This window comes from Mirounga leonina, unplaced genomic scaffold (genome assembly GCF_011800145.1).
Source record: "Mirounga leonina isolate KUSES-001 unplaced genomic scaffold, KU_Mleo_1.0 Mir_150, whole genome shotgun sequence".
NCBI classification, from domain to species: domain Eukaryota; kingdom Metazoa; phylum Chordata; class Mammalia; order Carnivora; family Phocidae; genus Mirounga; species Mirounga leonina.
In genome coordinates, this window is record NW_023270374.1 from 25,002,644 (window position 1) to 25,141,984 (window position 139,341).

Genomic DNA, 139,341 nt, shown 5'->3' on the forward strand with positions numbered 1-139,341 from the left:
GTTAGCCATCTGTTGATTGTCCTTTCTCATTCCAGTTCAGCCTTCTTCTGGCTTTTGGTATGACACATAATATTTGATTTTATCCTGGACTTTTTGGGTATTAAGAGTCACTGGTTCCTTTTTAAAACTATATTAGTATGTATTCAACTTGTTCTAGTTCAGAATGAACATCATGGCTCACTTTTGTGGTCCGTGAGCTTGAATGTCAGTTTAGTTTTAAATCAGTACTATTTTGGTCTGTCCCGCTGTGTGCTACCCAGAAGCCAATCTGAAACAGTACAGCATTCCACTTCATAGTTCTGTTCTCAAAGCTTTTACTATGTTAATTCTGGTGGGTTTCACACATAGGTCACTTGTGGGTGGGTGTGACCTGGACTTCATACACAAATTGGAGCAATCTCTTTTTGCAGCTCTCTCTTCTCTGTAATCCTCCCCACTCACTCCAGCTGCCTCTTTGTTACCTTTGCTTAGTGCAGTGCAAGGATAGCAACAGGCTTCCACCTTGCTGTCACACACTCCATGAGGATGGGAGAGGGATTCTCGCTGATCACATTTGTGCAGAGTGGGGCTGACTGACAGAGCTCCACATCACAGTCATCACTGGTAAGGAGAGAGAGGACTACCTAGATGGTAGTGCATAGCAGGGATGGTGGACAGGCTCCACACCACAGTCTCCCCAAAGCCTGCTGGAGAGGGACGGCTGTGGCTTATTTCATGGTGTTTGCCCGGAGAAGAGCAACCATTGTCAAAAGGTCTATCTTTCATTGCTGTCCCTCCCTGCCCTTGGACCCCAGAAGGTGGGCTTTCATTGGGACTTTGTGCTTTGGGGACGGTTTTGGGTTTGGCCTTCTCTGGTGCCCAGGCTGGGATCTAGTAAGCAGTAAAGCCTGTGAGGACTCCCAGCTATATCATCCCTTGAGAACCAAGTGATCTAGCCAGTTCACCTTTTTTTCCACCATCAGAGGAGTCTGGCTGTTGCTTCATATATTTTTGTCAAGTTTTTGGTTGTAGTAAGTGGAAGGAATAGGGTGGGATCCACTTACTCATCTTGTCTGGAAATGGAAGCCCCATGTATTTTTTTAAAGTCAACTTTTTGAGGTAGAATTTACATGCAATAAAACACATCCATTTAAAGTGTACATTTCCATGAGTTTCAACAAAGGTATATACCCATGTAACCACAGTCAAAATATAGAACATTCCCATCTCCCCAGAAGGTTCCCTTGTGCCCCTTCCCAAGCAATTCCCCCCACCATCCCAGGCCTCAGACAAGCACTGATCTATGTCACTATGTATTAGACTTGTCTTTTCTATAGAGTTTCAGATAAAATCACACAGAATGTATTTTTTTAAAAAAGATTTTATTTGTTTGAGAGAGAAAGACAGAGGTAGCAAGAGAGAGAACACAAGCAGAGAGAGTGGGAAAAGGAGAAGCAGGCTTCCCGCAGAGCAGGGAGCCTGACGCAGGGCTCAATCCCAGGACCCCAGGATCATGACCTGAGATGAAGGCAGACGCTTAACGACTGAGCCACCCAGGCACTCCAGAACGTCGTTTGTTTGTTTGTTTGTTTGTTTGTTTAAATAAAATTCTGCCTTCTTTTGTTCAGTGTACCTGTGAGATTCATCTGTATCACCAGGTGTATCAGCAGTTCATTCCTTTCCATCACTAAGTAGGATTCCATTATATTTTTGTGTATGCTTTTGTTTGGATTGTCACCATCCTCTGCTCTTACCTGGCAAATCCCAAGAGCGAACGGACCACAGTAGCTCCTGCCACTACCACTGCTGTGCTTTTGCTCTCAGAGCTCCTCCTCTTTGATCCAAGGGAGGAAAAGCTTGATGCATCACTTAGTACTTACTTCAAGGCATGGGTAGGATACAGTTTCAGAATAAAAAGATGGTTTCTTCTGGATTTACCTGCATTGATCTGCTCTGTCATATACTTACTAATCCCATGTTCAGACCAAAGTATATGAAAACAGTCATTCTCTTGGCAGGGAGTTTTAGGGGCTTGTAACTTTGGTCTTATATTGCTGTGCCCCCTGAATTGGTAATAGGGGTGTGGACATGCTTTTCATTTTATGAAAACATAACTATCAAATCGCAGTGTAGCATAACTAACACTATCCCTCCATGTTGAATTCCTGGTGGCTTGTGATGAATTGGGTACCTCACCAAACACTCTTATCCACATCCTCAGGTTCTCTGTTTTCTGTCCAACCCATGCACTCATATCCCCAGTGGAAGAAATCTGGTACTCTAGGCAGCTGATTCACTTTGTGATGGCAAGTGACACACTAGCTAAGGGGTGACCTGAACTTGTAGATTCTCTCCTGGCTAGTTACATTTACAAAGTGGATACATGATTTCTCTGACTGCTGCCTTCACAAAATTCTGCATTCATACTCACAAATAAGGTGCCAAGTGGCTTTTATACAGAAAAACAAAGCCAGTTTTGTTTTCTACCAGTGCAAGTTTGGATATATTCTTTTAAAAAAGATGACTGAATATTTCCCATTTAGCAAAGTCTTAAGGTAAATAGATGGTTGCCAGGTTTCTAGTTATATTGGTTTCTGTACTATCTGTTCAGACACAAGCTCCTTTTAAAATGTGCCTAGTCAGAATTTCTTCATATACTGCAACCAAAACAACATATTGCAACAGATGGAATACAGAAGTAGATGTGAGAATTCAGCTGTCTTCTATTAAGCCAGGCATTAAAGTGTTTTGCAAAAAACGTAAAATAATGACACTCTTTTCTATTTTTTTAAAGAGTGGCGAGAGAGAGAGCATCGGGGGAGGGACAGAGGGAGAGAGAGAATCTTAAGTAGGCTCCATGCTCAGCGCTGAGCCCAATACAGGGCTCCATCTCATGACCCTGAGATCATGACCTGAGCCAAAATCAAGAGTCGGACACTTAACTGACTGAGCCACCCAGGCACCCTAATGCTACTCTTTTAATATGTTTTGTGAGAAAATATATTTGTGGAAAATTTAGCTATCAAAAAAATATATGTGCTGCCGAAGCGAGCACATAGCTATCAAAAAAATAATACAAGAAAAACTTTCAGACTAAAGAACACATTTCCCGATTACAGTGACCTTCTAAATGCCCAGTATAGTAAATGCAAAACTGGAGGAGATGAAGAAAAGAAAAAAAAGAAGACCCACACAAGGCCATATTATGAAATTTCATCATACCATAGATAAGCAGAGGATCCTGGAAGATTTCAGAGGAATAAAAGCAATCACATATAAAGAAACAAATCAAAATGGCATCACCCACCTCAACACCACCAAAAAACTAGAAGATAGTGCAGCAATGCCTTCATTCTTAGCAAAAATAATTAGCAATCTACAATAATATTCTCAACTAAACTATCACTCAATTGTGAGGGTAGAAGAAAGACATTTTTGGATATCACGTGGTAGAGTATTATAGTAATGGTCCCCAGTGAATCACAACTCCCTTTTACCATACCCCTTTGGGATGTGACTTTGCCGTTCCTCCCAGTGAGAGGAGTTTATTTCTTCATCCCCTTGAGTCTGCGCTGGCTGAGTGACTTGTTTTAACCAACAGAACATGGCAGAAGTGATACTGTGTGAGTTCCACAGCCAAGGCTTTAAAGAAGCCTTGAAGTATCTCCTCTCATCTTCTGGATCAGAGCCCACTATGGAACTGACACCAAGTTGTGAAGGTGGGGCACATCCACTGGAGAATGAGGCCACGCAAGAAGATAGCTAAAAGTGAGGCATCAAGACAGAGCAATCTAATGTGAAATTCTTAGAGCAGCTTAATGGTGTCTCCTATTAGATTGTCATTTTCTTTAGAATTGTTTCTATATTATTTATTTTATGTATTTATTTTGTATTTTTATTATAATTGTTTATATATTATATATTTAGGGTATGAGATTTTAAAATTTTGCAAATATTTTCATTATGGCTTATCTTTTGGTTATGCTGTCTTTCTGCATACAGTTTTGTTTTTTTATGGTCACGTCTATTAATCATTTCTTTTGTCTTTATGTCTTTGAGGGTTTTTTTTTTAACTTTATTTGACAGAAAGAGAGCACAAGCAGGGGGAGCAGCAGGTAGAGGGAGAGGGAGAAGTAGGCTCTCTGCAGAGTGGGGAGCCCGATGAGGGGCTTGATCCCAGGACCCTGAGATCATGACCTGAGCCAAAGGCAGATGCTTAACCGACTGAGCCACCCAGGTGCCCCATCTTTGAGATTTTTAAAAAAGATTTGCTTATTTGACAGGGATGGGGTAGGGAGAGGCAGAGGGAGAGAATCCTCACGCAGACTCCCCACTGAGCATGGAGCTTGATACAGGACTCTATCCCTGGACCCTGAGACCATACCTAAGCTGAAATCAAGAGTCTGCCGCTTAACGTACAGAGCAACACAGGTGCCCCCTTCTTTTCTTTTCTTTCTTTTTAAGATTTTAAAGATTAAGATTTTTCTTTCTTTTAAAGATTCTTAAATCTTTTTAAGATTTATTTAGTTTAGAGAGACAGAGAGTAAGAGAGAGTGGGAGGAGGGGCAGAGGGAGAAACTCTTTGAGCAGACTCTCCCCACTGAGCACAGAGCCTGACACAGGGTTTGATCCCCACAACCCATGAGACCATGACCTGAGCCAAAACTAAGAGTCAGATGCTTAACCAACAGAGCCACCCAGGTGCCCCTTTATTTTGTTTCTTAATCCTCACCACCACCACCACCAAACCGGTATAAGCAATTGGTGCAAAATGATGGTCACTGTCAAAGAGAGAACTAAGAGTTTCAGATAGTTGTTTCTAAGGAGTGGTCTGGAGTTAAGAGAGCCAGGCAAGGAGCTGCTGCTTTTCTACTGACTTTTCCCTCACAGTCCAGGATAAAAGTTACATTGATAAAGTGTACCCTGAATCTACTTACTATCCTCACTTCTTCTACCAGTCTGGTCAAGGCCTCTATCATCTCTGGCCTAAATGACCCCAACAGCTAGCTCACTGGTGTCCTGCTTCCACCCTTGCCCCCATTTCAGTTATCCATTGCTAGGAAATAAACCACCTAAAGACCAATTTATTAAATCTCATAATTCTTTGGTTTTCCTGAGCTGAGGGAGGTCGTTCCTCTATTCATGTGATGTTGCTGGGGCTGTGGGCATTTGTGGGCAGAATGTCCAAGTGGCTCACTCATCTTTGCTGGGTCCTCGGCTGGGACTCTGGGCTGTGGGTTTCAATTCTCTTCCATGTGGCCTCTCTTTGTAGCTTGGACCCAAGAGCTAGTGTTCCAAGAGGCAGGGAATTCTCTTAAGGCCTGAGCTTGGAAGTCCCAGAACATTCCTTCTACTGTCTTCTACAGGTCAAAGCAGCCACAAGGCCAGCCCAGACTCAAGGGGAGTGGAGGAATCACTGGGGGCCATCTTTGGAGACTAACTACCATGATCCTCTTCAGTCTATTTTCCACTTTCCAGAGACATCTTTTTTTTTTTTTTTTTTAAAGATTTATTTGAGAGAGGGAGAATGAGAGAGAGTGTGCGTGTGCATGTGAAAGGGGAGGGACAGAGAGAGAGAATCTCAAGCAGACTCCTCTCAGAGCATGGAGCCCGACACAGGGCTTGATCCCATGACCCATGAGATCAGGACCTGAGCCAAAACCAAGAGTCAGAAACCCAACCAACTGAGCCATCCAGGAGCCCCTCCAGAGACATCTTTTAAACACAAATAGACATCACTCTCTGCTGAAATCCACCAATGATATCATCATGCTCACGGTACTGTCACATTTAATGCCCTGCCTTACCTGGCTCCTGCCCAATCCTGTCCTTCATACTTCTGCTCTCCCCATATTGGTCCTTACCGTCTTCCCAGTACCCCTAACTCACCACCCTGAACCTTTGTACTTGCTGTTCCATCAACCTGGAACAGTTTTCCCCCAAGCCGCACTTGGCTACTTCACTTCATACTTTGGATACCTGACATTATTTATTTATTCACATTTTGGGTCTCCACTAGAATTTAAGGTCCTTGCTGGTAGTGCCTTTCTTGGTCCTATCCTGTTATTTGCTCCTGACACCTAGAAAAGCATTAATCACGGGGCTGGCATTCCATAAATACACCCTGTGGTCAACTGAGTTTATTTCCCTACATCTTGGGCATGTACTGCCTTCCATTAATTTTAAAATAGGCGAACTACAGCGGTAATTAGCACACGGATCCAATCGCATACCCATACTACATACCCACTGGCAAATATTTCTACCTTCCTAATAAAGCTGACAGCTGCTTTCCTGGGTGCCTTGAGGGAGAGCTGTTGCCGCAAGCCCCGCCTCTGATGGGTCGGTCTTCAATCTGCCCGTGCACGCACGGGACTCAGGGAACTCAGAGGAACTCATCAGGCCACTCGGGCAGAAGCCAGGGGAGGGCTGCCCTCGGCATTTTCATTTTAACCCATTTTGGTGTCAGCTGTCCCTCATTAACTCACTGAATTTAATCAGAGGGTTGAATGAGAACCCCTAAACTATGGCATCTAAGAGACCACTGTAGTCCAACACTGTCAATCAAAGTGAACCCACATACATCCAGGAAGCTGGCTCGCGTGAAGGGCAGTATGCTTACAGGCACGCATCCCACGGGTCAAAGAGAAATCTAGGTCCAAAACAATACTAACAAAGCTTGTTTATTCATAAACTTGCAGCAAGAGAACGCTTCTGCCACCACCCTTGTTTCAGCAGGGGTTCAAAGGTGTCAGGGAGTATATTTCATCGAGTCAAAAGGAAATGTTGTTTCAGCGAAAACCATTCTACAAGGGTAGGATCAGTGGTGTGAGGGAGACTCACGGGTCTTCCAATACATTTGGCAATCCTTGGTTAGCTGCAAGGGGACAAGTGAGCAGTTTGGGGACATTTCAAAAGAGGAAAGGGTGGAGAATTTTCTGTGGCCAGCCATTTCCTGGAGCAAGCGGGGGTCGACAGGATGCTTAATTGTAGTCAAACTGTCATCATGGTTATTGGGGGTGGGGGGTGGCTGCTTTCCTGCAGGAAGTTTCTCATATGATCATTCAATTAAAATAATTATAATTTTAGAGTTGAATTTTGACCCACCACCCATGGTCCCCACCCCGAGTCCATTCAATGAATGGAAAACCTCAGAAACAGGGTAATTCAGTGTTTGAGCCTTAGTTAGCAATGGTCAGAAGCAGAAGTTTTCCTGAATCCTAGGACTGTGAATATAACCACCATGCTTCTCAAAAACAAAACAAGAAGGAAAACAATGAAAATACAGTCAGTGGAAATATAAACCAGTTCTAGGCGCGCCTAAGGATACCCCTGCTTCTTTAACAGACCCCTGACCCTGTCTGTTATGGGGCTCAGGGCTCTGGGCTTCAGAGGAGTCTAAGCCCCTCCCCAGTACTGGGAAGAGAGTCCTCAACTGGTCTAGCCTCCACAGATTTCATTCTCGCTAATGAACATAAGGGAAAAGTGGGTGGGTGGGTGGGGGAAGGGAGGGCATCTGGAAAAGAAAGTTTGAGGGGTTTTTTTTAAGAGCCCATAGAAGTGGTATTTTCTGCAGTGGGACATGGAGGGGGTTTGTTTTCCGTGTGTGGGGGAAAAAGGTTCATACAACTTGGCAATGTAAATTGAAAGTCAAAATCTCTTTTGACCCTACAATCCTCCTAGTATGTTTTCCTACAGAATCAAGGTATCTAGGAAAAGAAAAAAATTAACACATGCAAAGACGTATTGGCTTTTTGTTCTAATAAAAGCAAAGAATTGGAAATCCCCAACAACAGGGCATCAGGAAACACTGTGAAAGACTTTGAAACAGGTCCCCCCAACCTGCCCGCACTTAACAGAATGTTTTATCTTGCCCACATACTCTTTAAGCTACTTTATAATGATGTAGATTGAAGGAAACAGATCATGCAGGTGATTCTTGTCCATACATAGGCAAACCGCACCCTGTAAAGTCCTAAGTGTAACTGATTATTACTCTGTAGATATTGGCCAATTTTGCCAGTTGTGTATCCTACTAAGCAAATTTTTCAGCATTCCTACTGGGCTAATTATATTATTATGTTTTCTCTGGATTCTCCTTTGAACTAATTAAAACATCTTACTTGTTCTCTCATTAATGAACAAGTTAAATAAAATCTTTAACATGTTCATTTTGTATTTGAGTCATGATTTTACTTTTTAAAAACAAAAATTATCCTTTAGCAAGGTGGTTAATTTAGTACATTCATTTGATCTTACTTACAGCCCTCTTCAAAATAGTTATAAAGAACATATAGCAGGGAGCGTCGGGTGGCGCAGTTGGTTAAGCGTTGGATTCTTCATTTTGGGCTCAGGTTGTGATCTCAGGGTTGTGGGATCAAGCCCCGCGTCAAGCCCCGCGCTCAGTGTGGAATCTGCTAGAGATTCTCTCTCCCTCTCCCGCTTGTGCTCTCTCTAGAATAAATAAATCAATCTTAAAACAAACAAACAAAAAACTGTTACACGTTGAAACTAAGAGAGGAGCCACCTGGCTGGCTCAGTAGGTACAGCATGCAACTCTTGATCTCATGGTTGTGAGTTAGAGCCCCATGATGGATGTAAAGATTAACTAAAAACCTTTTTTAAGATTTTATTTATTTGAGTGACACAGAGAGAGCATGAGCGAGCGGGGGGAGGGGCAGGGGGAGAGGGAGAATCTTACACACGCTCCACGCTGAGCACAGAGCCCAATGCGGGGCTCAATCCCAGGACCCTAAGATCATGACCTGAGCTGAAATCAAGAGTCAGACGCTTAACCAACTGAGCCACCCAGGTGCCCCTTAAAAATCTTTAAAAAAAAAAAAAAAAGAGAAACAAAGGCTCCATATTAGTTTCCCCTTGTTGCTGTAACAAATTACCACAAAGTTAGTGGCTTAAAAACGACACACATTTATCATCTTAGTTCTGGAGACTGATTATAAGTCCAAAATGGGTCTCATTGGGCCCCAGGGGAGAGAAGTTTCCTTGTGTTTTCCAGCTTTGAGAGGCCACCACAGTTCTTGGCTTCTAGTCTCTTCTTCCATCCTCAAAGCCAGCAAGCAAGGTATCTTCAGATGTTTTTCCTCGGACTCCTAAGGACTCTTGTGATTATACTGGACCCACCCACACAAACCACGATAATCTCCCCACCTTAGGGTTCATAGCATAATCACATCTGCAAAGTCCCTTTCACCTTGTAACTAGTCACAGTCCTAACTTTAAGTTCAGCGCGAACTAACAGCATCCCTGTGTTTCTGAGTGAAGGTCTCATCACACTGAGTGCTGAATGCAAGAGCACCTAGTACAGGATCTCATTTAAATTTAATTCAGAAGTAACAGGTAATACTAGAGTAGGAAAATAAAACGAATGTTGCCTCTGGGGGTAGAGTGGGGACTGAGAAAGGGCATAAAGGAATTTTCTGAGATGGTGGTCATAGTCTGTATCTTGACAGTGCTGTAGGGTACAAGAATATAAACAAATATGGAATTCTAGTATGTATTTGGAGGGAATTGCAGTGATGTCTGACATTCTGAAATGTGATATAAAAGGATGGATTCATAGAGGGATGGATGAATATGTGATAAATAGGTACGATAACATGTTTACGGTAGAATCTAGGTGGTGGGTGTCCAAGTGTTCACTATAAAAATCTTTCAATCGTTGTTTGACAATTTTTATACGGGAGTTTTGCAAAAAAACAAGCCATGACCCTGAAGTATGGCTCCAGTGACTTAAACTAATAAAGGGATGGACTGTGTTTCGACAGGTGCAGGGTATTACTGATGGTCTCCATCACAAGGGAGGAGGGGAGTATTACTAGCACATACAGGGTGGGGGCCAGAGAAGCTACTGGAACCAACTAGCCTGCCCACACGACAAAGAACTTTTACACCAATGTCACCAAGGAACACGGATTTAAAACCCCCATCTTCCCTTCATAACCCTCCATCAATTCGCTGCAGCACCTCTCCAGCTGGGTGGTGGCTCATTTCCTGAGAGCCGCTTGCATCTCCCACTTCTTGGGAACTCCAGAGGACCCAGCAGAACGCTCTACCCAGAACACATATTTAAAAAAACATCTGATGATGGGGGAGCGGGGGGGGCTCCTTGACAGTTCTTCCACCAGTGAAGATGCAAACCTGCAATCCCCCCCCACCCCCCAGAGGGGCCCACAGGGAAGGATGTTCCTGCTACAGCTCTTTCGCCAAGCCGCAATCTCCAACATGACATCCCCACCGGCAGGGCCCCTACCCCACCCCCCTGTACCAAATGGCCCAGGAGGCACCTGAAAGTAATCACCATCACACGGAGCTGAGAAAAGCCAGCATAAAGCACTTTTATTGCAATAATAAAACTTGAAACTCATACGTAGTGCGGGGAGGTGGGGGTGGGGGGTAGGCAGCAAAAATCTCTCTCACCAAATCACTACACAGGACAGCAAAGGGGTGAGAGGGAGAGGAGGAAAAGCCAGGAAACTCCGAGAAGAGCAGGGGGAGCCGAACATCAAAAACCAGGAGATGCTGAAGCTGTGATGACCAGCATCATTTTCTCAAGACAACACTAAAGGGTTTGTCATGATGGCTGGGCTTTCATCGGGTGTTAAGTGTCTACAAACAGCACCTTCAATTTAAACTTTCGATTAAAATTCTTAAAATTTGGGAAGTGGAGCTTGGATAGCTATGCGATTACAAAAAGTCCTGAATATCCGTTAGAAAAACCACAGGATGGAAAAAAACAAACCAAAACGCCGGGCCACGAAGAAGGCTTCGGAGGCCCCTGCTGGCCTGGGGACAGGAACCTGTAGTGTCCTACATCGCAGTGAGAGCATCTGCTTTCGAAAGGCAGAGGCTTTAAGGGGAGGCTGAGGCGGGGCAGTGCAGGCAGAGGCTCTCCCCGCCCCGCTTCCGTTTTAGGCAGGGCTTTTAATTCAACCCAAGGACATCTCTCAGCTGGGAGAGTAATCCGGCCCCCGAGAGCACCTCAAACCTGCTATGGCTTTGCAGCGAAGCAGCGAGAATGTTTAATATATCATAGATACAAATTTCATCCAAAAAAATAAAATAAAATAAAGATTCTTGCATCCCACCCCCCCACACCAATTCCTATCCTAAAGTTAACCCATTACTTGTGCTGTTAATACTTGACTAATTCTTAAGTGGAAACCTAGATCCAAAAGACTGAAACTGAACCTTCACCCCAAAACAAAAACGAAATAAAATGAGTAACTTGAGGTTTATGGCATATAGTTTAGGTCAACACACATACGAGGAGAAAGGGAAAGAGCAAAGCCGGGTGACAGAACACATTCAGTCGGGGTCGATGTTTATACAAAGAGTGTAGTGGAACATCAGGAAAAGCTCCGTACAGATTCGCGCGTGCGCGTCTGGAGGCGCCACATCCCTCCACGGCACATCTGTGGGGAACAGAAAATCTGTCAGTCCCAGCAACACGATGCTGTGTGTGTGCGGTGGGGACAGACGTGGGCTGTCTGCCACATCAAGTCCCTTCCCCAGGAGCTGCAAGGTCTCACCTGGAACCAGCCACTTCTGCTCCAGCTGGGGAGAGCCTGCTGGGCTTGGACTGGCTTCCCAGGTGAGCAGTCTCCTTCCTGCCTAAATTGGTAGTGTTTTTTTAAACCTAAGGTGACACTACCTTGCTGAGGAGAGCTGGAACAGTTCCCCATTATCACTGGGTCTCCCAACTTGGCTGCACATAGGAATCACTTGGGGGCTTTAGAAACGTGTCATGCTTGCCTCCCACTCCCAGTAATTGTGGTTAACTGGTCCAAGGTGTGGCCCGGGCATCAGGAGAGTCTTCGAATAGGCTTCCTATGTGACTTTCGTGGGCGCAGCACTAAGTTGGTACATCCCTCAGGTTGAAGAGATTTAGGAAGTGTCCGTGGTCTTTACTCATTTACTCAAACCTACAACTTTCTAGGTGTGCTCTTGGGCTTTCCTTTAAGACCTGTGCAAGAGCTCTGAGATGTTCTTTGGTGGTGTGGGGGGAGGCTTAGGCCAGGGTGACTCGCAGCCCTCTCTCCCTTCATCCTACCAGATTTACAGAATGCCTGTACCCAAATCAGCGTAATTCCAAGGCTCCCTTCAAATACTTTTATGTACAGTACTATTTACAGTACAGTATTACAGTACAAAAAGGGTTCAGCTCTCAAAGAACAGGAAAGAGGGTCTGGACTAAGTGTAGACCTTCAGGCAGACAGAGGCTCTGTAAAATGTTAAGAGTTCCCTCTGGGTGAGAATGACAAGTAGAGAAGCCAGGGTTGCCAAACCTGACCCAGGTATGTAGGGCTCAAACCACACAGAGAGAAAATAGCTAAGAATTTAAAAAGCCCTTGTACTTAAAGAAGTCCACGGCAGGACAAGATTAGACCATAAGAGACAGGCTGGCAGCCACTTGTGACAGCTTTTGAACAAAAGCATTCTCACCTAGCTCCCGGCTGTGGTCCTCTGGTTCCAGGGCCAGGAGGGGGGCAAACCTAGAGCTCTGGGGCCAAGTGGAAAGAAGATGGCAGCATTCGTGTGTTTTATGATTCTGATACCCACATGAAAAGTTATGAGCCATTAAGACACTGAGTTTGGTTTCCTAGAGACGAGGGTAAATGGAAGGAAAACAAGTCCAGGAAGGAGAAGCAGGAGAGGGGTTCTGGTCCTAGTCTGCCACTGCCTGGAAGTGACCCTGAGTAAGGTCTTTCTCTCTGGACCTAAGTTCCCTCACCTGTTACACAGGAAGGCTGATCAACTCTTCAGATCCCTTCTTAGGACTGAGAGCCCCGCTGTGCGTCACAAGCATCCCCCGGCCTCACCTTTCCAGCCACAGAAAGTAAGCGGGCCTGTGTGCTCCAGTATCCCGGGCTTGGCCCCGAGGCAGCCGGCCCAGGGGGACAGTGCCTCTCTCACACCCCCTCCCGGGCAGTGGCCTGGCTCTACATGGCGAGGGGGCTGCACGCACTAGGACACGGTAAGCAGTCCTCAACAGTCTTCCTTCTAAAGAACTAAAATGGGCGCCTGGGTGGCTCAGATGGTTAAGCGTCTGCCTTCGGCTCAGGTCGTGATCTCAGGGTCCTGGGATCGAGTCCCGCATCGGGTTCCCTGCTCAGTGCAGGGCCTGCTTCTCCCTCTCCCTCTGCCACTCCCTCTGCTTGTGCTCTTCTGTCTATCTCTCTGTCAAATAAATAAATAAAATCTTAAAAAAATAAAAAATAAAAAAAAATAAAGAACTAAAATGCTGGCATTATAATTTGGCCACATTTCTGGTTCCCAACTCAGTTTTAGTTTCTAAGTTAAATATAAAAACATCCTTCATTTAAACAGCTACTACCAGCTGCCCCATCCCAATGAGTTTGTTGGAGAGCATACGCCATCCCTTTCCACAGGGTGACAAACTTTTGCATTCAAAGTGTATACTAATAACTAAAACTGAAATGCTACCCAAGAGGGCAAGAATGTAGGGGGAAAAGAAAGCCGTGGCATTTTTGGTTCTGCTACCCACCAAGCACTGGGTGTAACATGGGAGGTACAAAGGTAGGAAAAGACCCTTCAGCACTCACTTCCTTACCCAAGAATGGGGAGCTCAGGGAGGAGGCCATTCCTGTCATTCCAGTTTCAGAAGCTCCACGTCAAAGACGAGAGTGGCATTTGGCGGGATGATGCCTGGGTGCCCAGTAGCACCATAGGCGTAGTCTGGGGAGATGGTTAGTTTGGCTCTCTGACCCACACTCATCTGTGAAAAGAACAAAAAGACAGACTCAAGTGGACGCACTCCCAACTGTCTCTGTTAGCAGTAGGGCTGTTTATTGGGGTGTCCCCTAGCCAGCATCACGGGACTCAGACACACTAGGGACCATGTGGGTGCCCGGAGCCCGGGCACCTCCTGGTGCAGAACCTGGAGGATGGCCATCAGGCTGCACGATCCCTGCATCTGGCTCTGAGGGGCCCAATACAGATGACATGCACCTTTCTGCGCAGGCCTCGCTGACCTGACTCTGGGCAGCCAGCACTGTGCCAGGGCTGCCACTTGGGCCTTCACGTGGTGAGTGGCATCTATGCTCTTAAAAAAGGAGTACTTTGACCAAAACTCTGCTTTAAAAGAAAACACATACACAGAAAGTACTATTTGGGGTAGTCTGCTTTTCTGTACTTACTATATTTTATACTTAAACTCATACAGAAAAACTTTAAAAAAGACATTTTACAAAGTAGCATGTATAGTAGGCAAAAGAGGGAAATATTTGTGTATTTGCACCTTACCTCTATGAACAGAAAACATCTTTGGAAGGACACAAATAATACCAGCATTTTTCCATGGGGAGAACAGAGTACAGTGGCCAGGGTGGAGGGAAATTTTTCACTTTTTAAAAATACGTTTGTACTTTTTCATTTCCTAATCAAATATATAAATAAGTTTCAATATATATTTTCTGAACGGTGAGCAGGCTCTCCACTGTATGTCCATCCTTTCAGTACTCTCTGCTCAGCCTCCCGACAGGGGCTCCTGGCTCTCTGACCCGGCCCCAGAGACAGTGACTAAGATGAAGCCGCAGGCTGCGCTCAGACTCGAATGTGACTCAGAACCCGTGCTCCTCACGTCTCCTTTGGGAAACCGGGGCATGCTGGACCAGGGTGGTAAGGGCAGTTAAAAGCATATGGCTTAATCTAATGAAATTCAAAACAGTCATGTCCTTCTACCCAGCAATTCCACTTCCAGAATCTTCTGCTAACAACCCAAATGCCCATTTGAAGGGGGGCGGTTTCACAGACCCATCCGCACCAGGGGTCAGCCACTAGAAAGAACACAGTGGCCTTAAGAGCACGGAAAGATGGCGAAGACACAGAGGGGAAAAAAGCAAGCTGCCCAAACAGTACCTGTGGCAGGCCCGCGTACTTGTAAACACGTAAGAGCAAAACAACAATATCAAAAGAAAGGGAAAAGGGGCATAAGACAACCCCCCCCACACCCTTCTTCCTGTGCTTTTAACTCAAAGAAATATCCTGTGGAGTTTCAAAGATGCTCTGTGCAGGTCTCAGACCACCCAGACTTCTCACAAGTGACAGGCCTGTGACTGACCCCAAGCACAGTGGGTCTGGGAGGAGACTGGGCATCTCCCCAACACCCAGTCAGGCCTCGCCAAGCCTGGAATGTCAAACAGGCTGATAACACTATCTCCGTGGCAGCCATGGCTCTTGGAACACAACACAGTTATTGTTCCAGTGCCGGAAGAGCCACAGAAGATGGCTGTGGTGTGGACAATGGCTGGCACGGTCGTGGGGAATGGGCTACAGACCCAGAGCCAGCCAGACGCGGGCAGCAGGGACAGAGGTTTCCAAAGGGAAGTGAACCACAAAGATCCTCTCCTTCATTCTTGCACTGCGAATCCTGTACTCTGCAGGAACAGAAATCTAGACCCTTGGGAGCGGGATGGCTTAAAGTTTCTGCAAGTTGAGCAGTTCACTTGGAGATAACTCGGTGATGGTTTATAGAGGAAGTAGAGTGATGTGTATTCTGGAAAAGAGAAAGACATCTTTCTCTCCACTTTGGTTACATCTCAGTTCTCTTCCGTGAGAGGGAAACAGACGAATTACCCATCACGCAGGGCTGACTCTAAAGCTCCCTGAGTCTCAGGACGCTGGAACCTGGTTAGTGCCGGGAAAAAACCTGCTGAGCTTGATGGAAAGCTAGCACCCAACTGAAATTTGGCACCCCTGAGTCCCCTGTTGTCCACTGGGAATTCTGTCGTGTCGGCAGAACAAAAGCTGTTTACACAAATGGGGAGGGAGGGCTGAGGAAACAGACTCAAGACAAACAAAATGACTCCATGAGTATGACCTCTCAGAAGGGGTCTGACACAACATGGCCAATAATAAGACAAACGCAAATTAAAACCACACCAAGATAACGTTTTTCACTCATTGTATTGTCCTGAATCCAAAAGTTGAACGACACACTGCTGGCGGGGCTGGGAGGAGACAGGCACCCGCCCAGCCCACTGGTGGCGGCTCAGTGTAATCCCTACGGATGGCAACTTGGCACCAGGTCAAAATACAGTGCACACAGCCAGTGAACCACTCACCCCTCCTTCTGAGAATCTGCCTATGGCAACACTGACACAATGTAAAATTAAGTCCACACGAGATTAATCACTGCAGCATTGTTTATAATGGCACAATACTGGAAATGACCATCAACAGGGTACTGTACTGATCAAATAAATAAAATACACCCACCTAAGGGAATGTGGGAAGAGAGCTTCCTCCTCTTTTATGTCCGGATATATACAGTGTGAAAGATTAAATGAAAAAGCAAAGTGCAGAACACTGTGTGTGTCTACAGCAAAAAAAGAGAAAAAGTATGTTTTCGTACAATGCTTAAGGAAACTCTACCAAAAAAAATACCATGAGTTGCTGGGGGTGAGGGGACTGGCAAGATGGGGTGGGATGGAAGTGAAATAAATTTTCCACTCACACCTTTTTTTTTTGATTTTTGAACCACATGAATGTCCTACCCTGAAGCATCATTTAAAAGGTAGACACTAGGAAACAAAACAAAACAAACGAGAGCATACCTGGGCAACCCCTTCTTCCCAGCCTCGGATCACCTCCTGCTTGCCTAGCATAAACTTAAAGGGCTTGTTTCTGTCCCGGGAGGAATCAAATTTCTTTCCATCTTCAAGCATCCCTGTGAAAAAGGGCAGTGGTAATATGAGCAACAAGGAGTGATGACATGAGGCGAGTCAGAAACCGGCAGCAGAGTGCCCATCCCGGACGCCGGCGCTGAAGGGCCTGGCAGGGCTGCCGGGGGCCTGAGGAGGAAGTGCGGTGTCCAGGGAGGATTTCCTGCATCCTCAGTGGGCCTCTACGGAGTTGGGATAGTCCCCTCCCCAGGGGCTGTGAATGTTCTTCCCAACTCCAAGCAGTAAGCTGACCACCAGAGGCAGGCAGCTGTCTGCCCTGGCCTGGGAATGGGGAAGTGTCCACGTTCCCGACATGAATTTTCATCATATATGAACCTACTCAATCCTCCCCCAGCACTGCCCCCATTTCACAGAGGAAGGAAGTGAGGCAGAGGGAAGTGTGAAGCAACCTGCCAAAGCAGTCAATCCCAAAGCCATGTTCATTCAACTACTCCAGTGTCCCAGAAGCCAGACAAACCACAGTGGAAGCCTCTACCAAAAGGGGGACTTCCAGAGACGGAGAGGCCACGAGAGGAACAGATACCTGCCACTCCTCGTTCAAAAAGGACCATCGCAGTGGTTTCTCTGGAAGCCAGAGTCAGCCAATGAGATAGCCGTCACTGAGGTCCTGAACTGTCAAACCACCATCCCAGACTGGAGGGGGTAAGCCAGCTATTGACCTACAACTAACGCAAGGCAGATTTCATTGGAGGCCGAGGGTGGGTGCCCATGATCATTCTAAGTATCACTCAGAAGACCCAGCAAAACACAGAATTCTGTTGTGTTCGGATGTTTTCAGAGAAGGAGGGAAATCCTAACATAAACCCCAACGTAAAAAACAATGTCAACCCTTGTAAGTGGGATGGGGAAGCAGAGATCAATTGAGAGCTTTATCAGAGCCACCAGACTAGCTGAACTTTGACAAAATAGGAAATGGGCAATGGCGGGGACAGGAACTGCTGTCCTAACAGAGCAGGAAGGCAGACAGATGTCTTGAGCAGAGTGGGTGCTGCTGCCACCTGAAGTCTGGAGCTGGGGGTTGAGGACTGAGAGGTAGACAGGAGGGTGGGGATCCACCCCTGCCAAGTCAGTGCAGGGCCAGGAACTGGGGCCCCAGAACTAGCAAGCTGGGATGTCCACGGAGCCCATCTCTTCCCCAGAATACAATCATGGCTGATAGAAGAAATGACAAATGGCAGGACTTGAGTAGTTTCCTATAAATGAGCAGCTGGGAGAAAAATAGATGTCCGCCCTCCAGAACTCTCACGGTAGTCCGTCCCTTCTGAGCTCTACTGCACACACTGAACCCGACCTACTCGAACCCTGCATTAAGGGTGAGAGTAGGCAACGAGCAGTCTGGAGTCTCAGAATCCTTTGACCGGCAGAAAGCCCTTCCATCCACCCACCCGAGCCTGCTTAAAACAAAAATAAGGAAACCAACTCCAAGGCTTAGTTAACCTACCCATGGTCAGAGTCAGTGGGTAGTGGGGCCTGGCTCCAGGAAAGGCAAAAACAAAAAATAAAAAAGCACCAAATAAAACACAAAACAAAACCCCCACATAAAAAGAGAGTGAGAGACAGAGAAGCAACACAGACAATAGCTAAAATGTGGTTTTTAAAACACGGGACACAGCAATAAAGGAGAGTAATCCCTGAGGGGAAACTAACAAGGCAAACCCGTGGACTGCCCAGCTAATACCCTTGGGCGTTTCCAGGGAGAGGAACCTGGATGGAGCTCAAGGCAGCTCCGAGTCCAAAGGACACAAACCAGGAAGGAGAGAGGTGTAGAGTGAAATCCCTAGAGATTTGCAGAGGGTCCCTCTTGAGTTTTCAGCAGAATTCTAATCAGTGCGTGTGTTTGAGGAAACTACTTAAGGTCAGGAAAAGAACTACCCCAAATTGGAAAGAACAGTGCCCAGCGCTTACACAGAGGTGGCATCAATGACTGCTCCCCGAGGCAGACTGGAGAAAATCCTGGTTTATGAGGCACTGGGTAGGATACCCAGAAGTCTCATCTCAGTAGTGGGGAATAATCAGCCCCAAACTGAACACTGCTCCAGACCCCCGTAACAAATCATTAAAGCAAGACACAAAAGGATCAAACTGTTTCCAAGTAACTTAAGTGTTTCCCAGTACAAAGCTCAAGAAGATTTATAGGAATAAAAATATCCAACACCCCAAAAAGGTAAAATTCACAATGTCAAGCATCCAAAATTACCAAGCATGCAAACAGGAGGGAAAACACGACCCACAATGAGGAGATTGATCAATCAACTGAAACCACCCGAAACTGACAGAGATGTAAGGACAGTAAGAGTCAAACCAAACTTCCAGACACGGAAACTACATTGGGCTGGACCTGGATACCCACAGGCAAAAAGAAAAACCTTGGACCTATACTTCATATCATAATGAAATATCAACCCAAAATGGATAATAGACCTAAGCGTAAACGTAAACCTATACAACTTCTAGAAGAAAACACAGGGAAATAATCTCTGTGACTGTGGGTTAGGCAAAGATTTCTTAAGATACGAGGCCAAAAAGCACAATCCATAAAAGGATAAACTGAACTTCATCAAAACTAAAAACTTCTGCCCTTTTTTTTAAGAGAATGAAAACTCAAACCACAGACTAGGAGAAAATCTTTGCAAAGCACATGTCTGATAAAGAACTTTGTATCCAGAATATATAAAGAGCTCACAAAACTCAACGATAAGAAAACAAATAGCTCAATTAAAAAAGGGCGAAAGATTTGAACAGATACTTCACTGAAAAAAAAAAATACAAGTGGCAAGTAAGCAAGTGAAAAGATGCTCAACATGATTAGTCATTATAAAAACGAACATTAAAACCACGAGGAGATACAACTACTACTTATTAGAATGGCTACAACTAAAAAGACTGATCATATCATACACTGGGGTAAGGATGTGGAGGAACTGGAATTCTTACACACTGCTGAAGGGTATATAGAAAGGAACAGCCACTCTGGAAAACAGTTGGCCATCTAAGTTAAACATATACCTCCCATATGATCTGACCATTCCATTTATCCTGGATAAATACCCAGGAGAAACGACAGCCATACAAAAAGACATATAAAGATGTTCATAGCAGACTCACTTGGAATAGCCAAAAACTGGAACAACCCAAACATCTGCCAACTGGTGAATGGATAAACAAGTACATCCATACAATAGATAACTATTCAGCAATAAAAAAGAATGAACTACTGATAACACGGAACAACATAATAATCTCAATTATGCTGAGCAAAAAAAGCCAGACACTGGTCTATACACTGTACAATTCCATATATATAAAATTTTAGAAAATGTAAACTCTGCTGACAGAAAAGCAGGCCGGGGGTTGCTGGGGATAGAAAGAGGAGGTTTCAAAGCATAACAAAGAAACATATCAAAACTTATGAAATTGTACCCACTAAACATGAGCGGTCTCCTGGATGTCAATTATGCCTCTACAAAACTGGGTTGTTTTTAAAGGGAAAAAAGTGAGATTCACTAAAATCTTACATGTGTTTCCCTCCTACAGCCAACTTGGCAGCCAGTGGCGAGGTACTTCCTCCATAAAGGGAGGGAGCAAGTAAAGCAGGCGGCCCGTCAAGTCTCAGCCGCTGTTCCCATTTTAACTCTGGACATCTGTGTGCCGGGACCTGGAGCCCCTGAACAGCAAAACCACCTGCCAAGTTAGTGCCATAATTTCCTAGAATTTCCCAACAAAGCACGCTCTGATGAGAGAAGGCAACTGAGGTTACAGTTCAGACATGACAGCTGACACTCTTGAGCTCCAGAGGCCACTCTTAGCAAAACCCATCCCCGGCATGGCCCTCTATTTGCAGCACTGACGGATTTCATTTCTGGCTGCACACAAACCTGTGCCTCATGCCCCACAGACTGCCTGGGACAGCTCCGTATTCTCCATTTCGAGAATGACTTTTTTGTCTCTCCTGACTGAACACAGCTTGGGGTCACAAACGGGGCCTCAGAGTCCTACGTCCCTGCGGGGGTCAGCTCAGCCCCTGGCACCCGCCATGCTGGCAGCACTCGTGCCCACTTTAAGACTGGCTCTGCCTGCACAATTTTCAAGAACCAGCAGGACAAGCACAAGGCCTCCATATTTAGACCTCTTCCCTGTGTGGTAGGAAGACTCTGAGGGGTAATCCCAGAATGACAGTTTTTACTTTTAGCACCTTTAAATGACTAATCAGTGAGGAAAAAAAAATGGGAAAACCTGGGGGTCTCCAGCTAAAAGCACAAGGACCATGAAAGGAGCAAAAGCTATGGTTGCATGAGGGACCGTGAAGCAGCCTCTGGCTGCAAGACCGTTGATGTCACTTTCATCTGAGCTGCCTCCCAAACGATTCAGCTGTTCTTATGGGGAAGAATCAGACTCCAATCCTTGGAGAGGGAGCAAGAAGGCTTAAAAAAAAAAAAAAAGATGTGGAGAAGAATCTCAAGTGCACCTCCCCCACAGCAGCCTGCTGGTTCCTGCTGCTCACCTGTTTCAGGGTGTGCTCGCTCAGAAGGAACCAGCAAAGGCTGACCTGGCCAGCAGCTGCTGAGCAAAGTGCCCTTGGACTATGCTTTTGGTACTTGGCCCAAGTCACAGAAGCAGTGGTGAAGACCCAGGGCCAGGATCTGGAGAGTCAAGAGGACCATGGGGTTATTATTTCACTAATAACGCAACAGCGTGTCATGGAAGGTAGAGCCCCCCGGACCCTCGCGAGGGTGGGGAGGGGAACCATCGAAGGACCTGAAGGGAGGGCTTCACCCCCGCGGCACTTAAGGCTCATGGCTCACCATGTGGTTCTCAGCTGCTGCTGGCCTCTTTGCAGGGGGTTTCATAGGCAGCATTTCACAGGGTTCGAACTAGACAGAGTCTTAAAATTAAAGACGAAAAGCCCAAACCTAAATCCAACAATGACAACAACAAAACAGAACATCCCACACTCCAAACTTGCCAAACAAAATAAAGCTCTTGCCATTTACAGATGGAAGAGGGAGAAAGGACTTCTGCTTTCAACTCAACAGGTATTTTTTTTTTTTTTTTTAATTCATGAGAGACAGAGAGAGAGAGAGAGGCAGAGGGAGAAGCAGGCTCCCCAAAGTGTAGGAAGCCTGATTCAGGACTCGATTCCAAGACCCTGCGATCATGACCTGAGCCGAAGGCCATCACTTAACCATCTGAGCCACCCAGGCGCCCTCAACAGATACTTTCTTAAGTACAAAAGTACAGTGGTTGAATGGAGGAGGGGAAACCAAAGTGAAAGTCACCGATTTTTCTGCAGATATGCATTTGAAGCCCCTTGGAACATTCCCAAATGAATGTACTGACCCAGGTGCAGGCGGGCATACTGACCCAGGCTGGGCTGTTTCCCTTCCTCCTCATTATATACAGAAGCTCCCTCAACCGCCTTTCACCTAACTGCCTCGCCAAAGACTCCTACAAACCACAACTTGCACAGCCCGAGCACAGCCGAGGAGCCTTCAGCCACCAGTCTCTAGTCACCCCTCATTCTTCTTCCCCACGTGTGTGTTTTAGGCTTATTACCAATGGGTCAGCTATGTTTACTCTCAGGCTCATTTATGTCAGTTACACTTACTGAGTATAGAAAACAAACAGTATGCAAAGAAAAAAGAGTGGTCCTAGTTGACCCTTTGGAAAGACTCAACAAAGGCAACTCACAAAAAATACTGCTAGTGAATAACTGAGTGTGAATGAGACTAATGTATGATTGAAGAAAGAAATCTTAAAAACCTAGAAAGCTTTTTGGGGCGCCTGGGTGGCTCAGTCAGTTGAGCGTCTGACTTGATTTCGGCTCTTAGAGTCCTAGGATTGAGCCCCACGTCAGGCTCCGTGCTCAGCAGGGAGTCTACTTGAGGATTTTCTCTCCCTCTCCCTCTTCCTCCGATCTCGCTCTAAAGTAAATAAATAAATCTTAAAAAAAAAAAATCTAGAAAGGTTTGGCACTGATATGACCTCGTCCTTACTGTTTTGACTTTAGAAGAATCCAAAATTCAGATTTTTGTAAGAACTTTGATGGGAAACTCTACCAGAAGAGCCATCCTAAAAGAAAGATGTGGACCTTTAGCAAATGATTTATGTCTGGATTTGAAATAAAATGAAATAAAATGTTTAGAGAAGCCATGTCACTTTAATGATCAGCTATCCACTTGTCCCCATCATGATGAGTGAAAAGAGATTCTCCACCCTGCGGTAGCTAAGAGGTATGAATCCAAAGCTTATGTCTTTGCTCCATTTCCAGGCCTCTGTGGTTGCATTCCCTGGGCAACCTTCCCGAACTGGGAGTTCTGAGAACTCCATGCACATGATATGATCAAAGGTCAAGTGCCTACCCAAAGAGGGAGCCAGCTTCTTCCTCCCCATCACACAAACCCAGTGCAAGAACCTATCCCATCTCTTACCTGGAAATGCTCCTAACGTTTTGCTAAATCTTTTTCGATTCTATGGCCAAAAGTGTATTTTCAAAGGAGGTCCCATGATGGGAAGAACACATAGGATCTCAGAACACGAACCAGAATGCATGACCTTGTGGGCATGCCTTTCCATTGCCCACTTTATCACAATACAAATAAAAGGACTGCCACATTATATGTCATGGGGCTGGGGCGGGGCAGTGGAGAGACGCACAGAAGGAAAACAATACTTAACAGTGGCTATTTGGTAATGGTAGAAATATGTGTGATCTTTAGCTTTTCTTTTTTTCTGTTTTCCAGAAAACACAGAGGCGGCAAGCCGTAGGGTATAATGGGCAAAGGCATGAGTTCTGGGGCTTGGCTCCAGATGATTATAGTAATCCCCTCCCCGGTGTCCCTGCTTCTGCCCTCTTTCTCCTACAGTTTAAACTTGGCACAGCAGCTAGAAGGACATTCTCCTAAAATACAAGTCAGACCCTATTACTCCTCAGCTCCAGACCCTTGCATGGCTCCACATCTTACTCAGAATAGAATCCAAAGTCCTAAAAATGGCCTAGAAGCCCTGCAAGGGCTGCCACCCCATGCTGGCATCCCGCTGACTTCATCTCTGATGACTCTCACGCTTTTCCACTCCAAGCACACAGGTTCCTTCTGTTCTCTCTAGACACCAGGGATACTCCCACCCCAGGGCCTTTGTCCCTGTTGCTCCCTCTGCCTAAAATGCTCTTACCGGACAGTCACATGGATTATTCCCTTACCTCCTTCAGGTCTTGTTTCAAATGTTACTTTCTCATCGAAGTCTTCCCAGGTCTAGCTAAAATCTCAACCTTCTCCTGTCCCCTCCTTTGTGCTTACTGGCTAATGTACAATATATTTTTGCTTATTAATCATATTTGTTATCTGTCTTTCCTACTACACCGTAAGACCTATGAGGACAGGGACTGTGTTATGTCTTCTTCATTTCTGTATTCTTGGTGCTTAGAACAGTGCCTTGCACAAAACATCTGTTTTGTCAGTAAGTACTTGTAGAAAAGTACTTTCCCCTTCCAGGCCTTTGCACTCACTTGGCCAGCTCTTTTCTCCTACCAGCCTGAGCCATACACGTCCAAGACCAGGGGCACTTCTACCCCAGGTGTGGGCTGCTAAGTCATCTCTCTTGTAAAAGTAGGCACAGGGGAAGGCACTCCCTCAAGATAAGCACCTCAAGGGCAAGGCCGAGGCTTTCCCCAGCTCCTAACACATTTGATGAATGACTGAGGGAAGGGCTTGGTGTGCTGACCTGTGTGTAGCAGGTGTGAGAGGAAGTAGTCACAATTTTATTAATCCACAGGAATGGGGCAAAGTCCAAAACGTAATTTTCTCATTCTTATTCTAACTTACAGGAAACAGAAATATTATACCAAACATAACAGGAATGTGGACTTTGTTCACCTCTGCTAGAGTCCTAAATGACCGGAGTGACTCCATGCCAGGCACTCATGGGGAGAGACCCTGGAGACCACCACCAGTGTGGGTCTGGTCTCCTGAGGCCTGCAGTCCACTGGGGAAAGAGGGGAGGCAACTATACACAGCCTGACGGTGAGCAAGGCCATGAAGGAGATGGACGGGCACTTTGCTGGAGAATCAGAGGCGCATGCTGTATTCATGTGTGAAGAACCACTTTGGCCAAGGGTCAGTCAGGGGAGACTCAATGAGGGGTGCCCTGTAAGCTGTGATTGATAAGAGCCTGCCTGTGGCGGGGAGTGGTGGCAGTGTGGTGGCACCTAAGCGCAGGGCCAGAGAGCTCCCTGGGCGGGACAGGCTTGGTGGGTCAGGAAGTGAAGGCAGGCCAGGGTTGTCTGAGCTCCTGGGAGGGGAGGAATAAAGGCAGGGAGAGCAGAGATGGCAGCACCCAGGAGCGGATTATTTGTCCCTACACCCCACTCCCTTTCCTCCTCCTCCTCCCCCTCCTCCTCAGTGTCTTTGCACTGCTAGAATTTATCCGGCTGAAGTTAAAGGGAGCTGGGGGAAGGAAGGAATACAAGGACTCAGTTGAGTTCTTCAGCAGGTAGAAGAACAGGAGAAGAAAAAGAGAAAAATGAACATCACCATGAGCACCAAAGGGAGAACTGCATAGTACACGCCTAAGTTATCCAAAATACCCCTGGCCTTTTCCATGAGAAATAGCAGGTGACAAGACTATTTTTAGAGAAAATCCCAAGGCAGACAAGTGATCCCTAGTTTACAGATACAATGAACCCATCAGCACTTCATAAAATCAGTTTAAGTAGGCTCCACACCCAACATGGGACTTGAACTCACAACCCCAAGATCAAGTCACATGCTCTACTGCCACAAAATCAGTTTTTAACCACCAAAAATGTTCAAGTTAAAAAGCCTATGGATGAATGGATAAATTTCATGGTACATAAATTATACCCAATAGAGCTGTTAATGAAAAAAAAAAAAAAGTCTGAGACCCACTGAAAGGAACCAGAGCTCTCTGGAGAGATGACTGAGGCCAGGACCAGAGAAGGGGAACCAAGGAAGTGATTAAGGCATAAGCAGAGCATATCAAAAAGGTACCGGAGGCAGCCCAAGGGGCTCCGACTGGCCAAATATGGGACAATGTGAGTATCAAAAAGAATACTGAATATCAATGATTTTAAGCCCTGAGGAAATTTATGAGTCCATAGTATACTGACAACAAAAAAACAAGTCAATGGGGGTGGGGGGGAGTCATTTGTCACCACTGGGGAAGATGACAAAACAAATGCCTCACTTTAAAATTTGGTAATTAAAGGAGAAGAATTAAGCTTTACCCTATTTTATGGAACGGCAGCTGATAAACGTAGAAGGTATAAAGGAATTTTAAAACTGCCACTCCATCAATGCCAATGAAATGCTGTCTTCCAGCAGGAATGATCAGTGGTGCAATAACAGAGGCAGAAGGTGGATGAGGACCAGGCACAGGCAAGCTGCCCGAGAACCCCAGAGATTGTCTGCCTACTGCAAAGGGGAAAATGTAGCTTTACAGAAGAGATCAAATTCGGCAGCACAAGCAGGGGGGTGCCCCACGGTGTGCTGAGCATGGAGTACAGGGTGTCACATGTGAAGTGATGGAAGACGCCCCAGGCGGGGACAGGAGTCGGACAACACCGGAGCAAACCGGGGACCGGCGCAGGGCATTCAGAAGGTAATAAGCCTGCTCTCTCTGACTGAGCCACCCAGGCGCCCCCAAGCTTGCGCTCTCTGAAAACCCAGGGTCATTAGGAAAAAAACCAGTGTGAGGACTCATCTAGGTTGAGACTAGACACAATATCCAACTGCAGTGAGTAAACCCTCAAAGAATTCTGGTTTCAAAAACCTAACACTTTAATGACATCTGGGGGGGTTTCAAGATGAATCTGGCTTCAGGTACGTTTAAATCATTTTAAGTTTTCTTAGGTGTGACCGGGAGGAGGATAAGGAAGACATTCTCATTCTCAGAGCACTCTCGAGTATTCAGAGGCGAAGTGCCGAGCTGTGTGCAGCTCAAGTGACTATGAACAGCCCCACAGATTACACATACGTGTGTGTCTATTCTCCAAGGAGACAGAAAACGGCAAACATGACGAAATGTCAACCATCATAGAATCTAGGTCGTGGGCACAGCGGTATTTATTTTGATTTTTCTCTCTGTCTGAAAACTTCACAAACAAGAGTTACACATACACACAAGTATGCTACAGGGCCTTCAGTTCACTTAAGACAAGCGAGCCTTCTGCTCTTACCTGTGCAAGGAGAGAACAGGACACCTGCGTGACTGTGTATGTTGGTAATCACAATCCCAGAGGAAAGAAAATAATGCTTCCAGAGCAAGGTCTATTTCCAAAATGTTAAAACCCCATTACGTTCAGGAAATGTGAGGAGAAAACGAACGGACGCCCTCGGACGGCAGCTATGCCGGTGGAGGGCACAGCGTAATGCACAGACTTGTTGGACCGCTGGGTTGTACACCCGAAACCAACGAAATGTTGTGTATCAGCTATACTTCAACCAAAAAAAAAAAAAAAAAGGACTGGCACCTCGACTTACACAGCCAGGCTGGTATAGCCCAACCCTGCCTCTCTTGTGTCCACCAAGAAACAAGGGAAGGGAAACAGAAGCTAACAACCTCCCTCGGTACGTACAATTAGCAGATCGGCTGCACCTTTCTTAGCCAGTATGTTCTATTCGGTAGGTAATGTGTAGGCCTGTTTGAACATGAACCTTCACTCAGACCTGTCTCTCTGATCAGTGCCTACTTCCCTATGTGTAAAGGAATGGAGGCCAGGGTCTGGGCCACTCCAGGAGCTGAGCGCTGACACCTCTCTCTCACTCTAGGCATGCCAGGTGGTGCTGGCTGGCTGAAGGAGCGGCGGGGATACCTCACCCAGTGCCTGGGACACAGGCAGTCCCGTGAACGTACTCGCCCCCAGCAGGCTATTACTCCCATTTACAGAGGGCACACGGAAGCTGACACAAGTGGGACAATTTGCCCACGCGCTCGTAATATGTTACGTGGCAGAGGCAAGGCCCGAAACCCAGCAAAGGACCTCACATTCCCTTTGGGGCTCACCGTCCACCTGGCACCACCTCTTCCCTCCTGCTCAGGCTGGCACACGGCGCTCAGGATATAACCAGAACCCTGTTTCTGACCCTGCCCTCAAGAGTTCAATGCTCACACAGTAGCCAGAAGGGGGGGGGGCTGTTAAAATCCCCAAGTCAGCTCATGACCCTCTGATGGCAGCCACCTCACTCAGAGAGAAAGCCAACAAGGCCCCACCATCACCTCGTCCTCCCACCACCCAGTCCAGCCACACTGGTCTCCCTGCTGTTCCCCCAAAACAGCAAGCATGCCCCAGCCTCAGGCCCTCTGCCTGGAAGACTCTAGCCCTGGGCAGCACTCTGCCAGCTCCCCAACCTCCTTTGGGTAAATACTAAAATGTCATTTTGTCCGAGGCCTTTGCCAACCACCCTCACCAAAAGCAGCACCCCCTCCGCAAGCCCGCACTCTGCCTTCATCTCTCCACAGTGCTTCTCGCCACCTGACATTCACACCGGCCTTGTCACCCCAGGGAAGGCCCACCAGATCAAGTCTTTGCCTATGTAGCTCACTGGCCATGTCCCCAGTGCCTGGCTTGCTGCCGCTGCTCGATAAGCACCAGCTGCAGGAAGGACAAGGGTCCTGTCGCAGCCCCCCTGAAGAGTACAGCCCACCTGACTGAAGACACCATGCGGTGGGGGTGGTACCGGACCCGCGTGTGGAGCCTCTGGGGATGAGCCTTCCTCCCAACATCAGAGCAGCCAAGAAACACCAGCAGGCGGGTGGGTGGACGAAAGCAGAGAGAAGGGGGAAGGCAGAGGTGAAAGAAAAGCAACGGGCTGGAGACAGGGCTGCAGGAGAGCGGCCACCTCAGCTGCCCTCCAAGTGGACCTTCTGAGGAGGTGGGGCCGAGGGACCCCTGGTTCTTCTCATTTAGAAAGCCAGGTTACTGACAACTTAAACCCAATCCCAAGGGTGAGATGTCAACCAGTTTTTAAGAGGATAAAAAAAGAATTCCTTCAACCCACTTGAGGTTGCTCTGACCATGGCAGGCATGTGGCCCGCTGATAGGAGCAAAAGGGACATAAGCCTAGCTGTGTATCAGGACAAGCTCAACAATAAAGATGACGAAGCTATCGGAGGCAAGGAGGGCGCTGTGAGAATCCACTTGATCCTCAAGGCACATACTTGGCAGGTTATCCTTCCACCTCCTTCCTCCCACCTCAGTGCCTGTCATGCCACTAGGAGGTGCTTGGCTGGTGACAGCAGAGTTTTCATTTTCCCTTCTGGCACCACAAAGAGGTGACGCAGGCTTTTCTTTGAAGCCATGTGCGTGCTGTGCTCTGCTAGAGGCCAAGAAGGCACCAGAGGGAGCCTTGAGAATGGCCTCAAGGCTAGGACTGGCAGCCACCAGCAGCACGTAGAATGTCCATGTGGTGAAAGTCAGTCTGTGCTCTGCCTATCTCCGGCGGCCGAGAGGGGACTCTGGCCACCTTCCTTCCACTGCTGTGTCTCTGGACCTGCCCCCAGAATCAGCAGCAGCGGACAGCACGCCAGAGCAGGCTGGATCAAGTGTTTGCCTGACCCAGACCTGGGTCAGAGTCTCCCTCCTAGGAACTGTAATCACTGGAGTCACACAGCCAAGCAACGTGAGAAACTGGGCACGGGGGTGGAAGGGCACGCAGGGGACTTCCAGCATCCCCCACTTGGGAAAGGCGGAGAAAAAGAAATCTGACAAGGGAATACTGACGCAGCCAGGCAGAGAAAAACAGGGATGGAAACTAGGAGTATTATGCAAATTTCTTCTCCCTTCTTGAGGCCCAGTGGGCTTCCTGCCTTTGAAGACCCTCAAGTCCTTGTGGTACTCCCCCACTCCCATCATGTTCCCTCAAGATGAATTCTGTTCCCACAGGCTTGAAAGCCTTTGCTGCTACAGATGAAATCTCAAAGCGCCTACCCATTCCTCTCACGCCCCCACAGGTCTCAAACAGGTTCTTCCTGGGAAGCTGGTGGCAAAGACCCGCAGGAACAAAGCTGCCTGCCCAAGAGCAGCCTATTCTGTGAGCAAGAGGCAGAGCTGGCTTCCCACTAAGGCGCCTTTGTAGAGCTTATCAAAAATGAAATGAAAAAGAAAGCTTTTGTCCCAATGCATGCCAGGGCCCTGCTGCTGTGCTGGGAGCGTGTGGGTGGGTGCCACCCTCAAGGAAAACACAGACTTGGAGAAGAGGCACTGGGAGCCCTGATGGTGTTCTGGGTCCCACGACCATCTGTTCTCTTAGGAAAGGCTCCAGACATGCTGTGTGGGGGCGTTTCACCAAAAGGCACAGTGAAACATGGTTCTGCCTACATGCTGTAGATCCAATCCTGCCATTAGCACCATAAGATGGGTAAGCCATGGCTGAGGGGCAGAGACTTGGGAGTGAGACAGATATAGCCAATCATCCTAATGTGGCTACTTATCAAATGGGGGTGGGAGAAGTCACTTCATCACCTGAGTCCCAGTGTCTGCCCCAGTTGGCTGTGGGAACCGAATGAACTGCCCACTCACCCCAGCACTGTAAAAGGCAATGCTTACTCTTTACATCCCACAGATCAAAAGCAACCAAACTGACAAGCTTTCCTCCATTAGAGCTCCTAGGCTCAGGTGCGGACCATGGCCTACAAAGACAGCCATTTAAAATGTCAAAAGCACTTTCCAGTTCCATTTCACAGGCACGAGAAAGTTCCCTATGAAGATGGGTTTCAATACTTCCTCCTTGGGTAGCCTTTTAAAAGGTTCTAGTTCTTAACTCCTTCCACCCCCTGCCCCCATTTCTGCCCCTGGAGAAGGGCCAGAGAAACAAAGCAGCCAAGTAAGTAAAAGGGCATGGGAAGGGAGATGTTAGGTGCCTTTCTCTTCCTTCCCTATAGAAAGTCATTTCCCTTAACAGAGGGCTCCCCCCATAATCTGGGAGAGAAGGGTAGAGCTGATCCCTGAGCAGCTTAGTCCTAACTGCCTACAGCCTACTACCCAGGAGGAGGAGGAGAAAGAGGAAAAGGGAGGGAAGGAGAAGAAACAGAGGAAGGGGGAGGAGAAACAGAGGAAAGGGTGAGAAGGGGGAGAAAGGGGAAGGAGGAGGGGGAGGGAAGGTTATTCATATCAACAACTGTGGCTACACCAATCACCTCCCCCCCCCAACTCCAGCCCACAGCCATGGAGTCTCCGCCTGCTCAGCCTCCACCCCCCTCCCCAATACAACCCAGGAGGACCTTGTAAGGGCATGGAGTAAAAGATGGTCTCAAGGCATCCACTCTGAAGTCTGAATTCTGGCAGAGTCTAATTCTGGCTGAAGGTCTACAATCTCCGTCGGCTTACATTACTGTTTGTTACTCTAACTGGGCCTCAGTTTCCTTCTCTTTAAAATGGGGGGAAGAGAGTTTCTACTCCTAGGAGGGCTGGGAGTGGGGGGCTAAATTACACGCTCAGTCAGCCTGGGCCGTCGCTGCCACTGAGGCTTGGATTTCTAAGTGGCTCAAAAGTAAAAAGAGGAAAAGGACTGTGCGGATTAAGCTCCTCCAAGGCCAGGCTGAACCAAAGCAGCGCCTTAGGAACCCGGGCGCTTCTCCAGCCGTGGCGGAGGGATGAATCCCGACTTCGGAAGAGGCAGCTCCGAAGACTGGAAATTACCTCGCCCTTATCTCCATCCAAAGAAGGGCCGGAAGGGGAGGCAGGGTGTCACCCGGGACAGATATGGTACAAATCCTTTCTGATGGTCCCTGGCCAGGGCGCTGCCCGTTCTGGAGCATATGACCTTGCGCCAGCAACTTCATCTCCCTCCCCAAGCCTCAGTTTCCCCATCCGTGCAGTGGGCACAGAATTGCTCTGGAAGCGCGAAAGCGCCGGCCCAGACCGTCCCGGGTTCGGCAGGCCAGAGGTCGCCCCCTCGGGGGCGCTGCCACCGCCTAGGCCTCCGCCTTGGGCCACGCGGGCCCCGCGGCCACCACGCCCCGGGCCTTTGCCCCCAAGCCGCCTTGGCCAGCCGCCCGGAGCCGAGACCCCCACCCCCCCACCCCGCGAGCCCGCCAACTCACCCGTGTAGTGCACCACGCAGGTCTGGCCGCGCTTCGGGAAGGTGCGCCCTGAGGAGGGAGACAGACAAACAGACAGACAGACAGACGGGAGCGGTGAGCGGATGCGCGCGGCAGCGGGGGCACTCCGGGCCCGCCGAGCGCGCCTACTCACCGTCTCCGGGGGAGATGGTTTCCACCTGCACTCCCATGGCGGCGGCGGCGGCGGCGGGGGACGCTGGGCGCGCGGGCGGGCGGGCGCGCGGGCGGGCGGGCGGGCGGCGCGGCGGGTGGCGTGTACCGACAGCGGACCTGGCGGCGATTCCCCGGCTCTGCCTCGGCCCTCGGCGCCTCGCCTGCGCAGGCGCGCGCCCCCGCACGCCCCGCCCTGCGTGCGCGCCCCACACGGCGCGCACGTCCCCGCAGCCGGGGCAGCGGGCTGGGGGACCGGAAGCTCGGCGGCCCCGAGGCCTCCGGATGCAGCCGTCTGGAGGGCCGTCCTGCTTCCCCCCACCCTTCCTTTCCCGTGCTCCTGGCCGGGCGGGCGTCTCTTTCCCCAGGTTTCCGCATCTGGGAAATGGGAGTAATGACTGGGGGCCGGCCGCTTACCGGCTGGGTGACTTTGAGCAGGTTCACAGTTTGAAGTACACACTTGCTTAAGAAGGATGGTCGTGGGAGGTCAGCGCATATGTGCGTTCATGTTAGCGTTCACCAAATGGTTCAAGATTCTGAGCTCTGCTTTTCTTCGTTGGAAGAGGAGTCGGTATTTACACTGCCCTGCATGAAACCTGTCATGTCGTGTCGGGATTTCACTCATTCATTCATTCGTTCGTTCGTCCGTTCGTTCATTCGTTGCTTACAGACTAAGGTTCTTACTGAGCCGCTCCCATATGCGGTGCACTGTGCTAGGCGCTGGGGAAACAACAGCGAAGGAGACGGATTCAGTCCCTGACCTCGCAGAACTTAGAGTCTGGTGAGGGAGAGACCATCGAATTGCCACAGAGATAAATGTAAAGTTTCAAATTTGTTAGTACTGTGAGTGATACATGTAGTTATGCTCAGAGGCGCGTGTAACAGAGATGCCTAACTTAGTCTGGGGTGTGTGGATCGCTTCCCTGAGGTAGCCAGGTTTAGCCAAGGTCTGAAGGAGTTGACCCGCTGTGTGTATGCTGGTATAGAAGGAACACACAGAGGTACTGTGGCCCCAGGGAACACTGTGACACAGCGCAGGACCGGAGGGAGGCAGATGTGGATAATCCTTCTCTGGGTCTTCCTATATGTGCTCCTGAGATATTTTAAACGTGACCTCAAAGTTCTTGGACACTCTTCCCATCATCTATATCCCCTTCCCTAGAATCTCAGGAAGAGGGATGCCTGGGTGGCTCAGTTGGTTAAGCGCCTGCCTTTGGCTCAGGTCATGATGCCACCATCGTGGGATTGAGTCCTGCGTCAGAGCCCGTTTCTCCCTCTGCCTTCCACTTCCCCTACTTGTGTGCTCTCTTTGATAAATAAGGTCTTTAAAAAAAGAAGAAGGAGAAGAAGAAGAAGAAGAAGAAGAATTATCATCTCAGGAAGCTTGTGACAGCTCTGGTATTTTTATATTATTTCGGATACGGGCTGTAACAGAAACCAAAGTAACAGTGGCTGAAAGGAGACTGAAGTTGTTGTCTCTCTCTTAAAACAGTCCAGAGGCAGATAGGGCAGGCAGTTCGGCTTCACAGGCTGATCCTTCTACTTGTGCCTCTCCATCCCGAGGATCCTACTCTCCTGTGCATGACCCAAGTTGGCTCTCCAGAATGTTTGCATTCCCAACCAGCGGAAAGGGGGATAGAGGGGATGTGAGGGCATATCTCCGTCCCTGTAAGTGCATGACCTAGAAGTTGCATGCATCTCTTTCCCTCACATCTCATTCGCTACTACATAGCTGTGTGGCCAAATTGAGCCACACAGGAAGCTGGGATATATAGTCTTCATTCTGGATGTCCCTGTGCCCAACTAAAAATAGGGGTTCTGTGCCTGCAGAAGAAGGGGAAATGGATATTAAGAGACAAAATTAGGGGCACCTGGGTGGCTCAGTTGGTTAAGCACCGACTCTTGATCTCAGCTCAGGTCTTGATCTCAGGGTCCTGAGTTAAAGCCCCGTGTTGGGCTCCACCTACTTAAAAAAACAAAAAAGACAAAATTAAAAAGGGAGAGCTCCCCAGTGGGCAGGACTGTCACCCCACCCCATCCTGCCTCCTCCACCACCACCTGAGGAAAGTCAGACTGCAGAGTTCCTGGCCCAGCCCACCCTGTGGCTTCCCTCATTTTCATTCTGTGATCTGGTGGTTCTCTTATGGCTCTGGACTGGACATCAGTTCAGAACATAGACCGGTCTTTGAGACAACGTCCATCCCGATCCACAGATAGAAGATTTTGTTTACCTTTCCGTTGGGGGATTTGCCAAGAACCTCAGGTTTGCACCCCTCTTCTTCACTGCTTTGGGGAATGGAAGCATGTGACTACATTTCGGCTATCAGTAGTGGGATGTAGGGCGGGCCTGAGATGAATTGGCCCCCAGGACAGATGTGCGCTCTATAACATGAGGGACACTTATTAGATATTTGTAAGACTTTTGTTTGTTTGTTTGTTTGTTTGTTTTTATTTATTTGCGAGAGAGAGAATGAGAGACAGAGAGCATGAGAGGGGAGTGGGTCAGAGGGAGAAGCAGACTCCCTGCTGAGCCGGGAGCCCGATGTGGGACTCGATCCCAGGATTCCAGGATCATGACCTGAGCCGAAGGCAGTCGCTTAACCAACTGAGCGACCCAGGCACCCCAGTAAGACTTTTTAAGTAACTGGGAGAGTTCCTTTCCAAACTGGCTTTTTTTTTTCTTTTTCATTGAAGTATAGTTGACATACAATGTGACTTGAGTTTCAGGTGTACAACATAGTGATTCGACCACATTATGCTGTGCTCACCACAGGTGTAGCTGCCCACTGGTCACCATATGACACTGTTACAGTACTGTTGTTTATATTCCCTTTGCTGTAGCTGTCATCCCCATGACCTATTCATTCCATAACTGGAAGCCTGTACCTCCCACTCCTCTTCACCCATTTTCCCATTCTCCTGCTCCCCTCCCCTCTGGCAATGATCAGAATGTTCTCTGTATGGGACTGTTTTCGCTGGTTTTTGTTTATTCATTTGTTTTGTTTTTTAGATTCCACAGTGAAATCGTATGGTATTTGTCTTCCTCAATCTGACTTACTTCACTCAGCATAATACCCTCGAGGTCCATCCATGTTGTCGCAAATGGCAAGATCTCATATTTTTTTATGGCTGAGTAATATTCCACCGTATATGTATATTGCATCTTCTTTATCCATTCATCTATTGATAGACACTTGCTTCTATATCTTGACTAGGGCATATAATGCTGCAATAAACATAAGGATACATATATATTTTCAAATTAGTTTTTGGTTTTCTTTGGGTAAAAAAATACCCAGTAGTGGAATTACTGGATGGTATGGTATTTCTATTTTTAATTTTTTGAGGAACCTCCATACTGTTTTCCACAGTGCCTGCACCAATTTACATTCCTAGCAAAAGCACAAGCTGGTTTCTTTTTTTCCACATTTTTGACAATACTTGTAATTTCTTGTCTTTTTTATTCTAGTCATTCTGACAGGTGTAAGATGATACCTCATTATGGTTTTATTTACAATTCCCTGATGACTACTGATATTGAGCATCTTTTCATGTGTCTATTGGATGTCTTCTTTGGAAAAATGTCTATTCATGTCATCTGCCTGTTTTTAATCAGATTTGTGTGTGTGTGTGTGTTGAGTTCCAAGTTGGTTTTGGTTCTATGTTCATACATAGCCTAGTTATTAATTTTTTTTACAAAATTATTATTTATTTTCTTGTAAGACTTAATTGGTTAGCTTAAGACTAATCATTGATAAAAATGTGTTCAAATCTTTTATTTTTTTTAATTTTTAAACAAGATTTATTTATTTATTTTAGAGAGAGTTGGAAGGAGGGGCAGAGGGAGAGCAAGAGAGAGAGAATTTCTAGCAAACTCCCTGCTGAGCGCCAAGCCGAGCACGGGGCTTGATCCCATGACCCTGAGATCATGACCCGAGCCAAAATCAAGAATCAGATGCTTAACCAACTGAACCACCCAGGTGCCCCAGTGTTCAAATCTTTTAAAAATCAAACTTTAGCAACCAGAAGAACTTAAAACAGAAATAGTGAATGACTCTAAGAGATGAGACAAGGAGAAAGGAAGATTAGACTTTTCATTTAATATCATTCTGAACTGACTGAATTTACTTTTACTCTCTGTGTGTATTATTTTCATGGTTTCTAAAGGACACATGATGTCATTTGAGTCTCAAGTTAGAAGCATCCCTGATGACAGGAGAAGTGATTCCTTCCTTGCAACTCCAAAATCTGAAAAATGGGGCTTAGATTTCTTTGGGTTTATCCTGTTTGTGTTTCATTCAGCTTCTTGAATGTGTATGTTTATATCTTTCACCACATATGGGAAGTTTTCAGCCATTAGTTTTTCAAATATTTTTTTCTGCACCACTGTTTCTCCTGTTCTTCCCAGATTCTGATGACATAAACATTCATTCTTTTGGAATTGTCCCACCAGTTCCTGAAGTTCTGTTCATTTCCTCCAAATCTTTCTCTGTGTTGTTCAGATCGGATGATTTCTTTTTTTCTTTTGAGAGAAAGAGAGAGTGTGCACACACAAGCTGGAGGGAGCGGCAGAGGTAAAGGGAGAGGGAGAATCATAAATAGACTCCATGCCCAGTGTGGAGCCTGGCATGCGGCTTGAGCTCATGACCCTGAGATCATGATCTGAGCTGAAATCAAGAGTAGGAAGCTTAACCAACTGAGCCACCCAGATGCCCCCAGATTGGATAATTTCTATTTTTCTATCTTTAAGATCACTGACTTGTTTCTCTGCCATCTCCATTCTGCTAGGCACCCATCCAAAGAGTTTTTAAGTTTTTGTTCATTTTATTTTTCAATTCTAAGATTTTCATTTTGTTCTTTATATGTTCTATTTATTTGCTTAAAATTTCTATCTGTCCATTTGTTTCTAGATGGCTTGCCCTTATTTGCTGGAGCATTTTTATAGTAGCTGCTTTATTTTTACTTTTTTTTTTTTTAAAGATTTTATTTATTTGAGAGAAAGAGAGAGAGAGAGCACGTGCACAAGCTGGAGGAGGGGCAGAAGGAGAAGCAGGCTCCCCACTGAGCAGGGAGCCTGACACAGGGCTCGATCCCAGGAACCCAGGATCAGGACCTGAGCCGAAAACAGATGTTTAACTGACTGAGCCACCCAGGCGCCCCTATAGTAGCTGCTTTGAAGACTGTCAGATAGGGGCGCCTGGGTGGCTCAGTCGTTAAGCGTCTGCCTTCAGCTCAGGTCATGATCCCAAGGTCCTGGGATCGAGCCCCACATTGGGCTCCTTGCTCAGTGGGGAATCTGCTTCTCCCTCTCCCTCTGCCTGCTGCTCTGCCTACCTGTGCTCTCTCTCTCTGTCAAATAAATAAATAAAATCTTTAAAAAAAAAAAAAGACTGTCAGATAATTCCAACAGCTGTGCCACCTCAACATTGGCATCTGTGGATTGTCTTCTCCCACGTGAGTTGAGATTTTCAGGTTTCTTCCTATGTCAGGTCATTTTGGAATGTATCTGGACATTCTGAATATCATGTTATAATACTCAGAGTCTTTTAAAAATCCTATGGAGAATGTTGATATTTTGTTCTAGCAGGCAATTGATCAGATTGGCTCAGGCTGTGAGTTCCAACCAGACCTCTGTGGGTTATGACTTCGAGGTCATTTCTATTTTCAAAGCCTCTCCCATGCCATTTGAATCCATCCTGTGTGTGCACCACTCAGTGATCTGTCTAGGACCTGGGCAGTAGTCAATCCTATAGTAAATTCTCAAAGTCTATGTCAACTGTTCAGTGTTTAATTTACCTATACGGAACAGGGTGATGGGCCCAGAAGTTTATAAGCAACTTTTTAGGTTGCTTTCCTGAGCTCTTCCCTCTCTGTGATCACCTCAATAAATTTTTGGTTTGCTGGTGCTCCTCTTTTTGGTCCTCCAATCAGAAATCTGGGAACTTATTTGCTTAGTTCATACTTATATGTGGCCTCTCCGAAGGCTGTTTGGCTTCCTTACAGTGTGGTGGCTGGATTCCAATAGGGAGTGTCCCAAGACAACCAAGTGGAAGCTCTATCACAGTTTAGGACCTAATCTTGAAAGTCACATCACATTACTTATTCCATAGTTAGCCCCACCCCCACCCTAGATTAAAGGAAAGGAAATTTAGGCCTCACTTCTCAGTGGGAGGAGGGTAAAAGTCAAATCACTGAGAAGAGTAGGTGGGATGGGAAACTTTGTTATAGCCATTTCTGGGACATACAATCCACCTCAAAGATCTCATTGATTATTAAAATACTAAAATACCTCCAAAACAGTTACTAGACAGCAGTGCCCCCTGTCCCCTATTGCCTTTCTCCCTACTCGTCTCTGGGGCACCGCCTTCTCAGACCGCTCTGTGATCTAGCAATCGAAGAGTTGATAACCTGGCACAGCAGGGACCCCCAGGAACCTGTTCCAACCTAGGGCCAGTCTTGTGATCAGCATTGTCCTGCTAGTTGTTAACTCTTTTGAGTATCACCTCTGGCACTGAGGTGCCCCACGCTAGCAACTTCCCCAGCCTGATCTAGAAGTGTGGGGAACTTCAGGGAATTTTGTAAGCCTCACCTAAGATGTGGGGTTTTACCTTCGGGTGTGACCTTCTCCAGTACTTTTGACTTTCCCCTTATCCTAGCTAACTCTGCCTTTGGCAGAATTGTGCCCTCAGTGGGAAGCCAGAACACGGAGACTTCTACCCACCTGCCTCCCACCCTTTGTGACCCCATCCTTCTCCCATGGTGGAATCTTTTTTCCCATCTGGCAAGGCAACAGGTGGCTGACCTGAATATACGAAATGCAGTGATGGGTGTTTTGTATATAGTGGTTTATCGAACCCTCATCCCAACATCACTGTTACTAACGCCCTTTTACAGAAAAGAAAGCTGAGGTGTAGTGACGTGGGGTAAGTTGTCTACACTTGGTAGACTGAAAAATGGTCTCCCAAAGAAGTCAGGTCCTAATCCCTGGTACCTGTAAATGTTACTTTACATGGGTATAGGACCTTTACAGATATGATTAAGTTAAGGATCTTGAGATGGGGAGATTATCCAGGATTATCAGGGGGCCCTAAATGCAATTGCATGTATATAAGAGGAAAGCCGAAGGAGATTTCTCTGTCTCTGTCTCCTCCTTCTCCCTCTCCCTCCCACCCCCCACCCCCCCCCCCGCCAAAAGAAAGTGATGTGACCACAGAGCTGAGACATTTGAAGATGCCGGCATTAAAAACCAGAATGATGTAGCCACAAACCAAGGAAAAAGAGACGACACCAGAAGCTGGAAGACTCCGGTAACAGTTTCTCCCCTAGAGCCCCCAGAAGGAGTGTGGTCCTGCCGACACCTGGGTGTGCCTAAGAGATACCGATTTTGGACTTCTGTCCCCCAGAACAGAGAGAGTAAATTCTGTTGTTTTAAGCCACCAGGTCTGTGGTAATTTGTCACAAGAGCCTTAGGAAACGAGTACCACATAAAACCAGAAATGTGCCCGGGTCCGTCTGGCTCAGGTAGGCAGCCCTGGATTGAAGGGAGCCTCAGGTGAGCCCAACAGCACTAACAGTAAGCATGCGGAGCACGCACCTTCCCCACAGGGAGACCCGGGGGTGAGCAGGTGGAACAGGCAGGACGGACCCTGGCCAAACAAACAACCACAGTAGGTCTGTCGCTTCCCTCCCTATCAAGAGACACAGGGCAGCCAGGCCTGGGGAAACCCCTTCCACCCTCCTGGGAGCTTGAGCAGCAGCCAGCAGGAGACCCAATAATACCAGATAAACCAAACTGACCAAAATCATATAAGCAAAGGCTCTAAAAACTAAACTGTCATTGGAATCGCAGCCCACAAAAATGGTCCAGGACCTGGATGTCAGACCTAAATAGGGTGCCTGCCTGCTAAAATATGCCAGAGTCCAGCTCCAGCCGGGGTGGGTCTCTCGTAGGAAAGGACGGCGTCGGCGAACGAGGAGACACAGACACAGGATCAGGTTGCAAGCATCTCCTCCTGACAGCCTCGGAGGAACTTTATTTATATGTTAGGATATTTTTGTTTTTCCAAATCTTAGATCATTTTCTGGATTACAGCCATAGCCTTCTTTCCTTTTTCCTTTGTAATGATTAACATGACCTTTATTGATTTCTGCTTATTGGCTTTCGCTAAAACTAAAAAACAGTACGCAAAGAGAAAGGTGCTAGACAGAGCGTGACCGTCTTGTTATTTTGTTCTATAGAAACTAATTCTTCGTGGAATTAGTTTCATTATGATTGCTTAGATAGGCATAACTAAGATGAGTAGTCACTTTATCATGAAACCCCAGAAATATTCCCACAATTATAAAGATGGCCATAAATAAAATGAAAAAAAATAGCAGGAGCCAGCCCAGAAATATTCCCACAATTATAAAGATTGCCATAAACAAAATGAAAGAGAATAGCAGGAGCCAGCTGTGGAGTCTCCTGTTTTCAGGATTGTCCCCCATACTTGGACTTTGTCAAACAGCACGAGTAGCTTGGCTCGCGCCAAAAATAAAGGGCTTAGATAGGACCTGGCATTTCCAAACATGATAGACAAAATGCTCGGGATACAACTGAAAATCACCCATCCTAATAAGACCCAAGAAAATCACAACTTGAATGAGAAAAAAATCAACTGACTCCAGCATTGAGATGAATCTGATATTAGAATTATCCAAGGAGGTCTGAAAGCAGCCATCATAAAAATGCTTTGACAATCAATTACAAATTCCCAGGAAATGAAGGAAAAAAATAGATAATCTCAGCAATGAAATAGACATTATAAAAAAGAGCTGTAAAAAGAGCCGTCAGTAAGAACTATGTTAAATTTAATATAGATACAGATGGTTACACACAGAAATATTTATGGATATGTGTATATTACAGATTAGTATACACACATATATTTCTTTGCTCTGTTGGCTGTCAGGGCCTAAAAGAAAGACATGCAAAGAGCAAGGAGCCCACTTAGCACCCAGATCGGGGTTTCTAATACCATTCTCCAATAAAAGGAACCAGGGCTCCTTGAAGAAATACCCAGTCCAGGATTGGGGTAGGAAATATACAAGATGATCCTGGAGCATCTTGTAGTGATAGGAGGTAAGAAAGTGCTCAAAACCAACCAACTGGCCGGCCAACCGACTGACAGACTGACCAACCCACCAACCAACCAACTGACCGATCAAGGATCCTGCCAAGGAGTCTGGGAGGGGCAGGTACGTGAGAGCAGGGTCTCTGTAAGCGCTGAGGGGCCGGTGGACACTCTATGGAGGCTACTGGGAGGACAAGGGGCCAGAGCAGTGGCCATTGGCCTTGGCGGTGTGGAGAAGTTGGAGGCCTTGACAGAGCAAAAAGGCAGGAGAAAAACAATTGTCACATCTGGGCTGCTCCCTCCGCACCAGGGCAAAGTGGCTCTGGCCAGGCTGGTCTCCGCTCTGCCAACCCTCCTGGGGTCTGGCCAAGTTCAGTGTAGGATTGAGCCTCACTTAAGTGTTCGGTGACATTTCTTGTTTGTCTGGGTGTCCCCACAGTCTCGTGCTTACAGTCCCGGGGGCATGAGACCACTCCCACCCTCTTAAACCCATTAGCCGCGTTACCTGCTTCCTGCTTCCTTACCAGGCTGCCCTTGACCCCCAGAACTGGCAACAGAGGGCGCCCAGCCAGCATTCGTGCTCTCGGAGAGGGAACAAAAACAGAGAAGCACACTTAGGCCCCTGTGCCCCTGTGCTCAGTCCCACCTCCCTACCTCTGTGCAGTGAGTCCCACCTGGAGAGCCTTCTCTCCCCAACTCCCACCTCTCCAAATCCCACCCCCTCTTTGAGTCCTGGCTCCAGGCCTGCTTCCTCTTTCAGGCCTTCTCTGCCTCCCACTGATCTCTGTCTGCTCTGAGAAACTTTGGGGCCGTGGGGTCATTATGGAAAGAGTGACCACTTCTGCCTCCCTACGGAGCCTAATGATGACAATCACAACCATAATAATAAGTGCTAATAATTACTGAACCGTCGCTATTAGGTTAGCTCATTTCAATTTTAAAAAATGAATCGCTACACTCAACATGGGGCTCAGACTCAAACTTGAGATCAAGAGTCTGATGCTCTACCGACTGAGCCAGCCAGGCGCCCCTAGCTCATTTCATTTTTCCAATAGCCCACATGGTGGGCTCTATGATCAGCCCAGTTTTACAGATGGGAGGAGGACCGAGGCTCAGAAAGGTTAAGGACTGAGCCACAGAGCTCGTAAATGGAGCCAGGATATAGGCCAGCTGTTAGGAGTCAATGGAAGAAAGTCTGTTTCCCCGAGGATGTCAGTTCCGTGAGGGTGGAGCTCGCGTCTCTTTCCCTTACTGCAGCCCAGTACTCAGAACAGTACCGGGCACACCCGAGGGCCTTGCTAAATATGTGCTGAGTTGGGTGAATGAATATGGCTGGTAGTAAAAATCGTCATGAGGCAAAAAAAGCTGGTTGAAGGGGGTGGGGGTCAGAGGAGGCCTTCAAGGAGGGGCATCTAATCAGACACCTGCATTTAGTGTGTGTGTGTGGTTGGGCCATGTAAAGATCTGGAAGTGTGTTCCAGGTAGACGGAAAAGCACGTGCAAAGGCGGGGAGGTGGGGCGTGCCAGGCAGGCCTGAGGACCAGCAAGGAGCCCCATGTGGGGAGAAGGGTGGGAGATGAGGGAGCAGGACAACTCATCTTACTCTCTGTGCCTCGGTTTCTTCACCTGTAAAACGGAGGGAAAATGGTACACGCTTCATAAGGTCGTTTTGAGAATTACATTTATAATTCTGTCGTGGAAAGTTTTCACTCGAAGCGCTCGAAACCGTGTTTGGCAGGAAGTAAGCACTCAGTGTCTTAACTGTCACCCTAGAAGAGAAGTCAGGAAGGCTCGGCATTCGGTGATGTCGTTATCTTGGGTGGTGATGGTGGATCATGGAGGACAGTAACTTTTGTTGGTTTAGATGTTTGAAATCATCAGGTATAACCAGAAAAAATTACTGTTAATAGCTTTCCTTTAAAAAAAAATGTTTCCCTGTGCAGTGTGGGCCTTCTCAGATAGCTTGAGTTTGGAAGAAGCAGGGGTGAAGGTCCTAGAGATGGAGAGACTGGAGGGGGAGGAGGAGGGGGGCGCAGAGGCAAGGAAGCCCATGCTGCTGGAATTGGTGGTGGAGACTGCAGCGGTGGGCGTGGAGGGGCAGGATGTAGAGGGCAGGTAACTGTGGGCACGTGCAGGGGCAGGAGGTGGAGGAGTGGATGCTAGGGCGGGGGGGCGGGTAGAACAGTAGAGAGATGGTGGAGGAGAGGGGGTGCGGGCAGTCTGGCACGCGGTTAGGTGCATTGCATCTCGTGCCCCTGGGGAACAGACACCTTGTTATGGGAACCTCTGACTAAGAAGGGAGCATATTTGAGGCTCTGTAATAAGACTACATGAAGCTTCTTTGTGAAACTTCAGTTTCCTTGTGTCCACCACCTTGAGTATGGCACAGACCAGCCCCAGTGACCTTCACTGGGACCACCTGGCAGTGGCCAGTGGACTTACTGTTAGCCCGTGACCTATCTCCCCCTCAGGCTCAGGCCTTGGGGAACATCTACTCCACCCCTTCTCATTCACTGAACTTCCTGGGCACCTGGCCCCAGAGCCCTGGTCTCCCCTCGGACCCCAAGCAGCTAGACCTGCCAGCTTCCCTCAAGGCCCCAGGGCTCTGGAGATAAAGCTTAGAGGGAACAAAGCTGTTTTTCCTGACCAGATAGGTTCCCAGTGAGTAGGATTCCTCCTGGAAGGAGCTCCAAGTTGGACTTTGCAAAATCAAAGATTCTAGATCTTTCGTCTGAACCCAGACACAGCCAAGCATTTCTTGTAACGGCATCTGCCCGGCACATCCCGCAGGCACCACAAAAGCCACGCTCCTCATAGTCCCGCAGGCCTGTGCCTACTCCCGGATCTCTCTGGCTGCACCATGAGCAGCCGGCCAGAAGCGGGGCGCCCTCCTGGCTTCTCAGGCTTCCTCACTGCCCCTCTCCACCCCACCGTAGCTCCAGGCAGGGCCCAGCTCTCTCATCTCTCACCTTGACCGTTGCAAATGCCTCCCGGCTACTTTTTCATTCTTGAAGCCTTTATTCGTGGGTGACATACACACAGATAATTCAAAGTCAAAAGTGTGATCTTGATGACTTCTCACCGACTGAACACACTTGAGAAACCATCATCCGATTCAAGGACCAGTCCCCGAGAAGTCCCACTGAGCCTTTCCATTTGCTCCTTTCCCCTCTCCCGGATGGTACCCTTGATCCTGACTTCTGACACCACAGATTCGTTTTGTATCAATGGAATCAGGTGGTATGTGCTTATTTTTGTGTCTGGATTCTTTGGATCAACATTATGTCAGTGAAATTCATCAGTGTGTTTGTGCAGTGGTCCCCTGTTCGTTTGCCTCGCGGTGTGGTAGTCCACTGTGTAACTAGACACATGGATTTGTATATTCAACCATTCATGGGAACTTCAGTTGTTTATCATTTGGGGCTATATTGAAATGCCTCTTTTGGACATAGGCACTCATTTCACTTGGGTTTACATCTAGGAAAATTCATTTTCCAAGTTGGTCCTAGCAAGTTGCACTCCCATACAAAGCATATGTGTTGTGAATCCATCCTCTTCCCCCAGTCAGCAGGATCTTTAATAGGCATTAAAAGTGCATGATACAAAATTCTAAAGCAAAAAAAAAAAAAAAAAAAAGGCAGTGTAAAATAATCCCCCTCCCGCGCCATCCCTCAGCCCCCGATGCCCCAGCTCCTGGCACCCACAATTACTGTTTGGTGTGTCTTTCCAGAGTGGAGGGGTCTCTATAGATATAATCAAATACGTATTTATAACCATTTTATTTTATATGAATGGAAGTGAAGGAAACCAGAATATGTCATCCCAAAATATGCCTCTTTGACATAGAAATTATTTTGAGCTGAAGGCAATTAAGAAGCAGCAAGCCCAGAAAAAGCTCCCTCTTTTCTGCCTCAAGGCAGGATATAAATTCTCCTTTTATTGGAGACAGATATAAATCTAGAGATGACACTGGAGGAATTTGCAAACAAACCTTCCTCCGTTCGTTCTCTCCCGTGTACTTACCTTTCCACAGTCTGCTGCCCTCAGAAGCCTTAAGTCATTTCGCTTGTCCTGTCGTTTTTCTGCAAATGTGTTGTTCTTTGTAGAAGATCCTGCTACTGTCTAGGTTGGAATTCTAAACTGCCATTTTGAGTTGCTTTTCATTAGGTTTCTCCGAGTAATGTGCGCGGCGTGAATTAATACAAGTGTTTTCTCTTGTTAATCTAATTTTTGTTAGAGTCCCAGGTGAAAACCTAAGATGGGTAGCAGGGACATTTTGCCTTCCCTACAGAAGCAAACTACACAAGTCTGAAGGAGGGAGGGAACATGGTCCAGCATAGATGCTGGATGCAGGCCCCAAGTTCAAATCCTGCCTCCCCGACCTGCTGGCTGAGTGACTTGGCACAAATAACCTACGTTCCATGTTTCTCTTTTCTTTCTCCCGAGGGGGGCTGGTGTGAGGATCACGAGTTAAGTTTCATCAAGTGCTTAGAACAGTGTCTGGCACATGGTGAGCCCTATTCCTGGAAATGACTTATCAGGTATCTTGGAGAACATCCATTTTCATGCAGGGAGAAACTCATTCTTTACAAATGGCTGCGCTGTATTTACTATGTGACTGTATCCAGAATTTACTTAACCATCTGGGTGGATGGACATTGAAAATTCATTTGGAAAGGTCTTATATTACAAAGAGTGATCCAAAGCTATTCATTCATTCATTTATGTGTGCATGTCTCACTCCCAGAATGCACCACACTCTCTTGAGCTAACCGGCCTTTGTGCCTTCTGTCCCTCCTCCCACAACATTCTCCACCTACTCTCTGACCACCTGGTAGATATCTGTGCAGCATCCAGTTCTCGGCTCCAAAGTCCCCTCCTTGGAGAAGGCTCCCTGGCCCCCTGACAGGCCACATCCACCTGTGAGAAGCTCCCGGGGTCGGTCTCTCCCCCACCATCCTCACTGTCCTTTAGCTACCACCCTTCTCTGCAGACTGGACATGGGGTGGGACCCTGGATGAACCTGGTGGCTCACCATGAACCCTGGGGCCTTGCACCAAGCAGGTGTTTACCAACTCTTGTTGGCTGATGGATACCATGGGCTACATTTCTCTCACTTGTTTTAATTTTTTTTAAATTTTAATTTATTTTTTAAAAAGATTTTATCTATTTATTTGACAGAGACAGAGAGAGTATAAGCAGGGGGAGCAGCGAGCGGAAAGAGAGGGAGAAGCCAAGCAGGGGGCCCGATGCGGGGCTCGATCCCAGGACCCAGAGATCACGGGAACTGAGCCGGAGGCAGGGGCTTAACCGAGCCACCCAGGTGCCCCCCTCTCACTTGTTTTAATATTGAACTCTTCGAGAGGCCTGGATTTTAGAAAGTGCATTTTCTTGTGCTCAAGATCTCAGCTGCCCCTGTGAAAACAGAGGGCTCTAAGCAAGCTCACTGGTCTACCTCTTGCCCTGGCCAAGTAACACTGGATGCTCAAGTGTGAGCCTCTATGGGTTATCTCACTTAATTCTCACAGTAACCATCTGAGGAAGTTATAATCACGTCTTCCTTTAGAAATGAGGGCCTTAAGGCTCAGAGAAGGGAGCAGCTGGTCCAGGGACACACAGCCAGTTAAGGGGTGGGGTGAAATTCAAATCCAGGTCCAGCTCAGGGCCCTGGGAAAATTGCCTCTTGGTTACTTCCACCTGAGCCCTTGGAGCTTCAAGGACTTAGTTTAGATAATTGTCAGGCCTTCGTGACAACTCTTATCCCCAGGAACTCCCCCCGCCCCCCGCCCGCCCCCACTACAGATCTCTGTCATCTGGCTGGAGAGCTGAGAGTGTTCAGAGTTCAAAGTCTCTCTCGAAATCTGGCCACCACTGGGGATATGGGCACCTGTCTGGTCTGCCTGGAGGGGAAGCTGTCTCATTTATTGGGTTTGAGGATCATTGATAAGCCACCTGTTCAGAGCCTTCTGGGTCTCAGCTGATTGGGACCTTGACTTTCAGGTTCTTGGCTGAAAAATCAAGCCAGAAAGGAGAGACCCTGGACCCAGGGAGAGATGGTGCAAGGGTCACTCAAGCTGACCAGCCGCCTTATCAGTCTGAAATCTTCTGATAAACCCTATCACCCGTGGGGAGTTAGTTGTCCCAAATCTGCCCTGGAGGCTGGAGCGTGGTTTTCCAAATCAACAGTACTGGCTGATCTGGGGACACAGGAACTCAGAGGTTTGGGAAACAGTGTTACTGACAACTCGGGTCACTGGGCTAAGAGCATTAGGTGTGTTGATTCCTTTAATTCTGCAGACGAAGCACTCTAAAAATGGGAAAACTGCAGAGCAGAGAGAGGGGAGTTGAGGAGAAAGGGCTTGGGCCCCAGCTTCTGGGGTCCATCTTGGTTTCATCAGTTTGCTCTCATCTGACAAGTCTGACCGGGGACTTACTCTTGTCCCTCAGTAGGGGACCAGATGCTGTCCCTGGCACTGGCCCCCTCTCAGAGCCCAAAGGTCAGCCAGAGCTGCCTGCCCCACACCTTCACACATCCTTTGGGTTGGTGTCCGAAGGAAGGGAAATCTTTTTGCCTCTTTGTCAAAGAACCAACCCTTGATCTTCCTTCATAGACCAGCTCGAGGGTGCCCTCTTCTGAGAAGCCCTCCCTGATTTCCCCCGCCCCAGTCATCTCTGCTGCCTCTGTCCTTGGGCCTTGCCTTTTTCACAGCAATAGTTTGGTGGTCAAGGGCTGTGGCTCTGGGCAGGCAGCTGGGATTCAAACGTTGGTTCTGCCTCTTTCTCAGGGTGGGACTTCAGCTTAGTCCCTTTACCATGCTAAGACTCAGGGTCTTCCTCCATTAAATGAGCTAACCATAGTGCCTCTGGTTTCTGTCAGACTACGTGAGGTCAGGTACATGCAGGGCCTGGCACAAAGTATTGGATGCAGCTGTTATCAGCAGTCATAGCTAAAGACCTGGTCTTGACATCGAAGGTCTCAGGTGCTCAATATGGAGGGTAATCAGCCCTTAATAAACGTCCTAGTCCAGCTCAGGCAGGGCAGGGAAAGGGCGAGGGGGCATTCCCTTCACACCCTGCTCCCCCCTCCCTAATACACCAGTTTTTAGCTCCACCTTCTTAGTGCCTTTGCTGCAAGCAACAGGTGCCCTTTGGGATGATGCCCCCCTGTGGCTGAATGAGAACCTGCTCTGGGGAGAAGGGAGGGGCTGCAGTTACCCAAGCACGACCACAGGGGGCATGCCGGACAGCGCAGTCGTCCCCCTTGAGCTGAGAGAGGGAGGTCTTTCTCCCAGGTTCATCCAACCAGTTATTTGTTGAGGACCTGCTATGCATCAGGCACTGTGCCAGGGGCTCAGGGTGCACGAGTGAAGAACACAAAAGCCCTGCCTTCATGGAGCTTATCATCTAGCGGAGGGATGAAGAAAACAAACACACAGAATACATAATGCACCAGAGGGAGATCAAGAGGAGAAGGAAAATAAAGGACACAGGAATATCCGTGACGGGCAGGGGCCAGAGCTCTCCAGGCCTCAGTGAGCAGTTTCCAGCGATAAGCAGGGCGGGGGGGCGGGGGGCAGGGGGCCACGGGACAACGCATGAGGGCTTTGAAGGAAGCGATGGGTGTGGTGCCTGTTTGTGAACAGACTGCCGGGGCAAGGGCAGAAGCAGGGATCAGGGAGGTCAAGGCAGTTGTCGCCAGCGAGACAATGGAGGCTGGGCTGGGAGACCCCAGGGGAGGGACAATGGCTTGATCTGGGATGCACGTGCAGCTGAGCCCAGAGGACCTGCTGATGGACTGGATGTGGGGTGAGGCTCGGGGCCATGGGGGGGCGGAGAGACAGAGAGAGAGAGGTCACAGGTGCATGAGCTGCTCAGCCGGGGAACAGGTTGGACAGCAGAAGTCAACAGCGTGGTATCTGCTCTGCTTCCCAGCCCTGGCCCGAGAAGAGTGGACCCAGAAAGAAGGCAGGGAGGCCACAGCTACCGTCCAGGAACAGGAGCAAAACGCATTTAAAGAAGACCTGCCTTTATTTGGCCCTGGGAGGGAGAAGTCCTGAAGCAGTCCCCTCTGAACATGCTGGTGGCTAGGGCAGAGGGTGCAAAGCAGTAAACCCACCTTTCTGCACCAGCTGCTTTCCCCAGTGAGCTCCAAGTCAGCTTTAAGGGGCTCCTGGTGGGCATGGAAAGGGGCGCTGTTGCCCTGGAGGGCACTTTGGCAATGCCATCCAAAGCCATAGAGCTATGCCCGGCTTCCGCCCCACATGCTTGCTTCCTCCCGTGGTCACCTCCTGAGGAAGCGACCAGATGCATCCCAAACTGTACCTACAGGGTTTGGCCTGGTGGAGTTTGCAAGACCAAACTAAAACAATACACATGCTGCATGGTAGAGAACAGTTTGAACTTGGTGAGGCATCATCATCACAGTTAACTTGTGTTTTTCACTCAGCGCTTAATTTTAAATATCGTTCCATCAGGACAGGTCCCATGTTTTGCAATGTATCCTTGGCCCATGCAATGCCAGGAGATTCCCTTACCAACCAACCAATCCTGGGGATGACTCAAAATCCTCCCCCCAGATGAATGGAATGTCTAGTTGAGAACAACTGTCCTGAATTCAGAAGCCCCAGAAGCAGTGGTCGTAATTTTTTAAAAAACCTGCGATGGACCTTTCATCTGAGCCACCCAGAACAGAAAGCTAGGGCTAAAAACATCCTGGCCTGGCCTGGATCCAGACCAGCGTGATCTCTGGCTTGGTGGCTGGCAATCCCTCTGACCTTGGGCTAGACATCCAGTCCGTCTGAACTGCGGTGGCTGCAACAGTTAGATCAGGGCCTCACCCCCCCGCCCCCCCGCCCGGGCTAGGTGGGAACGGGAAGAGCCCTTCGTAAATTCTTCCAGATGATGCAGGTTCTTAGTGGTGTTTTTATGATCTCTCTGGGTGTGTACTAATTAACGTCAGCAGAATTAACGTAAGCAGAGTGTAGGCATACAGGGCCGGGGGCTGGGGTGTATACAGATACAGGGCACAGCGGTGAAGGGCACGAGCCTTGGAAGCAGACAGACGGTACCTTGCCACTTACCAGCTGTGACCTGGGCTTTAGGTTTTGCACTGTAGTAACTACTGTTATTACAGTCCTTCAGAACAACCCATTAAAAAGTACAAAACTCTGTTGTCCTCATTCTGGTTTTTAATGGTCAAGGTGACAATAATTCACAAAGCTTTTCCAGACCCGCATTTAGTTTCCACGGTCACCTCTGCCTGCCCGACACGCCGTGGACCCTGCCCTGGCAGGCCCCCGCCAGTTGGGGATCAGACACCCCAAGCCACATCCCTTTCTCGGGATGGGTACCGGGTGAAAGTCCAAGCCCTTCCCTAGCTCTGGGGGAAGCAATATTCTTGTCTCGCCACACGGGTGAAGCAGGAAAGAGAAAGTGTGTGGTGAGGAGTGCCTGGGAAGAGGGCTGAGGCACATTATTAGGATTCAAAACCAGGAGACTCTGAGTCAGTGCTGATTTGCAGTCTGTGGTTCAGCTGATAGGGTGGTGGAAGGACTTCCATCCAAGAGCCCTGTGATCCTCCTCTGCCAAACTCGCACAGGAAGCACACTTCTGGGGGGAGGCCTCTATCAGGGGGAGCTCCTGCCGGGGCTGCTGCCAGTCGGAAGGCAGCAGGGCAGAGAACTGCGCACAGGACCTGCACACTAGAGCCGTGGACACCGCACTCGCCCTCAAAACGGACTCAGCAGGAGCCTCTTGCAAACGCTCACACAGCGGAAGCGGCTTGTGGCTCAGGGAACCCACCTCCTCTTCACCATTTGATTTGCCCCACACCGTGAGTGGACAGCTCAGGGACACCTCAATTCCGTTTCTCTTCTCGGCCAAGATGCCCTACTCTGCCCTCATTGGGGCTGGCAGGAGCTGCTCCCCAATGAGGAGACACCCTGTCTGTCTCCCAGGTACAGAGCTCTGCACGTGGAGTAAATAAGGCAACGGCAGAGTGGCTGAGGAGATCAGGGCGCAAGGAGCCCAGATGAGGGAGGAAAGGGCTGGGGCAGGCGGGTGTCATCAGAACCCCAACTGGCCCAGGCCCAGGCAGCTCGAATTTCCCAGAGTTTGAGTGAAAGGAGCACAGGGAAGCACTACTTTCACTCGAAGGGCTCGTGTGCCTCTAGATCTGACCTCACACTTCAGGCACTCCTGCTGCTGCCATCTGATCCAGGCAAGAGGTTTGCTCTTGTGGGAGGAGGTGGCTACAAAGCCGCTTTCTTCAAGTGCCCGACTCCCTGCCCAACAAAGGGGGAAACCCTCCACCAGTCATCTCAGGGATGGTGGGTGGACACTAGTGGATGGGTGTTGTGGGCCACAAGCAAGTTTTAAGCAGAGATGATGGAAGGGAGGCTCCTCCCCACACACCCTGGAAATTCATGTGATTTTAAAGCAATCAAAGCCGGCTTCAGTGGGAGAGGTTCCGTACAACATGCTGGTGATAGTCCTTCAATTTTTTTGGTTATTTTTATTTTTTTCTTTAAAGTCCATTGATCGTCACAAAAACCCAGGAAATGCAACTAAGGAGAAAACAAATGTCCAACCAAGATCTAAGAACCCAGAGCTACGGAGGAGACGTGGCCCTGGACTGCTGGGTATGCAGGAGGGGGTGGGAGGGGTGGTCCCCATGGGGCAGCGGGCCATGGGAGACGCAGGAGGGAGAGGAGGCTGCCGGCCAGGCGGGCGGTTATGTTAATCGCTGCACGATGACGGCGTTGAGCAGGTTGGCTTCCTTCAGGGTCTGACTCTCGTCAGCCAGCTCTTTGTTCGGGAAGGTAGTCATGAGGACAAAGCTGGTGGCAGCCATGGCCGGCCGGGCGTCCACGATGAAGAGTCGGATGTCGCTGATCCTGGTGGAGTGGGGGTGAGTGGGGAGGTAGGTGAGCAGGGCCCTTCTCTGCTGTCCACGACCCCTGGCCATCCTTCTCCACAGGGCAGCCAAAACACTCATTTGGAAGCACATCAGATCTTGTCACTCCCTTGCCTAAAAACCTTCACGGCTGCTCGCCGTCTCTTGGTATAAACACCAACCGCCTTACTGTGATCCCAAGCCCTACCTACTTTGACACCACCCTCCTTCCCATTGTTCTCGATCTTCCTCCTCCTAGATTTTCATCATGTTGGGCTTTCTGCCCACTCTGGGGTCCCTCCTCCTAGAGGCACCCCTGCCTGACCCATCTCCTGTAATCCTAATCACACTCGTTGCACAACTTAGCCCGTATGACACCCCTGTCAGCACTCAAGGACTGTCAAGCCATTCCCTAGGCCCCACATGTGCTTCCAGTTTAGTTGGCCTGTGACTGATGAAATTTAGATACTGCTATTCTAGAAAAAGGAGTTGCCAAATACCTATAATACCAGTAACAGTCCTCCCCTGCTAATCTCTTCGATCTCTCCGTGCCTCAGTTTCCCCATCTTTAAAATGGGGTTGGCACAGTTAGCTTTGATCCAGCCCAGATGATCTGAAACAGTAGAGCAGGTATTCTAGTATTCTCAAAGGGCAGATCTAGAAGAGACTTTCACAGCCCAGTGGTTTTCAAAGACCCCCTGGAGGGCGCTGGGTGGAGGAAGCCAGTTGGAGGGGATGCCGGCACTGTGCCCCCCTCCCCCTCCATCAAGCACGGCAGTTCAGATTTTATTCTGCTGCACCTGGGCTTTACCATGAAATTTCCTGTGAACAAATACTGGGGGTGCTAAAAAGACCCTGAGAATTCCAATCCCCTAATTTTACAGGTGAGAAACGAGACCCAGAGCAGGGAAGCGAGCAGTTACTGGCCACACTTAATGCAAGGGCAGGGACTAGAACCAAAGGCTTCAGACCTGCAGACCTTCCCCTCCCACTGCCTCCTTCGGGGACAGCATGGCGTGCCTGCTGGTGTTTAGGGGGCCCTCCCAGAATAAGCGAGGCCAGACGGCGCAAGGCACCTGTGGCTGTGGTTGAACTTCTGCACCAGCCTCCCACCGTCGGCGAGCCGAATCTGGATGTTTGTGGTGGGCTGGGACTCATCGATGGAGACGGAAGAGCTGGCTTTGGCTTCGTTTTCCGCCTGCTGCGCTGGAGAGCTGGTATTCAACACCTGGGGGGCCGTGCTGAGGAGAGAGAGCACGTCAGGCCGCACAGAGGATCAAGGGCCCTGCAGGAGGGCAGTCCTGCCTCAGAGTCAGCCTGAGCACTCGCTGTGTCTGGGACCACGTGTGCCGTTGCTGCCACAGGGAGCGACCGAGACAAGCCCTGCCCTGGTGGCACCTACCTACGGGCCCAGCAGAATGCGCTCAGGCCCTGAGCTGCTGCTAGCTTCCTCACTCCTGAGCCACCTGGGGCAAGTGACTCACCCCCTTCTTCCTGGGTGTCCTCACCTGAACGAAGGCTGAAAGGGAGCAAAGCAGTATGCATGACAGCCTGCAGCGGGACCAGACCAGGCTGAGTTTTAGCCTCAACGAGAGAGGGCAGTCCAAGTCTGCAGCCGAGGAGGGCCCGACACAGCCTGGCAGGTGACTGCCGGGACGCAGGGACCAGTCCAGACTCCTTTCCTGTCACAGAATCTTCAGGCCTGCACTCCCTAGTGCAGCCGTACTTTGTGCCCATTTATTCTCCTGTGTCAACTATCAGAAGGGGGCAGAGATTTCCCACAGGCCGACCAAGGACCCCGCACCGTAGGGATCATTTACACAGCAGAACAGGACATGGTGTCTGCTGCACTGTTTAGAGCTCAGATCTTAGATCCGATGGCCCGGGGTCTAAATTCACCCACTAGCTCTGCGGTGCTGGGCAAGTTACTCAAACGACCTTAGTTTCAACAAGAGTCGTAACGAGGATCTTGAACAAGGGTTAAGGCTATGTGCCTTACTCAGTTTCTATGAGAGAGAAACGAGAGAGCTACACACAGCACTGACATATACAAAATGAACCCCCAATTCTTGGGGTGCCTTGGCTGGCTCAGTCAGTTCAGTGTCCTACTCCTGATTTCTGCTCTGGTCATGATCTCAGGGTTCTGGGATTGAGCCCCACATGGGGCTCTGTGCTCAGCGTGGAGTCTTCTTGTCCCTCTCCCTTTGTCCCTCCCTTCTAGTGCACACGCTCGCTCTCAAATAAATAAAATCTTAAAACACAAACTCCCAATTCTCCACAACTGTTGGGAGGTTTCATTCCTCTCCTGTAAACGCCCAAGCTCATCTCACTCCCAGCCTTTCTCTTAGCAGACCCGAGCCCAGACCCATGCAGAGAAAAGGCCATGAGATGCCAGCTTGTTTGCTTCCCCAAGCCTCTAATTACATCAGTTCTTAAACCTCTCCCTTCCCCCCGGATCTTTACAAGCTAAAAACGGTACCTGTAGCAAATCCAACAGAAAGTGCTTTCCCAAGTCTGTTTTCTGGGACTCTAGTCCCTCCACAACCCAGAAAGGTTGTGGAAATGCCACATAACAAACTGGAAGCATCAGAAGCCACTTGCATATTAAACGTCTTGAGAGACTGTGCAGTTAAGGCAAACTTATTTAACCACCACATCCTTTTTTCATGGGACACCTGTTAATCCTCCTGCACACAGTGTGCATGTGAAACACCGCCCCAGAACACACAACTAGCTTATTCTGTTCTGTAAATGTGAAAATGAGGACTCAGAGAATCACCAAGTAGAGTTCAGGAGAGAAGCCTGGCCACACTTACCAGCCGTGAGAGGAGCTGCTTCTACGCATCAGCCTCCCAGCACGTGGGCCAGGGCACACAGAGAAATCACAATACCACAGACTTCAAGAGATGCTCAGGAACAGTGGGAAGTCCAACGTTACCCCTGTAAATGCCTAAGACTGACTCTGTTTTGCTCAGGAGTTTCATGGGCGTTAGGTCAACCGTCTAATTAAGACTGTAGGTGGCCTGTTCTTCAACTGTTTTATGTAACATTTCCAAGGACGGAACAGGTACTCAGTGAAGCTACTGCCTGCCAGAAAGGGAACTCTCACATCTTCGGTCAGGCCTACAATGAGAGAGAAGCTATTCCAAGAGAGCCCAGAGTATCCCTTTGGGCAAGGGTGGGGAAGGCAGGGACACGGGAATGGCGTTCATTTTGCTCACACACTGTCTGGGGGGGTTTGATAGCCACAGCCTCATGACTCATCACAACCGTCCTTTGAGATGGGCATGGTCTCCATTTTATGGATGAGAAAACAGCAGTGCATGTTGTAGGCAGTTTCTCAATTTTTAAGAACGTACGTGACGAACAAGCTTTCTCCCTCTACATTCTGTGTGTTCCTACCAGCCAGGACTTTGTCAAACTTCACAGTCTATGGTTTACTTTAAGAACAAAAACCCTTTCTCAAACTTGTCCCCTGCTCCCAGAGAATCTGATACACCCCTCACTCATGAGCTGGGTGACCCTCAGCTAGTTAGTGAACATCTGGGCTTCTCAATTTCCTTTTCTGTAAAAGGGGAATACTACCCCTAACCCACCTCTATACCCCTTAATGCAGGCAGTCCACTACATGGCAGCCATTCCTCTGAAGGAGAGTCAGTGTGATGGCTGGAGAAACAGCACGGGACCGGCCATCACCAAGCTGGGCCCCAGGCTGAGTATTTCACGCGCAGTGGTTCATTTAATCCTCAACGGCGTGTGAGGTAGGAATTCATCATTTCTACTTTATAGGTGAGGAAACTGAGGCACAGTAGGATTAAGCAATGTACCCAAGATCTGTGTTGGTTTGAGGTGAAGCCAGGACACAATCCAAGCTGCCTGGCTCTTGTCCTGTGCTCTAACACCTGCCATACTCTCCTGCCAAGCCTTGGAGTCAGGCAGACCTAGACCCGGCCTTACGGAACACTGCCCCCAAGACACAGTTTGCTCTCGATAAAATGGGAGTTAAATGAAATTTCTGGTTGAGATAACAGCTAAAAATAATGCACCGTATCCAGCATATACTAGGAACACAAACAAATGCCTATGTGGCTATGTAAGAACATCCCAGATGCAATGCAGCATGGCAGGTAAGAGCAGAGACTGGAGGGAACCTATCTCTGCAATGACCAGCAGTGTGACCTTGGGTGCGACCTGACCTCTTCAAGGCTCAGAGTCTTTATTTGTAGACTAGGGATTGAAACAGGATTAAAAGTGATAACACATATGAAATGCTTACTCCAGTGCTTCGCTAACAGCAGAAAAACACTCTAAAAGCCGATTACTATCATTCCTCAAGGTCTTGCCCCACTTATATTATCTATATTCTGGACCCAAATCAGCTGGAGAGGTTACTGCCTAGCCATGGGCTGCAACTGGAAGGTCACCTAAGGGGTACTCCCAATCTACACAGCCCTCAAGGAGGGTGAGGACTGGAGTAGGAGGAACCTCTATGCCAGATTTTATGGTTCTTATTTGTAGCAAGACACTCAAAAAGTAGTAGGTCCAAATTGCTCTAGTTGTGCATGATAGCCACGTGCATTGGTTCAAGGGAACTCAGCCTTGGGTCTGGTGTTTCCGGAGAGCTAACACTTGAGCCATTCCTCGAAAGGAGCGGCTGAGTCATCTGAGGCAGTGAAGGCACTTCACCCAGGAACAGGAATGGTCAGATCAGACATCCAGAAGTTTCTTTACTATCTTACTGCAAATATCATCCAACTCACAGGGCAACAGAGCCTCACCCAGATCAAGAGCCTGAATCACCCAATTGCTCATTTCCTTTGTAGTCGGGAATTAACTGGGCACTAAGGTGCTTTGTTGTCGCAACTGTTAAGTGCTGACACCTTGCCATCTCTTTACAAAATGACCACTGCAGAAAGCATGGTGAGCAGCTGAAACTCAATCCAGGTAGCAGCAAACCCACACCCCCCAGGGCGTTCTTGGTGTTTGCTACTCATAATCAAATAAATGCAGTCTTTCTGGACCTTCAGATTAGTTCCCATCCAAACAGATGTAAAACCTAAAACAACAAAGTTTAATACAACCCTAAGAATTTTCTCAAATTTTTGAACTGGTAACAGTTTATTCATTCAGATAATTGGAGGAAAAAAACCCAGGACTGACTGATTTTTGAGGCAAACCTGAGAACATTTTCTTAAACTTTTGGCTCTTGATCATTTTAGTTGACAAGATGACAATGGAAAATGTTGCAAAATTTATGGGAAAAACTAGAAAACGCTGCCCATCTGGTTTAGACTGAAAAGCTAAAACCTTACTTAACTTATAAAATCTCATTTAGCTATATAAAACATGTCTTTTGTTCATTTTTCATAGAAAGCCAAGCTGAAATAAAATGAAAGTGGCACTGGCAAAGAATATTTAGCCAGCAAAATCAAGCTCGTCAAGCACCTGATTAACAAGATTTGTCTCAACTTGTTGGATTCATCCTCCACAGCCGCAGAGAGGACCACTCTGAGGACAGCTGTCTTGGGACTAACCCGCAGGCCCAATGCAGTAGATAAAATGAGAGCAGGCTAGACTTACTATTTGGGTCCTGGGAAATCAGTCTATTGGTCTCTAATGTCCCGAGCTATTATTTTGCTCCTGATAAGGCATGAATGGCCAACAGGGAGGTCAGGGATTCCAGGAGGGCCCGGCTGAAGCTCAAAGGGCGCAGCTGCTGGCAGACCACACTCTGATCCCTGCAGATGGTGGTGAGGTGAGCATGGGCAGTGCCTACCTCAAGAGCTGCCAGATTAGGTCAGAGAGGGTGCTTGCTGTGCAGGTATGGGAAGAAATGCCAGTCAGAAGGCCTGGGTTCCAATCCTGGTTCCACCACATACCAGTCATGCACCCAAGCATGACCCTTAGAGTCCAACAATCTCAGTGTTCCTTCTGGAAAATGACTGTACCAGCAGGGAGGGTCACGATTCCCTGAGTGCCTCTTCTGTGCACAGTTCTCCCTGAAGAATACTGACCAAGTGACCCCATGGACAGAGATGAGTGGGCCTCTGAGAGAAGGCAGCCTGAGTATGGGTTGGCCAAGGTCTGGTGGGAGAGCTCTGCCTATCAAAGGCAAGAGTGACTTCGACCAATCAGATCATACCAGGGGTCTGAACGCAAGATGGAGGCAGCGGCAGAGGACACAGGCAGAAAAAGTCACAGGAAGTGACAATGAGTGTCAGGCAGGGCCAAAAGAGGAGAGATAAGCGCCACCATAATGGTGGAGCATCAGCCTGCACAGGGCAATAATGTCCCTGAGCTTCCCTGGATCCTGAACAAAGCTGCTGTGAGGCTGGGTTGGGTGACAGAGTCCAAGATTTCTCATCCCTCCAAACCCCCATTTCAGGTGACCCAGGAAAATGTGTCTGTTTCAGCCATAAGCCATGAAGAAGACTACTGCCATGAACATGCTAGATTACGGAATCTAAGCAGCAACGTATGACCCGTCCTGCTCACACTGACTAACTGCTTACTGTGGGGCAACACTCTGTGCTCCTCACAGTGACTAAGGAGGGAAGCACTCATTTTATCAGTCACATTTTAGCACTCGAAGGTCATAGGGCTAGAAAGTGAAGAAGAAATTTTAAACTCAGGTCTTTTAACACCAAAGTCCACGTTCTCCACACTCTTCCTCTCATACAAATGAAATATGCAGTACTCTGTAACAGTGACGGGCTACATGTCAAGTGAGTGAGATACAGGGTCTGCGGGTCTGGTAGAGGTACCAGCATGTCCCGCTTCCGCCCGTGCTGCCCTTACCTGCCCAGTTTCTGACCCTCTCCAGTGAAGGCTTTGAAGGCTCCCTTGGGTTTCACAAAATCCTCATCCCGATGGTCTTCCATGTCCAAATTCACCTGCCCACCGTGAGCTAACCTCCGTAGCTCGGCTGGCACCTCCCTGCAGAAGAAAAGACAACGCTGGGGTCCACACAGAGCAGCACGGGAATGGCAGTGATGGGGGCAAAGGGAGGAGAAACGTCCCAGTTCCAAATGTGAAAATCGCTGGGCCTCCATAGGAAGCGGCTACTTTAGTGGCTACTGTCTGCCTCCCACTTGTCTCTCACCTGCTCAAAGTCACAGTTGAGACCTCTATCTTAGTTGGTCACTTGGTTCTGTCCCAGGCCCAGAAGGGAAAAACAGACACACAAGGTTTTAGATCTGTGAATCTGTATTTCAACTGTGTTAAATCTGCTTAAAATTTTTTACTTCTTGGGGCGCCTGGGTGGCTCAGTTGAGTATCCAACTCTTGATTTTGGCTCAGATCATGATCTCAGGGTCCTGGGACTGAATCCTGTGTCGGGCTCTGCACTGGGCGTGAACCTGCTTGAGAGTCTCTCTCTCCCTCTGCCTCTCCCCAAGCTCACGTATGCGTACACGTGCGCTCTCTCAAAATAAATAAATAAAATTTTTAAAAAATGGGGGCGGGGGGACAGTGTGCCTGGGTGGCAGAGCCAGTTAAGCATCCAAGTCTTGGTTCTGGCTTGAGTCATGATCTAAGGGTCATGGGATGGAGCCCTGCGTCAGGCTTCGTGCTCAGTACAGAGTCTGCTTGAGATTCTCCCTGTCCCTCTGCCCCACCCCCCCCGCCTGTACTCTCCTGCTCTAAAATAAATACATAATCTTAATTTTTTTTTAAAAACTTCTTAAATAATAAACATTTCAATCAGCCTCTTCTTTTCCATCTGCCATTCCACTCACTGACATGGAACCCAGAGGAAGGCTTCTCTGCTCACCCTCTGCGAATCGACTCCAGAAACTGGGCATTGGATGGGTCTTGGTAGCTTCTGAGTTCACCATTGTCCAGGCTGAACCCACTCTTCCAGAGCTTCAACACTACATGAACCTGTGACAATAGGAGGTAGCAGTCCATACATTGTCAGGAAACTGGCAAGCACACCAATGTGACCCTGTAAATTAGCAGGTTCTTACTATTTTCTTGTGTCATTATGAAAACACAGATAGACACACCACACACACGCACGCACGAGGAAATCTATCAACCACCAAGTATTAATTTAAATAAGATGATATGGCAACAGGTTAAGAGCATGGACTTTGATTTAAGCAGACCTGGGTCTACATCTCAATTTTGCACTCACCAGGCTAAGTGGCTCTGAGCAAGTGACCAAGTCAAAGCTGTGGCTTATCTGTAGGGTTGCCAGTGTGCTTGGCATGTAGCTCGTGCTCAACTAAGCTGCCATGGCAAATTTACTCATGGGACTATTTTGCAGTCATTACAAATGCTATCTACAATCTCTGTTAACTCCCCATACATGTTCACAGGAAAGGGTTGAGGCTACAAACCAACATATTAGCAGCTGCTGCCTCAGGTGCATAGTTTTTATTTTCTTCTTGTTCGACTTTATTTTGGAATAAAACCCAAAATGATTAAAAACAAATACATAACAGAAACTAATGGTCACAAGGCCAAACATTTGTTTATGACATAATATTAAATTTACAAACCTCACAATTATCGATATAGTATGAGACACTTATTGGTGAGGTGACCCTATACAGAGAAAAAAGGACTGAACAATAGTAAGGAAAATTTTTTCAAAGTTGTGTTTTAGGCCTCCTTGGATGGACTGAAGACTAAGTTCTTTAGCCATGTCCGCAGCACCAGAAAACCCCAGAATCATGATCCCTTTGCACAAGCTTCGTGGAATGCCCAGACAACGCCTTCATTTGTCAGTCTCCTCTGCTCAGCCCTTCTTACGAGTACCCCGCCCAGTCAGGTAAATCCTCTCCATCCAAGGACCACAGTAAGGTGGCCTCTTCCCTCTCAGAGGCTGCTGGTGCACACGTAACATGTGACCAGTCGCCTCTGAAAAACGGCAGAACAGTCTATGAGCTTCCCAAAGAATGGAGACGCACACTCACATCCTGGCCGGAATGCCGCCTCCTTTCTCCTGCCACGTAGGCAGACTCTTCTTCCGGTGCTGCCCCAAGGCGATAGCCACCCCCTGCAAACGGCTATAAAACACAAGTTCATAAACACTGAGGAGACAGGCCATGGTGGTGGGTCACTCACATACAATGACATACCGCAAGCCTGTTACCTACTAGGTGCACTTGCTCTGGTACTGAACTCAGAGCCACAGGGCCAGGCAGTATGGGAGATGAATGAAGTGACCTGGACTGGTGAGAACGGCGGGGGGAGGGGGCGAGCAGGCAGAGGGCACTGCTTGGCTAAAGGGAAGAGCTGCTACTAAGCTCTGGTTAATTATGGTCATGCAGGAATCTGAGGGCAAGGTAATGCCAAAGACTTTGACTTTCCCAAAAATGAGAGAAATCTAGAATTTATGTAGCACAGGTGGCTACTAATTTAATTAAAACAAAATAAAGTAAAACACTGAGTAAATAAAGTTGGCCAAATACAACATGTGTATAGGACCTGTTCCAACCCACAGGCCTAGATTTGAAAACTGCCTCAAATCTTGATTTCATGTTAAAAGGTGAAACAAACCGCATTGCTCTTGCACCTATAAGAACAAGTGAGCAATGAAAGACAAAACAAATTCAGTCACTACTAGGGTGAGAAAGGGCTCCCCCCAGCCCCCCAAAACCAGAGTCCGGTGGCCACAGACAACAACCCTCTACGCTTACTCTCGGTTTACTGGCTTCTCCAGGGCTCTTGGTCACTCGCTCCACAGCTACAGCTCCATGTTCCTTGGCACCTTTAAAGAGATCATCCACCAGCTCGTTGGGACTTTTCTTCCTGGGAGGGCCGACAATCTGCTGTCCACTTCTCTCTGAGCCCCCGGCATAAAACCTGTACAGAAAACATGTGTCTTACACTAAACGCACTTGGAAAACATGAATACAGCATGTGCCAGGCTCTGGGCTAGGTGCTAGGAACACTGAGGTAAAGGACGCAATGCCCATCTTTAAGGAATTTACTGTCTAACTGGGGAAACAGGTAAGTAGGCAGGCAGGCATAATGCAGTGTGAACAGCAATGGAGGTCAGTAAGGGGTGCTCTGGAGCACTGAGCTGGGGAGGATCTTCTGGGCTGAGTCTTGAGGATGAGGATATGTTTATCATGTGACGAAACCAGGGAAGGGCATTCCAGGCATGCATGACAACATGCCAGCTCCAGAAAGAGTCCCAACTGGGAATTATCCATCCGCTGGCCAGCACCCTTCTCGGAGATGGCAACTATGGTCACGGTCAGAAGCAGCTGCGACTAGCAGCCCTAGGTTAATAGTGGCAGTGGCGTGGTTAGTACAAGCAGCTAGGCTCCAGTGTTGGCTGTGCCGCTGAGTGACCCTGGGCAAACTGGTGCAGTGCCCTGTATCTCATTTTCCTTATCTTTGAAATGGGAGGGAAGGACCACATGCCCTACCTACCTGCTCCTTAAGTCAGGGCCATGAGGTTCAAATCAGCGGATGTATGCAAAAGAACAAGCACAGAGTAATGCACGCATGTAAGGTGGTGTGATAAAGCACAGAGAGCTCACTCAACCTCACCTTGCTATTCTGGTGATATCCACTGGGGGAAATGAGAAGATGGTACTGAAGAAGGTCAGGGAAAGCCACATACAAGCCCCAAGATACCCACACCAGGCTCTGCAATGGGCCACGTATGGCTTGAGATTAAGTTAGCAGTTTTTAACCTGGTTCTGAAAACCAGTACTCATGTAGCCTGGCTAGCCACCTGCTTGTCGCTCCTATTCACTGCTAGGTCAATGGCATGTCTCTCAGTGGGGAGAGCTGAGAACTTATAGAATTAGTCTCAGCCTTCTATTTCCCGACATTCCACTGAATGCAAGGCAAGCCACAGGCCTAGACAAGGACAACAGCACCAATGTCATCAGGTCTGAAATGCTGAGGGGCTGAGGATGTAATCAGGATGTGAAATAAAGGAAGGTCATCACCTGGAGGATGTGACAGGACAGGAAAAGGAGGCAGCGGCCATTTAGAAGTTGGGCATTCACATACTTGATGGCATTGCCTTTCACTCAAGGAGTGTAAAACTCTGAACCTTGAATGTATCTAAAAAGAAGGCTGTGAGGCAGTGTAAAGGTCACTATATGGATGAAAACAGAGAATAGAACACATGTAATTTCTCAGCCCGCTTCCCAAAGAGTGACCATGATGAGATAATTACATTTCCCTAAGAGTTACTATAATGATCATTAAAAACGTCTCACAGACCGAGGCAGGGCCCATGGGGAACTAAAACCCGTGAAATGAGGCTGCAGATGAAGTTCTGCTCAGTGGAATGAAAGGTCTTTATTATGGAATCTCAAAACCTTGGCTTGTGAACTAAGAGCCTGTGATCAAGTGTTTAAGAATATTCATTCCCTTCACCTGCACTTTCATTTCTACAAACTACCGTAAGAAAATAATCTGAAATGTAGCCAAAGATTAATATACAGAGATGGTCACAGCACTGATATTTACGATAGTAAAAAAACTGTCAAAAACCTAAATATTGGACAATCCATATGATGAATTATTATTATAGTTGTTGAAAACACGAATGAATCTTAATGGCATGGAGAAGTACTGAAGAAATAGCATTAATCCAATAAAAACAAGAAACAAAATTATCTGACTGTCACCCTGTAAAATATAATACCAAACAAAGTACATTTATATACAGAGCAAAGACTGAATAAAAATATGCCAAAACATTAACTCTAGTTACCAAGGGGTGCATGAGTGTTACATTTTTTCAGTATACTATTCTTTTTTTTTTTTTTTTAAGATTTTATTTATTTATTTGAGAGAGAGAATGAGATAGAGCATGAGAGGGGGGAGGGTCAGAGGGAGAAGCAGACTCCCTGCTGAGCAGGGAGCCCGATGCGGGACTCGATCCCGGGACTCCAGGATCATGACCTGAGCCGAAGGCAGTCGCTTAACCAACTGAGCCACCCAGGCGCCCTTTTCAGTATACTATTCTGTATCTTCCACAATGGACACTATTTTTATTACAGTATTCCTAACGGTTAAAAACAGACAAACAGTATGTGTATGTGTGTATACTGGGGGAATACGCACTGATAAGGCTTTCTATTCTGTTTATTATGTAATATATTGTCTTTTTAATTAAAAAGAAAAACCTGGAAAAATAAACACCCAAAATATTGATACCTGGTGACCACTGGGTGACCAGGTATTATGAATAACTTTCTTTTCCTTCTTATTGGTTCCCTTCCCCTAACACTCCTTAACAAATACATATTCTTTTAATAATTAAAAAAAGAAAAACCCAGAATACCCCAAAAGAAAAAAATAGTAACAGAGGAAAGGGATGACTTCTAAGCTACAGGGAGTGGGAGACTGTTTCTAGAATATAACCACCCAGACTAACCCACAGTAGTAATGGCTAATGATAACCGAGCACGTTATCCTTCTAGGTCCTTCTAGATGGTTTACACATTATCATGGACTTTCCTGTGGACTGTATACCCCACCAACAAAGACTCACCTCTGGCCCTCTTCCTCCTCTTCCTCCTCATCTTGGTCATGAATGAGGTCTCTGAAGGATGTCACCCTATTATCGCTGGAGACACAGAAAGGAGCAAAATGATATGAGGGAGAGTTAAACAAAAGTAACCCCCATTATCAGCTGCTAAGGAGTTGAGGACATAGGGGTTAGATTTTTTTCTTTTTTTGGTGGGATCTACGTGAAAGAGGGTTAGCCTTTCTATCAAAATAATGTGGCATTTTTCTTCACGGTAATGGAGGACTGCAAACAAATTAGGAAGGACTATTGTGAAATAAGATGGAGTCCAATTTCAGCTCTCCTAGACGGAGAAGAGGGAACAGTATGGGGTGTATGGAGATATGGGGTATGTACTACTTTAAAAACTTACAATTGGATAGCTGTTTTCAACATTTAATTCTTATTACTTTTTTTAACAGATTTTTATTATTTTTAAATAATTTCCACACCCAATGTGGGGCTCGAACCTACAACCCCGAGAGCAAGAGTCACATGCTCCATTGACTGGCCAGTCAGGCACCCCTCATCATTTAATTTTAAATACTGAACTGGATACTAGGTCTATAAAGATGATCAGACACAGTTCTTATTCTTGAGTTGCTTATAGGCTCATGGCCCCTGAGCCAGGAAACCATCTGTTATATACTGTGCGGTATGGGCTGTGGCAGAGGGAAGCACATGGGACACATGGGTACAGAATGTCCTGTCCCTCGTGGGGTGGGGATGGGGGAATACCAAGAAAGGTTTCCTTGGAAAATGCAACATTTGGACTCTGTGCCAAAGAATGAATGGACCATCAGTCATCTTTGGACCATCAGTCAGGTGGATAGAGGGCAGGAGGCTGGTGGGGGTAGGGAGGCACTGCAGGGAAGTGGTATATGCACATATACAAAGTACCACATTCTAGGAAGGACAAGCTATCAAGAAGTGAAAAGGAAATGAGTATGTGGCTCAGGACGCCTCTGCTTCTGCTGCAGGTTAGTCAAGAGAAAGTCTTTATTGGTGTTTAGGAAAAAAGCAGAGCTGTCTGTGGGGCTGGAGAGGGCACAATAAAAATGGGTGTGAGAAGAGTCACCTTCCTCCTCTGACTTTGTTTTACACTGTCACTTTTTTTCTAGCTTAGAGTGTCCTCAAGGAACTTAGGAATCATGAGACACATTTTATAAAAACATTTTCTGTATTTCTTAGGGCAACAGCTAAGGTCTTTATAAAATGGTGGTGGTGGGGGGATAACACAGGTTTACTGAGGCTAGACTGAGAAGCCTCAAGGAGTTATTTTCTAGGGAGAAAGCTCCAGTTCAATCTTGAAGATTTATATCAAGGAGACAATCAGAGGACAGAACAGGCTTTGAAGTGCCATCAACTAGAAAGGAGAGAACAAAGACCAATTAATGTAGCAAATGCATTCCCTGCTTGAGTTAGCTGAGAGCAACCTCCTGGGCATTCCTGGATGCTCTATATGACATAGTTCAAAAGGATCCAAGTGATAGATGTGCACTATGGCCCTGAAAGGCTAATTTCACTCATTAATCTTCCCAGGGGGTTTTCCACAGATGTTCAGGCTAGCATCCATGGGAAAAAAGCCCTCTCTCTGTTGTTAAACACCTTCAAATACCACATGTACACGTGCTTGAGCAAACCACTTACTCTGGCAGCAGGTTTGATTCTTTCTCCGAAAGTTCTCACATCCAGACTCTGACACTATCTGACACAGACTCTGGTGTCCATATACCTGGTTCTAATCCCAAGTGAGCCCACCTGGGGATCTGGGGCATGCTAATGAAGTTCTCGAAGTCTTCGTGTTCTCATGTGCCAACAGGGCCAATCACAGCACCAACCCCTCGGGCTTTCTGTGAGCTGTCGGGGCACTGAGCCTGGTGCAGCACATTGCAAGTGCTCTTCTCAAGCAGTGGTTCTCAAAGTGCTGGTCCTTAGACTGAGAGCATCAGCAGTATCTATGAGACTGTGAGAAATGCCAGTCCCCAGGCCTGCCTCAGAGCTCCAGAGTCAGAAACTTTGGGAGGAGTGCCCAGCACCCTGCATTTGAGAAACTCTCCAAGTAATTCTGACACACGCTTAGAGCTGAGAGCTGCTCTGGGGTAGTGTTCTGAGAGTTACCTTAGGCATGGACGTCCAGGGGACACCATCAATTTGAGAACACTTTGTCCTTTGTCCTCCACAAAATGGCAAAATGTCTCAGAAATTTCAATTTTTCAGCATCCCTGAGTACCCTGGCACCCTGAGTACACAAAAGTCCTTTGTCAGATCCATTTCTCATAGTGATGGAAATGTTGTACCTATGCTGTCCAGTACGGAAGTCAAAGTCACATGTGACTACTGAGTATGTGAAATGTGATCAGTATGGATAACTGAATGTTTTATTTAATTTTAACTAATGTAAACAGCCACATGAGGCTACAGGCTCCTACAATGGATAGTATAGTTTTAGAGAATCAGAAAATGGCAGTCCCTGGCATCCTAAGAAAGTAGAGTTAAGTTGGATGAAAGAAAAAAAGGAAGAAACTCACCGCTACCTCTTGCTCTACCCTGTGCTAGGTACAGGGGTGGGAGGCGCTGGACAAGGAGGTAGTATGTGGCAGAAGCAGCTCTGTATATGCACAGACTTGGACCTGAATCTGCCGTAACAGCAGCTGTGAGTTACTCCATCTTTCTAAGACCCAGCACCTCACCTACTTCCAAAGTTGTTGAGGCATAACAACATAGGTTAAGACTACCTGGCAGAGCTAGACAGATGGTGGCTGCTCCTGAAATCCTAGCCCTCCCACTTCCAGGAACTTAAAATTTCCTGAGAGAGAAAAAGCGAAGTTAAAGATCAGCAGAAGAGTTCAAGATGACCCACAAGAGATGTCACCAAGAAGTACCTGGATATAGGTCAAGAAGCGAATGAATTATAGGTGACTGCATTTCTGAGTAACAAGACCATGGCATGCTGCCTATAGGTTGGGGATAATGCACTCAAAAGAGAAGGTAGGGACAGAGCTAAACTTGGAAGGACCCATGGGAGCTGGACAGGAAAGAGAGCAGGTATGTCCAGTTAGGTGAAGGCTCAAACAAAAGCAGGAGAGCAAAAATGAGGCAAAATTGAGATACCAATGAAATCAGTTTGGTTGGAATAAAGATTTGAGAAACAAAGAAAAGGGGGTAAGATTAGGATGGTAGGTTCAGGGCCAGCTCTGGAGGACCCTGAATGTCCATGAAGGGAGGCAGTACATCATTCTGGCTGAGAGTTGAACACTGGAAACAGAAACAGATCTGCATTTAAATCCCTGTTTTACTAACTGTGCATCTTGGGAAGACACCCAGCTTCAGTATCTTCATCTGTAAAATGGGTAGAGTAACAGTACCCATACATAGGGTTGTAGTGAGGACTAAAGAGATGTACATGTAAAAGCTTAACCTAGGGCCTGGCACCGGGCAAGTGCTCAATAAATGACAGCTGTTATTACTGAGGAGTTTAGACTATCTTATAGCAATGGTTACCGTTTTTATGTCCCAGAGATCTTGGAAAATCTGTTAGAAGCTATGGATTTTCTCGCCAGAAAAGGTAAAACATACACACACAATTCTGCCTGTAACTTCAGGTCATTTATAAACCTTCTCACATCCATTCCAGATTCTAGAATAAAAGGAGGACCTCACTAACGGAGTGCTGCCCCACAGCAACAGCAAGGACATGAGAGAGTAGTCGAGGAGAGAACGGCAGGGGCGGGGCGAGCCGGCAGCAGGCTAAGTGTCCTGCAACAGTCTGGTCCCTCGGGGTGGGGGCAGAGGCAGGTCGCACACACAACTCCTCAGAGGTGCTAGTACAAGCGTGGCTTCTCCGGTCCTTCCGGACAAGGACAATGACATAACAGACTGTGTCCTCCCTCTCCGTTTGTCTTGGCTTCACCCAACTGAGTACCATGTTTGAGGCTTACCCAAAGCAACAAAGCAAGGCCTTTAGGCCTGCACATGTGTTCAGTCCCCCTTGGTCTTAACATTAAACTCTGTTTCTTTGATTCTTTTACTTAATAGATCTGTTTTTTATCTTTGTGGAAAGAGAAAGGGGACACATAGAAAAAGGATGGGGATGATGAAAACCAATGCTGATGATGTAATAATAAAAGGACAACGGCTAACATGTACTGTGTTCTACATGCTTCGTAAGTTAAAAACTCATTGAATCTTCCACGTGGTAGGCACTGCTACCATGTCCATTTGACAGGCGAGGAAAACCGAGGCACTGAGATGTTCAGTAAACTGTCAAGGTCACAAAGCTCCCAAGTAGCAGAGTTGGGATCTGAATGTAGGGAGTTGGGCTTGTAGGCTTCTGCTCCAATAAACCACTGCCTTGATATGACTTTAAGGCTACTAGAGGAGAGAGGTACGAACATGTGACTGATACCAGAGGCTACATTTCAACTTCTCCCCCTGTGTGTCCGACACGCCAACATCCCAACAGTAACCTGGGGTACCCGTGAAAGACTCACACCCAGGAAATCAGCCGTCTCCCTAACAACCATGTTCCAGATAGTAACATCCAGATGAGCCATCACCCATACCTCTGGACATGGGAGATAGGGAAAGAAGTTGAGGAGGAACAAAATCTGGGGTTAGAGCTCCTTCTTCAAAGGGAGGAAATGTAATTTAAAGCTTGGATGCCCTTAGAGAGAAACACAATTTACCACTCCACTGGCAAAGAAACATTCTTTCTGTATTCTGGGGTTGATTTAAAAACCAAACAAATTTTTCTGGTGAAAACACATACCAGAGAGTAGAAACAAATCAGGCTAGAGCAGAGAGGGGAGTTGTAGTTCAGACACCTTTGTAGGAAGAGGCCCTGCTTGTCTCCTGGACGACCAGCACTGTCTCGCTCTGCAGCTCACAGTAGTGATCTGCCATGGGAACCTTGGAGTTAGGTGGCTGGGACAGGGGATGCAAATGGGATCATAAAGGTTAACTCTGTTTCACCTAATCAATCTGGGAAGGAGTGGGTTACACAGGTTTATTTTCTCTTAGACTTCTAATAGGGTAATGGGCATCCTAAAATATCAAAAGAGCCTTTCTAAAGTCATCTAGTCTAATCTTTTACATCTACAGCCCCCAGAAAGGAAGTCGTTTGGTTTCTACTTAAAAACTTCCAGAGATGAAGAGATCACTCCTCACATTCATAAATAAAAAACCCTCAAACAACTTAAAAGTACGTTCTGTGGTTTCCCCCAGGACTGGGCCATAAACCACACTCAGGTAAGAGTCTCCACCTGAGTGTGTTGTGCCTCTCTCTACAGGAAAGGAACATGTCATGCGAGGAACTAGTATCCACCAATTAATCTAACTTTCTTACTCCAACCCACTGGTCCGTATCTCCAGGCCTGAATCCTCCATTAAGTCAGGAAATTGCTCTTCATCACTGTTGGAAGCGCACCCAAGTAGCAATAATTGAAGTTGGCCCTTACCTGGGGGCTGTGCCTCTGGACACTGAACTGGGGGTTGCCTGCGAAATGGTCACAATGTCTTCGTCCCCTCCATCCTCATAAAAGCTCGCTAGGGCGATCTGAAACAGAGAGGCAGTAACTTGGGATTCTTAAACAGGCCTTCATCTAACACATATTTCCTTTGAGTGCAAAAAAGCAAAATCACAAAGATATGGCCCACACTTATAAGGCGGGTCTCTATCTGGGGACCACAGAAAATGAGATGAAAAGATAGCAAGCAGACCAACCGTTTCTCTTCATATCACCTGAAACAAATTCCACCCACTAAGGTGAATAGAAGGCAAGAAGGAAGGCTGGGATGGAGTCACTCCTCATTCTCATTTTACTAGGAAACGTGCTCCAGTAAAAGCAGTGTACATTTATTGAGCATTTATTTATGTGCCACGTTGTTCTGAGCATAACTCTACATGTGCTAACTCATTTAATCCTCAAAGAACCATATGTAATTGGTGTTACTGTCGTCTCATTCTATAGTTGATACAGAAACACTGAGAAATTAAGAATATTGCCCAAAGTTAAGCAGTTGGTAAGGAGTAGAGCCAGGTCCCATCCCAGGCAGTCTGCTCAGGCCCTTACTCTCAGCTTTTATGTGACAGCCAGGAGTCAGCAAGAGAGAGACTGGTCCAGATTGCTATGTTTACTTTCTCACTAAGGCCCAGTTTCATCATCTATGCAATGTAGACACTTGTCCCACCAACCCCACACAATGAATGAGAGGACCCATCAACATTCCTGCACAGTCATGCCTTAACTCTCTATATCCAGAAGGTGTACGGGAGTCTTTTGGCCATTTGTGTTTGGTTGTTTCTCTCACTGACTTAACGGTTAGGTATTTACTAACCACATACTTTGTACAAAGAAATAAGAAAGAGCACTGAGGTCTACGGAGATGAAAAAGATAAGGTTCCTGTCCTCAAAATCACCAGCTTTATAGTAGGCAGTGAACCTGTGTGGGACGTAATCAGCCTGTTAGGAGTGTGCCTTCATGGGATATAACCAGTCCCCTGGAGGCAGTGTGCTGTCATAGAACACACACTGAACTGGTATTGAGGGGGCCCTACATTCAAGTCCTGGCCCTGCCAGGCAAGTCATGTTTCAAGCACGAGCCTCAGTTTCCCTACCTGTAGTGTGAGGAGACTGGGACTGATAACCTGGCAACTGTGTAACATTGTGAGCTTCTAGGTTTTCCAGGCCGTGGCTGCATTTTGTATTTCTGCCCTGCACAGGGGCTTCACAGTGTTTGTGTGTACAGGCGTGATGCTATACCTCTTTTACTCTGCGGAAGCAATTTAAATGGTGGAGTCAGCAGACCCAGTTCAAATCCCAACCTCACTATTTAATGGCTGTGGGATGTGACATATACTACTTGCCTTCTGACCTTCCAACCGCTCACCTATACAGCAGAGCTAAGTCTTCTCTACCTCAGTGTTGCTAGGATTAAACAAATCATCACCTGTAAAGTGCCTGGCACTTGGTGGTTCAGAGCCTGAACCACTTGGTGGTTCTTATCCACTTGGTAACTAGTGATGCCTTGAGCAAGTTACCTAACCTCCCTAAACCTCAGCTGCAAAATGCAAAGATTAAGTAATTTAAGACACGTAAAGCAGTTAGAACAGCACCTGGCTCATGGCAGGGAATCAAGAACTACTAATCTTCGTCATCCACCCAAGACGCAGGCTAACCAAGACCATTTACGCAATTCTTTCTACAATTAATTACTGAGCGCCCATTATGAGCCAGGAGCAGTTCTAGGTACGGGGGATTCAACAATTTACAAAAATCCTCCCTCGTGTAGCTCATCTTAATGCCTTAATTAACAACTACTTAATGAATACGTAATATGTGCCAGTACACTAGACGATAAATTCCACGAGACTCCCCATTTTACAGATGACTTAACTAGGGAAGACGAATAGGCTCCAAGGTTACGCCACCACCCTGGAGATACTCTCCCAGGAACTGGGTAGGAGGGGGCGTGGGCCAACTCCTGGGCCGGGCTGCTCCCACCACCTGCGGCAGGAGCGGCGTAAAGGGAAATAAACGATCACCTCGTCGCCGGCGCAGCTCCACCCCGGACCGAGTCATTCCCGCCGGCCCGGCTCCAGCCGAGCCTCGGCGCGGCCGCCACGCCCCCAGGCTCCCCGCTCCACGCGGGTCGCGCCAGTGCCCAAAGTCTCGCTGACCCCACCGGCGGGCGAGGCGGAGGGGGAAAGCGAGGCCCGGCAGAGCAGGGCCGGGCCGGGGCTGCCCGGCGTTTCCCCACGCCCAACCGAGCTGGCGACGCGTGGCAAGCGGCCTCAGAACTCTGAGGCCTGGGTCGGGCCGCAGCCCGGCGGGATGACTGTGCGCTTCGGCCACCGCGGGCTTGATGCGCCAGACGCCCGCCTCCCGCAGCCCCTGGCCGGCCCGACGCAGCCGGCTCCGCGCCGCTACCTGCAGGTCCCAGCCGGCCGACTCGAGGAAGAAGCGGGCCCGGTCCTCCTCGGCCCCAGTCACCGCCACGAACTCCCTCACCGCGTCCTGTCGCTCCGCCGCCATCTTCGCCCTGTGCGCCGCCTGAACCGCTCCGGCCGCCGCCGCACAGCCTCAGCCCCGCAGCCGCGTTCCGCCCGCTGGTCGACCCGGCCCAGCCGAGCGGCGCCCGCCCGCAGGCCCCGCCCCATGCGGTGCCTCACGCAAAGCCCTCCGTGCGGGAAACGCTCCCTGCTCCGCGCCCTCTGGCGGCCGCGGTGCGGACCGCCAGCCTAAGGGCGGGGGTGGAAGCCGGGCGGAGGAGAGGCGGGGCAGATCGTCCCCGCACCTGTAGGATGAAGAATATCTGAAGGAGTCAGATCCACAGTTCTTCATTGATTCTTTCCTTCATTTGATTCATTTATTTATTCGTTCATTCACTTCCTTGTTCACCTATTTACTGAATGCGATCAAAGGGCCTGGTGCTCTTCCAGGGATGGGGACAGGTAAAGAGCAAAACAAAGTCCCTGCCCTCACATTCTAGGGGAAAAAAATAGACCTGAAACAACAGGTCCCTCCTCCGCTCCCAACACGAACGTGCCTCCCGGTCTCACACCGCGTAGCAGACAAAATCCCCTGGCCTGCAAGACCGGTGTGAAATACGCCAGCCCATCCATCTCATCTCCTAGGCTTCCCACTAAGTTCCTCTAACCCAAGGCACACTCCCTTCTTGCTGCCAGGCGCGCATTTGCTTCAGAGCCTTGCCAGCGGCGGCGATTCCCTTTTCCTTTACTGGTGGGCAAGGTGTTCCCCCACTTTCTTCAGGCTCCTGCTCCAAGGGCACCTTCTGAGACCCAATCCTGTCTTTTAGGTCCTCAGCTTCTTTGCCCTCTTGTCTCTTGCCATCCTGCCTGGGATTCTCTTCTCTTCCTCTTTCCTTTGTCAGCTTCTGCACACCTCCTCCCCTCAGTTTTGGTATTCCCTCTTCAAGGAGGCCTTCCTATGTCCCTGGGCTCTCTATCAGACATCTTTGTGCATGCCCCGTGACACCTTGTTAAGTGTTAGCCTTCCCCAAGGGCCACCATCCTTGTGACAGAAGAGGCTGTGGCTGTCTCTGGCACAATATGGCTTATCAGCACTCACTCTGGACTCAGCCTGGGGTTGAAGCCCAGACATTACTGCTTGTAGGATCTTGAGTGGATTACCTCTAGCTTCAGTGTCCTGATGGGTAAATGGGGCTCCTTACAGTACTTCAGAGGGATGTGTGAGGATCCAGCGTGAACTGCTCTGCTTGACACTTACTAAGCCCTCTGCAAATGTTAGGGGTCATTTTATCTCCTGGGACCTGCAGTCACTGGTATTAAATAGCCACTTGATGATCCTTTGCTGAATTAATGAAGGAATGAATGAATGAAACCAAGTATCTGAGCATCCAGAGGAGACATTCAAGGTCAGAATCTGAGGACAAGGATGCAGGGCAGGTACCTGGACCCTTGATGAGTGGTGAGCTGACTCTGGGATGTGATCCAGTTTCAGTAAATACAACTTCTCCTTTTCCATAAAACAGATGGTGGGGAGAAATGGCCTGAGCCCTCCGACCCATACATGTGCCTTTCCCAAGTGAGGTGGCTGCAAAGACATTGCCCTCAGTGTTCATCATGGCTGCAGGCTGGACTCTCGGGGACAAGCTGGGTGGTGAGGGCAGGCCTCGAAGGCACTGGAACACAACTTGGCAAACCTAGTGGAGTTGAAGAATCATGAAACCTAGATCCCCTGCCAAATCCACCTGTGGGTGTTCACCCCACGTAAATGCTGGCCTGCGCACACCAGGAGACACGACAACACTGTTTCTGGGGGCGATAGTGAGAGAATAGAACAACTCAGGTCTCCAACCTCAAGAGAATCACAAATGTGATGTTTTGCTCCAATGGAATATCATATAGCCGTGAAGATGCATGACTTAGACCTGCAGGTAACCAACCTGGATAAATCTCGAATGTGGAGCCAAAAAAGCAAGGTTGGGGATGGTATGTGGAGTAAAGTGCCATTATATAGTACCATCTAGATAGTTTAGAAACATGTAACACCATGCTTGGCTAGGCCTGGCACCCCCTACCGCCCCACTCCCAGCCCAGGGACCCAGATGCACTCTGAGCTGTGTGTGTGTGTGTCTTATGGGCGGTAGTGGGGTATACTTGACCAGGCCAGGCACCCCCTCTTGCCCCACTCCAGCACAGAACCCTCAAGGCTGTCATCCTCAGGGTGGCAGGATGCAGGAAACCTCTGTCTGTCCTCCTCTTCCTCTGGCTCTAGGCCTTCTCTGCAGGAGCAAGTGGGAGGCCTTGGAGGCCCAAGGAGAATAATGTGAACAGACCCATCTCTCTCATTAGGAGCTGCCATGGAGGCCAGGCCTGGGCAGGCTTGATGGGGGTTTTCTGGGGAAGACAGAGGAGAGGGCAAGAACTATCAGTGGGGAAGGAAGGAAAGAAAGAAGAGGAGCAGGAAAGGAGAAAACAGAATATGTGGGAAGAAACCGATGCTTTGATTCAGGGAGACCTGGAGGACAACCATTGACCTCAAGAGGTCTAGATCCTGAGGCTCAAGCAGGATGAGCCTCTGGTGGGAGCTGTGGACCTGGGGCCCACCCCCTTCTCTGTCTTTGGTCGGTCATCTTGCCTGTGTAGGGCTCCAGGCCTCAAAGCGGGGGCTGGGGGCGGGGAGGGCTGAGCAGCTCCGACTCCAGTTCCTTCCCCACTCTTTCAATCTGTCAACTGCAGGTTTTCCTGAGTGCCCACCAAGGGCCCTGCATTACCCATGGTTTGCTTTATTTGCCAGCACCCTCTCCACCCCTTCTGGGGACTGCTCCTGCCCACATATCCACTGGGCCTGGCACAATTAATGCCTTACATGCACCAATGCATTTCAGCCTCAAAATGACCTAAGAAGGGAGATGCTGATGTCATTACCAGTTTATGGATAAGGAAACCGAGACACTCTGAGAGAACTCACCCAAGAGATGAATAGGAGAACTGGAATTTGAATCTGGGTTGATTCCCAAGACTGTGGATTTTACCTCTACCTACACCCCCTCAGATGTTACAGGGGTGTAATATGTGCCAAGCACCTGCTTGGTGCTCATGATTCCTGTGCCATGTCAAGCACACTCCTGCCTCAGGGCCTTTGCCCTTGCTGTTCCTTATCCTATTATGCTTTCCCCTCAGATATCTATAAGGCTCTCTACCCACTCCCGTCAGGTCTTTGCTCAATTGTCACTTTACCTGTAAGGACCCTTCCAACCACCCTAAATAAAATGTATCTCCTCTCCCTTGCTCTGGTACCCCCCTCCCCCGCTTCTGCCTTATTATTCCTTTAGCACTCACCACCATGTGACATGTTGCTTACCTACATTTACTTGCTCATTGTCTGTCTTCCCCCAGTAGTAGGTATGCCCTGAGAGAACAGACTTTTCTCTTTAATTCTCAGTACACTGATGGGTGCCTGGCTCATTGTTGGCCTTCAACCACTCTTTATGACTGAGTGGCAGGGGCTACAATGGTGAAAAGCGAGGCCCCTGCCCTCAGTAAGCTCAAATTCTAGAGGAGACAACTGGCCATCCTGAAGGAAATACACACACGTTTGTTTCAGGCAGCAGTGAGTGCCCTGAAAGACACATCCACTGCATGAGGGCAATGAGAGGGATGGAGATGTCCTGGTGGACGGAGCCGTCTGGGAGCCCTCATGAAGGAAACAGTTGAGCAGGGAGACTTGGATGAGTTAGGGAATGTGGTGTGGCTAACACCCAGGGGGGGTGTCAGGGCAGAGTCAGTTTAGGGGGTGGTGGTGGGAGATGCGACTGGGGAGGGGGGTGGTTTGCAGGGACCGGATGGTGCAGGGCCCACCAAGTCCCGGAGGTTTCGGGAGCAGAGCAGTTCTTCCAGAGGCTCGGTTCCATGCTTCCTTCCCTGCTGTTATTTTCTGGGGCTGCTGTGACAAATGACCACAAACCTGGTGCTTTCGAACAACAGAAATTTATTGTCTCATCATTCTGAAGGCCAGAAGTCTGAAAGCAGCATCACTGGGCAGGAGTCAAGGTGTCAGTGGGCCCTGCTCCCTCTGGAGGCTCTGGGAGAGAAGCTGTTCTGGCTTCTTCCAGCTTCTGGGTACTCCTGGCATTCTTTAACTTGTGGCCACATCACTCCAATCTCCGCCTCTGTGGTCACATTGCTGTCTTCTCCTCGGTGTCAAATCTCCCTCCGTCTCTCCCTTGTCACTCGTGAAAGCATTTAGGGCCCACCTAGATAATCTAACTTCCATCTCAAGATCTTTAATTCCAGCTGCAAAGTCCCTTTTTGGCCATGTGAGGTTGTAGTCACAGGTTCCAGAGATTAGGACGTGGATCATCTGGCAGGCGGCTATTATTCTGATGTCTGGTCACTCAATGATTTATGCAATTCTCAGACTACACTAGCGTCCCCTTTGGCTTAGGTTTTGCAAGCTATTTTTCTGTTGTCATAATGAAAAACAGCCAGGCTAATACACTTCCCCTCAGAGTGGGTGCTAGTAAGTGTTCACGTGGAAAGCAAAAAGGGAGCTCACAGGTACTGAGTGTACCCAGAGCACACAGCATATAGGAAGCCCTCAATAAATGAATCCAATTAGTTCTTAGACAACGCAGAGAAGTCCATGTTATGATCTGTGTCCACATTATTATCCATGAGGGTCCAAGAGATGAAGCGACTGATTAGTCACTAAAGGCATACGGGGAGGGAGTGGGGGCTTCAGGATTGCAAGCCAGGCATGTCACACTTTCCCCTACATTGGGCTTCTCGGCCCCAGCACCACTGATGCTTTGGACCAGAAAATTCTTTGTTGTGGGGGCTGCCCCTGTGCATTTTAGGATGTTTAGCGGCATCCCTGACCTCTACTCACTAGACGGTGATAGGCAGTTGTGACAACCCCCAAGTTGTGACAACCAAAAGTGTCTCTACACATTGCCAAATGTACACTGGGGGAAAAAACCTCCTCTTCTTGAGAACTACTGCTCTCGATTATACTCCCTAGTGGAGGTGGTGGTACAAAGAGGTGCTGTTTCAGCTGGGAATTGAACTCAGAGCGAGGAAACAGCTTCTCCTTGCCACCGAGGTAGACATTACTGGTTATCTACTGACATTTGCCTTCTGGTTCTTTTAGTGAAAAATTATAGCTGGGCACACTGCTGCCAGAATAAAGACTACATTTCCCAGCCTTCCTTACAGCGAGGTGTGACCATGTGACCATATTCCAGCCAATTAGAGGTGATGTGGGCCAGTTCCCAGCTGTGCCCTTGAAGGGGAGGGTCATACTCCCCTTCCCTTTTGCCTTCTTCCCTAGTCTTACTGCCTGGGATGTGGATGCGGCAGCAACAAGATGAAGGAATCCCCTATTGCCTGGCCTGCTTATGCTCGGTTCTTACTAGAGAAATCAATTTTCTTCTGGCTTAAGCCACTGTGATTTAAGAGTTTTGTTAGGGGCACCTGGGTGGCTCCGTCGTTAAGCATCTGCCTTCGGCTCAGGTCATGATCCCAGGGTCCTGGAATCAAGCCCTGCATCAGGCTCTCTGCTCAGCGGGAAGCCTGCTTCTCCCTCTCCGACTCCCCCTGCTTGTGTTCCCTCTCTTGCTGTGTCTCTCTCTGTCAAATAACTAAATAAAATCTAAAAAAAAGAAAGAGAGAGTTTTGTTAAAGTTGCCAAACCTGCATTTACCTATTACAGCCACCCAAGCCAGCCACGGTGGGGAAGGAAATAAGGCGGGAAACGGGGAGAGAAGGATGTAAATGGAGGGGCCTGGGCAGTCTGGCTCTGCAAGCTCAGAGATGCTTGGAAAACATTCCGGAAGGGAAACCTTCCGGAAAGGACTCTGAGTTGGATTTTGAAGGATGAGAAAATGTGGAGAGTGGAGGAAGGGAGCAGCACTCTAGACGGGGCTGTAGCAGGAACAAGGGCCCTGAGAAGAGAGCCGGGCCAAGCCCTGAAGGACCAGGAGGGCTTGCACGGACTGTGAAGGGAGAGCACGCATGGCACACCAGAAGGGAGCCCAGTCAGTGCCCGGTGGGGAACTTCACCGGGTGAGTGGAAACCAGGTATGGGGATCCCGGAGCTTGGCACAAGGCCTGGGGAACATCTGGAGGTTGAGATCAGAGGCAGAGAAGTGGCTGGGGAGCCCTGGTCTCTCTCCGACTCAGAGGACCAACTCTGGGGCTCACCCCTCACCCATGCCCCATGCCCGATGCTAAGGGGGGCCCAGTCCTGCTGGGCCTGGGGTCTTGATGTCTTCTTGCTGACGCCTCCTCCAGTATGCAGCCAGGGCCAGCAGGAGTGCGGCCAAGGTCATTGTCTTCAGCCCCAGGACCACAAGTGTGAACACAGACAGGAGGTCTGGAGGACACAGGGGAGAGCTCAGGAAGGACCCTGGGTGATCCCCCAATAGTCCCAGACCTCAGTGTCCCCACAAGGAAGATGGCCCAGTGGCTGTAAACCTCTGGAGCCACATTCTTTCTACGCTGAGAGAGGAGATCTAAGACCTCCCCTCCCTCTGTCCTGGGCCTGAAGAGGCTTTGCCCAATATCCTACCTGTACGTTTTGTCATCTTGGCAGCATTCCTGACAGCTGACAGTAATAGAAAACTGTGTTCATTTATGGGCTGCTCAGCTCCTCTGCCCCAGACCTTGAGCTAAGCACTTCCTAATTGCCTAATATAGTCCTTAAACTTATCTTGCAAGGTAGGATAATAATGTAATTGGTACAGATGAGGAGGCAGACTCCAAGAGGGGGCATGATTTGCTCAGGGACATGTATGTCAGAGAAGTGATGGGACCACGTGGTCTGGCTCCCAAGAATGGCAGGGACAAGGCTGAGCAACAGGGAGCATCTGAGGTTGCTACCCCAAGTCTCACCCCCAACCGCATCCCAGTCCCAAGCACCCCTGAGGTGATGTGGCATGCACAGTTCTGGGCACTTGGCACGCGTAAATCTCATCGGATCTACATCCAACCTCATGAGGTAGGCTCTCCGATTCTTATCTCTTCTCCCCTCTAGTTCACAGAGCAGGACAACAGCCATTTAAGGAGCAAGGCTACCTGTCTGCAATCACACAGCTAGAAGGGGGCTCAATCCAGGATGCCTGGCTACCAAGCCATGTTCTCCAGCGCCGTGATGTATAGTTTCATGGTGTGTCCTTGCACTGGCTCATGGGGAGCTCACGACCTCTCAAGCAAGACTGCCCACTGAACAGTCAGCACAGGCTGTTAGAGAGTCCTTTCTCTGATTGAGCTTCAACATGGTTCTCTGGCTTCAACATGGTTCTGCAGTTGAGATGAAGTCCGGGGGACTTTCTTGGTGGCAGATGGCCCTAGAAGTCAGAAACTGCTCCCTTCCCATGGCCAAGCCATGTTTGGCCGCCCTTGCCTGTGGGGACTGGGTACCTTCACAGGAGGTAAGTACACTCACCTGATGGAAATAGCCTGTCTACATGTTCATTGGTGAATTCTGTCTCTTGGGGAGAAGTGCGGTTTGCTGCAAGGAAGAGAGACAGTCTCACATTCCCCTTTTCTTTCTGTCCTGCCACTTCCCGAGCCCCTGTGCTAGCACCTGGGGTCATCGAGATGGGTCTGCCTGGGATGGGGGCTAGAAGTCAAACCCTGCAACTAAGAGGGACTAGCTAGACCTGTGGGAGCATCTCTGGGGTAGGGACAATGTCTGATTCATTACAGTATCTACAGCACCTAGTGTAATGCAAGGCAGTAAACAGGCACTCAACAGACGCTGTTAAATCATTGATGGTCTATACAAAGTTCTGTGGAGCCCAGAATAGGGAGAAATTAACTCTGCCTGGGAAAAACGGAAGGTTTCACAGAGGAGGAGCTATTTGTGCTGGGCCTTGAAGGACGAGTAGGAGTTCTCCATAGAGAAGGAAAAAGAATTCCAGGCAGAGGGAATGGCCTGTGGAAAGGCTGGAGGCTGAGAACAGCTGGTTTATTTGGGATATGATGGAAAGTTCCTTGTAGACCACCTCCCTCTCACCCTCAATGCCTCCTAGACCACCTGTCTCACCTTTTACTCTCAGCCTGGTGCCCGGTCCGGACAGGTATTGTCTGTTGAGTTTCCTCTGAAACTTGACACAGTAGTAGGTGCCTGCCTGCTCAGCAGAGGCACCTTGCAGAAGAATGCTAAAATCCCTGCTGGGGACCCGGGCTGCTGTCATGTTGGGGTGGAAGATGCCTTCAAAGTTGTAAATGGCCTCCCAGCTCAGACCAGCCCCCCGAAACCACCTCCTGGGTCCTGAGGGACCATCTCCAAGCACTGTGCAGTTCAGGAATACAGTGTCTCGGTGGTTGCCAATACCAACTCCTGGGGCTGGATGATCCAGAGGTCTGGCTCTGGGTTCCCAGCTCCTGAAACCAAAGAGAGGGGCCTTGGTGTATTCCGTTTCTTCCTCCGCTGTCTGCTCATGACCTCCCTCATATCCTCCCTCCCTCCCCTCTTCCCTGATTTCTCTACTCAGCGACTCCCTCTGCATCCCCAGTATTCACTCAGCAAAGAAGTTCTCAGTCCCTACTATGTGCTGATGTTAAGATTAGGAAAAATGAAGCTCAACAGGACACACAGATGTCCTTGGGCTGGGAGAAAGTTCTCAGTCTGGTGGTGGAGATGGCCCAGAAAATCCCCCTGAGGTTGGAAACCCAGAGGACTGTAGGACCAAGAGAAGGTCCCTGTCGCAGCTTGGAAGGAGCCCGAGAAGCCTTTCTGACATGCTTGCGTCAAGTTAAAATGAGCCCTTTCTCCTGCGCCCAGCCACCTGCCACAGATATTCTGCCTGTCAACAGTCTACAGGGTGGTTCCACAAACATCCATTCTTCTATTTCATCACCCGAATGACCCTCAAAGTAGGAATCATGTCACTTATTCTACAAGTTAAGCACTTGAACTATATAGAGCTGAAGCGACCGATTTAAGAACACACTCTTACTGATTGGCAGACCCAGGATTTCAGTACCCAGGTCACCGCGGCTGGACTTACAGATAACATGACTGATGACGTGGGGAGTGCGGTAGATGAAAGTATCAGCCCTAGTTCTTGACTCTCCTGGTAGTATGGTACATCCCTACTCTTGCCATGGCCTCGACGTGGGAGGGTACACATCATGGTCTCTCGACCTTGAGCTTAGCCACGTGACTTGCTTTAGCCAATGGGCTGTTAGCAGACATTACATGTTAGAAGCTAGAAATGTGGGCGCTTGGGTGGCTCAGTTGGTTAAGTGACTGCCTTCGGCTCAGGTCATGATCCTGGAGTCCCGGGATCGAGTCCCGCATCGGGCTCCCTGCTCGGCGGGGAGTCTACTTCTCCCTCTGACCCTCCCCCCTCTCATGTGCTCTCTCTCATTCTCTCTCTTTCAAATAAATAAATAAAATCTTTAAAAAAAAAAAAGAAGAAGCTAGAAATGTGCTTGGGGGCATTGGGACGTGTCCTCTTTGCTTCTGCCGTCTCCACGACACAGATGTACTGTGGGTAGCTGCGATAAGACATGGCCCTGGAACGAGGCACATGGGGCAGAACCACTCCAGCTGCCTGTACGTGTGTGAGTGAGACACACTTATTTTGTGTGCCACTGGGATCTCTGTGCAGAGCAGGGCTGTGGGTAGAGGCGGCTGATGCAGGGATGCAGCTCGGAGCCGAGTGCTTAGACCTGCAGAGCCTGATACCCACCATTCACAAGCACGGAGGTACCCTCCTCCAGGGTCTTTTCTGATTTCCCACTCAAGTCACTAAACCCCACACAGGAAGAGAAGAAGAAGAAGCCCTGGAGCCCTCAGAGCTGAGCTTGACCAAATCTAGTCATTAGCCGGCCAAGAATAATTGCTCAGGATGCTGGAGGGATGTTTTGGCAGAGGAAGTGCAAAAGATGGGGAGGTTGGCTCAAGAGGCAGGACAGAGCTATTGGATGGAGAACTTACAAATTATAGATGGCGCTTAAGTGCCCGCCATGTCCCAAGCCCTGTATGTATTACCATTTATTCTTCCCAACCCTCCTGTGACATGGGCGGCCTTGTTCCTATCCTCACAGAAGACACCGAGAGCCTGGACAATTAGGTAAGTTTCCCAAGATCACTATTTATGGGCTGAATTGTGTCTCCCTGGCCAAATTCATATGTTGGAGTCTTAACCCCCAGTACCTCTGAATGTGGCTGCATTTGGAGACGGGGTCTTTAAAGAGGCAATTCAGTTAAAATGAGAGCATGAGGGTGGACCCTAATCCAATATGACTGGCATCCTTATAAGAAAAGAACATTAGGACACAGACTCACATAGAGGGAGGCCCACGTGGAGGCAGGAGGAGAAGGTGGCCATCTGCAAGCCAAGGAGAGAGGCCTCAGAAGAAACCAACACTGCTGATACCTTCACCTAGACTTCTAGCCTCCAGAAGTAAGAGAAAATACATTTCTGCTGTTTAAACCACCAGTCTGTGGCACTTTGTTATGGCCACCTAAACTAATACCTCATCCAATAAGAATGTGACAGTCTGTTTCTGGAGCCCCTGCTCTTAGTCCTCAAATGTATCACACAAAGTGTGTGTGCCATGGTATTCAGTGTGAACATCCTCCCTGTTTCCTGTGAATTCTTTTTAAAATTTAAAAATTTTTAAAAATAATTTTTTTTTATTTTTAAGTAATCTCTATGCCCAACATGGGGTTTGCACTCACAACCCTGAGATCAAGACTCACATTCTCTACCAACTGAGCCATCCAGGGGCCCCCCTGTGAATTCTTTTTTTTAAAAACTACTTTATTGAGACATTTATTTACATATAGCAAATACCAGAAATTTTATGTACTGTATACAATTGTATAACTTTAAAAACGGGTTTTTTTTTAATCTGAAGTAGAGTTGACATGTAATATTGTATTATTTTCAGGTGTCTTGTGTGAACTCTTTGCCAAACTGCAATGCTTATTGGTGTGTCGGGAAGTGGGTCTATTTTGGGGGTTGAACTGCTGAGTTTGGCCTCAAAATGGGCACGGAGAAAGAGGGCCGAGGCCTCCCATGCAAGTTCTTTCACACCTGGGTTATGAACATCATCTCAGGTGCTCCCCTCAAGAACACCCCGAGGTAGGTATTATTATTATTTTTAAAGATTTTATTTATTTATTTGAGAGAGGGAGAATGAGATAGAGCATGAGAGGGAGGAGGGTCAGAGGGAGAAGCAGACTCCCTGCCGAGCAGGGAGCCCGATGCGGGACTCAATCCAGTAAAAAAAAAAATTTTTTTTTTAAAGATTTTATTTATTTGAGAGAGAGAATGAGAGACAGAGAGCATGAGAGGGAGGAGGGTCAGAGGAAGAAGCAGACTCCCTGCCGAGCAGGGAGCCCGATGCGGGACTCGATCCCGGGACTCCAGGATCATGACCTGAGCCGAAGGCAGTCGCTTAACCAACTGAACCACCCAGGTGCCCCCCGAGGTAGGTATTATTGTTACCTCCATTTTTCAGATGAGAAAACTGAAAAGGGAAGGAACATGAAGGGACCATATATTCAGACGGCATCATGACCAGGATTTGGACTCAGGTCAGATGACTTAAGGTTCTGCTCAACATAGGTCATCAGCTTTGTGCCCCAACTTTCCCCTGGTGTATGTGACCGTCAGGCCTGGTGGATGACTCCGTCTCACTCCAAGACCTAAGTTTGCAGGATACCATGGTGTTTCTCAGTTGCAAGTGAGGCGTGGGAATAGGGAGGTGAGGCAGATGTTCCCTTCTAAGAGGATCTGGGGAGGGGATATGGAATTCTAACTTCCTTTCCTGCCCATCCTTGGCTAGGCATGTGATAGTAGCCTCACCCTTGTGACTACATGATACCTCATGTTCAGTCCTAGGGACTGCTTTTGTCCTTAGTTCCGAGAAGTTCAGCAGCATCCACCCTCACACATCACGATGTGAGCCAGTCAGATCTGTTCTCTCTAATCCTTTCTGTTGGTTTGTTCCCTGGCCTCAGGTAGTTTCCTCTCATCTCGCACACGTTCACTGAAAGCTGCCCTCCACTCACACAGGGCTGAGAATAGTGCCTGTTGCCACCAGCCAAACCGGAAAACCTCATGATTGACAGAGCAATGGGTAGAACACACAGAAGAGAGTACTCAGAAAGGTGCTCTGGTCCCATCTAGCATATCTGAACGGCGAGGCCCTGAAATGATAAAAACAAATAACATTCTATTGTGAGGCTTTGACACGTGTTTAAGTAAAGTTCTGGCAACAACAGAATAAAGACTGGGAGGGGGGAAACACTAGGATACCTTCAAAAGTTTCCTATACTGTATGCTAAATGGTATGCTGTCATTTAAAGGTAGATGGTGTTAAATTACAGATGTATACTATAAACCTTCAAGCAACCACTAAACAGCAAAATGAAGAGTTATAGCTAATAAGCCAGTGAAGGAGACAAAATAGCATTATAAAAATATTCTACAATCAAAAGAAGACAGAAAAAGGGAGAAAAGGGAACAAAGAACAAATAAGACAAATAGGAAAGTAATAAGATCTACACCTAATCCTATAAAAAGTCACTTTGAATGTAAATGGTCTAAATACCCCATGTAAAAATTAGAGATTGTTGGATTGGATAAAAAAGTAAGACCTAACTATCTGTTGCCTACAAGAAAGCACTTTATTTTTTTTTCAAGATTTTATTTATTTATTTGACAGAGAGAGAGAGAGAGGGAACACAAGCAGGGGGAGTGGGAGAGGGAGCAGCAGGCTCTCCACTGAGCAGGGAGCCCAATGCAGGGCTTGATCCCAGGACCCTGGGATCATGACCTGAGCGGAAGGCAGACACTTAATGACTGAGCCTCCCAGGCACCCAAGAAATCACTTTAAATATTAAAGGTGCGCATATGTTAAAAGGAAAACAATGGAAAAAGATACAGCATATGAACACTAATCAAAGGAAAGCTGGAGTGGCTATATTAGTATCAAGTAAAGTAGATTTCAGAGCAAAGAATATCTCTAGGAAGAAAGAATGTTACTTCATAATGATAAAGGAGCAAAATAATCAAGAAGACATATAAATCCCAAACATTTGTGCACCAGATAACAGGACTTCAAAGTATATGAAGCAAAACCCAGTAGAATGGCAGGGAGCAACAGACAAATCCACAGCTATGCTTTGAGATTTCCATATCCTTCTTTTCATAGTTGATAGAACATGTAGGCAGAAAGTCAAAAAGAATACAGAAGACTTGAAAAGCACTATCAACTAACTTAGCCTAATAGACATTTATAGAACACTATGACCCCCAAATAGCAGGATATACGGTTCTTTTCAAGTGCACAAAGAACATTTGCCAAGATCGAGCATATTCTGAGTCATAAAAATAGTCTCAACAAGTTAAGAAGAATTCAAACATAATATTTGACCACAGTGGAATTAAATTAGAATCAATAACAGACAGATGCCTAGGAAACCCTGAGATAGTCACAAGCTGAATGACATACTTTCCAATAACACATGAATTAAAGACAGAATGAAAGGGAAATTAGAAGACATTTTTATCCAAATGAAAACGAAAACACAATATTAAAATTTGTGGGATGTGTAGGAAAATTTATAGTATGCGTCAGGCTCTGTCTGTGCTCAGTGTGGGGCCTGCTTGGGATTCTCTCTGTCCCTCTTGCTCTGCCCCTCCCCCACTGCTCGTGCTCCCTTTTTGTCTTTAAAAAAAAAAAGAAAATAATAAAAAAGGGGAAGAAACAAGGAAAAAGAGCAAATTAAACTCAAAGTAGAAGAAAGGAAACCACAAATACCTGAGTGAAAATCAACAAAGTAAAAAAGAGAAAACAATAGAGAAAAGTCAACAAAAATGAAATCTTTGAGATCATTATAATTGATAAACCTATAGCCATACTGAAGAGAGAGAGAGAGAAAGACAGATTATTAATCAGGCATGAGAGAGGTGACACTAGTACAGACTTTACAGATAAAACCACAATGAGCTATTTCTACACACCTGTGAGAATGACTAAAATGAAAAAGATTGACCATACCAAGTGTTGGCGAGCATGTAGAGGAAATATCATCTTCATACATTGCTGATGAGAATGCAAAATGGTCCAACCTCCTTGGAAAACAGTTTAGAAGTGTCTTAAAAGTTAAATACATATTTGGGGCGCCTGGGTGGCTCAGTCATTGAGCGTCTGTCTTTGGCTTGGGTCATGATCCCAGGGTCCTGGGATCGAGTCCCACATCGGGCTCCCTGCTCGGCGGGAAGCCTGCTTCTCCCTCTCCCACACCCCTGCTTGTGTTCCCTCTCTCGCTGTGTCTCTCTCTGTCAGATAAATAAATAAAATCTTTTTTAAAAAGTTAAATACATATCTATCATATGATCCAGTCATTTTATTCTTAGGTATTTTCCCAAGAGAAATGAAAGCATAAGTCCATACAAAGACTTGTACATGAATGTGTATAAATGCTTTATTTGTGACAACCCCAAACTGCAAACCAGCCAAATGTCTGTCAACAAGTGAATGGAAAAAGAAGCTGTGGCTTATCCACACAGAGGGTAGAAATGAAGACATGCGTGAACTCTTGATATGTGCAACAGCATGAACGAAGCTCAAAATACTTATGCTGAGTAAGAGAAGTTGGACAAAAAGGAGTACATGCTGCATGATCTTGTAAAAAGTTTTAGAAAATGCAAACTAATCTATAATGACAGAAAACAGATAAGTGGTTGCCTGGGGAGGAGGAGAAGTGGAAAGGATGAATCACAAGGACACTTTTGTGGGTGTTACGTATGTTCATGATAATGATTTTGGTGATGAGTTCACAGGAGTGAAGTATATCCAATGCCCAACAAAACTTATCAAATCGTACATGTTAAATATGTGTAATTTGTTGTATGTTATTTGTACCTCAATGAGAGAAGACCTGTGCCCTTTACCTCTTCCTGCTGTCCCCTTCTTGGTTCTCCTTCCATGTCATTGCATGGACTTTGGGAAATGTCCTGGGTACGTGTCTGCAGGACTGGAGCAGCTCACTATCCACAGTTTTGGGATTCCTTCCTACCTATTTTCTGCCCTGCCTCTCACAGTGCGTGATGAGGGCTTCCCTTTTGGAAGCCTGGTATAAAACCCATATTTTTCTAAAATATTTGATCCTGGGTAGTTTAGACATCTGACTTTCTAGCCTAGCGCCTAACACTTAGTGGATACTCAGAGGTATTTGTGGAATGAGCATCTAGGAATTACAATTCACATTTTACAGTCGGGGAAGCCAGCTCAGAGAAGCGAAGTGGGGATCAAGTATTGGGGTCTGCCTCTTCTGGGCTGTGTGACCTTTCAAACTCCCTTGCCACCTCTGAGCCTTTGTTTCTTCATCTACAGAATGGGGACGGTAGTAATCCCCTCCTCAGAAAGGTGTTGCGAGGATTATAAGATTATGTGGGTGAGGGCTCCGCACAATGGAAATGCTGAACACACCAGCCATTATCATTCATGATATGCAGGAAATAGAGAAGGTGGCATTTGCTTAAGAAGAAGAATTTATTATAAAGCAAGCCCCATGAGGCCTCTTTTTGGCAGTGTGGTGAAGGCACAGCCCCATTCCTAAAAGTATAAGAGTGGGCAACTCTTAAAACCTCTTTTGGGGCACCTGGGTGGCTCAGTTGTTAAGCGTCTGCCTTCGGCTCAGGTCATGATCCCAGGGTCCTGGGATCGAGCCCTGCATCAGGCTCCCTGCTCGGCGGGTAGCCTGCTTCTCCCTCTCCCACTCCCCCTGCTTGTGTTCCTGCTCTCGCTGTCTCTCTCTCTGTCAAATAAATAAATAAAATCTTTAAAAAAACAAAAACAAAAACAAAAAACCTCTATTTCCTGGGGTCCAAATGTAACACACCTAGAGCATATAAAAATTTGTGTTTGTGGCATCTTAATTTTCTTTAACTTCCTTGGGATCCCCTATCATCCTGGCTATCAGAAAGGAAAAGCTTACTTACGTTTGCCAATTAAAGGAATCCCAGGCTCTTCCAGGTTCTGTCAGTCTCTTTAGCAGCACCGTCTGGGCTCAAATCTTGGCTTTATCCAATCATGACTATCATTTGAGTACTTTGTGCCTCAGTTTCCTAATCCGTAAAACCAGAATAAAAATATGGTTGCACATATGAGGTAGAGTGAGCACTGTATATGGTGCAATCATTCTCTTTTAGGTTAACTCAGTTTTTTTCCAAAAACAAATGAAAAACAAAAAAACCTAAAACAAAACCCAAAAATGCTCAAGCTTTCAATGCTCCCCTCCCTCCTTCCTACTTCAGGTGGTCCTGGGTGCAGAGGAGGCTGAAGTTTCTTTCCTGGCAGGATGGTGGGCCTTTGTCCTGAGTCCTGTCTCAGGGCCTGGTGTGTGCCATGGGGAGGTTGGTCTGGCCGGGTCCCTGAACACTTTGTACTGGGTCTGCTGAGGTGTGGCTGGCCCTGTCTTCTAAATCCCATTGCTCCTTCTACTTGTTCTCCTGTTTAGGAGACCCATATTTTGGAGCCTCTTTGAACTGACCACAGGCCTAGAAAATTCTGCCAGACCCCCAACCCTTCCCTGTCATCCTCCCAGGGGAACTTCTTTTTAATAATTTTTTTTTTAAGATTTTATTTATTTATTTGACAGAGACAGAGATAGCAAGAGCAGGAACACAAGCAGGGGGAGTGGGAGAGGGAGAAGCAGGCTTCCCGCTGAGCAGGGAGCCCGATGCGGGGCTCGATCCCAGAACCCTGGGATCATGACCTGAGCTGAAGGCAGACGCTTAACTACTGAGCCACCCAGGCGCCCCCTCCCAGGGGAACTTCTAAATCACCAGCACACACATCTGCCTGGATTCCTTTCTCAGCTATTTCTTTTCTTTTTTTTTTTTTTAAAGATTTTATTTATTTATTTGAGAGAGAGACTGAGATAGAGAGAGCATGAGAGGGGGGAGGGTCAGAGGGAGAAGCAGACTCCCCGCCGAGCAGGGAGCCCGATGTGGGACTCGATCCCGGGACTCCGGGATCATGACCCGAGCCGAAGGCAGTCGCTCAACCAACCGAGCCACCCAGGCGCCCTCAGCTATTTCTTTTCTTCTCAAGAGCTACTTAAAATGAATTTTATTTATTTTAATAGGTAAGGTATTGTATTGGTTAGCTATTGCTGTGTAACAAACACCCCCCCCCAATGTAATGGTTTAAAACAATCACCATTTATTTAACTGGTGATTCTGTGGGTTGACAATTCTGCCTGGGCTCAGCTACATGGTTCTTCTCATCTCAGTTGGTTTTGGCTGGGATTGCTCCTGCATTTGAGATCAGCAGCAGGCTGGCTAGGGGACTCTGCTGCTGGGGTCGACTGACTGTCGCCTGGACCACCTCCACCCTCTTCCACGTGGTCTCTCATTCTCCAGGAGGCTGGTCTGGCTTGTTCACATGTGAGAGGGGCAGTGTGGAGAAAGAGCAGAAGTTGCAAGGTCACAGAAGTGTCACTTCTGCTGCAGTCTTTTGGTTAAAGCAAGTCACAGACCAGACCAGACCAGATTGAAGGGATGGAAAACAGACTGCACCTCTTGATTGGAGGAATATTGCCAAGGGTGCGGTAGTGGGGGGGGGGGGAAGAATTGTGGACATTCTGGTAATCCACGGGCATCCACAGGGAGCAGAATTCACAGGATTCAAAATCTCCTCTATAGGGCTATACCACCTTCCTTAGGGTTGACCATAGTTACCACTTCTGGAGATACTCAATTCCTGCACTCTTGTTGATCCATTTCTCAGAAGCCAGGTTGGACATGGCCCCTGTGGCCCCCTGGACACCCTAGGAGGCCAAGCCATGGTCCTTTCTGCTCTAAGAATCTCTAAACATACCTGGGATATCTATACTCCATTCCCGCCCTAGCCCAGAGTTTTGATCCCAGGGCATGGGGGTGCTAGGCCCCTGGCATCTCAACTCCTGCCCTTCCTTCTCCCTCTTTTTCTTACCACCCCTCACTAGAGTCATAAGGGGAGGCATTCCGCTTCTTTTCTTCTGCAGGGACTTTCCTAACCTCAGCCCTCTCCTGAACACATTATCTTCTTTGTTCCAGCGGGATTCCCTCCAGCCCCCTGCCCAAAGCAGCAAACCGTAGGCTCCAGCTTTGGTAAGGGGCAGCTGAACCAGAACTAGACTACTGGGAGAGGGAAAAACGCACAAGAGAGCGCTTCAAAAATATTAGCCCTGTCCCCACTTATCTGTAACATGGACCCATGCACAGGTGGGGCACTGGCTCCCAGTAAGGACTCAGTAAGGGTCAGTGTGCTGGGCTGTCGCAGGCAGTGACTGTAACTAGCTGGAGGAGTTAGCCCAACATATATATATTTTTTAAGATTTTATTTATTTGACAGCGAGAAAGAGAGAGAGAGAGAGAATGAGCAGGGGGAGGAGCAAGGGGAGAGGGAGAAGTAGGCTCTCCGCTGAGCAGGGAGCCTGATGCGGGACTCGATCCCAGGATCCAGGATCATGACCTGAGCTGAAGGCAGATGCTTAACCGACTGAGCCACCCAGGCGTCCAGCCCAACATATTTTCAACAGGGGCTTCTGAGGTATGAGTACAACATGTCTACACTTAACATTGCCTTTTATTTTTCTCCCTACCAAAAAAAAAAAAAAAAAAACTTTTAAACTTTTTAAAACCGCTTTTTCATTGTTTACTGCAAAATGGAAAACACAGGAAGCAAGTCTAGGGAAAACATTCAATCTCATCAGCAACCAAATAAACACCAATTTTAAAAAATAGCAATACTGGTGTTCTTGTAATCAGGCTTTATCTCCATTCCTTTCTCTCTTCTCTTTATCGGAGGGCTGAAAGTCTGGGAACCACATTTTCCAGAGCTCCTTGCCAGTGTTGCTCTGGATTAGGTTCTGCCAAGGAGAGCTGCTTGCATTAGATTTGGAAGGTGGACGAGGGAAGGCATGGTTTCTCCTCTGGAAATGGAGAGGGGCAGATGCGGGGGCATCGGCAGGTGGTGAACGTGAGGGTTGCAGCAGTCCCCAGGCTTGCCTCCGTAAGCCACCTGTAGACCATGGGAAGCTGTCATTACTGGTGGCGATCCTGTGGGTCTTGCAGATTCCCGATTCTCCAGGAGCTCGCAGTGAACGTGGGAGCTAAGGCAGTGAGGATTTCCAGTGGTCTGTAAGCACCAAATCCCACAATTCCCTGGGGAACAAAGCAGGGATGCATGGCTTTTTACAGCCTGACCTTGGAAGTCAACTAGCATCATTTTTGCCATTCTCTTCATTTAGGAGGATTTGACATCTTATTAATCCTGAAGCCTCTGAGGTCCTTGATCCTGACTTTCTGCTGTTTGCAGTGGGTCCTGTCCTATGGCTTGGTTGGCCTTTCTCGTTTCGTTTTCCTGTTTTATGTCAAATCCCACGATGTGCTTGTTGGTGTCGTTTGAAGGTTTTTTTTTTTTTTTAAAGATTTTATTTATTTATTTGACAGAGAGAGACACAGCGAGAGAGGGACCACAAGTAGGGGGAGTGGGAGGGGGAGTGGGAGGGGGAGAAGCAGGCTTCCTGCAGAGCAGGTAGCCCGCCCGATGTGGGGCTCGATCCCAGGACCCCCGGGGTTCATGACCTGAGCTGAAGGCAGACGCTTAACCATCTGAGCCACCCAGGTGCCCCAATCGTTTGAAGGTTTTATTGAGGTAGGACACACATAGTACTGTATGCAAGGGCACAAGTGTTACCCAGGGTTCACTGAGTTCTTAGACTTTTTATATCTGTATACACCTGTGTAATCACCAACACGAGCCATAGAAGGGTCCTTCTTGTTCCTTCCCATTCAATCTCTGTGTAAGGCCCCACCCGTTGTAAAGGGGAAGCAAACTGTGTCCTGCCTCTTCTTACAAGAGCACTAATCCCATTCCTGAGGAACCCCCCCCCATGACCTAGTCACCTCCCAAAGGCCCCACCTCCTAACACCATCACACTGGGAGGCAGGCTGCAACAGAAGAAGCTGAAGGGGACACAAACATTCTGTCCACAGCCAGCGCAGGTGGGGGTGTGAGCCGCCCAAGCAGACAGCAGCTGTGTGTTTCCAGGATGTTGGGGAATGTCATCGAAAAGATGCGGCTGCCCATTGACCCGCGAGCTGAACCTGGGCCCTGGGAAGCTCCACACCTCCTCCCGTCCTTGGAATATGAGCCCCAGTTGCCGTCCCGCTCCCAGAGGCTACTCCAGGGACGTGGCCTGAGACAGCGATGTGGTGTTAACATTTGTATGGCGTATGTGAGGGAACCCAGTTAAGGCCACTATAGAAACGTTTAGGATTTGGCAGTGGGGGGCGGGGATCCATTCGTCTCGCTGCCACCCAAGGCAAGCCTTGTATGTAAGTTCCTTTTGCTTAGCACTGGGCGTGGAGCCTGCTTAAGATTCTCACTTCCTCTGCCCCCCCTGCCCCGCCGCCTTTTGTGCTCTCTCTAAATAAATAAATAAACAAACAAATAAATAAATACACAAATAAAACTGCTGTCTATCAGACTGGAGTGGCCTGCCTGTTTCCTTTGGTCTCTCCCAGCCCTTAGCCCTCAGTGCCATTGCCCGCCAGTTTCAGATCACACCCAGGAAGTTCCCCCGGAGGGTTGTGAACTGACAGTTGTGACTTTTTTTCTTTTTTTTGTTGTAATGCAAGTGTCTGACTTAAGCTTTGATTGCCAAGGCATCCATTTCAAGGAGGCACCCACTTCTCAAACACCGGGCCAGCCCCCAGGCTGGATAAAGAGCCAGGCCCCCTCCACCCACAGGTTCCTTTGTTTTAGAGATCTTGGTTAATTTCTGTAACTGACCATTTGGGCCTCTTGCCTTTTCTGTTCCCACGCTTTAAATTCCTGCTATCCTGTTTTTAAATTCCCCAATAGTGAGCCCACCAATCCCTAGCCCCCTACCTCTGACCCAATAAAAACAGAACCCCATGACCATGCACACTTGCTCTCTTCCTGTGACCCTGTGACCTTGCCGTGCGGCTCCAGGTTTCCTGTGTAATTTCCAGGTCTCCTAAGTAATAAACCTTTATTTCTTTTGCAAAGTTTCCTGATGGTTGTTGCTGAAGGGCATCTTGCAATCATAAGAACCACAAGGGCCTGTCCAACCATAACAGTGGTTATTAATAGGCCAAGACAGGCACTCAACGCTCTGGCTCCATAGGTTAAAACTGCTTTACAAGAGGTGCTGAAGACTGCCCTCATCCATGATGGCCTAGCACGTGGAATTCCCAAAGCTGCCAAAGCCTTAGACAGGCGCCAAGCCCATCTTTGTGTGCTTGCATCCAACTGTGATGAGCCTGTGTATGTCAAGTTGGTGGAGGCCCTTGGTGCCGAACACCAAATTAACCTAATCAAGGTTGATGACAACAAGAAACTAGGGGAATGGGTAGGCCTCTGTAAAACTGACAGAGAGGGAAAACCCCGTAAAGTGGTTGGTTGCAGTTGTGTGGTGGTTAAGGACTATGGCAAAGAGTCTCAGGCGAAGGATGTCATCGAGGAATACTTCAAATGCAAGAAATGAACACATAAACTTGGTTCTTGTTCCACACACACACAAAAAAAACACAAACCAACAACAAAAAAACCCATCAGATTTCTATTACTGTAGATTGGTTTTGCTCTTTCTTGAATTTCATATAAATAGAGTCATACAGTGACCGGTGGTGTCTGGCTTCTTTCATTCATGTCAAAGCTTTGTATGTGTATGTGTGTTCTTTTTTCTTTATCGTGGTAAAGAAAACAACCCATAATATTAAATTTACTTTCTTAACCATTTTTAAGCGTACAGGGCAGTAATGTTAAGCGTATTTACCTTGTGGTGCAATAGATGACTAGAACTTTTTCATCTTGCAAAACTGAGATTCTATACCCATAAACACTAATTCCCCCTCCTTTCTTCCCTCAGCCCTTGGCAAAGATCTTTCCACTGTCTCTATGATTTTGACTACTTTAGATACTTAATATGAATGGAATCATACAGTATTTGTCCGTTTGTGGCTGGTTTATTTTGCTTAGCGTGATTTCCTCGAGGTTCATGCATATTGTAGCATGTGATGGGATTTCCTTCTTTTTAAAGGCTGAATGGGGTGCCCGGGTGGCCCAGCTGGTTAAGCGTCCGACTCTTTTTTTTTTTTTTTAAGATTTTATTTATTTGACACAGAGAGACAGCACAAGCAGGGGTATTGGCAGGCAGAGGGAGAAGCAGGCTCCCCACTGAGCAAGGAGCCCGATGCGGGACTCAATCCCAGGAGCCTGGGATCATGAACTGAGCCGAAGGCAGATGTTTAACCTACTGAGCCACCCAGGCATCCCTCTCTCTTTTTTTTTTTAAGAGAGAGAGAATGCTCACCGAGCAGGGGGAGGGGCAGAAGGAGAAGGAGAGAGAGAATTTTAAGTAGGCTCCACGCTCACCATGGCACCCTACGCAGGGCTCCATCTCAGGACCCTGAGATCTTGACCTGAGCCGAAATCAGGAGTTGGAAACTTAACTGACTGAGCCGCCCAGGTGCCCCAGCGTCTGACTCTTGATTTCCCATTTCTCCTTGGAGAGGTTGACCATCTATTTTCATATGCTTGGCTATTTCATATGTTGGCTATTTGTATGTCTTCTTTGGAGTGGTGTTTGTTTATTCAAATCCTTGCCCTTTTTTTTTTTTAAGATTTTATTTATTTATTTGAGAGAGCGAGAATGAGAGAGAGTACATGAGAAGGGGGAGGGTCAGAGGGGGAAGCAGGCTCCTCGCTGAGCAGGGAGCCCGATGCGGGACTCGATCCCGGGACTCCAGGATCATGACCTGAGCCGAAGGCAGTCTCTTAACCAATTGAGCCACCCAGGCGCCCTCCTTGCCCATTTTTGATCAGGTTATTTTTGTTGTTGTTGATTTGTGGAAGTTTCTTATATGTTCTAGATATTAACCCCTTATAGATACATGATTTGCAAATATTTTCTCCCATTCCATAGGCTGCTTTTTCTTCGTGTTGATGTTTTCTTTGATGCACAGTTTTGTTTTGTTTTTTTTTTAAAGATTTTTTTTTTTTTTTTTAATTCATGAGAGACAGAGCAAGAGAGAAAGGCAGAGGGAGAAGCAGGCTCCCAAGGAGCAGGGAGCCCGATGTGGGACTCGATCCCAGGACCCTGAGATCATGACCTGAGCCGAAGGCAGACGCTTAACCATCAGCCACCCAGGTGCCCGATCCACAGGTTTTTTTTAATTAAAAAAAATTTTTAAAGTAATTTCTACACCCAACGTGGGGCTCGAATTCACGACCCTGAGGTCAAGAGTCGCATGCTCCACTGACTGAGCCAGCCAGGTGCCCTGATACACAGAAGTCTTAAAATCTGATGTAGTCCCATTTGCCTATTTTGGCTTTGTTGTCTTGGCTTTGGTGTCATCCAAAAATCGTGGCCAAACCTCATGGAGCTCTTCCCCTATGTTTTTCTCTAGAAGTTTCTAGTTTTAGGTCGTATAGTTAGGTCTTACATCTATTTTTTGGTTAATTTTTGTCATATATTCCTGATGATTTGATTCTTCTATCACTATATAATGATCTTCTTTGTTTCTTGTGACTTTTTTTTTTCTGAAAGTCTATTTTATCTGATATAAGTATGGCCACCCTTACTCTCTTTAGGTTCACATTTGCATGGAATATCTTTTTCCACATTTCACTTTCAGCCTACGTATATCCTTAGAATTAAAGTAAGGGTTTTTTAGATGACATATAGTTGGATGGGGGGCATGTGAGGGGAGACAGGCAATATATAATAAATAAAGTAAATAAGTAAATTATGCAGTATGTTAGAAAAGTGATCATTCTTTTTTTTTTTTAAAGATTTTATTTATTTATTTGAGACAGAGAGAATGAGAGACAGAGAGCATGAGAGGGAGGAGGGTCAGAGGGAGAAGCAGACTCCCCGCCGAGCAGGGAGCCCGATGTGGGACTCGATCCCGGGACTCCAGGATCATGACCTGAGCCGAAGGCAGTCGCTTAACCAACTGAGCCACCCAGTGCCCGAAAAGTGATCATTCTTATGGAAAAAACATAGAGTGACAAAAGGGGGATGAGGAGAGGGGGTGGTAAGAAGCCTTGGGGGCCAAGGTAAGTACTTTGGGTTTACTCTCAGTGATATGAGCAGCTATTACAAGGTTTTGGAGTAGAAGAAGGACAAGATCTAACTATTGTTTTAAAGGGATCCTCTGCTGGCTATATCGAGAATGGATGAGAGAGGCAAGGGCAGAAGCAGGGAGACCAATGAGGAGCTAATTGCAGCAATGCAGGAAAGAGGAGGGTGAATTCAGGCAGTGGAGATGGAGAGATGTGGTCGGTTTCTGGATACATTTTAAGGCAGTTAACACTTCTGACATGTAGTTATAAAATGTGCCTGTTGGTGTCACTGCAGAGCTCTGCAGCCCAGTTTTTACCCATGCCTTTCTCTCAGTGTCCTGTGCTTTATCGTGGCCAAGTTAGGGAGCAGATAAATGTAATGCATCTATCTCAAGGGAGACTGTCATTGCAGAAATAGAGTATAAATGCATCTTTGAGTTTCAAAGGCTGAGCTCCAGATGAAAGATGCGAAAGTTTGGAAAAACAGTCTCCTGCAGAGGTAGTCTCTCCCTCCGTCCGCCCCCCCACCCCCAGCCCCACAAGCCGCCTGCCCATCTCCTTACACACACTTCGGAGACTAAGGCAATATTGCCCCATCTGTGGGGGAGCGGAGGGGAGCTGGAGGGAACCGACACTGGTGGGGCCCTGAGGAGGGTCCTGCAACTTGCTCCTCCTGCAAAACCCAGCTCCAGTTTGGAGGGATTGGAGAGTCAGGACTAGTGCCTTCCTTCTTGGTGACATGGCTGGTGGAGCTCCTGCCCCCGGTCTGGCCTGGCAAAAGAGCAGATCTGGATATGTGCTCTGCCTGGGTGGAGAGGACCCGAGACAGCCCTGCAGAGTTTCCTGGGGTCCCAGAGTAGCCAGATTTTCCAATGTGTTTAGGAGGATTGTGGGCAAAGCCGAAAGTGAGCGGATGTAGGGAAGCCCTGAGATCAGGAAGACGTTAATTCTAGCACCACTCGTGTGGATCTGTAGTTAAAGGCAGCACAGGGTGATGGACGTGGTAGCGCATGCCTGCAGAGATTGATGTCATAGAGGGAACTTAGACACTACTGGGGAGGGAGAGACTGGGGGAGCCCTGATCTGATTGTCTCCCGTCCATCTCTTCGGCATTTTTCCATGTCCCATTACTCTTCAATGCCAGCCCCACTGGCCCCCTTCCTCTTCCTTGAAGGTTCCAAACTCCTTCAGACCTTAGGTCTTGGTGCAATGGGTTCCCGTAACAGGAGTGTCTTTCCCCAGGCTCTTGCAACTTTCAGATAGCAGCTCAAATACTCCCTTTTCCGAAAGGCTTTCTCTACTGTTCTTTCTAGATAGCTGCCATTTAATTCCTGATTCCGTGGAGCTCTCGGTCATTGCGATCTGCAATATCTTGTGCACCCTTTTATTTTCTTCAGGACACGTATCACTTTCTTCTTTCTTCCCTCCTACTTTCTCCCTTCCTTCCTCCCTCCCTTTCTTTCTTTTTATCTGTCCTCATCAGACTGTAATCTCCACAAAGGTAAGAACCATCCCTACCAGTGTCTACCAGTGTTTCCTCGGTGTCTAAACAGTGCCTGTTACATAGTATAATCTCAATGATATTTGTGGAATAAATGAAGGCATTACCTTCTTTGCAATGAGCCATTATTTGTGTGGAAGCTATGGGCTTGCTCAGGACATGAGCTTTCTCCTAAGGGGATGAGGCATCTTCATGTCCAAGCTGGGACTCTTATGACTGCTTCATTTTCCCTCTGGTATCAAGGTATGGGACACCTGGGGTATTCGCTATCACCTTCTCAAGGTATGACTTAGGGACTGAGGAACTATCTGAAGTTTTTTTTTTTTATGTATTTTTTTTTAAATTGAAGTGTTGGGCAAATGTTTGGAAAAGACCATTCTGAGGTCTGTGTAGTGTATGGATTAGTGAACTCCAGAGTGCCAATTGTGAGGAGGCTATTAGTGTGATCGAGGTACATGCCGATCAGGGTCTGAGCAACCATGAAGATGAACAGGAGGGAGCAGAAGTCATGGGACTTGGACACCTAGGGCATCTAGGACACAGAATATGACGTGGCAAGTCCTTGCTGTCCTTGCTCAACCCAGAGAGAGTGTCTCTCTAAATTTTGCTCCCTAGGCACTTTGCTGGCCTCATCCTTCTCCTGGCCCTGCTTCTGGGGGGAGGTGTTGGGGAGGGAGGCCAGGGCATCCCAAGGCTCCCAGCATGGGAGGCCGGGGATAGGGATGTTGAAGTGTAAGCCGCTCTACTGGGAGTAGAAAATGTTGAAGAGGAGATTCATGTCTGAGGGGGGAATGGAGGTTGGGCTCAGCACCCCCGTCTTTGTGTCTACAAAGGTTCAAGGACACAGTGAAACAAACACAGTAGGATGCCTGTTTCCACTGGGCATATTTATCCTTCTACAGAGAGCCTTTCTCCAGAACTTGGCCTACACTACCTCCCCCAGATCTTTATCAGGGCTATTTTGGGGCTCAGGACTAATCCTAGATCTACTCCACGACTGGAAAAGTGCACGTGTTCTTCCCTTCTGCTCCCCACTCAGAGGCACGGGGTGGGCTTTCGTGTAGAACAGCAGGCCCGGGACATTGGGAAGCAGTAGAATGAGGACGAGTCAAAGTCTCCCCATCTGTCCACAGACAGTAGGCAGTGTGGCTCCCTGGAAAGCACTGAGCAGAGCTGGGTTTGAATCTGGATTTTTTGGTTTCACCACTTGTTATCTGAGTAACAGTGAGTAGGTTCCTTCAGGTTCCTCACCGCAAAGTGGGGAATGGTGCCCACCTTGTGGGATTGGTATGAGGATGAAATAAGATCCTGCTTGCGAAGTGCTGGACCTGTGGTGACACCCATCAACTATGCTTTCCTCCTAATGTGGATTTGTAAATGTCATAATAGGAAGGGAACTTGGGGTTCTTTAGGTATTGTCCTTCTATTTATTTTTCCTTTGGATCGTAAGTACGTAGAATTGTACCTATCATCATTCTTGCTTCATCACACCCTTATCATTGATCCATTAATGACCCTCATTTATTAATCTACTTATCCATTCATCCATCCATCCATCTTCCCTCCCTCCCTCCCTTCTTTCCTTCCAATAACCTGCCTGTCTTCTACCTATCTATTGACATACCTATTTATCAATCTTCTGTTGTTTTTCTATTTTTAATTTATAATGATATAAGCATTCATGAAGCCACCACCCAGCATGGAAGCTAGAATCCTGATATTAACTTCCATCTACCTATACACACCCACCCTTTTCATCCTTTTCCCTGCCCCCACCTCAGGTAACTACTATTTAAAATCTTGAGTTCATCCTTTTGGAAAAAATATGGGTTTATCATTTTTATATGTATCCCTAAAAACCATTTGTTAGATGTTTTTAGCTTTATAAACATAGTATCATGCTGTATGAAATCTTTTGGGGCGTACTCACTCCTAATATTTTTTTGCTAAGATTTATCCATATTATTGTGTGTAGCTATAGTTCATTCATTTTTATTGCTGTATAACATTCCATTCTGGGATTGTACTACATTATTTGCCCGTCATCCTGTGGATGTGCATTTGGATGGTTCTCTCAGGTTTTTCTAATTTGAAATCATGCTACCATGTATATACTTGAATATTCATCTTCTGGAGCACAGGTGAAGAGTTTCTTTAGGGTATGTATATAACTCAAAGGCGGAAATAGCAGGTTATCGAGAATGCAAATGTCCAAGTTCAAATTTTCCAAACTGTTCTCCAAAGTAGTTGTGCCGATTTACATACATATCAGCAACATAAGAAGGAGCCAGTTGCTTCTTTATTTTTTTCTCCTGGAATAGGGAGAAAATGGTTTTGCTTTGGCTTTTCCTGATTACTAATGAGATTGGACATCTCTTCATATGTTTATTGGCCTTAAATGTTTCTTTTAATCCCATTTTAATGATGGAGCTGTAAAGATTTCATGCCAGTTTGGGTGCCCACCGTGGGCTTTCCTCGAGGAGTCGGGGAGGGGCCTTCAGAATTGCAGGTTTGTGTTTCTCCCGGGGTAGGAGCTTGTTTTGCCTCTGCTGGGTTTCTTGCTCAGGGTCATGAACTTCATGCCCAGAATCCCCGGAGAAGCTTCTTTCCTTCATAGGATGTGAGAGCCTCCCTCTCACTCCTGACCCTCCCGGTCCAGGCTCTCACTTTCTCTGCTGCAGGAGACAGCAAGGGACAGCCAGCGCAGGACAGGTCTCAGAAGGCTGGTGAGGCAGGAGAAGCTTTGGTAGTGGTTGCAGACTTCATGGCCAGTGCCTCTCCTGGATCACTCCTCCTAAATAAAACAGGAGGGGACTGAGGGCCCTGTGTTCCTGAGGAGGGCCTTGTGGCACCTGTGACCTGCAGGGGAAGCAGGGAGCTGGGGCAAAGCCCTTGTTCTCAGACTTCTCCTCACAGACCACCTCCGGAGTGTTGTCTCCATATCAACTCTCCCTCCTTCAATGCTTCCCCTGCCCGGAGCAGGGGAGCCTGCATCTCTGTGCACCTTCAGACTGGAGCTGTGAGGGGCAGAGGGGAAGGTTGAAGGGATTGGGGTGTGGCTCTTATAGGGACGCTCTGGATTCCACATGCCTTCAAGGTCAGTGTGAAATGGGAGTGCTGATGGGGCGCCTGGGTGGCTCGGTTAAGCAGCTGCCTTCGGCTCGAGTCATGATCCCAGGGTCCTGGGTTCGAGCCCCACATCAGGCTCCCTGCTCAGCGGGGAGCCTGCTTCTCCCTCTCCCACTCCCCCTACTTGTGCTCTCTCTGTCAAATAAATAAATAAAATCTTAAAAAAAAAGAGAGAAAGAAATGGGAGTGCTGTGTGGCTTCTCCCTCACAGTGCCCCCTGTTGGCCTGGAGTGTCCCGGCCCCCGGGAAGCCCAACCCCTATCTGAGGTCCCCCTTACTTGGAAGAGAATCTCCTCTTGAGGACATAGATGATGCAAAGTGTAGTCAAGGAAAACAGCTTCCAGCCAAGCAGGATGAGAGTCCCAGAGAGGGAGCTGGACGCCCTGGCATCTGGAAAGATACTAGGATGAACGTGGCTTCTGGCTCCCACCATTCAACCCCTAGGCAGGCCCAGCCTCACCCCTGACTCAGGTACCAAGACTACACCTTGGACTGGGAGGGAATCCCCTCACCTCTCTAAGCCTCAGTTTCCTAGTCTTTAAAATGGGGATGATAACGTATACCTTAGAATGTTCCTGTATCGGGCGCCTGGGTGGCTCAGTCGGTTGGGCGACTGCCTTCGGCTCAGGTCATGATCCTGGAGTCCCGGGATCGAGTCCCGCATCAGGGTCCCTGCTTGGCGGGGAGTCTGCTTCTCCCTCTGACCCTCCCCCCTCTCATGTGCTCTCTCTCATTCTCTCTCAAATAAATAAATAAAATCTTTAAAAAAAAAAAAAGAATGTTCCTGTATCAAAGGAGAACACCAAACAGAATACCTAATAGGCACTCAGTAGTTGTTGAATCTGAATGGCTTTTGAGAGGGTGGGTGGAAATGGGGGACGATAATTCGTATGAACCTAGTCACTGGAAGAGCCAATGCTGTGGCTGTGCGGTCAGGATCCCGCTATGTGACGAAAGCAGTGCTTATAACAGCTCTTTGGTCCCTAAGGCAGCACACTCTGCGGAGGTTGCTCTAACTGCTGTCCCATTTTATAGATGAAGGAACTGAGGTACCGAAAGGTGAAGTGACTTCTTCAAGGTCACACATGACAAACATGGCAGAGCCAGCATGTGAACCTGGCCTGTCTGTGTCCAGGTCGGAACCTTTAACTGCTGGGTTATTCCACCCCTACTCACCCAAACACGCTGGCTGGTCTCTGGACTCACTCAGCCGCACGTGGGCCTGGATCGGTGGCTGGGCCTCTTGCCGCACTTCGCAGGTGAACAGCTCTTTGTCCTCTGAGGTGTAAACCAGGATGTGACTGTCTTGGTTGAATATGCCGTCCGGGTTCTTGGTGGGGGTGGGAGCCTCACAGGCCTTAAAGCGTCTGTTCACCTCCAGCCAGGTGATTTGTATGACTTCAGGGTAGAACCTTTGCACGTGGCAGGTGAGGATGGCCAACTGGAGGCTAGGGACCCGGTGGGCCGAAATAGTCACTGTGGGTATAACTGAAACAAGAGCCCTTCCTTTGTTCCTTCCTTCCCTCAAGCAAAAGAAGCTCAAGGAGCATCCTTACCTTTCTAGGCGCTGCCCTTGGTTCCTGAGATACAGCAGTAAGCAAGACAGACACACACATAGCTCTTGCTCCAGTGGGGAGAACAGGGAAGAAGAAAAGCAGTCACGTGAGCCTCGGAGGGGTTCTGAGAACCTACACGGGGGCACCTGACCTGGTCTGGCGGTGGGGCAGGTTAGGGAAGAGTTTCTGGAAGAAGGGACCTTTCAGCAGAAGTATGAAAAATGAATAGGAGTTAACTACGTGTGGCAAATTGTATTTTCCAAAAATGGCCACAGCAAATTCCCAGCTGTCTTCCGGAACCTTGCCACTCCCCACCAGAAGGGGAGTCTACTTCTGCCCTAGAAGCTGGGTGGGACTTTGTGACTGCCTGATGAAGAGAGTATAGCAGAGGTGACACTGTAACTTCCAAGGGTTGGTCATCAAAGTTGATGTGACTTCCCCTTGGGACTCTTGTGACATTCACTTTTGGAACACAGCCATCAAGCTACAAGGATGCTCTAACCAGCCCGCATGGAAAGATGATCAGGAGAGGCCGATGCCAAGAAGAACTGAAGCCCGTAGCCCATAGCCAGCACTGATGGCCAGACGTGTTAGTGAGGCAGCTTTGTGATAATCTCAGCTGTGAAGTCGTTCAGGTGAGGTCCCAGACATCATGGGGCAGAGATAGGCCATCCCTGCCAGGCCCTCTCCAAATTCCTGCCCTACAGAATATGTGAGCATCATAATTTGGGAGATCTGGAGTAAGTTTAGAGCACTGAAATATGTTTGGGGAAAATCTGTTATGCAGTCTTGGTAACTGGAACATTAGGCCAAAGGGGCTGGTGGAGGGCCAGAGGAAGGAAGGCTCTGGGCGAGGGTAGGTGTGGGAAAGTGCATCTCAGGCAGAGGGTAGGGCATGGGCAGAGGCCCTGAGGTGAAGCCTAGTGTGTCCAAGGCCAGAAAGATGATCAGAGTGAGTGAGGGGGAGCATGGGCAAGATGACCAGTGACCATAAAGACTGTCTGCGTTTACTGGTGCTTTACTTACCCCTAAGAGCACATAACGACATCCTAAGGAGTCCATACATTGGTTGTTTAATACAATTCATTTCTGAATCATATGATTCTTTCCTGAAATTGATCTGCCTGAGAATGCCTACTCCTGTCTCCTGTTCTCAGGCCTTCTCCCAACATTACAGAGGGAAGGCCTTCCTCCCACACGTCCTGAATCTAGCTATGGTGCAGTGCCCTTGGTGTAAAGACTCTGGGACACAAAATAAAAGGACAGTTCAAAAATCCTGCTGGCCGGAAAGCCTACTTTAATCAAAGCATCATAATCTCCCCCATCTAGCTCACTGAACTGCGTTTCTGATAACATTTTAATGGTTATTTTAATAACTGTTTATCAGAATTTGTTGGATATTTAGATAGTTTTGACCAATTGTGTAATTCAATCCAAAAGAATTTTTTAACACTTAGAGCCTATGGTAATAAGAAAAAGTTTTAAAAATTTAATTTATATATATAATGAATATTATATATAATAAGTTATATGTAACTTGTTATATATAAAATTCAATACGTATGTATTTATGGTAGTCCTCTGTTTTCTCAGAGTTCTCTATGATATGTGTGATGATGTCAATAAGGACTTTCAAATATAAAATATATTTACAGTAGGATAAAGTTCTCCCCAGGAATTAGAATGGAAATACAAATTTAGGAGGAAAAAGGAATATTATAAAATTTCTGATTATTAAAGAGCTTGTTTATGTCTGTTGTAATGGATGATGGTGGAAATCAAATCAATATGGCTTTATTTTTCCGTTGAACATTTCAGAGAGATGTAACATTTGTAATATCCCAGGGGTTCTGGCCCGTGCAACTATTTAAGTCTGTGATGAACAATTCTGGATGTTAACTTTAAAATATATGAGGCACTACATAGTTCTTCACAATTAACTCAGGGGTATATGAATAAAAATGTTTGAGGATTGCTGTTGAATGCCCTGATAAGGATTTTATTTTGTTTTATTTTTGTAAGAGGAGTGGTGAGCCACCGAACGGTTTTAAGGAAAGGAGGGACAAGACTTGGCTTCCTTTATAAAATGTCTTTGACTGCTGGGGATTTGGGGGCTGCACTGTTGAGGGTAATGGTGGATATGAGAGAAGGGGGCTGTGGTGTCCAGGTTGCCTTGAACTTGGGGATGAACCTGGTCAGTGACAGTAGAAAGAAATGGATGGGGTCAGAGAGATGTGAGAAGTGAATTTGGTAGAACTTGGTGATGGGTTGGGTAAAACAGGTCTCTGGCTTGGATGATTGGGTTGATGGAGTGTCTCTTCATTGGTATGGGGAAAGAGGAGGAGCCAGGGGTTTGGAGAGAGTGCAGAGAGCAGTACAATGCCCATCTCTTAGCTGACCATGACCAAAACACCTTCCCTGGGGAAGGGGGACTCTGCCTTGCTCTGGTATCTCTGCATGGGGACTTCTTATAGGAGGGAGGTCTGACGTGATCATCCAAGAGATGTATTACTGGGTTCAAATTCCAGCTCACAAACTTAAGAGCCATGTGACCTTGGACAAGTCCTTTCATTTCTCTGAGCCTTGATTTCCTCATCTGCATGAAGCAGGGACACATAGCTTCTTTGGGATGCTCTAGGGGGAGGCTAGAATTCCATTTCCAAGCTGGAACCCTTTTGTGGTATCTTTTGGCTAAGCAAGGGCAGACTACTACTTAGGGAGGGAGGCATTTCCAAAATGACGAGCTAAACTCTTTACCTTGATACCACAAATTATCTCCAGTCGTGAGGGGGCTTGTTGTGGAGATTGTGATGCTGTTAATGGGTTTTCTCTTTGCTTTGCTCTGGCTGGAGCAGACAGAGAAGGAGCACTGGGACTCTGGAGCCCTGGAAAGGATGTGCCCATTTGCAGGAAGTGAGTGGGTCTCTGCCCTCTGAGGTTGCTGGGAGGTGGTGGCTGAGGAGAGTGCAGACCCCTTAGGGAAACCCTTGCCCAGGCCAGGCTGCGGACTTCCAGAGCAGAAAGGGTGATTTCCTTCGTTTACTTTCCTTCCATATTGAACACTGCAGTAATGACCTCAATCCTTATGAAGTCAGAGCAAGGGGGGCGGGGGTGTAGTCTTGCACTGCCTCCTGCATTGTCCCCTCCCCTGATGCGGGGGTGGGTTTAAGACTGGCAGCAAAGCGTGGTGGCTTGCACAATGGTGTTAAGAGTTCACGTGGACAGTGCAAGGGGGAGAAACTTCCTTGCTGTGGCTTGAGGCCCTGTGTGGTCTTGTTCCTGTTCCTCTCTCTCCAGCCTCCTCCTTCTCCATGCACCCTTCTTCTCACTAAGCCCTGACCACATGGACCTCTTCCTCCTCTCTACTGTTCAAACATGTCTCGTTCCCCACCCCTGTCACAGGGCCTTTGCACCCGCTGTTTCTTCTGCCTGGAACACTCCACTTTTTCCTTGGCTGACCCCCTTTCATCTTTCATGCCGTGATTCAAACATCACTTCTCCAAAAAGGCATTTCCTCAGTATACTACATTTCTCCTGTTTTCATCTATTTTAATACTCAGTTCTTTTCTCTCATAGCACATGTTATAAGTTAGAAGCGTGTGGGGCGGCTGGGTGGCTCAGTCGGTTAAGCGTCCGACTCTTGGTTTTGGCTCAGGTCATGACCTCAGGGTTGTGAGATTGAGCCCCGCACTGGGCTCCATGCTCATCGGGGAGTGTGCCTGGGATCTCTCTCTCCCTCTCCCTCTGCTCCTCCTCCCAGCACTCTCTCTCTCAAACAAATAAATCTTTAAAAAAAAGTTAGAACTGTATAGTTTTTGCATCTTGTTGATGGGGCTCGTGTGATTGTGAGCTTAGTGGAGTAGAACTAGGTCTGGTCTGTTTACCACGGACTCTGCAGCACGTAGAATAATACTGCCACATCGCAGATGCTCAATAAACTTGTTGAATGAATGAATGAGCTTCCACTTCCCAAATACAAGAGAGCAAGATAGCATCTCGTAAGAAGAGGATGGTCGGATAAGATAGGGAACCTCGTACCCATCTTATGTGGGGTTTGGTAAAGAATAAATGGGAGGATGCAGGTGAAGTGCACCAAACAGGGAACCGGTGGTGGTCACCAAGGGTTGGCCATTTGGGTGGGGGGTGGGGGGTGGGGGCCCTTACCTTGGAGGAATTTGGAGATGTTCACGTGCCTACTGAGGGGGCTCTGCAATGTACTGTGAGCCACTTGGCAGGTGAGCTGGGAGTGGAGTGAGGATAAGTCAAGGGTCACCAGCACCGTGCTGACGATGGTGTAGGATCCAGCATCTCTAGGCAGGAAGACCAGAGTCTGAAATGCCGGAAGCTCCACATCATTTTCAAGCCATTTCAGCTGTATGTTTTTGGGAAAGAAGCCAGTTGATGTGCAGGTGAGATTCACTCTCTGGCCTGGGCTGGCCCTGTTGGAGGGGCCAGAAACCTCTGGAAGAGAGGGCTTAGCTTCCGTCAAGGCAAAGTTGAGAGAGAAGAGAGAAACATAGAGATGGCAAGTTACTTTCTAGTGTGATACCCGCCCTTACGGTTCACTCAGCTAGACTCACCTCAATCTCTCATCTCCAGTTTTCTCCTCTGTGTAATTTTTATTATGACACTTCTTACTGTAATAGCTTTGCCAACTGGCCTCACTGACCGCTCCTTGATCCTTGCCACATGCACTTGACAGACCTTGGTGATTATGTTAAAATACAGATCAGATCTTGTCATTTCCCTCCCTCTCTCCCCTCCTTCCTGAAGTACGTTGTCCAAAAAGTCATATAAGGTAGAGAACTAAAAATCAGATCCTCTTGCTTCCTCTCCTAGAAAAAAAATTACAGGCCAACCACTTTTAACTATTATAGCTGGGATTCTTTGGACATTTCTCACTGTGTTGAGCAGGGAGGGGCAGAGGGAGAAGGAGAGAGAGAATCTCAAGCAGGCTCCACACACAGCACAGAGCCTGACACGGGATTTGATCCCACGACCCTGAGATCATGACCTGAGCTGAAATCAAGAGTTGGACGCTTAACCAACTGAGCTACCCAGGTGCCCTCTCTCTGTGTTTCTAAATAAGATGCTTATACAATTATTTCTTTTTTTTCAGTTTTATATATTATGAATATATCTACTACTATGGAAGATGATGGTTTAGCTCTCACATCTCCCTCCACCTGCCATTCACACTTCCTTTCCTTACATCCTCTTATCATAGACACATCAAAATCTTTTATTTTATCAGTATTCAGCATTTATATTATTATGACCAAAGGAGCATTGTTCACAACTGGGCCACGTAATATATCATGATTATCTTTCCTTTCTTGTACAGCTTCCCCCCCCCCAATTTTTAATTGTCTCTCTGTCTTTTTTAAAGTTTTTATTTATTTAAGTAATCTCTACACCCAGTGTGGGGCTTGAAGTCATGACCCTGAGATCAAGAGTCGCATGCTCTTTCGACTGAGCCAGCTAGGTGCCCCTAGTTGTCTTATTCCTTTTATTTGCTTAGTTTTTAGGAGCCTATAACAAATTCATCCCTAAACTTTCTGCCAGGTAGGTATAACTCCTCCCAGATCGTTTGACACTGCTAAGTGCCGTAGTGAACTTCAGTTTAGGGTACATGAAACCCCAGGAGTGCACAAAGACTTTTCAGGGAGTATACAGGCTTGGGTTAAAAAAAAAAAAACGTTTATAACACACCTTAAAAATACAAAGTACATGGGTGCCTGGGTGGCTCAGTCAGTTAAGTGTCCAACTCTTGATTTTTGGCTCAGGTCATGATCACAGGGTCATGAGATCAAGCCCTAAGTTGGGCTCCATGCTGGGCGTGAAACCTGCTTAAAATTCTCTTCTCCCCACCTTTACCCTCCCCCGCTGCTCACATATGCTTGCTCTCTTTCTCAAAAGAAAAATACAAAGTACTCATCCTGGGACTTTAACAATTATCAACCAGTGTTTCATTTATACTTCTACCATCCACTGCATTATTTTATTTTTTTTTTTAAGATTTTATTTATTTATTTGACAGAGAGACACAGTGAGAGAGGGAACACAAGCAGGGGGAGTGGGAAAGGGAGAAGCAGGCTCCCCGCAGAGCAGGGAGCCCGATGCGGGGCTCGATCCCAGGACCTCGGGATCATGACCTGAGCCGAAGGCAGACACTTAACGACTGAGCCACCCAGGCGCCCCATCCACTGCGTTATTTTAAAGCAAAACTAGACACTGTCATTTCATTCACAACTACCTCAGCATGTGGGACACCTGGGTGGCTCAGTCGGTTAAGCGGCTGCCTTCGGCCCGGGTCATGATCCTGGGGTCCCGGGATCGAGTCCCATATCGGGCTCCTTGCTCGGTGGGGAACCTGCTTCTCCCTCTCTCTCCCTCTGCTTGTGCTCTGTCAAATAAATAAAAATCTTTAAAAAAAAAAAAACTACCTCAGCATGTATACTTAAGAATTAAGAATTATTTTTTAAACATAATCAAGGGGTGCCTGGGTGACTCAGCTGGTTAAACATCCAACTCTTGACTTCGACTCAGGTCATGATCTCAGGGTTGTGAGATCGAGCCCCATGTTGGGCTCCGTGCTCGGCCGAGCCTGCTTAAGATTCTCTCTCTCCCTCTCCTTCTGCCCACTGTCCCCCGCTTGTGCTCTCTCTCTCTCTTCTCTTAAAAAAATTATTTTTAAACATAATCAAAATCTCATTATCATACTTAAAATTTCTTTTCTTTCTTTTTTCTTTTTAAATTTTATTATGTTATGTTAGTCATCATACAATACATCATTGGTTTTTGATGTGGTGATCCACGATCCACTGTTATCATACTTAAAATTTAATAATAATTCTTTTAATATTATCTAATACTTGTCAGTATTCAAATTTTCCTGCTTGTCTCACAGATAATCATCTTATAATTGGTTTGTTTGAATAAGGGTGTAAACAAGATCCATAAGTTACATTTTGTTGCTAGGTCTTTTTTTTTTTTTTTTTTTAAGTAGGCTCCATGCCCAATGTGGGGCTTGAACTCAGGACCTTGAGATCAAGAGTTGAATGCTCTACTGACTGAGCTAGCCAGGCACCCCTTGCTATTTCTTTTACATCTCCTTTTCTAAAAGAGTTTCCCTTTCCTCTTATTTTTCTTAATATTTATTTGTTGAAAAAACCCAAGTCTGCCAGAAAAACCTGCAGAATTTTCCATATTCTTGCATATATTCCTGTTGTATCATTTGAAATGATACTCTTTCCCCTATATTGCCTGCAGCTGGATCTAAAGGATCTAGTTGGTTAGAACCAGGTTCATGATTTTCATATGGTGTTTCATATGGTGTTCATAATCAACACCAAGAATACTTCATAGGTGTTGCCAACAACTTCCTAATGCATTACATTAGGAGGCATGTAATATCTAGCTATTTCTTTTTATGGTGTTACGATTGACTACTGGCTTTATGTGTTGTCAGCTTGATCTATCTACTATGAAGTTCTCTACCAGCCTTTAGCCCAAATCTTTAACAAATGTAGATAATAATGTCTAGACCCATCGTTCCACCAGGGGTTATACACTGGTGACTACTAATGTTACTATTCCTTCTGTCTGTATCAGTTGAAATTATTTTTTCCTTCCAACTATTTTTGGTTATTTTGACATACAGTTCATAAAGGAAAGGCAGGGTAAAAATGTCTTTGCTTACTCTCCTTTAGATTTTAGAACAATGAGTTGGTGCCTTAGTAGCCCCCAGAGGTGACCAATGAAGTTTCTTTTATTTTTGTATCATTATAAAATTACGGTTTTTAACATGGATTGATAGATGTCAATCTTTTTTTTTTTTTTAAAGATTTTATTTATTTATTTGAGAGAGAGAGAATGAGAGAGAGCACATGAGAGGGTGGAGGGTCAGAGGGAGAAACAGACTCCCCGCCGAGCAGGGAGCCCAATGCGGGACTCGATCCAGGGACTCCAGGATCATGACCTGAGCCGAAGGCAGTTGCTCAACCGACTGAGCCACCCAGGCGCCCAATGTCATCTATTTTTATTTTTATACTTTTTAATGCTCAAATCATCTCATCTTTAGCCAGTGGGAGCCTCCTTGAAATTAGTTCCTGAGTTTTTTTATATAATTTCAGTAAACATCGATAGCTTCCTTGCTTTTCACACAATGAAATAGTCCATGTTCATTTTGCACATTTCCTGTCCAAGATCCGGAATCTGTCATTGCCCTATGCAGCCCTGGTTGTTTTTTTGTGGAAGTGCTATTAAGAGACTATAATCTGTGTTTTAGTGGTGCTCATTACTACTGGGTTGTCACTGCCTCCAGGTCCTTTTTGGGCGACAGACAGGGCTATGAAGTAAGTATTTTTTAAGGAGGGAGACAATTAAACAGGTTAATACTGATAGTTATAATCCAATTTTAAGAATGCAGTTTTTAGGGCACTTGGGTGGCTCATTTGGTTAAGTGCCTGCCTTCAGCTCAGGTCATGATCCCAGGGTCCTGGGATCGAGTCCTGCATCAGGCTTCTTGCTTGGCCGGGAGTCTGTTTCTCCCTCTACCCCTCCCCCCTGCTTGAGTGCACACGTGTGCTCTCTTGCTCTCTCTCAAATAAATAAATAAAATCTTAAAAAAAAAAAAAAGAAAAAAGAATGCAGTTGTTAAACTTAACGTCTTTGTTTCTGCTCTGTATCTTTCTCTCATCCTGAAAATACCAGTTCCTAAGGACATCAACACATTTATTTGCTTTAACCTACAACGCATATATAATACTTATAAACACCAACACCAAATATTATTACCAAGTTATTGAATAGAGTTTTGGATTTCTTCATGCTTCTCGTTGTTCTTAGGATACGTTTCATTGGGGTTATAGATACAAATTATTATGTATAACGTACACTCTCCAAGGCACACCCAGATTCCTTGAGCTTGACCACTCCAGTGCACTCAGGACTACTTCCAAATGCCTGTATATGCACGTTTTCTCCTGAAAGCTTTTTCAGAAGGTTGCTTGTATGGAAGGTTGTCTGTGCACGTGGAACACTGAAAATACGTGGCATCTAACACCCTCTGAGAACAGCTCTCAGTCAATGACTGAGAGTGAGTTGGTATGTAACTAGCCCAAACTTCTTTCCTTTCAAGAGGGATACATCTGATACATGTTCTGTATCATTCCCCATAGTTTCTCATCTGATTAAGATCCATTTGCCCACAGTGGTGGTGGGCTTGATGACATACCCTTCACTAACTGTCTGACTTCACCCCTTCCCTACTGGGGTTCCTGGCACTCAAGTATTTGTCTCAGATCTGCTTGGTGAATCTAAGCTAAAACCCTATGTTTCAAAGTCTCTTGAAATAATTTCTCTTTATCTGGGTAAGCCATCAATACATGGTTAGATTAATTAGTTAAATTTTAGATTTCGTAGTCTAGATATTAATGCATTTTTTCATTTTTAATTTATTAATTATTTAAAATGTGCATATGTTTGTAGAATCAAAACCTCAGGCAAAGGACAGTCAGAGAAGTCTAACTTTCATCCCTGTCCCTTCTACCCTGTTGCCTTCTTCTCTGATAGGTAAATTTTTTTTCCGATTTTTTATTTATTTAAATTCAATTAGCCAACATATAGTACATCATTAGTTTTTGATGTAGTGTTCAATGATTCATTAGTTGCATGTAACACCCAGTGCTCATCACATCACGGGCCTTCCTTAATGCCCATCACCCAGTTACACCATCCCCCCACCCACCTCCCTTTCCGCAACCCTCAGATTGTTTCCCAGAGTCAAGAGTTTCTCATGGTTTGTCTCCCTCTCTGATTTCTTCCCATTCAGTTTTCCCTCCCTTCCCCTATGATCCTCTTCACCTTTATTCCTCTTTTAAAAGAATATAACCAAATATGGATATGCTTGTGTTTCCCACTCTTCTTAACATAAAAGATGGTGTGCTCTGCTTCTTGTTTAATGATACCCTGTGGGTCATGCTGAAGCAAAGTGCTGACTTCTTCTCATGCCTTTTTAAAGTTATAGTACTCCATTGTGGGACTCTACCATAATTTATTTAGCAGTTTGTCTTTTATTCTGACACATAGTGTTGTAATTAAGAGCCCAACCATAAATCATCTTGCACTTATGTTAGTATATCTTTGGGATAAGTTTCTAGAAGTAAGATTGTTAGGTCACAGGGTAATGTATATATGTATACGTAACATGTAATTTTGCTAAATATTGCCAAATCCACTTCCTTATGACTTACGTGATTTTGAATTTCTACATACAAAATATGGAAGTATCAGTTTTCCCGTAGCTCCTCCAACAGACTGTGTTGTCAAACTTTTGGATTTTTGGCCAAGCAGATACGTGAGAAGTTGTGTCCCAATGTAGTTTTAAATGGCATATCCTTTCATGTGAGGGTGATTGAACAAACTCTTATATATTTAGGAGATATTTCTATTTCACTTTCTATAAATTGTCTTCTCATATTTATTGCCCATAATTCTATAGAGTTGCTTGTTGTAAAATTTTAGAAGTTCTCTATATACATTAGGGGCGATTCTTTGTATTGTAAGTTGCAAAATAGTGTGTGCGCACACACTTCCATACACAAGTTTCTTTTTGTACAATATGATCATTGTCATTTTTTTTCTCTTTTTGTTTCTGCATTTTGAATTATAGTTGGGAAGGTTTTCCCCATTTCCAGATTACAAAAGAATCCAGACATGATTGCTTCTCATACTTGCACAGTTTCATTAGTTAAATATCTGATCCATGTGGAATTGATTTTGGCTTGTGGTGGAAGGAACTGTTCTGGATTTTTTATTCTGTTCCACTGGTTTGCTTCCTAATTTTCCAATCGATCCACCACTATTGTTGCAGGCTTCTTTCCTCATGAAATTGCCTTCACTTTTTTTTTTTAAGAAATCAATTGACCATATGTATGGTATTGTTTCTGGAATGTATTCTTTTTCATTGATCTATTTGTCTATCTTTTGTTTAAGTTTATTTATTTTTAGTAAACTCTACACCCAATGTGGGGCTCAAACTCATGACCCCAAGATCAAGAGTTGCATGCTCTTCTGACTGAGCTAGCTAGGCACCCCATCTACTTGTCTATCTTGCTGCCAATACTACAGTGAATGATTTTTGTAGCTTTATAATAATTCTGTGTTCATGAGGGTATTGGCCTCAAGTTTTCTTTATTTGGTTTTAGTATCACAGTAATGCTGGTTTTAAGGATTGATTGGGAAGCATCACTCTCTCTCCAATTTTCTGGAAGAATTGGTGTAGAATTGTTAGCATTTCTTTCTTCAGTGTTTGGTAGAGTTCCAGTGAAGTCATCTGGGCCTGGACTGTTGTTTGTGGGAGGCTTTTGAAACTACAAATTCAATTTCTTTAATAAATATAGAAATAATCAGGCTATTGACTTCTTCTGGAGTGAGCTTTAGTAGCCCGTGTCTTCTGAAGAATTTGTGCATTTCATCTAAGTTGTTGAGTTTATAGGTATAACATTTTTCATAAAGTTTCCTTATAATCTTTTTAGTATCTGTGGAAACCATAGGGATGTTACCCCTCTCATTCTTTTTTTTTAAAGTTTATTTATTTATTTATTTATTTTTTTAGTAATCTCTACACACCCAAGGTGGGGCATAACGTCATGATCCTGAGATCAACAGTCACATGCTCTTCCAACTGAGCCAGCCTAGCGCCCCATCTCTCAGTCTTGATATTGGTAATTTGTGTACTCTCTCTTTTTTCTTGACTGACTGTGTGGCTAAGAGTTTATAAATTTTACTGATTTTCCAAAGAACCAGCTTTCGGTTTTATTGGTTTTCTCCTAGTTTTCCATTTTCTATTTTTGATTTCTGCTCTGTTCTTTACTTTTTCCTTTCTTCTGGTTGCTTTGGGTTTCCCTCGTTCTTCTTGTTCTAATTCTTAAGATCACTGAGTTGAAACTTCTCTTCTGTCCTAATATAAGCATTTTAGTGCTATAAATTTCCCCCTAAGCACTGTTTTGGCTGCATCCACAAATTCTGTATGTTGTGCTTTCATGTTCATTCAGTTTAGAATCGTCTCTCATTTTCCTTTTACTTCTTCTTTGATAACATGTTATTCACAAGTGTATCCTTTTGTTTCCAAATATTTGGGCTTTTCCAGACATCATTTTGTTATTATCAATATAATTCCAGTAAGAACACATTTTGTATGACTTGACTAATTTTAAATTTACTGAGACAATTTATAGCCCAGGTTATGATGCATCTTGTTAAGTGTTCCCTTTGCATTTGAAAAGAATGTGTATCCTGCTGTTTTGGGATGGAGTGTTCTATAAATGTCAGTTAACTCAGATTGTTTTATAATGCGGTTCAGTCTTCTACATACTTAGTGATGTTCTGCCTACTTGTCTTACCAGTTATTGAAAGAGGAGTGTTGAAATCTGAAACTATAGCTGTGGACTTATCTCTCCATCCTTACTATTTTATGAGTTTTTGTGTCATGTATTTTAAAGCTCTCTTATTGGGTGAATAAACATTTAGGATTGTTATATTATCTCATTTAAAAATGCTTTGAAGATGTTTCTCCACTATCTTTTGGCTTACATAATTTTTCAATGGGAAATCTGCTGTCAAATTTATCTTCCTTTATATCTAATATTTCCCTTTTCTTCTGGTTGGTTTTTTTTTTTAAGATTTTATTTATTTATTTGAGAGACAGAGAATGAGAGAGAGCAAGCACATGAGAGGGGGGAGGGTCAGAGGGAGAAGCAGACTCCCTGCCGAGCAGGGAGCCCGATGCGGGACTCGATTCAGGGACTCCAGGATCATGACCTGAGCCGAAGGCAGTCGCTTAACCAACTGAGCCACCCAGGCGCCCTTCTGGTTGTTTTTAAGATCTTTTCTTTATTACTGATTTTATGCAATTGGAATATGATGCACTTTGGTGTAGTTTTCTTCATGTTTCTTGTGCTTGGGGTTCACTGAGATTTTTGGATCCATAGGTTCATAGTTTTCATCATATTTGGAAAAATGCAACCATTATTTCTTCAAATACTCTTTCTGTCCCCTACTTCCTTTAGAGTCTCTAACACATATTTAGTAGGCCACTTGAGGTTTTCCCATAGCTGATTGATGCTCTGTTTATCTTTTCTCAGTCTTTTACATTTTTGTGTATAATTTTGGATAGTTTCTGTTGCTGTATATTAAGTTCTTTAATTTTTTTCAGTGTCTTACCTGCCATGAATCCCATCCGGTCTACATTTTTCATCCTAGACATTGCAGTTTTCATCTCTAAAAGTTCAACACGGATCTTTGAAAATATTTTTCATGCTTCTACTTCACACATTCAATCTTTCCTCTATTTGACCACATAGTGGAGTTATACTATCTTTACTATCCTGGTGTACTAATCCCGTCATCTGTCTTTTCTGGTTAGGTTTCAAATAGTTGATTCACATTATAAATGGTGTTTTCCTGCTTTCATGCTTGGTAATTTTAAAAATTTTATTGAAATACAGTTGAGATACAGTGTCATATTAGTTTCAGGTGATCCCACAGTTCTATATATTATTCTGTGCTCACCACGATAACTGTAGTTACTATCTGTCAGCTTGGTAGTTTTTTATTGCAGGCCAGAAGTTGTGAATTTTACTTTGTTTAGTATTGGATATTTTGTGATCTTATAAATATGCTTGAACTTGTTTTGGGACCTGGTTAAATTACCTGGAAACAGTTTAATATTTTCATGTGTTGTATTTAAGCTTTGCGATGCAGGACCATAGCATCATTTGGTCTAGGGCTAATTTTTTCTCCCTTTTTTACCTCTTACTGAGGCAGAACCTTCTGCATACTGTACCAGATGCTCCATGAATTATGAGGTTTTTTACTCAGGTTGGTGGGAACAGGCACCGTTCTTGGCCTTGTGTGAGCTCCAGGGATATTTTCTCTTGAGGCCATGTACATATACTCACGTACATGTATGTCCTCATGAACATACTCTTCAGTACTCAGCCAAATACTCAAGATCTTTGGAGTTCTCGCTCTGTGTAGCTTTCTCATCTTTGGTGCTCTCCTCTGAAAACTCCAGCCACTTTGCCCTCCTTAGACTTCTAGCTCCTTCTCAACTTGAGGAGGCCTCCATGCTCCATCGGAGTACTTTCCTACTGCATGGTGGCATGGAAGCTTTCTCAGAGAGTAAGCTGGAGGCAACCTTGGGTTCCATGTCATTTGTCTCTCATCTCTCAGGGATTACTGTCCTTTGTTGCCTATTGTCCAATGTCTTGTCAGCCATTGTTCCATGTAGTTTGCCCAGATTTTTCATGGGCAAGTAAGTCCAGTCCCTATCACTGTTTTGATAGAAGGTGCCCAAAGTATTAAATTTGCTATTGTGTATGTGGTCATCTATTCCATTATATCTTCTAACTGGTTTTTGTTTGCTTATATGAAGGTCATTGATTTCTGTTTATTGATTTTATAACTTGCCACATTACTAAAGTATCATTGATTTCTGTTTATTGATTTTATAACTTGCCACATTACTAAAGTATCTTATAGTTTGTAATAGCTTAACCTTGAGTCCATTAAGTTTTCCAGATACCATATCATTTACAAAGAGAGATAGTTTTTCTACTTCCTTTATAATTTGTATGCTTTCTATTGTTTTCTCCTTTCTGAAAGCATTGGCTAATATTTCAATATAATCTTAAATAATATTAGAAATGGTAGGCATGAGTTTGAAGACTGATGTTCTAGTGATTCAATCTTTTTGAGATGCCCTCTTAAAGCCCTCAGTCCTCCTGTTCTGGAATGGCCTAGTGGTTATTCCTATGCCTTCTGCACAGCTCTTATCTTGGAGTCTCCAGTCCCCTTTTCTGGTTCCCATTCTTACTTTTCTTTGCTTAACTTTTATCTTGGTTAAAACAGAAAGATTACACTGAAAGGTAGCTCTTGGTGATGTCACAAATTCAACAGATTAGCTGGGTCTAGAATTTTAATTTGGACATCATTTTCCTTAAGAATTTTGAAGGTACCACTCCTTGTCTTCTAGCATCTAATGCTGCCTGTATACATCTCATGCTGATCTCGTTCAAATGGTTCTCATACAACTTGCTTTTTATTTTAAATTCTTGAAAATCATATGACTTTCTCTTTGTCTCAGAAGACTGCCTACCAGTTCCCTTCGCTTTTCTGTGGCCTGGAGGCACTAAAATTTTAATTCAAAAATCCTGTTGATGTATGTTTCTATTCTGTTCTGTTTGAGTAAGTTACCACACTCAATTTTTACAGAGAAAACAACATGATCATTAAGTCATCAGTATGAACAGGCCTGAACTAACTGCTCTGCTTCCCACGCTTTCCTGTATGGATGCTATTTAGAGTCTTGTGGGCTTTGTCTTCAGCCATGATTTTATCAGCCAGGACCAAATCCAAAAATATACAGGTCTTAAAGAATCAAGGGCAAATTTTGAGAAATATAAGGATTACATATTCCACATCCCCAAATGTGATTTTTATAATTTTCTGCCTCAGTAATTCTTTCATTCCTTGTTTCTGTGAATCTGTGGTTTCATGCCTTTAAGATTATGTTTTTAGGTCTAATTGGTTTTAATATCCTGAATAGTGACAATATACACTAATACAGTAATTAGGTTACAGGTGCTCTTCTAAGTGTTTTACATTTATAAACTCATTTACGTTTGTACTCCTCATTACCAATCTACGAGGTGAGTACAATTATTATTCCTATCTTATGGATGAGAAAATGGAGGCACAGAGAATTTAAGAAAGTCACTAAAGTCACACAGCTTGAAAATGGCAGAGTTAGAAGTTGAATCCAGGCCGTTTGGCCCTGGTGCCTGTAATTTTACTCACTCTGCTTTCTGGTCTATTTTGTGGCCTTTGAAAATGTAAGATTCTAACTCTCTTGCTAGGGGCCCTGGGATTCTATTCCACTCTGCTCCCGTGCTGTGATTTCTCACTACCCCATCTTCTATCCTCAACTTAACACAAGGGCTGACAAAGGGGGAGCCTTGGGCTGAGAGCCTGGAGCTTGTAATCTGTCTTTAGAACAACCAGGCTGGGTTTTCAGGGATCTGGACTTACCACGTACAAACATCGTGGTGCCTGGTCCAGACTTAAACTCCACGTCAGGGGTCCCTTTCTGGAACTTCACACAGTAGTAGGTACCGGCGTCTGCTGGGGTGATGTTACTGATGCGGATGGAAAAGTCCGTGTTGTTTCTCCTTCTGGTATCTGCAACATTTGTCACTCGGGGGTAGCGGCCTCCTCTGAAACTGAAGATTAACTCCCGGGCTGGCCCTGTTCCCCTGAACCACTCAACCGGCCCAAGGGGGAGCAGGGAGGTCACACTGCAGTGCAGAGTGACTGTCTGTCCAGCTGCGACAGACATTGACTTCTCAGGCTGGATCACCTTCAGCTCCGCCTCACCTGCCACACCTGGAGGGAAACACAAGTCAGCTCCATGTGTCCCCTGCCTGGCCCAGGGGACTTCCCTTAACGGTTTTGTTGTGAGACTGAAACTGGAAGCCGTTGAAAAACACTCAGGATTGTGCCTGAAGGGCCTGGAATGTGTGGACCTGGAGTCAGGCTGATGTGGGCTCGAGGCCCGACTCCAGCTCAGACAAGCCTGCTGCTGTTTGGGGGAAGCCCCTCCCTCCCTCCTCTGCTTTTGGTGGTTTCCTCTGTCAAGCAGGATGGATCAAGCCTTTCCCCATCAGTGCTGTGAGTTTTCAAGGAAGACATTGGTTGTCAAGGACATGCAGTGAGTGCTGTAATGGCCAGACTCAGCAGGACCGTTTTTTAGGTGTTCGTATTTGCATTCACTAAACCCTAGAAGGACTCGACAGGGAGTTTCCATAGACACTTCTGTGTACCAGACATCACTCTAAGCACTTAAATACATTAACTGATTCATTCAATTCCCACCACTGCTCTGTGAGAAAGGCATTATTATTATTAATCTCTGTTTCCAGACAAGAAAATGGAGGCACAGAGAAATTCATAACTTGTTCTAAGCCAAATAGGGTATAAATGATGAACTTGAATTTGAACTCTGTCAGATCTGTTTCAAAAAGTATCTGTGCTGGGCGCCTGGGTGGCTCAGATGGTTAAGCGTCTGCCTTCGGCTCAGGTCATGATCCCAGGGTCCTGGGATCGAGTCCCACATTGGGCTTCCCGCTCCTTGGGAGCCTGCTTCTCCCTCTGTTTCTCTCTGTCTCTCATGAATAAATAAATAAAATCTTTAAAAAAAAAAAAAGTATTTGTGCTTTTAACTGCTTTCCTGGACAGCCTCGCAACTGAGATGTCAACCCGCTGGGGAGGAGAAGGGGGAATTCACCTGTCTGCGGGGTTTGGGGTCAGCTCTGGGGAGAAGGGAGCAGACAGGCAGGACTAACTCCCAATCAAGAATAATTAATAATAACAATAATAATAATAATAAAAAGACTATGATTTTAGAATGCTGAGATTTTGGGAGACTTAATAGTCTACAAAGTACCACTTACCAGTTTTCTAATCGCTCTGCATGGCATGTGGAGTACTTGTGATCTATCTACCTATCTACCTACCTATCATCATCTCCATCTTAATTAGGGCGGCTCTGACTCCCAGGTTCTAGGGTTTTCAGCAGGAGTCAGATGCTGCACCCCCACCTCCTCCCTCAGGGTGGCCCCAGGTCCTGCAGGTCAAGCCACAGGGGGTCATGGAGGCTTCACAGGGTGACAGGAGTGTGGGAAGTGTAGCGGGGCTGGGAAGACCCTGTCACTGAGAAATGCCTGGTGGGGTTAATCCTGTCTGCACCTGAGTGGGAGAGGAAAGGAGCCCTCCGACTAATAAGCCTTCTGGGGTCATTTGTTTGGGAGGGCCTTGTTGTAAAAGAAAACATTTAGAGAAATGTCTTCAAGAGGAAGCCACGGTGAAGAAAGAGGGCCTAGAACCGAGATCCATCCGCCCGCCCCACTGCCAACGGGGAAGCCGGGCGTCGGCCCAGGTGAGCATCCTTGCGCCGTGCTCCCCGAGGGCGGCACTCACCTGTGAGGCCCAGCAGCAGAGGCAGCAGCAGCGATGGCCGAGGCAGGCGGGGTGGGGAGGCAGGTGCGGGCATCGTGGTGGCCTGGAGCCTGCTGTCTCAATGTCGTCCCGGAGAGGTCTCGGGGACTCCACTCTGCGATGCGAGGGGAAGCCTGGTGTCCCTCACGGAAGAGGAAGTGACTGTGATGGGTGGAACGAGCTGTGGGGTTTTCACAGTTTCTGCTTCTGGATTGTGAAATAGGAATCAGACCCAGCCACGAAATGACCGAGAGAAGGCTTCCAAGATGCCTGGAGGGTTGCGGCAGGGCCCCTTAAGGCCGGGGCTGTGTCCCTGGGCCCCTTGGCTCCAGGTCAGAGGCCCCGCTGGCCCTTGCTCATCCGGGCGCACAAAGGTACACGGTCCGACAGAGTGGAGGGTGTGTTCCCTGTTTGGGAACGGGGCAACATGCTGGGCTCAGGCAACTGCCCCGCTGTCCGGGAGGAAGGCTCCTGCGAATAGGACCGGGGGGCAGGGGGGGGTTGCTGTTCTGCCCACTCCAGAGGGGTCAGTGGTAAAAATGAGGCATGTCTGATGGGCGCCCCTGGCTTTGAGGGTGCACTTTCAGGGGAAGGGGCTTCCAGTGAGCCAAGAACTTTGGAGGGGGACGATGACTCCTGTTTTGGAGGAGGCCTGCGTGGAGAAAGGACGTTAGCATGTTCATCCTGCAGGGACAACAACACACCCCACACCCAGGAAGAGGAAGAGGGGTGCCTCTTCTGTTTCTCCGGCTCTGGGGGCAGCTCTGGGCAGAGGGAATGCTTGAGGAGGAGAAACCACCACATCAAAAATGCACCCCCTCTTCACCTGAACAGCAAGAGCCGGCACACAAGATGGCGTCCAGAGCCTGAGAAGCTGTGAGCTCTTCGCTTCTGTGGGACCCTGCCTTCTGTGACTTGGTTTCCCCACTGTTCCCGGCCCTGGCCTCCATCCCAGCAGCTGACTATATGTTGGCGATGCGAAGTAGCCGAACCGAAGAGGGAGTCAGAGATGGGTTTAGATTGTTCTGTCGTAGAACATGTTTCCGCTTCCCTTGAGATACTGTTATTATTCTAGCTTTTTATTTTTTCCTCCCTGAGAGAGCTTGACTCTGGGACCCTTCACAAGGCAGAGTGTTCCCTGTGGCTCCATTATTCCAACCCACTTCCTCTTTTCAGTGGTGGCAGATTGTATTTTCCAGAGCTGACTGCAACAATATTCTTCTTCATGCTCTTGAACATGCCTCCCATTGAGAAGTGGGTAAATATTCCTTCCGCGTGGGCAGGCTTGTGCACATGATGTGACGTCACTTCCAAGGCTAGACCATAAAACTTCCCTGTACTTCTACCCTGCTGTCTTGGGCTGCTCCTTTTTGGAATCTTGCCACCAGGCTAGGAGGAAGCCCAAACTAGCACACAGACAGAGACCACACCGTAGGAATGCACGTAGGAGTTCTAGCTGAAAGCCCAGTGAAGGGTCCAGCCAGTAGCCAGCATCAATCACTGGACATGTAAAATGAAGAAGCATCTGGATGGTTCCAGACCCTAGAAGTTGTCACCCCTAGCTGAGGCCCTAGACATCATACAGAGGAGACAAGCCATTCTTGTGCCCTGTCTCAATTTCTGATCGTGGTATCACTGATCATAATGAAATGGTTGTTGGGGCGCCTGGGTGGCTCAGTCAGTTAAGCATCTGCCTTTGGCTCTGGTCATGATCTCAGGGTCCTGGAATCGAGCCCCACGTCGGGCTCCCTGCTCAGCAGAGAGCCTGCTTCTCTCTTTCTCTCTCCCTCTGTCTCTCCCTCTGCTCGTGCTCTCTCTCAAATAAATAAATATTTTAAAAAATAATGAAATGGTTGTTTACTACCCCTAAGTTTTGGGGTGTTTTGTTACATGGCAAGAGTGACTCCAACACTGCCCTTGGCAACCTTGTTCCCCTCCCCACTCATTAGTGTCTACCTCTTTTACTGGCCTTGGTCCTTGCTGGCAGGGACCATTGAACCTGGCCTTAGGAGACAGGCTTAGGGGCCCAAAGGACCTTGGTTGGAATCCTGGACCCACCTGGTCCCTGCATGATCGTGGCCAAGTCATCCACGTGCCCGTATCATACTGTCTGCTTAGCACCTGCAAACCGTTCTCATCACTCACCTCCCCATCAGGCTCTCCGTCTGTGTCCTCATTTCAGTGTCTGACACCCCCAGTGAGCCACTTAGTCCAGCCGGAGACGTTGGTGTCATTTTTGATGACCCCCCCTCCCCCGACGTCCTTTCATCTAAACACATCTTAAATCCTCCTGTGTCTGTCTCTCCACTGTCACATCTGCTTGGCTAGCCTGTGAGTTCGCCTCCCCCTCTGTTCCCCTGTTGCATGCGGTCTTCTCATCACACTGGGGCCAGAGTGCGATTTTTATTTTTTATTTTTTATTTTATTTTATTTTTAGATTTTATTTTTTATTTATTTATTTGAGAGAGAGAGAATGAGAGAGAGCACATGGGAGGGGTGAGGGTCAGAGGGAGAAGCAGACCCCCCCCGCCGAGCAGGGAGCCCAATGCGGGACTCGATCCCGGGACTCCAGGATCATGACCTGAGCCGAAGGCAGTCGCTTAACCGACTGAGCCACCCAGGCGCCCCAGAGTGAGATTTTTAAACGAGACTTCTGATCTTGTCATTCTCTTTAAAAGGCTTCTCAGGGCTCTTATGGTCACATGGGATTCCCCTCATGTGCCTGACTGATCTAACTGCTCTGTCAGACTCACCCCCTAGCTCTTCCCTCAGGTTTGGGCCCAGCTGCCCTGGCCTTTCACAGGGACTCAGGCCCCACACTCCTCTGTTCGGTATACTGGGGATGTCCACCCACTTCTCCTCTTCATTATAGATAAACCCAGAGCACCCTGAATTACCTGTCAGAACTTGTAATCATGTATTTATTTTCACTGTCTGTCTTGCCCACTAGAGCATATGCCTCCGAGAGAGCGGGGGTTGGGTCCGCTCTGTCTCCCACTGAGAATACCCAACAGGTGTTGTTAAACTCAGGAGGGAATGGTGGATTCGTGGTAGGTATGTGTGCCGTGACCCCAGGTGTCGGCCTCTGGTCTGGTTCTTCCCAGAAGCACTAGGGCCACAGGATCCCGACCTTCTCTGGTATCTTAGAGCTGCTTTCTCCTCCCTTTGTTCCTTCTTGGGCTCCTCCATCCCTGGAAACCCTTTGGAGCCTGACACTCACTGTCAGTGATGGCTTCACAGCCGCCTCATTCTTGACCCCCCTGGTCAGGGCTGGGCTCTCCTTTTGGTGTTGGAAGCTCCCCTGGGTGGATGTTACCAGGGAACAAAAAGGCAGACTTCTTGGGTCTCTACTTTGGTGCCTAGCTCTCCTGGTAGGTATCACAGAAAGGAAAGGGGGTAAGCCTTATGCCTGTGGGGTGCAATAAATCTTGGAGTATTAACACAGAAGACCCCACCAAAAATTTCTACGCAACGTATATACAGACCATTCCCCAAGCCCCCATGAGGATTAGCCCGTGAGACTCAGGCACCATTAGTCAGGGTGAAGTTGGCACAGGTGAGAACAAAGAGGTGGTTGAGTTCCTGGGTGGGTTTTTTAAGCTCAAAGCCAAGGCAGTAGAATGTAGAGCTAAGGCTTTTGAATGTGATAAACAAGTGACTTGTGGAGAACAGTTTTTGATTTCTAACCATTTTACATCGAAAAAAGTAACCAAAGTTCTTAGAAACAAATTTTTTTTTATTTTTAAAGATTTTGTTTATTTATTTGACAGAGAGACACAACAAGAAAGGGAACACAAGAAGGGGGAGTGGGAGAGGGAGAAGCAGGCTTCCCGCGGAGCAGGGCTTGATCCCAGAACCCAGGATCATGACCTGAGCCGAAGGCAGATGCTTAACAACTGAGCCACCCAGGTGCCCCAGGAGCCATTTTAGAAACTGTCCACCACATACGTCAAAATTCTTGGAATGATTCTTGATCTTCTTTTCCCTCATACCTCATGTCCAAGTCACACTCCACGTCTTATTATCTCTATGTTCACAACAGACCCGGAATCCAGTCACTCCCCACCACCTCCAAGGTACCGCCTTGGTCCATGTCAGTGTCTACTCACCTGGATTATTGCTATAGTCTCCTAACTCTGATCTCCCTGCTCCCACCCGTGCACACCTCCGCCTCTTCCCCTCAGAGCGGCGAAGGATCCCATTACTCTGCAAACCCGTCAGTGCCTGTCGATCTCAAGGAAAGCCAAGGGGAGTCCATGATGTCCTACCAGCCCCTGTCCGAGCTGCCCCGCCCCCATCTCCAGTCATGTTCCCACTTACACACTGGGATCTTGCCACTGTGGACCCTTGACCTTCACAGTTCCCCTCAGGAACTCTGCCTTTGCTCTCCTCTCTTCATGGAACACTCTTCTCCAGGCAGCTTCATAACCACTCCTTCGCTTCTTTCAAATATCTCCCCAACATCGTGTTATTTTTTAGAAGATTATGACTGTCTTTTAAAGATTTTTTATTTATTTATTTGAGACAGAGAGAATGAGAGAGAGCACATGAGAGGGGGGAGGGTCAGAGGGAGAAGCAGACTCCCTGCCGAGCAGGGAGCCCGATGCGGGACTCATCCAGGGACTCCAGGATCATGACCTGAGCCGAAGGCAGTCGCTTAACCAACTGAGCCACCCAGGCGCCCGAAGATTATGACTGTCTTAGGCACGCCTGGCTGGCTCAGTCAGTGGGGCATGCAACCCTTGATCTCGGGTTTGTGAGTTCAAGCCCCATGTTGGGTATAGAGTAATAATAATTAAAAAAAAAAAAAAAAAAAAAGACTCTGACTGCCCTGTATAAACCATCTTCTCGCAAGGCGAGCATCCCCTTCCCCAATACACAGTCACATGCTTCGTGTAGCACTCTTACCATCATACAGTCTATGTATTCACTTGGTGGCAACTACATGACACACTCACATGCATGTGAGCTCCCTGGGGACAAGGGTGTTGCCTTTGTTCTTTCTCACTGTTATATCCCCATTGCCTAGAACAGTGGCTAGACCCAACAAGATGCTCAGTAAAGACTTGTTGCATGAATGAGTGGATGCTTCCTTAAGAACTTTGGTTATCTTGGGCGCCTGGGTGGCTCAGTTGGTTAAGCGACTGCCTTCGGCTCAGGTCATGATCCTGGAGTCCCAGGATCGAGTCCCGCATCGGGCTCCCTGCTCGGCAGGGAGTCTGCTTCTCCCTCTGACCCTCCTCCCTCTCACGCTCTCTGTCTCTCATTCTCTCTCTCTAAAATAAATAAATAAAATCTTTAAAAAAAAAAAAAAAGAACTTTGGTTATCTTTTTCGGGGGGTGGGGGGTTTCCTGCCTGGCTCTGTCAATAGAAGATGTTACTCTTGGTCTCAGGATCGTGAGTTTTGAGCCCCACGTTGGGGGTAGAGTTTACTTAATTAAAAAAATTTTTTTCCGGGCGCCTGGGTGGCTCAGTCGTTAAGCTTCTGCCTTCGGCTCAGGTCATGATCCCAGGGCGCTGGGATCGAGCCCCCCATCGGGTTGTGGGGTAATTTTTTTATGCAGCAATGGAAAACTAATATAGCATGCTAGAGCATTTATACTTAGAAAGTTAGAAAGAATGCAGCATGCTATAAAATGTTTCCTTTTATAACCCCCCTCCCCGCCAAGGTGGAGAAGTTGGAGCTGGGCTGAAAAGGAAGTGAACAGAGCTCAGGAGAATTTAGACAGGAGAGTGGGACTCAGGACCCCTCGTTCTCCCTCCCTAAGGAGGTGGGATGAGTGCCCCCCCAAGGTCTCCTATTCAGCTGCTCCAGTTCTTGTCCTGAGACCCCTTCGTGGGGGCTGTGGTGTGGACAGGTGCATGGAGGGCAGATGCCCAGTGAGTGGAGGCATATGGAGCTCTTCAGACCTCCACGGCTCCTCTCAGGCCAAGTTCCTCCGGAGGGGGGCTGGGGGACAGCAGAGACTGAAGTTCCCACAGTGCCAGAAAGGGAGCAGCTGTGGGAAGCGTGTCCATGGATCTGTTCAGTCAGTCAGTGCAGGTTTTCCAAGCGTCTACTCGTCCCAGCATCTGTGCTCTGCCTGGGGAGGAGTAGGGGGCGTCGATATTCAGCCCTGTGAGATCAGACACTACCCTCTCCCTGGGCCCTAATCCCCTGTACTGTTCCTCAGATATCTTTTGCAAACCCTGATCCAGCCCCGTTTCCCCCATTATCACACCTGAGATAGAGCTTCTAAGAGGGTTCCTGGAAATTCCTGGGGAGGTGGGGGTTTTGTGTCCCTCTCTTACCTCCAGATGCACCTTGGCCCCACGTGACCTAGTGAGCCCTTCTTGGACAGACTCCTCCTGACCTTCACCTGCACCTGGGCCAGGCTGTGGCCACCACCTTGTCTGTCCTCCCTGAGCCTCCTCTCAACTTTCAGTCAGACCCTATGCTTCCTGCAGAGTGGAGGGTTGAGACCTCCATCACCAGCAGCACCTTGTGGCATAGGAGGAGGGCCACAAAAGGAACGGTGGGCAACAGAACCCATCAGAGGGCATGGGAGTCCATACTGCATGGCCTTCACTTTCCCATCGTTGGTGACAATCGTTCATCCTGCACTGTGCTCTGCCTGGCACACAAACCTGGGGCGGGAGCTTGGCCAGGCAAACATATGCTTCTCACCCTTATCTAGAAGAAAGGAGGGCAGCCTTAGTCATTTAATTATCTTGCACCGCCTTGTTTGCTCCTCAGCATAGTCCTCCTACATGGGTATTATTATCTCCGGGTTGGTGAGAAAATTCAGGCTCAGAGATTTTAGGAAACTTTCCAGGCTCACAAAGCAGTGAGAGGTCCAAACCGTGTCTGTGAAATATGATGCTGATCACTGCTGCCCCTCTAGATCAAGAAAGGACAGGATATCCAGACATCCAGAGGGGGACTGGGAGCATAAGAACACATCAGGCACAGCAGTGTTTGTCTACACTGGTAGTAAATGGAGTATAGACGTGCTTCTGTTGGGAGAGTTTCAAGGCTGCACTGCTCAGCACAGGATTTGGGTTCAACAGAATCTGAAGAAATCCTAAAACATCCCTGGCAAGAAGCCATTCAATGAAGAGGTCATTCAAGGGAACATGGACCCCCCCCCCCCGCCGGCTTAAGGATCTCAGACATTACCTCGTCCTCCCACCACCCAGGTCCTGAAATCCACTTTGTGGAAAGATGAGACCTAAGAGGAAGTGCAGCACATCATAAGCAGGAGATCTCCCTAGGGAGTTGGCTTGGGTGTACTTCATTTCTAACAGATATTTAGCTTCTAATATAGATTTATATAATTTCTGGATTGTTTGTGTGTGTGTATGTGAGAGAGAGAGGGAGGGAGAGAAGGAGCAGGTTTTACTTTTATAATTTAAAATTTCATGATTTAGGAAAGATAGTTTTTTTTAATCTTATTATGTTATGTTAGTCACCATACAATACATCATTAGTTTTTGATGTAGTGTTCCATGATTCATTGTTTTCGTATCACACCCAGTGCTCCATGCAGTACGTGCCCTCCTTAATACCCATCACCGGTCTAACCCATCCCCCCACCCCCTCCCCTCTAAAACCCTGTTTGTTTCTCAGAGTCTATAGTCTCTCATGGTTTGTCTCCCCCTCCGATTCCCCCCCCCGCCTTCATTTTTCCCTTCCTTCTCCTAATGTGCTCCATGCTATTCCTTATGTTCCACAAATAAGTGAAACCATATAATAATGGACTTTCTCTGCTTGACTTATTTCACTTAGCATAATCTCCTTCAGTCCCATCCATGTTGATGTAAAAGTTGGGTATTCATCCTTTCTGATGGCTGAGTAATATGCCATTGTATATATGGACCACATCTCCTTTATCCATTCATCTGTTGAAGGGCATCTCAGCTCTTTCCACAGTTTGGCTATTGTGGACATTGCTGCTATGAACACTGGGGTGCATATGGCCCTTCTCTTCACTACATCTGTGTCTTTGGCGTAAATACCCAGGAGTGCAATTGCTGGGTCATAGGGTAGCTCTATTTTTAAATTTTTGAGGCACCTCCACACTGTTTTCCAAAGTGGCTGCACCAACTCGCATTCCCACCAACAATGTAAGAGGGTTCCCCTTTCTCCACAACCTCTCCAACATTTGTTGTTTCTTTCCCTGTCCATTTTGGCCATTCTAACTGGTGTAAGGTGGTATCTCAATGTGGTTTTGATTTGAATTTCCCTGATGGCTAATGATGATAAACATTTCTTCATGTGAAAGACAGTTTTAAGGAAAGATGATGGTGCCTTCTTCAGTAAGTCATGGAGGTCTTGCCATTGGCTACTTCTCAAACTTATCCAGATGAGCGGAAAACAAAAATGTCATTTTTGCAGTGGCCTCCTGCCTCCCATCTTGTTCTACCTGACAGGTGAGCACCGTGTCCCGTTGGTTAGTTCTGTCCACCAGGGTCGAGCTCTGCACAGTGTACAGTCCATCTCTGCTCATGGTGGGGGTCAGGGTCCTATCTATCTGGGAGACATTTCCATTCTTCAGCCAGATCAGCTATATTCCCCCGGGGCAGAACTTCTTTGCCTTGCAAGTGACATTTATCTTGTTCTTTGGGATGGGGTGTTCAAAAATAGACATGTTGGGTGGAACTGAAATAGCTCAGAACAAAGGTTCAGACTCCATGAAACAATCAGATCCACCTTGCTTATTACTCGGCAGCCATTTACTTAGCACCTACATAGCATGTGGCAATCCCTTGCACATAGTAGGTGCTTAATAACTGGAAGATCCTATTATTATTTAGGCCTGTTCACCAAAGTAAATCTGGGGAGAACTGTTCTCCAAAGTTAGGTCAAAGCCTGGCCATGTGTGGTGTCACCTACCTAGTATAGTCTTAGACAAATCAGCATTCTTTTGAAGAGGATAATGTAGGCTTAGGTGATTCACATCGGAGGTGACATAAGAGGAGAAGTCCTGTAGAGTCAGGGCCATCTTAGCGGTACTGGAGATTTTGTAGGTATTGCTGTTCTTCATCTGTACAGTGTGGGTCTGGAGGGATGAGATTTCCTTTCCATTTTTGAACCACTGCAGGGTGATTTCTTTGGGAAAGAAGCCATAGGACATGCAGCTGAAATTCACAATTTGCCCAGTTAGGGCCCTCTCCAAGGGGCCTAATACCACAGGCAGAGAGGGTGGGGCTACAAGAAGGAAGGATAATATACAGTTAATGTTGGCAAGCTAGGCAGTATTACATGCACTTTATATAATTTTAATTCTGACAACTCTGTGATTAGGTATCATAATGTTCATTCTATACACAAGGAAATGGAGGCTGAAAAAGGCAAGGAACATACTAGCAATTGGCAGAGCTAGAATGCAGGTTTCTCTGATCACATAGCTTGTCCTCTTTCCTCAGGCCACAGTTTCTCCGTTCAGAAGCCACATTGCTATATCTTTCTCACTTTTGGTATTGATTAGTCCTATGACTCATTCTCATTTAATAAAATTTAGATATGTATCTACCAAAATCTTAAAACAGCATATCATATCTAATGTGTAACTTTAGAAAAATGTCCTTTAGATTGAGCAACAGGACACCTACTCTTTTGGGGTTTTTTTAAGATTTTATTTATTTATTTGACAGAGAGAGACACAGCGAGAGAGGGAACACAAGCAGGGGGGAGTGGGAGAGGAGAAGTAGGCTTCCCGCAGAGCAGAGAGTCCAATGTGGGGCTCGATCCCAGGGTCCCGGGACCATGACCTGAGCCAAAGGCAGACGCTTAACGACTGAGCCACCCAGGCGCCCCCAGGACACCTACTCTTACTGCACCTGTTCAACAGTGTACTGGCAACCCTCGCCAATACAATGAGACAAGAAAAAATAATGAGTAAATAATAATTGGGAAGGAAGAAAAAATGTAAACAGAGACTACAAGTCAGTTTGTTGACATAAAGCTAATGGATTGGAAAACCCACATATACATGGGAATTTGGGGATCAGTGAAAAAAGTGAACCAGGCAACATGTGGTGTTGGGGAAGTTATCTTTTTATAATTCTCATTGAACACAGAAATAAATTCCAAACAGATTAAATTCTTACATCTAAAACTTGATAAAACTATTAGAGGAAAAAATAAAAGAATGTCTTTGGGAGGAGAGAGAACTTTAAGATCCTAAAAAAGCCCTCACAGATTTGTTAAGTCAACTTTAAAGTTTATAAAGGTGACTGTAACAATGATGAAAATTATACATGATGAGAAACACCATAAGCAAAATTTAAAGGCAAGCAATAAATAGGGAAGAGAAAGGAAATAATAAGTGTAAGAGTAGAAGTTAATGTAACAGAAAACAAGCATAAAAGAGAGATGTTTGACAAAACCAAAAGTTAATTCTTTGAAAGTTATAATCACCTGGTGAAGATAAGAAGGGGAGAGAGAGGAGTGAGGTAAGGGAGAGTGAGGAAGGAAGAGAGGGAGGGAGGGGAATGCAGTCAATACCAGCGTGAAAGGGGGGCATTACTATAGATCATGCAGATATTAAAATGATGAAAAGAGAATATCATGAACAGCTTTGCCAATATAAGGTGTAAAATTTAGAAGAAATGGAAACTACCTAGAAAATGTAACCTATCAAAACTGAATAAAAGGCACCTGGGTGGCTCATTCGGTTAAGTCCAACTCTTGGACCCTGACGATCTCAGGGTCCTGGAGTCAAGCCCTGCATTGGGCTCCATGCTCAGTGGGGAGTCTGCTTGAAGATTTTCTCTCTCCCTCTCCCTTTGCCCTTTCCCCAGCTTGTGTGCTCTCTCTTATCTCTCTCTAAAATAGATAAATAAAAAATTTTTTTAAAGATTTTATTTATTTGACAGAGAGAGACACAGCGAGAGAGGGAACACAAGCAGGGGAGTAGGAGAGGGAGAAGCAGGCTTCCCGCTGAGCAGGGAGCCTGATGTGGGGCTCAAACCCAGGACCCTGGGATCATGACCTGAGCTGAAGGCAGACGCTTAACGACTGAGCCACCCAGGCGCCCTGATAAATAAAATATTTTTAAAAACTGAGTAAGAATAGGACATGAGGAGACCCCAAACCATTAAAGATACTGAATTAATAATTTTTAAAAATCTCCCTATAATGAAAACTTTAGATCTAGATGATTTCAGAGTCAATGTCTGCCAAAAATTCAACCTGATATAATTTCAATCTTACACAAGCTTTTCTAGAGACTAGGAAAAGAAGGTACGCTTCCCAACTCATTTTTTGAAGTTAGCATAACCTCAAATACAAAACTCCAGCAAGGATAATACAAAGAAGGAAAATTCTAGATCATTCTCATTTATGAATATAGATATAAAAGTCCCAAACAAAACTTTGGCAAATGAAATAGTGCACTATCACCAAGTTAGTTTTATTCCAAGAATGGGGCATTAAATTAATATTAGAAAATCAAATCATGTAATTCACCGCATTTGCAAATTGAAAGACAAAAGAAACCATATGACTGGGCGCCTGGGTGGCTCAGTTGGTTAAGCGACTGCCTTCGGCTCAGGTCGTGATCCTGGAGTCCCAGGATTGAGTCCCGCATCGGGCTCCCTGCTCGGCGGGGAGTCTGCTTCTCCCTCTGACCCTCCTCCCTCTCATGCTCTCTGTCTCTCATTCTCTCTCTCAAATAAATAAATAAAATCTTAAAAAAAAAAAAAAAAAGAAACCATATGACCATCTTGATAGATATAGGAAAAACATTAAGATATCACTATTCATCTTTAAAAATTCTTAACAAACTGAAAATAGAAGCAAATTATTTAATCTGATAATCTATTAGATCGAACCATATGCTATAATTATTTTTGTCCAATGCAAAACGGCGGAATATTGGCACTATCAAATGGTTCGTCCTAGTTTTTAAAAAATATAGCAAACATCATACTCAGTGTGAAACACTGGAAGCTTTGCATCAGTATAATCATGCTTGCTACCACAACTTCAGTTTACTCTTTTATCGGAGATTCTAGATTGCTTATTAAGTCACAAGGATATGTAAAAGGTATAAGGTTAGGATGGAATACACTAAACTATTATTATATTACTGTATTCCATCATTATGCATCAAGAAAGTAAAAAAGAATCTGTAAGACATTTTTAGAAATAATATGAATATTTAGCAAGCTAGCTAAATGCAAAATCAATACATACAAATTAATTGTAACAAACATTAGAAGATGAAAAAACTTTCAAGTGATACCATTTTGTAATAGCTTCCAATATATTATATAGGAATCAATCTAACAAGAACTGTGGGTGTCCTGCAATGAGACCCTTAGGGCTGGGGAAGCACCAACTGTGTAGGGAAGAGGCCTCTACACCTGTGTTTGGCAGAACTGGTGTGAGATGAGAGACAATCCTTCCTGCTGCTGAGATAATCCACTTTGAGCACATACCCAGTGAAAGTGAGGGGCCAGAATGCACAGACTATAGCATTGGAATAGATTAATAAGGAACTTTGCGATTTGGCCCCTGACCAACACAATGTTCTGCAGGTCAAGCTAGGGATGATATGTTTCATTGGCCACAGTTATGGGGCCTAATGACAGCCCATATCAAGGAGGTATGTTCTTTTTTAAATTTAATTTAATTTATTTATTTGAGAGAGAGAGTTAAGAGAGAGCGCAAGTGGCAGGGGGTGGGGGAGAGGGGCAGAGGGAGAGGGAGAAGCAGACTCCCTGTTGAGCAGGGAGCCTGACAAGGCTCCATCCCAGGACCCTGAGCCGAAGGCAGACATTTAACTGACTGAACCTCCCAGGTCCCCAAGGTGGTATGTTCTTTTGACAATTCGTTTTCCTACGTACTACCTCTTAAAACCACCTAATGTTGCATTTACAAGAATTTATCATCTGAATGATAATAGTAATGATAGCATTTGTCTCGATACTCTAAGATCAAAATTCTTAACTTTTATCCATGTGTTCACTGCTATGTGATTGATCCAAACCCAGATGACCCCCTAGTGCCAGAGATCGCACAGATCTATAAAATGGACAGAGAGAAGTACAACAACAGAGAGTATCTCGGGAATGGATTCAGATGTATGCCATGTGATGCTACCTGCATTGTAGCTGGAGCTACTAAATTACTGTCCCTTTTTTAATTTTCTTATCTGGCTGCTTCTCTATCAGACCTCACTTTTCAAATTTTTGTTTTTGTTTACCTCCCTCTATGCATTCACATGCTCATCTGAGAAGACTTAAGATTCTTCCAGCTTTGGACAATAACTGCTTTTAGAAAGCATAAAGTAGTGACAAGAACACAGGATTCAGAATTGTTTTAAAAATAGAGCATGTGTATTATGTGGCCAATGTCTTCACACTAACTTGGTTATGAGACTAAAACCATTCCTCAGGACTTTCACATGCTGAAGGAACCATCTGAGGGGGAGGGAGGGGCTCACTCGGTGTCACATCAAAGGAAGCAACATTTTTCTAGCATCAATTCTTGTTTAAGCCTTCCACCGTTAGAGATTTAAAGTTACATGCTATACTTTATGCTCACAACTGATGTGGCTGGAGAATTGGTATTGAATTTTATAGCATCAGCAGAACAGAAAGTGTGATGTATTTTATGCATGTCAATAAAAGAATGATCTGTTGTTGTTCTACAGAGAATGGAAATTGGAAGTCAGACACCTTTTCCAAAATAGGGTCTCAAACATTTTGTAATTTTCATTTAAATTGTTAGAAGGCTTGGAGCTATGAGTTCATCTTCCAATATGCTGTTAATTATAGCTGTTTAATAAGTGGTACAAGCTGTCAGTGGGCTAGTGGTCGACTAATAGCTGTGCTAGTAACTGACTTACTTTTCTTCAATCAAGTTACACCCCCCCAAGCCACACCCCACACCCAAAAGAGTGTGCTTTGTCTACAGGGAAAACAACCAAACTTTATTAAATGACATTATAGAAGACCTAAATGAATGAAAAATAATCTTGCTCATTTATGGAAAGATGATATTGTAAAGATATGTATGATATTGCAAAGAGATACATATTTAGACATATATCAAGATATAAACATTACAGTTCCTAATTGATAGTGCAATTCCAATGAAAATTCTAGAAGGGGTGTGTGTGCTGAACATAACAAAGCTATTCTACACTTTTCGTGTGAATGAAAAAGGCCAAGCATAGCCAAGAAGAGAATAAGTTGGGATCACTTGTTTTACCATGTAAAATTTATAATAGAGCTATAGTTCTCAAGATAGTGGTTATTAGTGGAGAGATAAACAAAAAACCCAAAACACTGGAACAAATTACAAAGCCTCTAACCAGACCCACTCATATATGGAAGCTTGATTTTTAATAAGTTTGTACCACAGAGCACTGAGCACAGGGCATAAACGAGGGTGGGACAATTACATATTGATATGGAAAAAATAAAATTGGACTCCTGTATCACATCAGAAACGTGTATTACAGACTAAATGTGAAGGGCACAACCATAAGGCCTTAATAAGTTACATAAGGGTGTATCTTTGAGGGTAAGGAAAGATGTCTTAAACAAGCACTAAAAGCTACAACCAATAAAGGAAAAGATTGACAAATTTGATCACATTGAAATTAAAACCTTTGTCTTTATAGTGATTAATTCATAAAATCCATCTGTGAAAAACCCACAGCGAATATCATCCTCAATGGCGAAAAGTAGGCAGCCTTTCCCTTAAGATCAGGAACATGTCAAGGATGCCCACTCTTGCCACTATTGTTAACATAGTACTAGAAGTCCTAGCAACAACAGACAACAAAAAGAAATAAAAGGTATTCAGATTGGCAAAGAAGAAGTCAAACTCTCTCTTTTTGCAGACGACATGATACTTTATGTGGAAAACCCAAAAGACTCCACCCCCAAATTACTAGAACTCAAACAGCATTTCAGTAATGTGGCAGGATACAAAATCAATGCACAGAAATCAGTTGCTTTCTTATACACTAACAACGCAACTGTAGAAAGAGAAATTAGAGAAACGATTCTGTTTACAATAGCACCAAAACCCATAAGATACCTCGGAATAAACCTAACCAAAGAGGTAAAGGATCTATACTCTAGGAACTACAAAACACTCATGAAAGAAATAGAAGAAGACACAAAAAGATGGAAAAATATTCCATGCTCATGGATCAGAAGAATAAACATTGTTAAAATGTCTATGCTACCCAGAGCAATCTATACCTTCAGTGCCATCCCGATCAAAATTCCAATGACGTTTTTCAAAGTACTGGAACAAACAATCCTAAAATTTGTATGGAATCAGAAAAGAGCCCGAATCGCCAAGGAAATGTTGAAAAAGAAAAACAAAGCTGGGGGCATCACATTGCCCGATTTCAAGCTATATTACAAAGCTGTGATCACCAAGACAGCATGGTACTGGCACAAAAACAGACATACAGAGCAATAGAACAGAATAGAGAACCCAGATATGGACCCTCAACTCTATGGTCAAATAATCTTTGACAAAGCAGGAAAAAACATGCAATGGAAAAAAGACAGTCTCTTCAATAAATGGTGCTGAGAAAATTGGACAGCCACATGCAGAAGAATGAAACTCGACCATTCTCTAACACCATTCACAAAGATAAACTCAAAGTGGATGAAAGACCTCAACGTGAGACAGGAATCCATCAAAATCCTAGAGGAGAACATAGGCAGTAACCTCTTCGACATCGCCCACAGCAACTTCTTTCAAGATACATCTCCAAAAGCTAGTGAAACAAAAGCAGAAATGAACTTTTGGGACTTCATCAAGATAAAAAGCTTCTGCACAGCAAAGGAAACAGTCAACAAAATAAAGAGGCAACCCACAGAATGGGAGAAGATATTTGCAAATGACACTACAAATAAAGGGCTGGTATCCAAGATCTATAAAGAACTTCTCAAACTCAACACCCAAAAACCAAATAATCAAGTCAAAAAGTGGGCAGAAGATATGAAAAGACACTTCTCTGAAGAAGACATACAAATGGCTAACAGACACATGAAAAAATGTTCATCATCATTAGCTATCAGGGCAATTCAAATCAAAACCACATTGAGATACCACCTTACACCAGTTAGAATGGCCAAAATGGACAGGGAAAGAAACAACAAATGTTGGAGAGGTTGTGGAGAAAGGGGAACCCTCTTACATTGTTGGTGGGAATGCGAGTTGGTACAGCCACTTTGGAAAACAGTGTGGAGGTGCCTCAAAAATTTAAAAATAGAGCTACCCTATGACCCAGCAATTGCACTCCTGGGTATTTACCCCAAAGACACAGATGTAGTGAAACGAAGGGCCATATGCACCCCAATGTTCATAGCAGCCATGTCCACAATAGCCAAATTTCTGTGGAAAGAGCCGAGATGCCCTTCAACAGATGAATGGATAAAGAAGATGTGGTCCATATATACAATGGCATATAACTCAGCCATCAGAAAAGAGGAATACCCAACTTTTATATCAACATGGATGGGACTGGAGGAGATTATGCTAAGTGAAATAAGTCAAGCAGAGAAAGTCAATTATCATATGGCTTCACTTATTTGTGGAACATAAGGAATAACATGGAGGACATTAGGAGAAGGAAGGGAAAAATGGGGGGGTGGAATTGGAGGGAGAGATGAACCATGAGAGACTATGGACTCTGAGAAACAAACAGGATTTTAGAGGGGAGGCGGGAGGGGGGATTGGTTAGCCCAGTGATGGGTATTAAGGAGGGCACGTACTGCATGGAGCACTGGCTGTTATAGGAAAACAATGGATCGTGGATCACCACATCAAAAACCAATGATGTATTGTATGGTGATTAACATAACATAATAAAATTAAAAAAAAAAAAGACTTTCCCAATAAATGGCATTTGGTTAAAATAAAAAAATAAAAGAATATACAATGGGGAGTAGGGGAGTAGTCTTGTCAATAAATGGTGTTGGGAGAAATAGATACCCACATGCAAAAGAATAAAACTGAACTATTGTTGGGGCACCTGGGTGGCTCAGTCAGTTAAGCATCCAACTCTTGATCTCAGCTCAGACCTCGATCTCAGGGTCATGAGTTCAAGCCCTGCATTGGGCTCCACACTGGGCACAGAGCCTACCTAAACAAACAAACAAAGAAACAAAAAACAACAACAAAACTTGAAGTATTCTCTTACACCATACATAAAAATCAACTCAAAATAGATTAAACACTTGAACATAAGACCTAAAGCCATAAAATTAGGGGAAAAAAAAATAGGGAAGAAACTCCTTGGCATCAGTCTTAGCAATGTTTTGTTGCATTTGATACTAAAGCAAATGCAACAAAAGTAAAAATAGACTAGTGGGACTGAATCAAATGGAAAAGCTTTGCATAGCAAAGGAAACCATCAATGGAATGAAAAGGTAAAAAAATAAAAGAATATACAATGGGGGAAAATGAGAGAAAATATTGCAAATCATAAATCTGGTAAGGGGTTAATACCCAAAATATAAAAGGAGCTCAACAGCAAAGAAACCCAAAACAACAACAAAAACCCCACCCAAACAATACAATTAAAAAATTGGTAGAGGAACTGAATGGATATTTTTTTCTCAAAGAAGACATTTAAATGGCCAACAGGTCCTTGAAAAGATATTCAGCATCACTAATAACCAGGGAAATGCAAATCAGAATCACAATGAGACACCACTTTACACCTGTTAGAATGGCTGTCAAAAGACCTTGCCTTTGTCAAAAGACGAGAGATAACAAGTGTTGGTGAGGATGTGGAGAAAAGGAATTCCTTGTCCATCATTTGTGGGAACGTAAATTGGTGCAGCCACTAAGGAAAACAGTATGGAGGGTCCTCAAAAAATTAAAAATATGACTATCATATAGTCCAGCACCATATATATCTTATCATATATCATATGTTATACTACCATATAATCTAGCAATTCCACTTCGGGGCCTATATCCAAAGAAAAGGAAGCCACTATCTTGAAGTGGTGGGTCTGCACTCTCATGTTCCTTGTAGCATTATGTACAATAGCCAAGATGTGAAAACAACCTAAGTGTCCATCAATCGATGAATGGGTAACAAAAATGTAATATATATCACAATATATAATGGATATTAATCAGCCAAAAAATGAAGGAATACCTGCCAGTTGCAGCAACATGGGTGGATCTGGAGGTCATTATGCTGAGATAAGTCAGACACAGAGAGGCAAATACTGTATGATCTCACTTGTAAGTGGAGTCTAAAAAAACCCAAACTCACAGATACAGAAAACAGATCAGTGATTGCCAGAGGTGGGGGTTGGGGGTGGGGGAAATAGGTAAGGGTGGTCAAAAGTTTCAAACTTCCAGTTATGAGATAACCAAGTTCTGGAGATACAATGTACAGCATGGTGACCATAGTTAACAATACTGTAGTGTATATTTGAAAGTTGCTAAGAAAGTAGATCTTAAAAGATTTTAACACAAAAAAATTTGTGACTATGGGAGGTGATAGATGGTCACTAAACTTATGGTGATCATTTATATATATATATATATATATATATATATATATATATATATATATAT

At 46.6% G+C, this 139,341-nt stretch overlaps 3 protein-coding genes and 1 pseudogene across 4 annotated transcripts; 1 reads left to right on the forward strand and 3 right to left on the reverse strand.

Annotated features, from left to right (window-relative positions):
- Positions 1–10,310: 10,310 nt before the first annotated feature.
- On the reverse strand, positions 10,311–32,055 carry FKBP1A (FKBP prolyl isomerase 1A). The gene is made up of 5 exons (XM_035006106.1): positions 31,912–32,055; positions 31,761–31,808; positions 16,575–16,687; positions 13,571–13,735; positions 10,311–11,411 (listed from the first exon to the last, which is right to left on the reverse strand). Exons 1-4 carry the CDS (start codon positions 31,946–31,948, stop codon positions 13,607–13,609), a joined length of 327 nt encoding a protein of 108 aa, XP_034861997.1. The 5' UTR covers positions 31,949–32,055; the 3' UTR covers positions 10,311–11,411; positions 13,571–13,606.
- An 18,159-nt stretch (positions 32,056–50,214) lies between these two features.
- Positions 50,215–72,529, reverse strand: NSFL1C (NSFL1 cofactor). 2 transcript variants are annotated; one of them, XM_035006107.1, is made up of 10 exons: positions 72,357–72,529; positions 69,885–69,982; positions 64,411–64,485; positions 62,325–62,330; positions 61,583–61,748; positions 60,857–60,949; positions 59,707–59,816; positions 58,734–58,871; positions 53,012–53,176; positions 50,215–51,936 (listed from the first exon to the last, which is right to left on the reverse strand). In XM_035006107.1, the coding sequence occupies exons 1-10, from the start codon at positions 72,459–72,461 to the stop codon at positions 51,774–51,776; spliced, it is 1,119 nt and encodes a 372-aa protein (XP_034861998.1). In that variant the 5' UTR covers positions 72,462–72,529; the 3' UTR covers positions 50,215–51,773. The 2 variants fall into 2 exon arrangements, with proteins under 2 accessions (XP_034861998.1, XP_034861999.1); XM_035006108.1 differs by lacking the exon at positions 62,325–62,330.
- Positions 72,530–78,327: 5,798 nt separating this feature from the next.
- Positions 78,328–120,927, reverse strand: SIRPB2 (signal regulatory protein beta 2). The gene is given in 6 exon segments (XM_035006109.1): positions 78,328–78,788; positions 79,860–79,925; positions 80,463–80,738; positions 80,741–80,803; positions 118,814–119,167; positions 120,761–120,927. Coding segments are annotated over 6 exon segments (978 nt in total). The 5' UTR covers positions 120,834–120,927; the 3' UTR covers positions 78,328–78,642.
- Positions 120,928–133,244: 12,317 nt separating this feature from the next.
- On the forward strand, positions 133,245–133,863 carry LOC118011130 (annotated as a pseudogene).
- The last annotated feature ends 5,478 nt before the right edge of the window (positions 133,864–139,341 follow it).

What these genes read in the sequence shown, in the direction of transcription:
- FKBP1A (XM_035006106.1), bottom strand. Translation starts at nt 31,948, where the DNA reads ATGGGAGTGCAGGTGGAAACCATCTCCCCCGGAGACG. An exon ending in CTGCGTGGTGCACTACACGG is followed by an intron (nt 16,688 to 31,760) that starts GTGAGTTGGCGG and finishes CCTTTTTCACAG; the next exon opens with GGATGCTTGAAGATGGAAAG. An exon ending in GGGAAGAAGGGGTTGCCCAG is followed by an intron (nt 13,736 to 16,574) that starts GTATGCTCTCGT and finishes TTCTTTTCACAG; the next exon opens with ATGAGTGTGGGTCAGAGAGC.
- NSFL1C (XM_035006107.1), bottom strand. Translation starts at nt 72,461, where the DNA reads ATGGCGGCGGAGCGACAGGACGCGGTGAGGGAGTTCGTGGCGGTGACT. An exon ending in CGGCCGGCTGGGACCTGCAG is followed by an intron (nt 69,983 to 72,356) that starts GTAGCGGCGCGG and finishes TCTCTGTTTCAG; the next exon opens with ATCGCCCTAGCGAGCTTTTA. An exon ending in GAGAAGCCAGTAAACCGAGA is followed by an intron (nt 60,950 to 61,582) that starts GTAAGCGTAGAG and finishes TGTGTTTTATAG; the next exon opens with CCGTTTGCAGGGGGTGGCTA.